This window comes from Dipodomys spectabilis, unplaced genomic scaffold (genome assembly GCF_019054845.1).
Source record: "Dipodomys spectabilis isolate Male_0828 unplaced genomic scaffold, ASM1905484v1 ptg000001l, whole genome shotgun sequence".
NCBI classification, from domain to species: Eukaryota; Metazoa; Chordata; class Mammalia; order Rodentia; family Heteromyidae; genus Dipodomys; species Dipodomys spectabilis.
In genome coordinates, this window is record NW_024870678.1 from 19,637,356 (window position 1) to 19,781,534 (window position 144,179).

The 144,179-nt window shown below is 38.1% G+C and overlaps 2 protein-coding genes, 1 non-coding gene and 1 pseudogene across 3 annotated transcripts; 1 reads left to right on the forward strand and 3 right to left on the reverse strand.

Annotated features, from left to right (window-relative positions):
* The first annotated feature begins 13,396 nt into the window (after positions 1–13,396).
* Positions 13,397–71,302, forward strand: Enpp1 (ectonucleotide pyrophosphatase/phosphodiesterase 1). Its single transcript, XM_042670118.1, has 25 exons — positions 13,397–13,591; positions 34,811–34,883; positions 37,170–37,286; positions 38,312–38,437; positions 39,439–39,499; positions 42,866–42,963; positions 44,966–45,045; positions 45,175–45,294; positions 46,995–47,104; positions 47,480–47,545; positions 47,847–47,919; positions 50,777–50,885; positions 52,100–52,231; positions 53,188–53,219; positions 54,669–54,796; positions 55,778–55,847; positions 56,576–56,663; positions 58,111–58,280; positions 59,249–59,300; positions 61,621–61,775; positions 63,369–63,498; positions 64,658–64,738; positions 65,525–65,657; positions 67,669–67,831; positions 70,571–71,302. Exons 1-25 carry the CDS (start codon positions 13,397–13,399, stop codon positions 70,739–70,741), a joined length of 2,733 nt encoding a protein of 910 aa, XP_042526052.1. The 3' UTR covers positions 70,742–71,302.
* A 5,989-nt stretch (positions 71,303–77,291) lies between these two features.
* LOC122122593 lies at positions 77,292–85,384 on the reverse strand (annotated as a pseudogene).
* A 19,281-nt stretch (positions 85,385–104,665) lies between these two features.
* Positions 104,666–104,773, reverse strand: LOC122103564. The gene has a single exon (XR_006146783.1). It is a non-coding gene; the product is annotated as a U4atac minor spliceosomal RNA (small nuclear RNA).
* An 8,294-nt stretch (positions 104,774–113,067) lies between these two features.
* On the reverse strand, positions 113,068–116,333 carry Ccn2 (cellular communication network factor 2). Its single transcript, XM_042686419.1, has 5 exons — positions 116,017–116,333; positions 115,638–115,860; positions 115,209–115,460; positions 114,832–115,043; positions 113,068–114,443 (listed from the first exon to the last, which is right to left on the reverse strand). The coding sequence occupies exons 1-5, from the start codon at positions 116,080–116,082 to the stop codon at positions 114,147–114,149; spliced, it is 1,050 nt and encodes a 349-aa protein (XP_042542353.1). The 5' UTR covers positions 116,083–116,333; the 3' UTR covers positions 113,068–114,146.
* Between the last annotated feature and the right edge of the window lie 27,846 nt (positions 116,334–144,179).

Sequence of the window (144,179 nt, forward strand, 5' to 3'; positions counted from 1 at the left end):
CAGATGTATTTGCTGAGAACTTAAGTTTGTTGATGTGGCTATGATTCCAGAAACAATTACCTCTATGTTTTCCTATAGTTAAGTGTCAGCTGTATAAAGTAAGAAATACATATGTATTAATAAAGTATAATGTAACAATAGAAGGGGTGACACTGATAAAAATTCATTGTACTCATAAATTAATAGGTTGAATTGAAACCTCTTTAACTACTTAAATATAATAAAACTTAAAAAAGAATAATGTGAAGTTTTATATAAGAGCAATATGCAATAATTTTCATAAATTTACCCTAGTAATTATATATTAAAATTAGATATTTGCCTTGAAACAGTAAAACATTTTTAGTACACATTTTATTTATTCAGGCTATTCCCAAACACAAAATATTTTAGCTAGAACAATCAATATTAATTACACATTTTCTAATTTCTTATTTTAATAATGTTAAGACTTCTGTTTATCTCTTGTAAAGGCATAATTGTATATAAATATGAGAAGTTTCTGGACATAGTAGTTTCCTATTATAATACAATCAATTTTAGTTTTAATCCTTAGTTTTTGTGTATGTTTTTGTTTTTGTTTTTGTCAGTTGTGGGGTTTGAACTCTGGGCCTGGGCGCTGTCCCTGTGCTCTTCAGCTCAAGGCGAACACTCTACCGCTGGGGCCACGGTGCCACTTCCAGTTTTCTAGTGATTTATTGAACATAAAAGTCTCACGGACTTTCCTGCCTGGGCTGGCTTTGAACCGTGATCATCAGATCTCAGCCTCCTGAGTAGCTAGGGTTACAGGTGTGGGCCACCGGCACCTGGCTTCCTTAGTTTTTTTATAATGACAATTCTGAATTGCTTGATTTTTAGATGGATGAAAAAGTGTGCAGTGAATAATTATTCATTATATTCTTACAAATATTCCATTCACTTTATATTTTTTAGATGAATTTACTTACAACTCATCAATAATGAAAATATATTGAAAGATTTTTCAACACATTGAAATAATTCTCAGAATATTTACAGAATATTTACACAAAGCACCACTCCTGTAAATCTTCTTTTGGAACCAGAATATCTTATCTGAGATATACATCTTATCTTTTCATTACGTTGTCAGACTTTCTGGAAATCCTATCTTTTATTGAGTAGCAGAAAGGCATTTTTCAAGATATAGACTGATCAAAAGTTCACTCTATTGCCTCATTCATTCAATACTTGGGAGCTGCTGCATGTCCATACCCTCTCTCTGTCTAGCTTCACATGTTGCCACTGAAGTTCTTGGAGGAAGTCATACTCTCTAAAACTTGTGAGTTCTTAGGCATCAGCCCTTAGTCTTTGCCTAATTCTTGATGATCCTCCAAGGTTTGTTCAAACCTCAGTTCCTTTCGAAAGTACTCCATAATCCCATTCTAGTAAAAAATTTTGTGTGTGTCTGTATCAGTCGTGGGCCCTGAATTCTGGGCCTGGGTGCTGTCCCTCAGCTCTTCAGCTCAAAGCTAGCACTCTACCACTTGAGCCAAAGCTCCACTTCCAGCTTTTTCTGCTTATGTGGTGCTGAGGAATTGAACCCATGCATTCAAGGCAAGCATTCTCCCACTGAGCCACCTTCCCAGCCCTTAGTCAAGATTTTTTGGTGTGGAAGGAAAAAACACAGGTAAGTTAGTTCATGGCAAAATGTAGGGGCATTGTTTTAAGAATTAAGAAATGGGCAAAAATCCATGACAGTAAGCGAAGGAGAGCTCAGCCCTGCAGGCACTGCCCTAGAGCACTGAAAGTCTTATCATTTGCTACCTCTCTCCAGTTCTGCTTCTCACAAGTGTCTATCTTATTTTCATTTCCTGTTTATACTAGATTTCACGGTTGACTCAGTTCAGTATAGTCTTCTTCAGCCCCTTTTATCTCCATTCAGCTTCCAGTTACTTCTACTCATAGCTCAAGCCAGAGAAAACTTCAGTCACAACTGAGTCATTGAACTGGCCTGATCTGTGAGACATCCCACTCTGCTTAAAACAGTCATGAATATAGGGACAAGATCATGTCTCTGGATATGTGTGCTGCCCTGCCAGTGGCTGTCAGTGCGAGAGTTTACTACAGTGAGCCACAGGGACTATAAGCGGGGATACTCTTCAAGACAATGGTCTTCACTTTGGGGCTGGCCTTCCTATGACTCTAATATATATATATATATATATATATATATATATAAAATATTATATACTATATATTATATATAATGCATATGTAAATATATCATATATTACATATTATATTATATGTAATATGTAAATAGATAATATATAGTATAGTATATATTTTCTATAGAATATATATTTTATACATGCTGCATCATATATATATACTTATATATATGTATATATGTGAATATATATGTGTATATATGTATATATGCATATATGGGTTTATCTATGCATATACACATATGGGCATGTGTCTGCCACACTAGGCTAGAAGTTTCTTATGAGGATAAAACGTTCCTGTTTTTCAATCTCCAGTGTTTCTAATACAGTCCTTGGTATGCCGTAGGTAATTAGTAAGTATGTATTAAAAAGTTTTCATGTAATATCAGTCATTAGGCAATAATGAATTTGGTAATTATAAACAACCAGTTAAATATATTAGTATGGACATTTCTTGTCTCTCTTCTGGAGTCCTACAGACTAAAGTTACTATTTTACTTTCACCACAAAAGAAATCATCAGTATTCTGATGGAAAGGCTTGGAAAAAATTGTATTAAGTGAAATAAGAAATATAGGTTGCATGATTTCCCTCACTTGTGGTAGCTAGAATGTGCATATAATTCTACAAGTAAACATACTGGATGGCTAAAAAAAAAATATACTGGGACATAAATTATACAGGTCTCTAGATATTCATATACAGTGAGTGAGACTGAAGGAGGATATTCTTAGGAGAAGAGCACAATAAAGCCTCAAGACCTAGGTGCATCTGATCATATAAAATAATCTTAATGGAAATGAACTCTAGGAAATGGAAACAAGCGGTTCTGTTCTTTGTTGCTGCTTTTGTTTTCTTTTTCTTTTGTCTTATTTGTTCATTTATCTGTCTTTGGGAAGGTAAGGGGGGCATAGAAATGGAGGGACAAAGGGTGAACAAATGCACTGTGGTACTCACTAGCCACTATGTTGAAAATCAATTATACAACTTGTGAGTGACTACAGGAAAAACTTGGAGAGATCTAGGGAAGGGGTGACATTGTCCAAAAAGAAATGTACTTTCTGCCTGACTTCTGTAACAGTAACCCCTCTGTACATCACCTTCACAATAACAATAAAAACGTATTTTAAAAAATCAGTAGTCTGGTGAAAAGACTATGTTGCATCAGGGAGATCTGATTCTCTAATGACTTAAACAGACTTCCAGCAAGTTCCTCTATTTTCCAATTTTCCACTCTAATAATATTGTGTTATTCTTGGTCTCCCTTTTCCAATTTTTTTTCTGTCTTTGTGGATTTTCATCTTCACAACCTTTTTTCCCCCTGTTGGTTAAGCATGCTTTTTTCTAGATAGGGAAAATAAATCCATATGTTAGAACTATCATCTCTAATCAGAAACTCTGATTTGTTCTATTTTTCTATTTAATTTTTGAGAATCAGGGTTATTGGGGTATATGTTATATGGAATAATTTTTTAAAATATTTAGATCTGCTGTTCAATGTTCTGGTATTTCTGAAATCTTTATCTTTGCTTCTAGACAGAGACACCCTCTCATCCTTCTTTCCTTTCCTCTATTCCTGGTACTCTTTAAAAGTCACAATCCATTTCTTTTTCTCTCAGCCTGTCACATTCATCACATCCTAACCTCATGATGTGTGAAGTTGTTACACTCTTAGCGGAGTCCCCAAAGTGATATTTGGAAGAGGCAATCATAGGTATATGTGAATTTGGCCTTTGGAAACTGTTTTTGGAAGTGGGAAGGGTTAAGTTGGAGAGATTATGCGGCATTGGGCTGGGTTCTAGTGCAATGAGTGGCATTGAATAAAATGAGGGAATTTTGGTCACAGAGACACAGAGAAGAAGACACACACAGGGGAAGGCTGTATGAGGACACAAAGGAAAGGCGTGTGAAGATGGAAGTTGTAATTATGCAGCTGCAAAGCAAGGAAGACCAGGAATTGCCTGAAACCACAGATGGGGAGCATGTTCCCACCCCAAAACTCTCTCTATGATCATCTAGAGTCAATCTCTTTCTTTCACCCTGGCCCCAGCAAATAATTTATATTATCTATTCCTTCCTTGTTTCTAGTAAGTATAGTATTTCTGTCATTTGTTAGTTCCCAACCAAGGTGGGAATTGATCATTTCTTTGTTTGTTCAGTTGTATGTCGGATTACAGATTTACAATGTTTCAAATAAACACCTTTTAATGTCATTGATTTTCTCCACTTTTTGGTTTTACATTTCATTGTTTTCTGTTGTCCTGCTTATTCTTTTCTTCCTTTCAGTCAGCTGAGTTTAATGCATTCACGTTTGAATAAATTTGAGGCTTCTTTTGTATATTTATATATATATATATATATATATATGTGTATATATATATATACATACATACTCTTTTAAATTTTCCTCTCAGTACTGGTTTAGCAATATATTGTAAATCTTGATAATTGTGTTTTTTAATGTTAAAAATATTTTGCATTCTTTTAGACTTGAGTTATTTAGAAATGTCATTTAATTTCTAACTATCTGGGATTTGGGTTCTTTTTTATATTTTAGTTTAAGTCTGTTGTAGACAGTAAATGTACTTTATATGATTCCAGTTTTCTTAAAGCCCCTATATTTGTTTTTTGTTGCTATGTAGATCTGGGGAAAACAAACCATGTATTTGGTTGCTGTTAGGTGGAATTTTCAATGTATGCCAGTTAAGTCAGTTTGATTGATGTTAGTGTTTAATTCTTTTACATCCTTGCTGGTTTTCTATTGGTTCTAACAACTACTAAATAGAAATGTTAAAAATTTCCAAGTACTTTTGTATATTTGCCTGTTTTTGCTTTCAGTTTTAAAAGGTTTGCTTCATGTGCTGTTATTAGGTACATTCACATTTGGAATTATTGTTTCTGATGAACTGCCTACTTTGTTATAATAAAATGTCCTTTAGCTTTGGTAATCTTTTTGATCAATAAGAAATATTATCATAGCTAAAATGTCTTTCAGCTGATAAATATTTGCATAGTATATTTTATTCATTTTGTTTTTTATCCTCCCTGTCTTTATATTTGGAGTGGTATCTTGTTCATATCAAGTAGCTAAGTCTTGGATTCTTGTTCAAGAAATCTTTTAAATTGGAGGGGTTTTGGCCAGGATCTGGTGGCTCATACCTATAATCTTAGCTATTCAGAAGACTCAGATTTGAAGAATGCTATTCAAAGCCAGCCTAGGCGGGAAAGTCCCATGAGACTCTTATCTCCAATTAACCACCAGAAAACTGGAAGTGGTGTTGTAGCTCAAAATGGCAGAGCACTAGTCTTGAGCAGAAAAGCTTAGGGATAATGCCCAGGCCTTAGGGTCAAGCCCCACAACCAACAACAAAAAAAAGGAGGTGTATTAATACACGTGTTTTAATTGTTCTTTAATCTATGATACAATTGTATATTTTCTATTTGCCCATATGTTTTATTGTTGTTGCTTCATTTCTCCTTTTTCACTGCATCATTTAAATTAATTTGAACAGTTATGACTTCATTTAGTCTTCATTAATAGTTATTAGCTCTTTGTTTTGTTTTGACTTAGTGGTTGACTTAGGTTTACACCATAGCTGTCCTCTAGTAATTTTACACTGCTTTTCCTAAAGAAGCATTTCTACTGTACTTTCTCATCCTGTATGCTATCCTCATGTCTTTCATTCCTATATGTGCTATAAATCCTTTAACTATCACTGGTAATACACAAATGCATCATATTATGAGATTAAAATGAGATACATGTCTTTACACATTCATGTATAATTTCTTTTATTTTTTGTATATGAAGATTTGAATTTTAGTCTGATGTCATTTTTTTCTGCTCAAAGAATCTCCTGTAATATTTTCTGTAGGGAACTTCTCTGCGCTTTGTGTGTCATCATTTATATGCCTTCATTTTGCCTCTTTCTTCCAAAGGCATTTCTCCAAGTAAAGAACTCAATTTTCACAAGTGTTGTCTCTTTCCATACTTGAAAGACATTGCTCCATTGTTTACTGGTTAGCATATATTCTGACAGGAATTCTGCTGTAACTCTTATCTTTTCTCCTTTCTGCAGTTTGCCTTAGTTTTCTTCTGCCTATTTTAAAGACTTTTTTTAAAAAACCCAAATATTCAGCAGTTGGATAATGGTGTGTCTTTGTTCTCTATACTTTGTCTTTCCTTTGATGTCAGCTTGGCATGTGTCTAAGTTCTGGGACCTGGGTTTATAGGTTTCTTTAAATTGGAAATTTTTGCTGTATTTTCTTCATTAAAAAAAGTTTACTCCATTTTTAGAATGGTAGAGTATGTGTGCTAGTTGTATGTCCCTCAGGCCCCTGATGTTCTGTAAATGTCTTTACTTACTTTTCCACATGTGTTTGTCTTGGATACTTTCTCCTATGCTGTCCTCATTCGCCCTGCTTTTACATCTGCTATTCCTTAATATTCTTAAACACACTCTATGTGTTTTTCTTATAAGCATTTTTATCTCCATAAACTGTATTTAGTGCACATGGTATTTCTCCCTGAATCATGCTAATGTTATTCTTCTAACATTAATATAGGGAATACTTGGAAGAGCTGTTTTTGTTGGTGGTGATAGTAGTCATGGGGCTTGAACTTGGAGCCTGGGTGCTGTCTCTGAGCTCTTTTTGCTCAAGGCTAATGCTCTATCACTGTAAGCCACAGTGCCACTTCTGGTTTTCTAGTAGTTAATTGGAGTTAAGAGTCCCACAGAGTTTCCTGTTGCTGTTAGCTTTGCCATGATCCTCAGAGCTCAGGCTCCTGAGTAGCTAGGATTACAGGAGTGAGTCACCAGCACCTGGCTGAGAGCTGTGATTCATCATCCTTGTCTTTCATGAGTTTGTTCCCTTCATAGTGAATTTTATATTACTAGTAAGGAAACTATTCTGAACATTTTATTAGCTCCATGCCTTTTCATTTCTACGAAGCAGCAATTAAAGAGTTTTTAAAGAGCTTAAAAATTAAATGTTATTATTATAAGATTAAGATATTAAGATAGCACAAAGTACAAGAGTAGTTGGCTTCATTGCTAAAATCTACCAAATATTTAAACCAATATTTAAAAAAAAAAACAACAAAGAGAAAAGAGTTCTTTAAGTCCATTCTATGAGGCCATTATTGCCCCGCTATCAAAACAAGCTAAGAGAGAGAAAAAGAAAGAAAAAAGAAAGAAAACTGCAGCTCAATATACTAATATAGATATAAAACTCCTCAGGAAAATACTAGCCAATCAGATATAATCACATATTTAAAATAGTGTTCACAAGCATCAGGTGTGATTCCCCTTCAGGATGTAAGGATGATCCAACATACACAAATCAACTAGTGTGATGCACTACATTAGCAGAATATAACAAGAAAGTAATTATATCAATAAGTGCAGAAAAGGCATGGGATAAAGTTAAATATTTTTCCTGATAAAATTCTGAATAAAGACATACCTCAACATGATGAAGACCATCTGTGACAACCATAGCTATCAAGTGCTGGGAAGGAAATGAAGAAAATGGAATCCTTGCACATTATAACAGCAAAGTAAATTAGAACAGCAATTACAAAAAACATTGTAAGAATTACTGCAAGAACTGTAATATAAAGATTACTGAAAAAACTAAAAATACAATCCAGTAATACTGCTGTTGAATATATATCTAGGCAAGATAAAATCAGTATGTTAAAGACATATCATTTAATGAAGCAAGAAATGGAAACAAATTAGGTGTCTATTAACTAATGAACAGATAAAGAAAATGTGATTCATATACATATATATATATATGGTTGAATACTATTCAGCCATTAAAAAAAGAATGAGAGCCGGGTGCCAGTGGCTCACACCTATAATCCTAGCTATTCAAGAGCTGAGATCTGAGGATCGCAGTTTAAAGCCAGCCCAGGCAGGAAAGTCTGTGAGACTGCTATGTAGAGTGCTTCCCTTGTGAGCTGAAGAGCTTAGGGACAGTGCCCAGGCTCAGAGTTCAAGCCCTACAACCCACCAAAAAAACAACCAACCACCACCACCAACAACAAAAAACGCCTCTCAGACAGCATAGATGGAACTGGAGATTATTGTGTTAAGTGAGCTAAGTCAGGAACAGAAGACAAGTACCACATAATCTCACTTATGTAAAATGTAAAAGTACTGATTTTATAGAATTTCACAACAGATTGGTGATTATCAAAGTCAGGGGAGAATGTGGAGAAAGAATGATAGGGAAAGGTTAGCAACTAGTACTAAGTTACACAGAGATGGGTTTAAGAAATTCTGGTGTGCTACTGTACAACAAGGTGAGTTTACATAAACAAGAATGAACTGTATATTTCCAAAGCTAGAAAGATTGTAAAAATGTCCTCACAAATGTTTAAGACTGTCGTTTTAAAACAGATGTAAGTATTGTGAGATGTATAGCTGTTCCAAAACAACATGTAGCAATTTCTTGTGTCAGGTGAAGCTGCTCATGAAGACTTCATGATAATTCAGAGTACAATGATAAATTAGGAGCCCAAGAGACTCTAGTGGACATTTGTTATATAGTATGAAACCTTCATAGTCCTAGAACAACACAGCAAGTATACACAAAGAAACCAGTCCTTTCCTAATCACCTCAAACCCTAACTGACTTTAATACACATTTGGCTGTAGTACCCAATCACTGAGTTACTCTAAAGAAAGGATGGAAGTAGGGTGATTTAGCCTTTGCAGAATATACATTGACATAGACAGGGAATCTAGAGATAGAGCTAAAAATGAAAACTCAGGGACAATTTCATTGTTTTGCAGACAAACTTATAACCAAGTATATAAGAAATTGCAATCATATTTTCAATAAGTTGCAGGTAAGAATCAATCACTTCTACAGGTGCATTTTTTGGCCCCCCCATGATATTTTTGACTCAGTTGCAAACTATTAAAAATCAGAAAAAATATCCATTTTTAGCACATATGTACAAATCTGTGATGGATTTCCAACTATGGAAATGGGAAGAGATAAGCAAATCTCTCAAAATACAAATACAAAATTTGACAATATTCTTCATAACATTCATTAAATACATTGTTTATATAGTATAGATACATATGTGTATTTAATGCATTGTATGTATGTTAAATTCTAGAGGAAAATTTATAGCTTTAGGTTCTCATATTAAATAAATTCTAAGGAATTTATTAGACTATTAGAACTAACCAATAAGTTTAGCAAGGTCCCAGAATATGAAGTAAATAAACCAAACTAATTATATTGCTGTACACTTTCAATGAACAAATTGAATATGAAATTAAGAAAGTAATTTAATTCATAATACCATAAAATATGTTTATGAGCACATTAGACAAAAGAAACAAGGACCACTTAATAGAGAATTAAATATACTATTAAGAAAAACAAAGGTTGATCTAAATAAATGGAAGTTTAGATCACTTTTGATATTGTTAAGATTATTTGGCAACTCAAGGTTTTGTTTGAAGTACAGATGTAAGAGAGAACTGATGGCAGAGAATATATACAACCCAAAAGTGAGGTATTGGATAACAGCCACCTTTAGCTAGGGAAATAATTTTCCGTGTTTCCAGTGTCTGCCACTCTTATTGCATCTTATACTTTTGTCACCTGATTGATCCCAGAGCATCTCTCCACCATCCTAGGGAAGCAGGTATGTAGTTTTGCCACCTTGATATATACATGTCCTCCTAGAGATGTTGTATAAACCAGTAATAATTTATTTAAAAATTAAAATGGTTTTGTTTTCTTTCCGGGGGCTGCAATTAGATGATTTCACTATACAAAGAATAAATTGAAAATTTTAGATACAGTTAGGGAAGTGCGGACCAATGTGTGAGTATGTAGAGACCACACTTTAAAAAGATTATTTTGATGGGTACTAGCATTTAGAAACAATATTTTAAAAATATTTTTTCAGTCTGAAGTTGGTGGCTCATGCCTATAATCCTAGCTACTCAGGAAGCTGAGATCCAAGCATCACAATTTGAAGCCAGCCTGTATCAGAAAGTCTCTGAAATTCTTATCTCCAATTAACCACCAAAAAGATGGAAGTGCAGCTGTGGCTCAAGTGGTGGAGGACGGACTAACCTTGAAAAACAAGTTAAAAAAAATTAAAAATAAACATGGAAATATTTTTTCTGGGTCTCATAAAGATTAAAGAGCTCTGTGGTTTTCTCTTTTTAGATTTGGCTAGATGACTTTGGTGTTATACTAGTGAGGTGGAGAAAGCTGAGGAAAAGTACAAGAGCAGCTGCTAAACTCATTACAGCCAAGTGTAGTTTTGAAAAGCTAAGGGTTTTTTTTCTCCAACTTGTGACGATACAGTTCAATACACATAAATTGTTCTTGTTTGGTACTTTGGCCTCATCAGCATCTACCATTTCAGATACCAAGGGAGAAATGTTCAAACATCCCAAGCTTTACTAAAAAAAATGCAAAGAATCTCACTAGACTCTTAAATGATCACCTTTTCTGTTCTAAATTAGAGTTTTTGGTCCTTAAAGCAGAGTATCCCTCTGCCCATTTAACTTAAGCAAGACTTGATCAAAGGCATTGCAAAGTCTATGGCTCGAACTTATGAGCAGTCTACTGGACCTGCTTCCATCCTTCTGATTTTAGAATTTTAATTGGGCATTTATAATTGCCCACAAAAGTCCCAACCGGTGGAGTAAGGCATGGTCATAGGCACAAGCCACATCCCTGTGGACTCTCTCCCAGGTCGGCCCGGCAGATGTGTTACATTTTGTTTGGCCTTTCAAGTGTTTAAGGAAATTGTTTTCCTGAATTTTAGGCAATGTTTTGCCATCTGGATAACCCACAAAATTCTCCAGATTCTTTTGAAAATCCTGTCCATGTGTAGTACACAATCCTGCTGAGTAAATGCTGCTACTCTTTTTGGGGAGTGGGGAGTTGTATTGAGGCTTGAACTCAGGACCTCGATCTCTTGTTTGGCTTTTTTGATCCAAGGCTGATGCTCTGTCATTTGAGGATACCTCCACTTCCAGCTTTTTGCTGGTCAATTGGAGATAAGAGTTTTACATGGATTTTTCTGCCTAGACTGGTTTTGAACCTGGATCCTCAGTTTTTAGCCTCCTGAGTAGCTAGGAATGAGCCAGGCCCCTTTTACTAGCAGAGCAACTTGTTCACTCTTTGCCATGTCTTTCAGGGGATATTGGAGATATTTGTGGCCTTGCAGATTTGACTAACTTTTCTAGCGGGTGAAGTCCTTTTTGTCTTTCCTTACCCTGGTACAAAGAAAACATTCTTATTTTGTTTCATGAGCTTCAAGGCCACTTTGTGAAGTCTATGTTGAGCTTTTACAAGTTTTGACACTCATTTGACCGATTTCATCAGAGTAAACTTTTGTCCAAACTTTTGTACTTGAATCTGATTTCTGGAAGCAGTCAAAGAAAAAGTTGGAGCCAAGTTTGTGGCAATAAATGTGTGTGGCTGTCAAATAGTGAAATCCTGTTGCTGGTGTGTAATTTGCATGCTGACGCAAAGTCAATAACAGTAAGAAAGTCCGAAAATGCTTTGTTGGCTTTTTCTTCCCTCTACTAATCTTTCATAATATCCTATGATATTTGCATGTGTGATTTAGGTTTTAAGTTTATGTTTTCCTGTTATTTCTATCTTCCACTTTAACTGACTGAGACCACCTGAGGGAAAGATACATTTTTATTCACCTTTGATATAAAGTGCATAGTTGGAAGTCAAAAGATGGAATGACTTATTATTGAGTAAATACATGTGTGAATGAATATTTTAAATGGGCAACCTCCTTTACACCTGCCAAACATCTGTGTAGTTAAAATGAATAGAAAGTCAGTTTTTGTTGGGGTTGTATTAATGTCCTTGTCGGTGAAGTAGTTCGTAGTTATTGTGTTTTCCCCATAGGAAAAACTCTGCCCACGCGTCTGTCTCCTAACTGATGAGTGAGGAAGTGTAGAAGTTGTAGAATCCACAAGGAAACAAACAAAAACAAAACAAAACAATAACAAACTGCGAGAAGCCTGGCGCAGGTGGCTGACACTTACAATCCTAACTAACCACAAAGCTGAAATCTGAGGATAGAAGTTCGAAGCCAGCCTGCCGCAAGAAAGTCTGCGCAACTCACAAGTCACCAATAAGGCAGGAGTGGAGCTGTGGCTCAAGTAGTAGAGCAATAGCCTGGAACAAAAAAACTCAGGGGTATTAGCGAGCTCCCGAATTCAAGCCCTAGTATTGGCACCAAAAAACCCCAAAACAAACAAACAACAACAACTACAACAAATCGAGAACTAGAACTGTTCATGCGATGTTTACAAATAAAGCCTAACAACAGAATTGTTGATACTGTTGACCAAGTAATAGTACCAACCTCAGGAGAGCGCAACAGCGATCCCGGGAAACAGTGATCCTCCCGGCGTTGATACACAGTCTACAATCACAACTAAACAAAAGAAGACAGCAGAACTGACAAAGCCCAGAAACCATACAAAAACGTGGAGAACGAGGCATCTTCGATAGGTGTGTGGGTGCAAGCCTGCGTGTTTTAAGGTTGAATTTCCTCTCAGAAGTAAGTGATGGGTGGCAGGGCTTGGTGAGGGTGCAGTTGGTTGGTTTCCACGTGGTTCGGGCGGCCTCCCCCCACGGGTTCAGTTGCATTTCCACCCAGCTCCACACAGGTCTGTGCCTAGGCTCTGGGCTCCCGCCCCGGAGAGGCCGCGGCCGCCGGGCCGCCGCATCCTTCTCCTCCCGCTCTATTTCGGGGCCCCATGATCTCATGCTCCGAGCAGACCACACTCTGCAATTGCAGGCCAGCCCGCGCCGCAGGCGCTGCAGGGCGATTCCCGCAGGGGTGGGCAGGTTGGTGGCCTGGGCACCGGCAGGGAAGGCAGGGGAGTGGAGGTGGGGGGTGGGGAACGAAGTTAAAGACACGCCCACGCAAAGGACCCAAAATAGCCCACACGCAAGAGTGCCCAAAATCAGACAGGAAGCCAAATAATCCGGGGCGTTGAGTCGCTTGGCCCTCGCTCGGAGCGCAGGACCGAGGGACTCGGGCCAAGGGTCTGACCGCGAGGGGCAGAGGCGTGGCTGGGGGCGTGGCCTTGCGCGGTGTAGGGGGCGTGGCCGGCGCGGAGTCTATTTAAAGGCGCTGCGCCGCGCAGGGACCCGAACGCCGGGGCCGGGGACACTATGGAACGTGATGGGTGCGTGCGGGGCCGGGAAGGCCCGGCGGGGAACGGCCGCGAGCCGAGCCACGGGGCACCTGGAGACCCGCAGGCAGCCGCGTCCTTGCTGGCTCCCCTGGATCTGGGTGAAGAGCCGCTGGAGAAGGTGGCGCGCGCCCGCACCGCCAAGGACCCCAACACCTATAAAGTGCTCTCCCTGGTAGGTCAGGGCGGAGGGCGGGCGGAGGGCGGGGCCGAGCGCGGGCGCGGGGCTCCCCGGCCCGCACGTGCTGCCCTGCAGCCGGGCCGGGCGCTGCGCGCCGCGGCTGCGGCTGCTCTGAGCTCTGGCACTGGTTTCTACCGATGCTGCGGAAGACCCACACCCGACCTACACCTCCGCCTGTGGAAGTCTCAGCTTTTCCCCTCGAAGCTGAGGATCTGGGGTGCAATGACCGCTGCAGGTGGTTGGTGCTGGGCAGGCCAAGCCTCTTTGCCTGGCTCCAGTCCTGGGTGCAGAACTGTGTGGAGACTCTTCTTGGATGAACTTACCTCCGTGGAGAGGTTTCACAGGGCTGTTGTCAGTAGCCGCAGGAACGCTAGAAGAAGGTTTCGTTCTTCTTTCTCTGTTTGGTTCCGTGTAGAAGGCATTTCCTTGCAGCAGAAATGCCACCAGTCTTCACCTTATGTGACTGGAATCCTTGACTCTTTGCCCGCTCTTTTAGCCCTGGGCTACTAGCTCCTGTTAACAGAAATACCTGTTATTCTTCGGGCATTTTGTTATGGCAGTAGCAGGATCCATAGGCAACTTTTTTTTTTTTTTTTCAAAGCCAGGGTGTCTTTTTAATTTGAATTTTCGGTGGACAGAACTGAATATACCAACGTTGAGTTTTCCATGGTTGTTATTAATTAATTAACTCCTGGGGCCTTGGAGAGTTCTCCCCAATCTCGGTTCTTGTCTGTTAACATGAGAACATAAAGCGCTCTTGCACATCACCCAAGATTATTGTGAGGATTGAATGAAGCACTATGTGGGGAAGTAGATGAAAAGATGATATGTTAGTGTAACGTTCAGAAAGCAGGGGCTTCTCATAGATTGTGAGAAATTACAGTTGAGCAGTACTTCCCTGAAGGCTTTCTTTTGAAAATGTTTCCATTTTCGCTATATTGTGAGTGTCATGGAGATATTATAGTACTTTGAGAAACCAAAATTCCTAGACTTGAGAGGCTATCATTGTCTCAGTACTTAAAAATAAATCTAAGGTGCAAAGAATACGTTCCCCAAGCCACAGGATGTTTGCATCCCAAAATATGTTTTTGTATCATATGTCACTCTTACCATATCTGACACTGCGGAGAGTTTAGAGTTTACTCAGTCTTTTGTTAGACTTTAGCCTTTATATCATTGCATATTCTCAGTAGTTTAGCATACTATAAGGCATTCAATAGTTATACTTTGAATTTGTATGAAACTACAATGTAAAAACTACAATGTAAAATATATATATATATAGAAAAATATGTGTTATATATAATATGTATATATCTATTCTCTAAGTCTTGATTAATTTTTGTTAGTAAATGTAATGGTTATGTCTTTTCTACTTACTTACTTGTAGATCCATGATAGGCATAATAGATCTCCTTTTCCATCCTTGACATTTGCTGTAGTTGGCCAAATGACATTATTATAAAGGCCATTTTTTAAATTATTATTCAATGCATTACAGATGACTCTTAAGTTGCAACTCTAGTCATTTAATGTGGAGGTCCTAGGACTTACTTCCTCAAGTAGGACTGATGAATATTTTCCCTACCAGGTGGGATCTTTTTCTGTAACATGTACTGCATTAGAAAGGATTCTTACCTAATTTTTTTTTATTGAATGTAAGTAATCATGAAAATTTGACAGTTGTTATCCAAGAACTCTGGGGACAAGTCTAGTTCTAGAGAAAAGCTTAAATTATGTGACTTTTTCTTCAAATTAAATATTTGCACACTTTTTTTTTGTTGTTGTTGGTCATGGGGCCTGAACTCTGGGACTGGGCGCTGTCTCTCAGCTCTTCAGCACAAGGCTAGTGCTCTACCACTTGAACCACAGTGCCACTTTCGGCTTTTGTCTGTTAATGTGGTGCTGAGGAATCAAACCCAAGGGCTTCATGCATGCAAGGCAAGCACTCTACCACTGAGCCACCTTCCCCGCCCATTTGCACACTTTTTGTAAAGATAAAGAAATAGGTTAGAATGATTTTCTCTTGGGGCTGGGATTAGGGGACACCATCCATTCCTCAATCACATAGTTTTAATCAGGAGGGTTAGCACAGGACTTGCCTTGTGAGGAGTTGATTAAACAATGGTAGTAATGTATCACGGATGGAAGTATTCATAGATAAACAAATAGGATGGATGGAGAAGGTCCTACCCTACTTTTGCTTTGCCCTGGGTGGTGTTTGATCCTGGGGAAAGACCAGGAAGTTTTCCAAAGATTTTAGCCCTGGGCTTTAGAAATGCTTGTGTGCAGGCACTGTGTACAGGCCCTGAGCCAGAGTGAGGAAACAGCAAAGGGTAAAACAAATACTGTTCTCTATAGGCTTCTGTGGGTAAGTTTGTTAGCTTTCCCTTGCTATAATGAAATATGTAGGCAATTCTATTATGAAAAAAAAAAGATTTATCCCATGCTTCTTTCTGGAAGTTTTATTCCAAGATCAGGATCTCATTGCTCTGGGCCTCTGGGGAAAATATCTGATGGCAATGACCAGGAATCTGTGACTGAGCTAACCACTTACTTCATGACAGAGAATGAGGCCATCCATGAACCTTCAGTGGAAAACACACCCTCCACAACCTAAGGACCTTCCATAAGGCTCCTCTTTTAAAAAAGTTGACCATTTTCCAATATTGATGCTCTGGATACTAAGACTTTAACATGTATTTTTGGCAAGGCATTCAGGAGCCAAACTATAACTAGATACCTTCCCTTGGCTTCAGAATTGAATTTTGAACTGAAGAATAGAGTTTTCCCTCAGGTTGGATATGGGGAGTTACTTGAAAGAGCCTATCTTGGGTTCCCGTTATAATTTTGACAAGTAATTTTCACTCCCACAGCAATGTTTTTTGTTTTCAGTTAGTTTTTCTAAAGCATAGTCTTTCTAAAGTTTCATTTATTTAATTTATTGTTAAAGTGATGTACAGAGGGGTTACAGCTATATAAGTAAGGTAATAAGTACATTTGTTATCATACTTGTTACTCCCTTCTCTCATTTTTCTCCTACTTTCCCTCCCCCAACCCCTCCAAGTTGTACAGATCATTTCCAACATATTGTCTTGTGAATATCACTGTTGCATTGGCTCCCCCCTTGTCCTTTGTCTCACCATTCTAATTCAGATAAATATATATACAATACTGGGGTACCAATGTCAAATACAGTGACAATGGGATAAGAATCATAGGGGGAAGAACATTCAAAAGAAACAAGAAATCACATAGTACATTAAAAAGAACAACAACAAAGAAAAACGTCTTGTGTCCATGTCTTGGAGTTCATTTCACTTAGCATCATCTTATATGGTCATATGTACATAACTATTGAGCCATTCTGCTCATCTGCTAAGAGTAACCTAGATGTATAGTAATTATTAAAGCATATTCTTTTTGTGTTTGTGACTTTCTGTTATACTTACGGTGATATATCTATATACAAAGGCTTTGTGTATGGGTAGTGGTTACTGAAGACTGCTATTATCTTTCCATTGAAAAAGAGCTCTTTTTAAGAGGCAGAAGTTAGTCTTGCTTATCTGAGATTGGTAGTGGGTGGAGGAGGTAAGTTCCCCTTCTTTTGTAATACAGTTATCACTGGAGTCTAGCATGAATAGTATTCAAGATAACTCTGCCCTTACTAAGACTTGGAAGTGATATTAGTCTTTGATTTATAAATTTAATATCTGCCTAGCCATAAAGTATAAAGTATTTCCAAGTGACCAGAGCATCTTGGAGACCAGAGAGATCTGAGATTTGTTCCTTCTGCTAGTTGTTTCATGTGTTCCAGTAAAATGCACCACAGAATCCTAAGAAACTATCCAGATTGTTGTGTTTACTGATGATAGTGCCTAATACTCTGTGTTAGCATTTGGTTAGTTAAATGAATGCACTGCATTTTTACTTAGATAGGAAAGAACAAAATGTGAAGACTGGATCTGGGACACAAATATACAAGATACTTGGTACAATTTCTGGGGTAAGATCAAAACTGAGGTAACATTTTTGGGGGGGCTAGAGAATTAGAAAAGGTAATGAATGGAAAGTAGTTTCAACTAAGGCCAGAAAGGGTCTGTGATTATTTGGATTTAGGATCAGAAGTCTAGTCACTGGACATTACCTCAGGTAAAAACAATGCCAGTGTGGCCACACCAGGATATGTAAGCAAAGCCATCATTCAGGCAAATTAAACCTCTCACTTACGCCAGAGTAGCTTTTCTTCTTTTTGACTTTCTATCACACCCTTAATTCAGTCTTTAGGACTAGGCCACTGCTTTCTCCAGCATTAATTTAATTACTTCTTCTCCCGAGTCCTGTTATTTCTCTCCCATCATTTAGCCCAGCTAAATATGGTCTCCTTCCGAGTGATGAATGGTCACCAGTTCACCACCTTTTTCTAGAAGAAAAGGTAGTTCAAGTTCCAGACAGTAATAAGTGCAACTCTGTCAACCTTATATATGTGAGCTCTCAAACAATAAAAAGCAAGGAGGAAACCTTTCTGCAATTGATCTGAGGACAGAATATAAATTACTGTTCTAAGCATACATCTCATGCAATAAGAACAGATATCCAGAATACAGACCCAAGAAAAGAAAGTGATGTGAGACTTTATTGATTTATTTATTTATTGTCGGTCATGGGGCTGTCCCTCAGCTCTTCAGCTCAAGGCAAGCACTCCACCACTTGAGCCAACCACCACTTTGGGCTTTTTCTGCTTATGTGGTGCTGAGGAATCCAACCCAGGGCCTCATGCATGCAAGGCAAGCACTCTACCACTGAGCCACCTTCCCAGCCTGATGTGAGACTTTTAAGAAGATTTTTTTCAAGCTTGACGATAATGTTTAGCTACAGAGTAACTGGAGCACTCCTAATTTCCTGTTTGAATTTTCTGAGGGCTTCATTGCAGCAACTAAGATAACATCTGTAAGTATTTGTTATTACTTTCTCCACTTTTTAGTTTTTGGAAGAATTGTTGAGAGAAATATAGATGGTAAAAATTTTATGGTTTTAACTATTGCTTGAGCATTCTGGAGCATTTTCCTATATTTTGAATTGACTCTTGACACATCAACAGCTCTTAATTAGGTAAATAAGACCACACTCAATTCTGCTTTATAAATAAGGAAATAGGCTCAGGGATTAGTCTGGTTTTTTAAGTACTAGTGGGCATAGAAACTGTCCTGGAAGCTGGGCGCCAGCGGCTCATACCTGTAATCCTAGCTACTCAGGAGGCTGAGATTTGAGGATTGTGGTTCAAAGCCTGTGCAGAGAAGTCTGTGAGACTCTAATCTCAGTAAACTACTCAGAAGAAGCCAGAAATGGCACTGTGGCTCAAATGGTAGAGTGCTAGCCTTGAGCACAAAGAGTCTCAGGGACAACACCCAGGCCCTGAGTTCAAGCCCAGGACTGGAAAGGAAGAAAGAAAGAAGGAAGGAGAGAAGGGAGGAAGAAAGGAAGGAAAGAAGAAACCATCTTGGAGGTTATTGAGAAGACATAGATTCCTGCGCTCCAGTCTTACAGATTATGATTTGGAATACTTGGAACGCGCTCAAGATATCTGCATTTTCTAACAAGTGCCTCAAGTTACTCACTTGTAAATGGCTCATTTCCTCTACTTCTAGAAACAATGTGGACTTTCTAGGTAAAAGCCATTATAGTAGACTATAATAACAGAAATAACTTTCAGCTGCAGATTTTATTGTGGACTAATGGCTTCATCATGGTGAGCAGCTGTCTAATTTTTATTCATCACACTTTGTTTCCATTTTTCCTTTCAAGGAATGTCTACTGTGGTGATGCTACAGGTTGCTTATGTAGTGAGATACAATGTTTCTTTTGATAATGTGATGACTAAATTTCCTTGGATGGAAACCAAAATGAGTGCACTTCTTTTTTTTAGGGGGAGGGGGAGGTTTGGTAGTGGGCCTGAACTCTGGGCCTGGGCGCTGTCCCTCAGCTCTTCACTTCAGGGCTAGTGCTCTACCACTTGAGCCACAGCGCCACTTCTGGCTTTTTTTTTTCCTGCTTATGTGGTACTGAGGAATCGAACCCAGAGCCTCATACATGCAAGGCAAGTGCTCTACCACTGAGCCATCTTCCCAGCCTAAATGAGTGCACTTCTTACTAATGTTTTCAGTCAATAATGTGTTTTTATGTGAGCTTCCAATGTTTGAAACTTTTGGGCAATGACTTGTTAATTTGCATTTCCTTGTTGATAATGTTTTAAAATGTATTAAAGTAAGAAAATATGGAGTTACTATAAATATTTTTAAAATATTTTTTTATTGATATTAAGTGATTACTTACATTTCACACTATGGTGGGATACTGGTACTTAGTTAAAGTCACAGACACATTTTAACCTTAACAAGGCAAATTTTCATTATCATGGTCTATAAAGTGTGAATTCTGTGAACTTTGACAATACAACTATTTCTTCCACATTGGGTGATATGTACATTTCTTTCTAGAAAGGTATTTTTGAGAGTGGATTTTCACAAGCATCTTATTTGGTCTTTTTTTCTTTTTTCTTTCTTTTTTTTTTTGTTGGTCGTGGGGCTTGAACTCTGGGCCTGGGTGATGTTCCTCGGCTCTTCAGCTCAAGGCTAGCACTCTACCACTTGAGCCACAATGCCACTTCCAGCTTTTTCTACTTATATGGTGCTGAGGAATCAAAGGATTACAGGTGTGAGCCACCTGTACCTGGCTGGTCTTTTTTTCTTTAGCTGGCAAACTTCCTGTTCAGATGAGATTTGGAGCCTTAAAAATCATAATATCTTGGTTTTCAATAGAAGATTCTTAAGAAAAGATTGCGGTTCCTAAAGCTAATTCCTTTCCCTTGGAAGAGTCAGTACTCATGTGGGGATCTTAATGAATTATCTGGGGCTTGTGGCATCTTATTGAGAGTGAGAAATGAAAAGAGATTGAAGTAGTTGTTATGATGTCATTGTGCAGTAAAATAAGCATAGCTCTTTAACCCCATACCCACCCCCCCATTCCTTCTGAATAGTCTCACATTACTTTAGGGTATATTGATGTGATATTTGGATAAATTTATTTGTAATCAAAAGAGAACACAACTAGAATAAGTTTCAGTCAGAATATTTAGGCCCAGTTCTTCAGGGGTGCTAAGTGTGGTCCCTGTGTTAACAACAGTAAGACATGATTTCCCCCTTCTCTATGGTGGTATTATATTCACAGTGATACTGTGGACAAGCAATGGTGGGCAAATCTTAGCAGAAGATAAGGCTGTGGAACCAGTTATACAAGTAGTCAGGGACTTGTAATAATAATTTTAAAGCTAGTTTCATTTAAAAGATTACCCTAGATAAAGCAGTAAAGATATCCTTTCGGAAGCAGATATTATCTGATCTCAAACTTAGTTTAGTCATTTTGTAGTTTTCAGTGCAACAAAATTGGAAGTGTGCATTTTAGCTTAGCTACCACAGACTGAAGTATTTTGTTTCCTGGAGGAAAAGTAATTGTACAATTAAGTGACAAGCTGAAATAACTCCCTCCCTACTCACCCCAATGAACTACACTTGTGATTTGAGAGACTCTCTGACAAACTGTTGCTATTCCAAGTTGAGAATTTGTCATATATTTTCTCATAATTAGTGATATTAGTTTGTTAGTATAAAGAAATCAAGTGAAGGCATCTATGGCCAATGGTAAAATGTCAGCTTTGGGGCAAAAATTAGAATTTTGAAGATTTGTATGTGTCACTGGGAGCTTAAAGTTTTCTGATCCTGAAATTTTTCTCAGTGAAGTTGATGAAGATGATAAGGAATGTGATTTTTTTCCCATAGTGTTCTATGATACATGCAGCATTTGAAAGGATGCCACAACTCACCAAGACAATATTTTTCAAAGATTTAGTGAGTAGATTTATAGATTGATGTGAGTGTAGGGTGGACCAAGATCACTTCAAGTTTTATGTCGTAGTTTTCTCTTAAGAATTTACTACTTGTGGAAATGAGCATAGTTTTAAAGAAGAATGTCCATAGTCATCTGAAAGTCTTAGTGAGATTGTTGGCAACATTTAAGAGTACAATTGGATCCAAATACTAAAGGTTTCATGAATATACCTACTTTAAGAAAAAGGTTTGCATTCCATTTTAAGAGCTAGGAAGAGCGAGAAAGGAGATTTAGATGTGTACAAGGGTTCAGCTAGTTATCACGTTTGTGTCTCCAAGTTTCTTTATAAAGTTCAAAACCTTCCTATACTTAATGTATCATTTGATCCTAACTATGGGTCTGCCATTATCCCTATGCTAAGGATTGAAAACATACCCAAAATGAAAACCATGGCCCAGAGAGATTTGGGGTACTATCCTAGGTCACAAAACTAGATATTTTGTTAATCACATCTCTTTAATTTATTGGTGAATACTTTGGCATCAGACATAATTGGTTTTAACTCCTGGTACTGCTCTTAGCTGATTGAATGTAGACAAGTAAAGTTTCTGATTCCAGCTTTACAACTATAAGATAGAGACAAAAAGCACATCTAAATTTTGTTAGGAGAACTGAATAAAATAAAGTCATGTATACACAATGTCCCCTGAGTGAATAGTCATTTTCTTGTTATTGATGTTTCCGTGTAATTCAGCTTTTACTTTTCTTTATTTAGAAGGCACTTTATTTCTTTGTTATCCAATCTGTGTTCTCCCAACCAGCACTTGACCATCATCCTCTTATGATTTAGAATAAATGAAGGGGCGGGGGGAGGAGAAAAAAGAAAAGGAATGAAGAATCTCAGGCCTTACTCCAAACCTTTTAAGCCAGAACTTGCTCAGTTAGCTCAGATTCCTTACAAATTTGTCTGCATAGCACCCTCTAGGCCCAAGAGGCAGTACAGAAGGCCTAAAAGCAACTAAATTTTTTATAGCTGGGAATTCTAATCAATGATGTTATACACGATGCTGTGACTGAAAACACAAAGCAAGACAAAACAAAACAAAACAACCCAAAAACCAACATGCAGTGTTTCCTCTATGATCTCTGCCAACCCTGGTGGTGAGGGGTTGAACTGCTGTGTGCTGGCTGCATGTGTCCCCTCTCTGGTCCTGAACCTCAGTGGCATGCTCCAAGTAGCCCCTCTGTTCCAGTGTGCGCAGAACACTGCAGAACTGATATTTTCCTTCCCATCACGGGGCAGTTTCCTTCAGGAAGTTACCTGTGTTGTTACATGTTACTTGTACTTTAATTGCCTTGCATTGCACTGGCTTGTCCTTTTAATTGCTATTTATTGTGTTCTGCTGGGCTAATTGTCTGGCTTAAGCTGTGATCTAATAACGATTAGATGTTTGTCCAATTCAGCCATCTGCCTATGAGAATGCTATGCAGATTTGTCCTCTTGTCACACCCATCAATACAAGGCTGCAGTTCCAAGTTTCACTGTAGTGTCTTTTGGGCAACTTGCAACATACTTCATACAAATCTCCAAACAAAGGAATCTTTTATCAGGGGTTTTCAGGTGATGTTAAATATGGTTCAATGTCCTTGGCACTGATTATATTCCATAATACAGTAGTGTCCAAATACACTGGGTTCCTAGGATATGCCACTCAGAAGTATCTAGATTTAGAATCACTGGGAGTCTAGACACAGGTGAATGAAGTGTGTGCAGGTGGGTAGGGTGTGGTTAGGGGCACTGTGAATTGTGATCCTGTTGGTCCTGTCTATTGTTGGATTGTCCAGGAAGTGGGAATAAAACAACTCTCAGCTTTCCAAGATTTATTTAAATACCTCACCCAATCAGCTTATGGAAACCTAATGTGATGAATGTGAACAAACACAGATCTGTGCATTTGTTATCTTTTGAAAAGAGAGGGAGAATGTTGGTTTTTGTGGAATGATTTGAAGGCCTTGAGCGACGGGGATCTGGGAGAGTGTAAATGTAGTCACAAGTCTTTGCTGTGTGACCTTTGGACAGTGACTTCACTGATTTTCAGGTTTCTTTATCATAGTAAGAAGGATTTGGGTAGGCTTGTTCTAGATGTAAATATTTTGTTTAGGGAGCTTATAGTATAAAAATACCTTATATATATATGCAGCAGGAAGTGCAAAAAATATAAAGAAGAAAATAACATTGCCTCTGTCTTATTTCTGCTATTAATATTTTGTTTCTTTTCCTGTGTGAATATATCACTTTTATAACAGAAATGAGATTATACTTTTGTTTCCTTTTTTCCTTAATATTCCATAAGATTGTACCATTATGAGAGATAGCCCTTCCTCCTCTCTCTCTCCCTTCCCTTCCTTTCCCTTCTTCCTTCCTTTCTTTGATTTTGAATTTAATTTTTAACTTCTGCTTTTTCTTTGAGTAAGGGTTTTCTTGCTATGTAGTCCAGACTAGCTTTGAACTTTTGGTCCTTTTGCTGGCTTACAAGAGTACACCACACCTAGTTCCCTAGATCACTTTTTAATATTGTTGACTTTCATGAGTAAGATTTTGAGACTTTTATTTTACTAACCTCAGTTCACTGGGTAATCTTTAAAATGATCTCACTATCTTTTAGCTATAATCAGTTCTCAAGGATTTTCTGTGTTATTCTCTGTTCAGCTCATCTCTAGTGCCCATGTCTCTTTTTTTTCTTAATTTTAATCATTGTCAAGATGATGTACATAGGGGTTACTGTTACTGAAATAAGGATTATGTCTCTTTCTTATGGTTTGATTATTAGTTTTCCTAATGACTGCCTTGCAGTAGTTTTCAGCTCAGAATTTTCTAGAGACTACCACATCATTTGCCGGAAAAACGATACTCTCGAGTCCTGCCTCCTCTCTAACATTATTTTTCATCATTTGGGTAAGAGTTGACCTTCTCACTGACAGGCTTACCATGAACAGTTCTGCTCATTTGTAGCAGCAGTCCTGAAGGTCTGTGATGTGCACATGTGGCCATTTCTGAGATATTTGTCAACTGCCTAGAGTAGTCCCTGGCATATAGTAAGTGCCATGTAAAGTTTGTCAAGTACATACATGCCTTTGTTGGTTTTACCATTGTCAGTACTGGGCTAAGCACTTTGTCTCTTTTGGCACAGTTCTGTGGAGAAAAGCAAACTTGGCAGATCATTGGATCTAGTTTGGCATTTGTACCTCCTGGGGACTCCATGTGTCATATAGTGCAAAGGGCAGGTTTGTGTGTGTGTGTGTGTGTGTGTGTGTGTGTGTGTGTGTGTGTGTGTGTGTGTGGTGGGAGGGGGTTCAACCTCTGCTCTTTTAATTCTTTGTCAGTTTAGAGGACCATAAAGGAACTCAAGATCCATGTCTTTCTCACATGTTCCAGCTCTGTTCAAATGGATCGGTTCAAAATTATTTTCTTCTCCAAACACATGGAGAGGAGAAGATTTTTCACCTCCCTTTTCCTCATTTTCTGGATGCAACTCAGTGTCCTCTTGAAGGAAACTTGTCATAATTGCATTTTGGCCTCTCTCTTCTGTCCCTGAGCCATTCAGTTGCCACTTAAACTTAGGTTCTAGAGCCATGCCTCTGGGGTAAACCCTGTCTGCCAACAACTTCTGGATGTCCTTGGACATTCTCTTAACTTTTTCTGCCTGTATAAAGCAACCATTGTGTCTTACAGATAGTAGATGCTAGAAGTCTTATTTCCATTATTGTAATGATATATGACTTATTCAGTAAACATTTAAAGGTCCTATTATGTTCCTGTGCCAGAGACCAGAGAGCAAACACTCCTGAAGAAGACTTTCTCTGTTTTCCCTGTCTACCCCCTGGAGACTAGATACATGTCAGAGTCCTAGATGAGCATCTCAAGAGGCACCTGTGGTAAATGCTACCTAGAAACTGTACACAGAACTATGGGAAAGAATTTAAGGGGAAGTAATAATATAATGGAATAACAGAATCTGAGAAGACCCTTAGGAAGTGACAAGCAAGCAGAAAAGGATTCTGAGGGGAGGTTGAGGCAGGGACATAGGCCCCCAGAAGAGACAGGTCATGTGTCCCAGCATGGAAGAAAGCAGTTGGGCCACATGCAGAGCTCAATGTAATGGGCACAAGTTTGGAAATGCTTGCCAGACAGTAGCATGCAGGGCCATGCAGGACAGGGTTCTTATTTAAAACAATTGGGAAAAAAAAGCCATTGAAGTCTTTCTGTTCACTTGTTTTGTTTTTAGCAGCAAGACAAGATCTGATTTAAATTTTAGAAAGACAGTAGATCATTTTAGCATCAGTAGTAGGAACAGAATAAAGAGAGCAAAATGGGAGCAGACTGATTTTCCTTTTATTATCTATAACTGTTTTCTCTTCCACTAGATGCTTCTGGCTGTTTACACTAAATTTTGATTAATTAGTATTGAATAAAATTAAAAATTCATCAAAGTGCTTGCTCAGCAGTTAGCTTATGTCCAACATGTGCACACACACTGGGCAACATAGATGATTAATGTCAATTTTGAACAGCAGGGAAAGATATCACACTTCATATGTGTGTGTGTGTGTGTGTGTGTGTGTGTTGTTTCTGGGGATGGAACCCAGGGCCTTACACATGCCAGATAAGCACACTACCCATAAACTACAGCCCTAGCTACAGATTTTTAAAAACACTTTTGTAGTTGTCCAGCTCATAATAATGAGAAAACCATAATATTTGTTTAAGAAACACAAAAAAAAACAGGTATTGAAACATTTTCGTTGTTGTTGTTGGTCTTGGGGCTTGAACCCTGGGCCTGGCTCCTGTCCCTGAGCTCTTCAGCTCTCTACCACTTGCCACAGCACCACTTCCAGAACATTCCTATAAATAGAATTTTAAATGAGTAATCTAAATGAATATGTGTAATTAAATTGACACATGCCCAATTGTACTTAAAAGGTGTTATGTTCCTAAAACTATGATCCCTCCCTAATTATAAACCAGACAGCATTACTGAGTTTTAAACTCTATCTTTGAGTTCTCACTGTAATTGTAATGAATAACCACAGGACCTTTACAGAAGCACATAGTTGTGGCTGATCTCCACATTGTGTCCTCAGGAAGAAAAAAAAGGAAAAAAAGGACAAGCACAAAGTACTTTACTTCCAACAGTTTATTTCAGGAAAATGAAACAAAACAAAACAAGACACTCAACAGGTAAATCACAAACTCAGCTTACTGGGTTCTTTTCACTTTTGTTTTGTTTTTTGATCTCTGATCTACTGGTTAAGACTTCTACCTCTGTAAGACACCTGTGGAGACAAGCAAAACACCACCTTCTGATGAGAGGGGTTAACACTTCTTGTTCTCTGCTTCAGGGTAGGAAGGACTGTCCCATAGCCACCTTCTCTTCCTTCTCTTGTTTCTCCTCCTTCTTCACCTTCTTGTCCTCAGCTCTGTTTGCTTGAGGATTTTTGTATAATTATTTTTTTTGAGGTTGCCACTGAGGTCTGAGTTCTCATTCTCTTTCAGAAGGCATTCAGCTGTGTGTGGTCAAAGGTCAGAGGTTTGTTGACAGTGAGCTCTGCAACTTTATCTTCACAAAGTTTGTTCCATCCATCACAACGGAATGCCAAATCCAAGCCTATCATTTCCTGAAAAAAAATTTTTGTATAGTTACTATAGGTATCTGACCCATAAAGCGGACACAAGGGAACTTCATAAAGGGACTGACTTTGTTAACCAAGAGGAGAAACAGTAGGGGATTCATACTCTTTCTCAAAATAATGTTTCATCAAACAACTTTCTGGTTCCCAGCTCAAAGGTCTGCTTTATGCAAGGCACCATGCTAGATGTGGAAAACAGGAGACTGAATAAATAAATTCACCATCTAGTCACAGACAGACAAATAAATAAAACTCATGGCCTAAGGTCAGGCCTGCTGGAAGTCCAGGAGAAGACAGACACACAGCAGTGCAGGGCAGCTCCCAGGAGAAGAGGGGACAGTTCCAGAAAGCCCTCATTGTTCCTTTGGACTTGCAATTTCGGTAGTGTTGTCAAAAGATCTTTCTAGAACATATACATTCAGCCGTGTCACTTCTATAGCTAAATGCTTCAACATCTCTCTCAAGGCTGTGTTCCTCTTTCAGCCTTTTTCATATTTTCTTGTGCCCCACAAGACACTATGCTTTCAACTCTATGGTCTTACCAAATTGCCATGTCTTTGTAGTTCAGCTTCCTTGAACTGTTATACTCTTCTGGAATTGTTATTTTGAAGATTAGGTGATTGGTAGAGAAGTTTTAGAAAACTGTGGGTGCCAGTGGCTCATGCCTGGAATCCTAGCTACTCAGCTGAGATCGAAGGATCTTGGTTTGAAGCCAGCTTGGACAAGAAAGTCCATGAGACTCTAGTCACCAGTTAATCACCAGAAGTGGAGCTATGGTTCAAGTGGTAGACCTCCAGCCTTGAAATTTGGGGAGGAGGGAGGGTGAGGGGAATAAGGAGGTTTTAACGATCAGCCTCCAGGCCCCAGGCCCCGAGTTCAAGCCCAAACACTGATTCTCCCCCCTCCTTTTTCTCCTCCCCTTCTTCTCCCTCTCCCTCTTTCTCTGTCTGTCTCCCTCTCTAGAAAACTGCCTGACATGTGGGACAGCTGTAGATATATGACGGCTATTATTGTTAGCCTTATTTTCAGTTTCCTAAGTCGATGTTATCTTCTATATTTGCATTGTGGTACATTTGATTTTCAGCTCTGAATTTGGGCCATTATTTTGTTTTCTCTGTTGTGTTTCCCCCTGAATCTATTTCTGTACAAAGTGCAGACACACACATTTGTTTATTGATTGAGGGAGATCCTTTTTGTCTTCAGATCTCTCTGTATGGAGCCTTTTCTAGCTCTTACCTCCCTTTTATTCTATACTCTATGGGTAAGGTTAACATGTTGACAGTTTTTGCATATTTTCACTGTTATTCTTGTTCATTTCCTTGTATAATTTTTATTTTCATTTTTTGCTGATCCTTGGGCTTGAACTCTGGACCTTGGCACTGTCCCTGAGTTTCTTTTGCTCAAGATTAACATTCTTGAGCCACAGGGCCACTTCTGCCTTTTTCTGAGTAGTTAATTGGAGATAAGAGTCTCATGGACTTTCCTGCTCCTCTGGCTGGCTTCAAACCATGATCCTCAGATTCAGCCTCCTGAGTTAGCTAGGATTATAGGCATGAGCTAATAGCGCCTGGCTCCTTGCATTATTTTATTGTCACTACTTCATCCTGTATTGCCCAGTAAGGATCAGAGTTGTTTTTATTGGATTTTTGGCTATTTGTACTGAGTCAGCTTGTAGTAGGTTGGCTTTCATATTTCAGTAGCTACTTGATAAGGGAAAAATAAACATTAAACTATTGCCAGAATTTTGAAAATTTCATTTCTTCAGCTTACTAGATGTCTGAGAAAGATCTACTGATTTAAACATAGCAGTTAGGAAACCCCAAATAATTCCTTTCACATAGAGGCAAAGCATTCTAGCAACTTGGTCTTTATGATACCCAGCTTTGCATTTTTTTAGGGTAAAAATATTTTTATTTTATTTTATTTTACATTTTAGTAGAGATTTAGTAAAACAAAATAGTAGGAAGAAACAGAAAAAGAAGCATTTATTGCACTGTAGGAAATGGGAATCACAGACCCTAAATGGTGGTTCAAACAACTCTTAATTCTTTACACGATGGTTTTTGGGTAGGAAAGATGGGTGAGGCTCACTCAAAAACAACCCAGAAAACTTGGGAATTTCTTTTGCCAGATAGGTCCAGGTCCTTTATTTCTATTTATCCATTTAAGAAGAAGTCCCAGATCCTTACTATTTCAAAAGGTAAGACAGATTTAGATAACTTGGTAGGTTTGGGGAACCCCCTAATCTGATAATTTAACATAGAAAAAGAAGTATGCTGTGAGAGCTTAGCTGCTTTTTTTGTTTTTTAAGTTCTCCCGGTTTTTAACTTCTGAGTCTGTCCCTTTTGATAGTTGTTGAATATAATATATTCCCTGCCTCTTCATCTATCTATATTGTTCATTTCCCTCCTGAACAATTTTGATCCTTCATCTTAGAAGGAGCAGAGAGAGGCAACAGTTGTCTGCTCTATCTGTATTACGTTGGCATTGTATTGTTGGCTCTGCCTGGAAATCGGGAGTTGAAAAACTATTTTCCTATTTAATTTAGGAGGCATCATGGGAAATTTAGTTGACAGACTGCCACAATTAGACCCAGAAGAGATCAGGATCAAAAGACATGTTTTTTTTTTTTTGTTAGTTGAGGGGCTTGAACTCTGGGCCTGGGCGCTGTCCCTCAGCTCTTCAGCTCAAGGCTAGTGCTCTACCACTTGAGCCACAGCGCCACTACCAGCTTTCTAATTGATTTATTGGAGATAAGAATCTCACAGACTTTCCTGCCTGGCTGGCTTTGAACCGAGATCCTCAGATCTCAGCCTCCTGTGTAGCTAGGATAACAGGCGTGAGCCACCAGCGCCTGGCAAGGTTTTTTTTAAACTAAAATTAAAAATCAAAGAAATATTAATGAAAACCATACTTTAAAGTTAACATAATGACTTTATAAATTTACCTGCTGTCCAAAGAAACAGCTTAGTAGATTGGTAGCTATTGGTAGCTGTTGTCTATTTTAGATGTAATGGTTGGGTCAGTTCACATGTCCCTTTTGAAGCTAACTTTTTATGTTAATACCGAGTACCTCCTGAGTAGGAAGGTTCATTTTTAAATTCTAACTCACAGAAATAAGGTTATTTACTCCTTCATGCATCTGAGTGTTTCTGTTTAGAAAATCTTAAGAGAATAAATTTTATATTTAAAATGTAAATCCAAATGAGACAGCCTCTAAGAGCTTTGAAAATAACTGATAGGCTGCAGGACTTTTCTCCACCTTTTAATATGAACTTTTAATGCTATGCCCTGCCTTTTAGTTACATGCAGAATAAAGGCTTACCTAAATCTAGAATTCTCAAGACAAGAGCAGATACCAGTCACTCTTCAAATTGGAAAGGATTTTTATTTTTTATTTTTATTTATCTCAGTTTGTTCCAAGTATTTACAATCATAAGATGCTTTTCTATAGTATCTAAGAAAATATCCAAATATCTAAATTGTTGTCAAGATGAAAAAATGGACAGTGGGCTTTGACATTGTTGAATTGAACTACTTTCAGAAGAAAATTCAAACTGAATAACACCTTGCAACTTTGAAAAATGTTCAGGTGAAATTTCCTCCTAAAATTATTTTGACTGAGTATGTTGTAGTGAGTACTAAGTATTCCAAATTCATCTTTGTGGATATGAATGGAAAAGATGTTGTTCTCTTGTCATATTTTTATTTCAGTTCATGATATGTGTCAATGCAACAATAAAGATGCAATTTAAAAATCATCATGTCCCCTGGCTACTTAGCAAGAACATAATGGTTTGTGCCTATATCCATCTCACAGTTTAAAACCATAGTTCCCACCCTCTTGCAGTTTTCCATATTATGACCATGTCTATTTGGTTCCATTGGTCAATTCCACCCACACTGACTTCCTTGTCCCATTTTTTTCCAACCTTCATTCCCAGGCCGTGCCACTTTTTATCCCATGTCCTCTCTCTTATTTCTAGAACTTCAGGTCTTTTAGGTCCCTCATTTCAGGTTAAGCTGGGCTCTCAGAGCTTGCTGGTCTGCTTACTTGTCACATCACTTGTATCAAAGTTTGTCAGGATTGTCCAGGGTACATCTTTTAGTGGGTTCATGCACAGACACCAAATTACGCGGTTGTGTTGCTGCTTTGCTTCCCAGTGGAAAGCCTCCTTGACATTTTATAACAATGGATCATTGAAAACAAAGGATCTTTGACTGATAAGGAGGAAAAGCAAATTGACAATGCTAACAGTGAAAGGAATTGGATGTAAATGGAGTTTTGGAGGAAATAGCTAACTGGTGGGAAAGTCAGCACTCCCATGGTTGGGCTCAAGAGAATTGGGCTCAAGAGAGCAGATGTGAAGCCAGAGGAATTTAATGTTGGCAAATTACAACCAAGAGTGATTATGACAAAAAAATGAAGTTGTCCTGGAGAAAGTGACACTGGAAAGAACTCCTAGAGATACTTTGTGATGATCCCAGTGCAGAGGTTAAAACACCAAAAACAGATAAAAACTTAGAGAAGATACGATGGTTCCCTAAGGCATGGAAAAGATGGTTCTCATGAAAATTGTCATGTTGTGGACGGGGAGAAAGTCAGTACTATTTGAGCAGATCCAGTTTTCAAAGAAAATTGTAATTCTCTACTGTTTTATTGTTTTAATCAGACTAATAGTTTTAATCAAACTAATAGGTTAGTTTTTCATTTCCTTTTATTTTTATACTTGACAGTAAAATATTTTTAGTAGTTTTGGTAGGTATTTTATAATTACTCTTTCATACCATTGTATAAGTTTATGCTATTATCAAAGAGAGTTCTATTAATATTCTTTTAACACTTTGTTCTGTTCACGTGTCCTTACTTGTTTAATCTCTTCCTTTGTTAGTTCCTTATTTTCAGGGTATATAGTTGTCCTTTTCCATGGGGGACATGTTCCAAGACCCTCAGTGGATGCCAGAAATTGTGGGTAGGACCAAACCCCTTATATACAATGTTTCCCTCTATATTTATGCTTATGTTTAATAAAAATAGCCAGAAAAAGGGATTTACAGCAGGTGATAGAGGTAAACTCAAAGAGTTAAAACGATATGCTGTACTAAGTATTATGTGAATGTGATCTTTCCCTTCACATCTTAATGTACCATGCTTGCCCTTCGTGTGATAATCTAAAATGTTATAATGTCTGAGTGCTGAGATGAAGGAAAGTAAGTAATGTGGGCATTGGAGCATCACACTGGGCTATGGCATTGATCTACTACCTAAGGGTTACTTGGATACAAGCACTGGGACAGTGTGTCTGGGGTTCTGGTAACTGACACTGCTCCTAAGTGTGTAAGGGGACACGTGGCTTATATATAGACACCCAAAGGAAAGATTCATGCCAGGCTGGGACAGAGCACAGCAGTCAGGATGGCATCACCCAGAATAGTTGTACAACTAAGAATTTGTAGTATACTTATTTGTAGAATTCCCAATTTAATATTTTCAGACTTTTGTTGACTGTGTGTAGCTAAAACTGGAGAGTGAACTCAGGATAGCAGGAGAATACTGTATAAATTCTCAGATATGTATATATATATTTTTTTGGGTCCAGTCATGGGGCCTGAACTCTGGGCCTGGGTGCTGTCCGTCAGCTCTTCAGCTCAAGGCTAGCGCTCTACCACTTGAGCCACAGTGCCACTTCTGGCTTTTTTCTTTTTGCTTATGTGGTGCTGAGGAATCAAACACAGGGCCTCTGGCATGCAAGGCATGCGTTCTACCACTGAGCCACCTTCCCAGCCCAAATACTCAGATATTTTTATCCTGAGAAGTCTTGATTGTTTTATATTATTCTTTAAACAACCATAGATCATTTTTACCAGTTCATGCAGCCTACCAAATATAGGATATCTGTGCCACTGTCTCTCTTCTCTCTACAACATCCTGAGGTATCCCTTAATTTTCCCTTTAATGCATAAGAGACTTTACACAAACTCAGTGCCTCATAAAAGCTCTGCAAGCTGACATTCCAAAGAACCTTCAAGGAAATATCATGCTACTATAAAAAAAAAAAACCAGACTGGGGCTGGGAAGTTGGCTCAGTGGTAGAGTGCTTGCCTTGCATGCCTGAGGCCCTGGGTTCGATTCCTCAGCACCACATAAGAAAAAAGCCGGAAGTGGCACTGTGGCTCAAGTGGTAGAGCGCTAGCGTTGAGCTGAAGAGCTGAGGAACAGCGCCCAGGCCCAGAGTTCAGGCCCCACAACTGGACAAAAAAAAAAAAAAAAACCAGACTGACAAACAAATAAAACAACAGCCAAACATTGAACCCGAGGGTTCTTTTATGGATAATTTTACTCTTTTGCCTTCTCTTAGAAGTTCTATCATTGTTATTAGAGGTCTTAAGGCCCTGTCCATGTATGTTAAAAGGTCAATGGCCAGAGAGTAGAAAGTGAGGAAACTGCAAAGGGTTAACACTAGAACATTTTTAAGGTTTAATTTTACAGATTAAAACCTGTTGCTTATACAGCTTCAGTGAACACTCTGAATCAGACAACTTGTTTGTGGCAATATTTGGGTCCAGGTAATCTTCTAGCACTCCTTAACATGTGTGGCCACAGAGCCCGTGACGATGAGGCCTCTCACGATTTCTGGTTGTCTTTAATGATTGAACAAACAGGAAATCATGTCTCCAAAAAGAATTTTCTTTCTCCTTCATTACAATTAATTGTGACTAATTCATTTATACTGTTGGAGGAGTTACTCATTACATTAACTACAACTGTTTGCTGACTTTCAAGTCAAAGTTTTATTAAGCTATCACATGCTCCCACAACAGAATATAAATCATAACTGTACCTTTTGGAATTTCCAGAAAGTGAACATATCCCTGTGGCCAGTAACCAGATCAGGAAGTTTAGAAACATTTTTTTAAGTGTATTTAGTTGTTTTATTGTATGGGAACGTGTGGTATTTGGCCTTTTTCCTTCCTGCTATTCTTTTAAAAATATTTTGTATTTGTTATTATAAAGGTGGTGTATGGAGGAGTTGCAGTTATGGAAGTCAAGAGTACATTTCTACTTGGACCATGTCACCCCTTGTTTATCCCACTTTTTCCCTCCCATCCTTACCCACAAATTGTATAGTTCATTTTCAATATTCTGCCTAATGAGTACACTGCTCCACTTGTTCATATTTGTCCGTCCATTTCTGTACTCCTTTACCTTTCCCAAAGACAGACAAAAAGAAAATAAAAACAAAGGGAAAAACTCCCTTTTCTATTTCCTGGAGTTTGTTTTGATAAATATTATTTTAAATGATCAGAAGCACATAGGCACATAGGTGCCTTTGTGCAGAAACATTTTTTTTTCATGCTTTTGTTTTTGGTGACAGGACTGGAGCTTGAACTTGGGTACTGTCCCTTAGCCTTTTCATTCAAGGCTAGCGCTCTACCACTTGAGCCGTAGTTCCACTTTGGCCTTTTTTAGTGGTTAATTGGAGATAAGAGTCTCATGAACTTTTCTTGCATTGGCTGCTTCAAACCAGTATCCTCAAGTCTCAGCCTGCTGAATAGCTAAGGTTTTAGAAACTTTTCAAGAAATGACACATTTAGAAAAAGGATTTCAAAACTACATAATTTCTTTTTCTCCCCTGACAGGTTTTGTCAGTGTGTGTGTTAACAACAATCCTTGGCTGTATATTTGGGTTGAAACCAAGCTGTGCCAAAGAAGGTAACTTAGGGGTGTGTGTGTGTGTGTGTGTGTGTGTGTGTGTTCATCCTCATTCATAATTTCACAATGTGATGTGATATACTAATTCTATGTGTATTCCACAGATACTGCAAATGTACTGTTTCTTTGAGCCTTATTCTTGAAGCTCTTGTATTATTGTAGTGATAGAAAATCTTATTTACTTACGAAACTTTATCTTAAAACATGAGAGAGGAACCGTGACGAGAGCCCAAGCCCTTGCAGACATGGCCAGCAGGTCTCCTGTGGTGTCCCTGGAGCCCCTTTTCTCTTATCCCCCCAGGGACTCCTGCACAGTCTTCCTCCCCCAGGAGCTGGTTGCTGAAGTAGTTCCAGAGGTTACTAGGTGACTAGTTAGCATTTCCTGGACAACTAGAAACTGAACAGTACCTGTGTTTAGGTTTCAGATTGCCAGCATGGGTAGTTTCAAAGTAATATTGAAGTTGTTAAACTTCTGATTATGTTTTTATTTGTTTCAAGAGTTGAAGTCTCTCTGACATTGATAAGCAATTACTATACATAATGAAACCAGATCACAGTAAATTGTAGTGGCCATTCTATTATTATGAGGTATTCTCCCCCACTCCCATATGAATGGTTTTCCTTGGATATTCAGTTTTAAAAATTGTACAGCTTTTTCCTCTTCAATTATCCTGTTATTGTAGTAGTACTCATTTAAAAAGATTTAGCGGTTTTTAAGCTATCATGTATCATTGAAATGAATGAAATATAGTAGCTTTGTTTATTTACTTAGGAGACTATTCAGAGCAAAACTATCTAATGTTAACAAAAATAAAGTTAGACTTCAGTATCCACCTACATAATCTTTCAACATATGTAGCAACTCACCTAGAGTTTAATTTGATGCAGCAAAATGCAGTATTGAAAGTTTTAAAATACGAACCCAATGTAATATGTAACATATTTTAAAATTACTAGATGCATGTTAATGAGCTCCAAATAATACTATTGTTATAACAATCTCTTATCTCCCAGACACAGGAAAGTAGTGTTCCTGACTGTAGAAATGATTACCATTACTTTGTCCATAAATTTGCCTTGATTTCTAAGAACCAAGTGGGAGTTAAATCCCATTGCAGCATCTTGATGAGTTTTTAAAGCCAAGAACTAAAATTATTCCTTTTTTTCTTTGGATTATCATTATTTTATATGTACTTTTTGTTTTCCCATTATCCTAATTTCCTAGCAATACAATTAAGGCCTAACTTTCCCAAGGGATCTAGGAAAGCTGCTGTAGTTTGTGTGTGTGTGTGTGTGTGTGTGTGTGTGTGTGTGTGTGTGTGTGTGTGTGTCTGTGTGTGTGTGTGTGTGTCTGTGTGTGTGTCTGTGTGTGTCTGTGTGTGTCTGTGTGTGTCTGTGTGTGTTGGTACTAGGGCTTAAACTCAGATACTGGATCCTGTTCCTTAGCTTTTTGCCCAGGGCTGGTTTGTATTCTAAAATGAGCCAGGGATACTAACTAAATAACCTAGTTACTAATATGTTTATGTGATTTAGAGGAAGGACAAGATTTTTTTTAAGAACAAAAAACCCCCAAAAACAACAACAACAAAAAAGAAAGCAATCCATTCCGGGCTATAGAGATGAGTAGAAAAGTCTCCTGCAGAGAGTCAGGCTGGCTTTGAAGGTGCAGTAAGTGTCATAGGTCATGTGGAAGGGACAGTTCTGGCTGCACCTGTACATACATGAAGACTTGGAGATAAGTTAGGTTTTCTTTCTGAAATAGACCTAAATGAATGCTTTTTAATTTTTTCTCTGCATTTTGATGTTAGAGAACTCCATAACCACTTATTAGCCAATTTTCATAGTATAATTAAAATATTCAGAACTAGACCTTATTCACTTGTGTGTGTGTGTGTGTGTGTGTGTGTGTGTGTGTGTGTGTGTGTGTGTGGTATTGTGGCTAAAGCGCAAGGCCTGGGCTTTGTCTCTGTTTTTTGTGCTCAAGCACTCTACCACTTGAGCACAACTCTAGTTCTTGTTTTTTGGTGGTTAACTGGAGATTAAAGTCTCACAGATTTTCCTGCCTTGGCTGGTTTAGAACCACAATCCTAAGATCTCAGCCTCCTGAGTACTTAGAATTACAGGCATAAACCATCCAGTGCTTGGCTGAAACTATAAACTTCTATATGAAAGTTTACCTACTGTTTCTGTCTCTTCTTGTGTATTTTCTAAAGCAGTGTGTATTTGTGGGTACTTGCTTATCATTGTGTAATGATTGCAAGCATCTAACTTATTTGAAATTTTCAGTAAAAAGTTGCAAAGGCCGCTGCTTTGAGAGAACCTTCGGGAACTGTCGGTGTGATGCTGCTTGTGTTGACCTTGGAAACTGCTGTCTAGATTTCCAGGAGACATGCATAGAACCAGGTAAGAATGTGCATGGAAATGCTGTCTAGATTTCCACAGACATGCGTAGAACCAGGTAAGAATGTGCATGGAAACCGAAGAAATTTCTGCAGTTTGACCATACTCATTTCAGTTTGTAAAGTTTAGCATATATTTTGACATCAATCTTTACATTTTTGCTCCACAGAGAACAAATTTTACCTAATATAACTTTATCAAACATTGGATCATCATGGATAACACAACTGCTTATTCTTAAAGTACCCTGAAAAACTTGTAGTCTTGAAGAGGTTCTAAAAGGCTTCTTGAAAAATGTGACCTTTTTCATATGGGTATTAAAGAGAGCGCTCAGATGTTAACTTACACTTTAAAATAAAGCCATCAGAATAGGAAGTTTTTCTCAGTTTGGTTAAGGACTGTGACATGAAATAATTTTGAAATGGGAGTTAGTCAAATTTAAATTAAAAAAATATTTTGTGTGTGCTCTTTACTGGGAGAACTGAGAACCTCACATTCTCTCTTGGCTTTTTCACTCAAGGCTGGTACTCTACTGTGAGCCATACCTCCAGATTCCTCAATTTTTTGGGGGGGGGGCACAGTTTCTGTATATTAAGTCCAAACTGGCCTCAAACTTCCTCTGTAGTCCAATCTTCCTGGCCTGCTAAGCGCTGGGATTATAGACATAGGCCACCATGCCTATTCTTATAGATTACATTTTAGAACCTTGAAAAATGGCTGTTAGAAGAAGCAAAGTTTTCATGAGTTATAGAATCACAATTATTATTATTATTATTGTTTTGTGTCTAAGTTTTAAAGTAAGGAAATCCTGTGGGTTATTTTGTGAAATAATAGTCATTGGCACTTGCATGTTTTCTGTTAGTTCCATATGACCACAGTGGTGCCAGATTCTGAGTGAACAATGACACAGTTTATTGTTTCTCATGGCTGCTATTTTCAGATGACAATAAGACAGAATAGTTTCTCTATCCACTGTGGAGATGTTGAATTTGAATTGTAAACCCTATTTTATTGCTATTTATTTCCAGGACATATATGGACCTGCAACAAATTCAGATGTGGTGAGAAAAGGTTGACCAGAAACCTCTGTTCCTGTTCAGATGACTGCCAGGAACATGGAGATTGCTGCATCAACTACAGCCCTGTGTGTCAAGGTGGTAGCTTTGTAGCTCACCCAGTGATTCCCTGGAAGCCTGCCATCTCCCAGGGGAAACTGGGGGGTTTGCATTGGGTGTTACCTTTTATATTAGAAGTTGTACTGATTGTCCATCATCCAAACTTAGTAATGATGATTGTCTTTACATGGCCCGTTTTATTGGGGCTACAACCACTTTTTTCCACTACCCTCCCTAAGTTATTGTGATAGTAGTTGCTTAATGTGATATTTATTGAAGGAAGGTTTTTCTAGATGTGGCTGACATTTATATCTTAGGTTTCCTTGTAGGAAATGTCAGTGATGTCTGCCATGTGTTGCATCAATGTAAAATTATTTTAGAAGTTTATTTCTTAAGCAGATACTATTATAACATTTATGAGTTTCATAATTCCCTGAAATTTCTTGATAGAATATGACTCTTACATGAGAGATCTATGACATCAGAATGGCAGAGATTTTGTAAATTGATTGGAAGGAGTATTGAAACTTCTAGTTAAAAAATTAAGATTTTTGAAAATGAAAAAGATATGTGAGTATTCACAGAGACATTAAAGTCTTCCCTCTGTATCCGATGAGGATTTGATTCTAGCTCCTCTGTGGATATCAAAATCCAGTTGATCTTTCCATTTAAGTGACCCATGATACTTACAGTGTAAATGCTTTGTGAATAATTGTGCTATACTGTTTAGGAGGTAATGAAAACAAAAAAAAAATCTGTGCATATTTAGGACATATGCAATATTTTTTTTTTTTGCTCTGCAGTTAGTTGAGTTGATAGCTTTAGAACATACAGATACAGAGAGCTGAGTATAGTATATTTTATTTTGAAAATAACTCCCTTGATTCATTTTATTTCTCCAATTCAACATGCATCATGTTGTCAACCCATTTTGTTTTGGCAATCTATCTCAATGTGTCTCATTACCTTTGCCGTTGCTATCATTATTACTATCATTATTAAATTAATTTACCTCATTTTATCTCTTGAAAATATTTTAGGTAAGAAAAGTTGGGTAGAAGAACCATGTGAGAGCATTAATAAGCCACAATGTCCAGAAGAGTAAGAATATATTATATATACTTATGTATATATGTATTTATATATATAGATATGCATTTCCTTTCTTATAATAAACATTTCTTTCTCTTTAGAAATTAGAAGGTGAAAAACAGTAGTCAATCATAACTTCATTAAAGATTGTTTATAGTCAGATCTTGTATTTGGCACTGGTGGATAAAGAGCATTATAGAGTGACCCATACTCTAAAAGCTACTAGAAAAGGGCATAGATACTTTGTATAATGCTATTCATGACTGCTTGGTTTCTGTTTTAGGAAGGAAGGTTGTGTATTTTGATTTGGAGTTTTGAGAGTTGAAATGATGCCAATTAGTTTACATTTTTATTTTTTTTTACATTTTTATTATTTTTTGTGTTTGTATTTATATTTTGTATCTTATATTTACATTTATGTAATTGGGGGTTAAGTAACATGCTGCTAGGAGGATGTTAGAGGACATTTAAAACCCTTGTTGTCTCTTTTGTTCTTATGATTGTGAGAACCAAGAAAAATAAGTAAAGGGGAACATTCAATGTAGTTAGCAGAAATAGGGCAAAACATTTAAGGCAGAACCTCTTTGTAGAGAGAAATTCCAGAATAACTATTAAAGGAAATTCTCAGAGATAGAGACTCAAAGTAAATTAGAGAGTTGAACAAATTAAGTGCAGTGAATGACAATGAAACTCAGAAAGAACTGGGAAAACCTGGAAGTTGGTTTGATTTTGGGTGTGATAAGTAAGAAGGTTAGAATGTGTTCTGGTAAATGTCAGCTAAACTTTATTGGGAATGAAACAAAGGGGGAATTTGGAATGAGGTTTTTGCTTTGATAACTTATTGCTTTGCTTATTGAGACTGTAATTGCTGTTTTACTAACTGCTATTTCTGCTTCTGTAAACCTGTTTGCTATCACGTATACCCCCACCTGCCCATCTGTGTGTGGCTTTAAAACCCAGCCATAATAGAGCTTGGATGCTATTCTTCACTGTCCTGATATAGTGGGGAGCCGTTGCTGTGGCTAATAAAGATTCCTAGACTGACTGAGTATTGGGGATCTCCTTTGCCGATTGTGGGTTTGAGTCCCACATCCTGGGGAAGTTGGGATATTCAGTGTTATTTTATATGGAACCTTACACATATAAGCCAATCAAAATGAATTTGTATGGATTTGAAAGTATTTGAGATAGATATATTTATTCTACTTGAGACCTAGTTCATATAATTTGAACAGAAATATTTTTTAACTAGTTAAAATAATGGTTTTGCCAAGTTTTTACAGATTTTAAACCCATTTTTTGTAATCCATTTTTTCCTAAAAGTAATTTATTTTTGTCATATGTGGTTTTTCTTCTGCATGAGGAACTGCTTTTTTTTTTTTTTTTTTTTTTTGCCAGTTGTGGGGCCTGGGCACTGTCCCTTAGCTCTTCAGCTCAAGGCTAGTGCTCTACCACTTGAGCCACAGTGCCACTTCCGGCTTTTTCTGCTTACGTGGTGCTGAGGAATCGAACCCAGGGCCTCATGCATGCAAGGCAAGCACTCTACCACTAAGCCAGCTTCCCCCGCCCTTTTTTGTTTAAAACTTAAGTAACAATGGCCAACCTAAATTCCATTAATCTATACTAATCTCATCAGAAGGGTCTTTTTAAGGAGATGTACTTTAATTGCTGAAATATACTAGAAATGGTGATCATTATTTTTCAATTGTGCTGTTGGAAACATTAGTGAAAAATATTACTCCTTTATAATCACAATTTAGAATACTATTCTAAACTTTACAATTTATAATAATATAGAAATAATTATACTAAATAGTTACCTGATGACTCCCTAAACTACTTATCTGTTTTCTGCCGACTGAATAGAAATAGTTTTACACATGGTGGTTTATATCTCTAATCTTAGCTACTCACAAGGCTGAGATGTTGAGGATACTGGTTCAAAGCCAGCCTGGGTAGAAAGGTTTGTAAGATTTCATTTTCAATTAACCAGCAAAAAGTTGGCTGGAGGTATTCTGAGTCAGCAAGCAGGATGAGCTGGAGGTCCTTAGTTTAAACTCCCTTATCAGCAAAAAAGAAAAATACAGGAATTGAAATAGTTTTATACAAAGTAAGGACCACTGACATGACATACAACCTGGTCTCTAGTCTCCTAAGGGCACTGTGTTACAGACACTAGTAGTGAGAATTGTGTAACAGAGTTCTCCTTTTTTGTAGGGTTGCTTTTATGTTTGGGTGTGAGGATAGGAGGGAGGAAGGAAGTTGGGTTGAAAAAGGTAAATAAGTACATGATCTCAAAGTTTATGTCACTGAGTGAAGTGTAGAAAGTTTTTACAATTATCTGGTGATGTCAAACTACTCTACCAAGTGTACTGGAAGCAGCAAAAACTCAGCAAAAACAGCACCTGCTGTTTGGATAGGCAGATACCCAGCAAGCAGTGGTAGGGCCTCTCTTTTGTTGAGTACATCATCAGGTGTGAGCTTTATTTGTCTCTTTGTATTTCTACACCATGTATATTATCTTTGAGTGTGTGTGTGTGTGTGTGTGTGTGTGTGTGTGTGTAACAGCTTTGCTTGATCATTTCTAGCAGTAAAGTGTTTCTTTGTTATTTAAATATTTGAATATAAAATATCTCCTAAGCTTCTGTGTTAGATATTTACATCTTTACAAAAGGAGGAGATAACAATGCTGGATAGGAAATATACTCAAGTAGCTGTAACCCCTCTGTACAGTATCTTTACAATAAAATATATATATACTAAATATAAATAAATAAAAGTAACCAAAAAAAACTAGCTATAAGGCTAAAGGTATAGCTAAAGGGGTGAATATTTACATAAACAGGGCCACAATTTTTGATTCCCCAATACTGCAAAAAGAACTCTACCAAAACATGGTCTGTAACTTACCCTGCATGAAGTATCATTTGTCATAGTAGAGAGACAATATCAGAAAGTGGTTGTTCAGGAAAATATACAATAGAAACAAAAATGTAATTTTGGATATCCTACTGATTTTCCAGCAGATTATGGGTATCCTGTCATATTTTTAATAGCATTTGGTGTAGCTTTTAAAATGGCAGGAACTGTGCATGAAGTTCTCTACATGTTGATTCAATAGCATGAAAGCTTCATAACTACTGTTTAATGATAGATACGTTTTTATGCAGTTATAAAACATGTGTATAATTATAAATGAATGTAAGAGAACTTTTGTGAGTGTTCTTGCTGCCTTGTCAGTTTATTTAAGATTAGTTAGTGTACAGAGCTCAGTGAAAAGCCTCCCTGGACCTGTGCCAAGAACAGAGAACATCTTTATTGCTGTGTCTTCTTGTGCCCTCTTTAAACATTTTTTTCCCCTTTCTCATTACCTAGGTTTGACTCACCTCCTGTGCTCTTATTTTCCTTGGATGGATTCAGGGCAGAATATTTACACACTTGGGGGGGACTTCTTCCTGTTATTAGCAAACTGAGTAAGTAACTTCAGAGTTGACTGCTTAAGGTTCACGATTTTGGTGAGATAGTCTTAGAGAGGCAGTGTTTTTTTGGAAAAGTACTGGCAAAACCTGTTTCACCAAACTTCTCCAATGCCTAGTGGTTGATCCGGATGATAAGGCTCTAGTCCTTCAGTATTTTGATTCACCAAAAGCTGCTTTTTAAATCTTTTAAGATGTAATTGTGTTAGGATTTTTCAATCCTTGAGCATTTGATACATGTTTTAATAGTTGTACAAAGGCATTGCCACTTGACAAAGCAGTTTATAAATGCAATACATCTTGAACAGTGTCGCCCCTTTCAACATTCTCACATCCCTCTCTCACGTCCCTCCCCTACTCACCCCTTCCCTCATTCTTTTTCCCTTCGGAGGATATGCCTTGGATTCTTTTCTTTCTTTTTTTTTTTTTTTTTGGGTCTGGTCATGGGACCTGAACTCTGGGCCTGGGCGCTGTCCCTCAGCTCTTCAGCTCAAGGCTAGCGCTCTACCACTTGAGCCACAGCACCACTTCCGGTTTTTTTCTTTTTGCTTATGTGGTGCTGAGGAATCGAACCCAAGGCTTCATGCGGGCAAGGCAAGCGCTCTACCACTGAGCCACCTTCCCAGCCCCATACCTTGGATTCTTAACTGCATCTTCTCCCTCTTCATTTGTTCACCCCTCACCCCTTGACTCTACCCCACCCTGTTCAAGTACCTACTTACTGGTGTTTTATTTTGCTGAGCTTTGATTTGGTCTTTCTAAGGAAGGATTCTTTTTGTAGAAACATTTATTTTATGAATTAAAAAAACCCCAGAATTTCAAAAGCTGTGATTTTTCTGAACTTAATATGATGATACTTATACAGACTAATAGTGCTAATGGTTGTATTATCAGTGTCATTGAATAAGTATCATTTCAGTTTCTTAATCTCAATCAACTTCTTAATTGAATGAAATAGGATGTCACTGATGAAATAGTATAGTTTCTTAAAACTGATGCCAATGTTTAAAATCACATAAATAGCCAACAATATGAGGGATGACATAGGATATTTCAAGTTACTGATGATGCAGGATGTTTTTAAAAACTGACACAGGTTTTAAATCACATGAACTAGCCAGTAATGTGGGTATCAGTTCAAAGGTCATTATTATTTAAACAGGAAAAAGGTCAGTTATGGATTTTATCTATAGAAAAGAACTAATTATCAGTGCTCAGTGTTTACATTGCTACTGTGTACTACTGGACTGAAATGGGAGTAGATGAATACAATTACCTTCATGTTCTTGTGGAGTTGTAAAATATTATTTTCTAGGATTGAATATATGCAGTGGTTTTAAATATTAAAATTACTCTCAGTAACTGCATTTAGATCTCGTTATGCTTGTCTTAATTTTAAAGTTTTAGATTTTAAATTTCTACCTGGATAAGTTTGGATTTTTAAATAATAAATACTCATTTGTCATGACAATAATCTTGCACAGAAAATGGTTTGTTCTCAACAGCAAGCCTGGGGGCTTTGAAGGGCTTGGCCAGTCCTTTGTTAACTGTGCTGAGGAGAGGTAGTCTCCATGGCAACAAAATGCATCCTCAGTTCAAAATTAAAGAGCTGAAGGTACCTGCATAGGAAGCTTTAAAGACAACAGTGTGTAGTTAGCCTCAACCCTAGCATTGGGTAAATGGGAGATGTAGTCTAGAACTCTGAGCCATTAGGAAAGCAATGGGACAGATACAAGCTGATCTCAGGAACAGCTTTAAACAACTCAGTACAGAAACACTGCACTTATTGGTTACAATTTTCTCAACTGTAATTCTTACATTTACTATTGTCTCTGGATTCATCGTGTTGCTTTATAATTCATCCTGAATTGTTAGAAAGTTCTAAATCACCCCTGGGTTAATTATTTTATGTGATTTTGCCTGTTGTATTATGAAAGCTAAATGTGGTGAATAAATTATCATATATGTTTAATAATGATGGGTTTTATTTTCTTTCTAGAAAACTGTGGAACATACACTAGAAACATGAGACCTGTATATCCAACAAAAACCTTTCCCAATCACTACAGCATTGTCACAGTAAGCTCTGTATTTCTACTCTACATATGTAATTAATCCATTCTTCAAGGGAATAAGTACATGTCCAATCAGAAAAGAAAAGCAACTTGTTTATGATATGTTGTACAGTCTCTATTCTGTCTTTTTTAGGGTCTTTATCCAGAATCCCATGGCATAATTGACAATAAAATGTATGATCCCAAAATGAATGCTTCCTTCTCACTTAAGAGTAAAGAGAAATTTAATCCTGAGTGGTACAAAGGACAGCCAGTAAGTTTTTTTACTTGTTTCTTTAAGTTACTAAATATTAAAATAATAACTTTATCAGCCAGTTCCTAGTGACTTATGCCTGTACTTCTAGCTATTCAGGAGGCTGAGATCTAAAGACTGTGTTTCATAGCCAGCCTAGACAGAAAAGTCCATGAGACTCTAATATCCAATGAACCGGCAAACAGCTGAAGTGGAGTTGTGACTCAAGTAGAATACCAGCCTTGAGCTAAAAAGATCAAGTGAGAGCATGAGGCCCTGAATTCACGCAAAAATTTCATTATTCTCATCTTTTTCAATCCTTATTGTGTTTGTAGCCACACTTTTGTATGTGGAGATAAAGACTGGCCATCCTAAATGATCCGAAATCATACAAATGCAGTTTGTATGATTATGTAAATTTGGTTCGTGTAATTTATTTCAGAGACAAATTATTTGGTTAGTTTATTTATTTATGTTCTTGCTTCATCTTACAGTAGTAGTTTGTGGCAATAATTTTTAAAAATTTACTTCATTTTATATATATATATGTATAAAGTATATTGTGCTCATTTGATACACTTATATAACATGTAGTGAGTAAATCAGAGGAATTAACATTTTCATCTTCTTAAATACTTAAAACATTTTGATTAACACTAAATAATGATAAGGAGATAGAAATGTGAACTACCCTTTTATAAGCATGTACTGAAATATCATAAACACACAGCTATTATCAGGGAATAGTTTGATCTACATAAAACTACTTTGTTTTTGAAAGAAGAAAGCCTTGACTTTCATTTGTATATATGTGATAATTTAGAAGTTTTTGAAAATTATAATTTGGAAGTATTCCCTTATTTACTTTTAAAAAGTTATAATAATTACATAGAGTGTATTTGGATCATCTCAATAATTCCTCTTAGAAAGAAGAGGGGCATAGTGTTTAATTTGTAGGTTATGAATTCAGATTTTACGTCTGTCATTTAAAGCTGTATTATTTTGGGCAAGTCATTATGTCTTTCACTTTTCTCATCTACAGTGTAGATAAGTACTTCACTACCCTGTAGGATTATTATGAAAACTATCTACATTAATAGTATAGAATGCTTATAGGAATACAATTCACACTTGTGACTAGGTATAATAGTTGCTTAATAAATGTTAGTTATAAGATGTTCACCAATTGAAGATAAGAATACTTGTGAATTTTTCTCTTTTGAGAGAAACCTATCAAATAGTGATTAGCTTCTAAATGCAAAAGTTTCATGAGTTGACAACTGACTTGCATCCATTTTTATTTCTTTTTCGTTTGCTGTTTGTGTTTGTGATATTATATGAGCATTGTGGTCTAACTGCTAGAGCTGAGTGACCTCAGCCATACTCTAACTCTCGTGAGGAATGAGTTGGTGTTGCTAAGCTATGAATGCTTGCATGTTTGTTTGTTTTTTTATCGGTCATGGGGCTTGAACTCTGGGGTTTGGGGCTTGGGCTCTGTCCCTCAGCTCTTCAGCTCAAGGTGAGTGTTCTACCACTTGAGCCACAGCACCACTTCTGGGTTTTTGGTGGTCTTCTGGAGATAAGAGTGTCATGGGCTTTCCTGCCCAGGCTGGCTTTGAACCATGATCCTCAGATCTCAGCCTCCTAAGTAGCTAGGATTAAAGGCATGCACCACTGGTATTCCGTAATACGTCTTAACTGCCCTTATTTCGCTTCTCCAGATTTGGCTCACAGCTAAGTATCAAGACCTCAAGTCTGGAACCTTTTTTTGGCCAGGATCAGATGTGAAAATTGATGGAATTCTTCCAGACATCTATAAAGTATATAACGGGTAGGTGCAGATCAACTTTATTTTGTCATATTTATATGGTATATTGTGCCCATTTGATACACCCATGTAACATGTGGTGAGTAAATCAGAGGAATTAACATTTTCATATTCTTAAATATTTAAAACATTTTTGATTAACACCAAATAATGATAAGGAGATAGAAATGTGAACTACAAGACAGCTCAATTCCCCTCATTCTCTTTTTTTTTTAAAAAAAATTGAGTCCTTAGCTTTAAAACACCCATTGACTGAGATGTAATAAGAACACTTTCTCAGACTTTATCAGTGTATTATTTTCAATAAGTATAACAATTATATTTAAAATCCTTACAATTGCCACTTATTTGTTTCATTTTGTTTGTTCTTAATTTTAGTTCAGTTCCATTTGAAGAAAGAATTTTAGCTGTTCTAAAGTGGTTACAACTTCCTAGAGATGAAAGGTTTGTAGTTAATTAATTTCTATTATCAATACTCTTTTGGGCTTATAAAAATTACATGCTTAATAATAAAAGTAGATTACAACAACACTTTGCTGTCTGTAATGTTTTATCCACACTCTTTTGTGAACTGTTACAGCTTCATTTTAAAGAATACCAAACCTGTAAGTTATTTCTCAGCAAGTTTAGAGCTGTTACCACAGTGATACAGAACTTATAATAACTATCAGTTATTGAATTATTTTTTCCATTTTGTTTTTCAATGTGTTCGTAAAATATTACATTTTGATACTGTTTGATTTAGACCACACTTTTACACTCTGTATTTAGAAGAACCAGATTCTTCAGGTCATTCTTATGGACCAGTCAGCAGTGAAGTAAGTACATTTTTTTTAATCAGTAATTACTTTATTAGACTTTACAAAAAATTTTTTCTTACCTTTTCCTGGTGTTAGATGAACTGATGAACGGACCTCTATATTTTTTTAATTTAAATTTCTTTATTCATTCTTTATCCTCCTTTGGCCTACACCCTTGAGTGTTCATAAGAGAGTCTTGTAAATAGCCAAGATTTCAACTTTCTTTGGGAATACAGATGAATGTGAGTCAAGTAGCAGAAGTAGCCTTGCCTAACTAACCTTTCTACTGAGGAAATACATCTCTGGCTGCCAGCGACCATGCTTGTGACACAGCTGGGACTTTGAAGGATAGGTGACTTTTAATCAAAACTATAGAAATATACAAATAAGGATTTAATTTTGTGTGTGCCAGTCTTGGAGCTTGAATTCAGAGCCTGGACACTTTTCCTGAGCTTTTTTTGCTCAAAGCTAGCACTCTAACACTTGAGCCACAGCTTCACTTCTGCTTTTTGGTGGTTAATTGGAGATAAAAGTCTCATAGGTTTGACTTTGAACCATGGTCCTCAGACTTCAGCCTCCTGAGTAGCTAGGATTACAGGCATTAATCACTGGAGCTTGGCTAGGATTATTGAATAGTTGCTCGGGAACAAAAGATAGGAAACTAGTTTATTTATCAGATCATAATGCAACATCTCATTTGGCCTGGCATCCTCTGGAACTTAGCCAGTTCCTGGCTAGTTTTATTGTCTGCATAGTGCTTTAAAACAAATTTACTGATTTCAAAATTTTTATATGGCCATATCATTTTTATATTGTGGTGCACAGGAAATAGTAGAACAGACAATGATTTAAGCTTCTTTCCTTTTATTCCTAAGTTGATCTACCTTCTCATATGTATTTTATCTATAACCTAAGAAAAGAAATATAAAGGCAGGCTCTGTGAATACCATTGGTGATGATAAAAAGGGATATAGGTTGTGTCAGAATCTCTGGTCTAGTAATATTTTTCCTCCAGTGATTCTTAGGTTTAAGAGACCACAAACACAAACTTCCTTAAAGGCTTCCCCCACCAGATTCGTATTAATTCTCCTGCCCAGTGGACCAGACTGGATAGCCTCAAGGATTCTTTATCACAGAGTTCAGACTGCAGACTGGCCTGGCATAGCCTTTGTGAGTCTTTTTTTTTTTTTTTTTTAGCAGCCCTATTTAGTCTACTTGACTTTAAATGCTTATTGAAGCAATAGTAGAGAAAGGAAGTGAGAAAAGAACATGCTCATTTTCCCCACATCTGCATAAACCAGTTTCCTTTTGTTTTTCTAACCTTGGATCTGGTCTGGATCCACCACTTTGATAGAGCAGGGTAAGAAAAAAGCATGTGCCTAATAACTTGGCTCTCTCAAAACTAGTATAAGAAAGGCATTTTGTTTATTTTAATAACCTGACCATGCAGCTAGTGTGATTTTTTATTTGTTTCCTATGACCGCTGACACCTACATTCACGTCTAGGTCCTTTGGCTCCAGGAGCAATTAACAAAAACAAATCCTTCAAAGGTCATTTTGCAATTGTTTATCAGGTTCTACAAGTGGGTTCTAAAATGGGTGCTGCCCTTTATTGATTCACTAGTGATTTTCTAAAGTGCCTGCTTTCCTGACATGTCTTCATTCAAACTTGAGACTATTAGTTTTCAAATTATGTTCCTTAACTTGCAAATTCTATTAAACTCTCATATTTCCTAACACCACAAATCCCACTTCAGCTTATCATCAGAGGATGGTTGAGAAGTTCCTTTGTTCTCTCAGATTCATGGAGATCCACTGATGAAAAGCATTTCAGGGTATCTCCCCAAAAGGAGAGTCTCAAAAGACTCAGGTTTTAACAAGTGTTTATATCAGTATAACAGAATAGAGTCAGGAGAAATGAGAAAGAGAGCAACATTTCCTGTACCACATATAGGAAATACAAATAGGAAAGACAAAATCTTTTCTGCTTTCTGAGCTGGGTGAATACATTTCTAAAACTTATACCTTGTGAGATTTTCCTTGTTAAAAGATTCCTTGAAATGCTTTTCCTATGTGGAGTTCAGGACCTGTGTTTTAGCATGGAAAATGGAAATCCAAAGAAACCTCTTATTTATACCAGTGACAGTTCTGTTCTTGAGTTTTCTAAGTTAAAAAATTAATTTCAGGGCTGGGAAGGTGACTCAGTGGTAGAGCGCTTGCCTTGCATGCCTGAGGCCCTGGGTTCGATTCCTCAGCACCACATAAGCAAAAAGAAAAAAGCCGGAAGCGGCGCTGTGGCTCAAGTGGTGGAGCACTAGCCTTGAGCTGAAGAGCTGAGGGACAGCGCCCAGGCCCAGAGTTCAGGCCCCACGACCAGACCCCCCCCCCCAAAAAAAAATTAATTTCATGGACTGTAAGAATCATTTCATGAATATCTTGACACTTTTGAAAATTAGGAAATATGCTTACAGTTGCTTCCTTAAATGATCAGAAAGTTCAAGATGAAATTGATTATAAAATATAAAGTGGTAACGAATAATGATTGGTTTAGGGCTAAACACTAGTATGGAGCTAGTATTATTTTGACTTAAATTTGGTCTAGTGTAACTGGAGAGAGAAAGCTAACCAGATGAACTATTGTTGCTTATCCAGTTTATGGTTGAGAAATAGGGAATTTGGACCCTTCCACTGAAAATGATTAGAAGTTGTTTACAGTTTTTCATGCTTTTGATCTTAACAGTTTTGGCTCAATGGAACTACTTTATCCTAATTGCATTTGCTGAACATTTACTTATTTTTTTTCTAATAGAGATAGCTTTGCATAGACTTAGCTGTTAGTATGGAATGTGTCATATGAGACCGATTTCCCTTCCAGGTCATCAAAGCCTTGCAGAGGGTTGACAGCATGGTGGGCATGTTGATGGATGGTCTAAAAGAGCTGAACTTGGACAAGTGCCTGAACCTCATCCTTCTTTCAGATCATGGTAATCTGAATTTATATCATTTTATTCTTCTGGTTAAATCATATTACCAAAGGTTTATTTGATTTGTTTCATGATTTGTTTCCTCTGCATAGATTATGCATTTTTAAAAGTGTTTCTTTTGGAAAGTATTTAGGACAAAAAGTCAGTATCCAAACAAACAAGACACAGTACTCACAGAAACCTGACAATCTGTATTCTGAAGGGTGAAAAGTCTATGTCAGGATTTGCCAGGTTATAATAATTTTTTCAGTATTAACTTTTGGTAAATCAATATTAGATTTAATTGGAGAAGATTGGTCTGTGCCTCTTTAATTTGCTTCAATATGATAAATATGAATTTAGGGGCTATGTATTAATTCTGATAGTAGTTTATAAGGTAGTCTTGTTGACTCAATTATAAATATTTTTAGTACTTAAAGAAGTGAAGTCCATATAAGAAAGTAGAAAGCAATCTCTGTTTGCTTTTGCTTTTTAATGCTGCTGTTTGCTTCAGAAATAATTATAGAAAGTCTGAAGATATTATTGGCTAAGAAAGCTCCAATTCTGTATTGAGACTGAGGCAGAGAATCTCCATTGATTTTGAGCAAACAATTGCTTAAAACTGTGTTAAGACATTCTCCTTTATTGACAAGGGTATTATCATACATATTATGTATTATCATACATAAGTAAGAAACACTAAGGTAATTTGGGATGAAGGGAGAAGAAAATATTTTGCAAAAGTGAATTGTTGGAGCTGAGCTCCAGTGACTCACACCTGTAATTCTAGCTACTCAAGAGGCTGATATCTGGAAATCATGGTTTGAAGTCAGCTCATGCAGGAAAGTTTGTGTGACTCAGTTAACCACCAGAAAGCAGGAAGTAGAATTATTGTTCTAGTGGTGCCTGTCTTGAGTGAAAAAGCTAACAGGCAGTACTCAGACCCTGAGTTTCAAGCTCCAGCACTGGTGCTTGTGCACACACAGACACACAAACGTGCTCTCTCTCTCATTCTCTCTCTCTCTCGCACACACACACACACACACACACACACACAATTGTGAATTGGTGGGTATAGTTGAAATTATGTGTCTTACTTATCAGTTGTTCAGTTGAATCTGAGTGCTAAGCTCATATGTAGTTAAATAAGTCCTGGGAATGAAAGATATTCTGCTTCATGTGTTAAGTTCTTTATTGAAGTTGCAGTATGCACTGTGGGTTTTTTTTTCCCCTAGGCATGGAACAAGGCAGTTGTAAGAAGTATGTATACCTGAATAAGTATTTAGGAGATGTTAAAAATATTAAAGTTGTCTATGGACCTGCTGCTCGATTGAGACCTTCTGATGTCCCAGATAAATACTATTCATGTAAGTTTGGATGTAGTTATATTAAGAATATGATTCTCTAAATCATTTTATGTCTACACTAAAGGAGATCAAAGTATCATGATTAAATCTCCAGTATGAATCTTTTCTACATTAATTTTTTTATTTTTTTCAAGACAGGTATTTTCTCTGTAGCTCAGATAGGCCATGAACTATGTCTTGACCTCACTTGATAGCCAAGGATGGTGTCTTAGCTAGACAGACTCTCAAGTTTCCCAAACTAAATTTATATATCAATTTTATTCATTTATGTATATATACACAATATATATGTGTCCAGATAAATTACCATCATCCAAATAATTTCCCCAAATTTAATAAAAGGAAATTTAGAAAGTAAAGAGTGATGTATAGCACAAAGCACACTAGATAAATCTCGTGAGCTTACTATTTAAATTGTTTGTTCTCTCTCCCTGTACCACTCATATTTGGAAATTCCAAACTTTGCACTGTCTATTAACTATCTATGGTAAAAAATAAGTGTCCATAATAAGTTTCCCTACTTCACAATGCATTTTTCCTCTCTAGAGACAACCGCTATTAAGTTGGGAACGTACTGTATATATTTAAAACACATCTGTTTTTATTTTGTACATTGAAATCATGCGAGATCTATCTGAATATATGCATAGCTATTAGATGGATAAATGGCTGTTTGGATGAACAGAGATGGATGTGTGGATGAATGGATGGTTAAATGAGTAGAATTTGAATGGGAAGGCATATGAATGAACTAGATGTTCTGTAACTTGCATTTTCATTTAAGAATATGAGTATTTCTCAGGTGTGTTTCAGGGCAGCTCTTAAGGATCTGTTCTATTCATTTCACTGGCTAATATGCAATGACTCAGTAAATGAACTCTTTGTAATTTGATTAGGTATTCATATTTTATAGGCTTGAGTCTTAACATTGTACATTTTTGTATTGTCCCTTCTAGTTAATTATGAAAACATTGCCAGAAATCTTTCTGTGAGTATTTTATTTTTCATCATTTAGTTATTTTTAGATTCATGTTTCATATATATATATATATATATATATATATATATATATATATATTTAGAGTGAAGGTTCAATATCCATGCTTGGGATTATACAATTAGAATTTTTGAGAGTTTGGGTAAACATGTAAAAGTACTAATTTTCAAAGTCCCAGAAACAATTAAACAAACAAATATAGAAAGAGAACCTAGAAAGAGATACCACCATAAACACAGTTAGCATTTTCTTCCTTTCCCACTCCTGCAGTCCTACTTGCTAAGCTGAGCTACACACCCAGTGTCCTCTCTTTGCTTTGTTTTATTAATGCTTCCATTTATTTTTATTTTTTGCTGGTCATGGAGCTTGAACTCAGAGCCTGGTTGCTATCCTTAGATTTTTTTTTTTTTTTGTCGGTCGTGGGGCTTGAACTCTGAGCCTGGGTGCTGTCCCTCAGCTCTTCAGCTCAAGGCAAGTGCTCTACCTCTTGAGCCACAGTGCCACTTCTGGTTTTCTGGTGGTTTATTGGAGACAAGAGTCTCCCTCCCAGGCTGGCTTTGAACCATGATCCTCAGATCTCAGCCTCCTAAGTACCTAGGATTATAGGCATGTGCCATCAGTGCCCTACTTAGACTTTTTTGTGCAAGGTTAGCATCCTACCACCTGAGCCACAGCTCTACTTCTGGCCTTTGGGTGATTAATTGGAGATAAGAGTCTTGTGGTCTTTCCTGCTCAGTCTGTCTTTGAATTGTGATCCTCAGATCACAGCCTCCTGAGTAACTAGAATTATAGGTGTGAGCCACTGACACCCAGCTAATGCTTACATTTTACACAAGACCTTGTCCTAATTCTGAGTTACATATGAACAGTTTGAACTTGATCTTTAAGACTGTAAGTTTTATTTTATTTATTTATTTATTTTTTGGGTCTGGTCGTGGGGCCTGAACTCTGGGCCTGGGCGCTGTCCCTCAGCTCTTCAGCTCAAGGCTAGCGCTCTACCACTTGAGCCACAGTGCCACTTCTGGTGTTGTTTCTTTTTGCTTATGTGGTGCTGGGGAATCGAACCCAGGGCCTCATATATGCAAGGCAAGCACTCTACCACTGAGCCACCTTCCCAGCCCAAGACTGTAAGTTTTAAAGAAAACTTTACAGTTGCATTTAATAAGGTGTTTGAAATAGAATCATCAATTGTATCTCTAATATAACCTAGTGATTCAATATTAATGTCATCCAGGAAAAAATTCAACTAGCTTGTGATATTCACTTATATATTATATAAGTAACAAGAACTTATTTTTTCCATCTGTGGCTTGTTGGACAGGTTGGTAAAAATGTAAGGGGAAAAACCATAAGAGTTAGAAAGAGTTTTCAAGAGAACATTGCACTTCCACTAATGTGGGGATAACAGTTTTGTTTGTTGTTTACCCATTGCAATTTCAGTGCCGGGAACCAAACCAGCACTTCAAGCCTTATCTGAAACACTTCTTACCCAAGCGTTTACATTTTGCTAAAAGTGACAGGATCGAACCATTGACATTCTATATGGACCCACAGTGGCAACTTGCGTTGTAAGTTTGGACAACTCCCAGGCAAAGTTAACCAAGTCTGTTATGACTCAAGATAATCATTGGGCCCGATCAAACAATGTGAAAACTGTCCCTATCTCATTGTTTTCACTCTTACCCAGGACTTCTCATGGTTGGCCTGTAATTATTTTGAGTGGATGATTCCTTTTTGTGGGATGTTTGACAGGATCCATGAATTGTGCCCTGATACCCTTTCTAGATCTTTTACTATTTGACTGTGTACCTTTTCTACAATTCACAATTATGTGTAATAATATTTTGCAGTCTAATAATTAGTGAAAGCATTTAATACTAATATGGCAGCTATATTATACAGTTTTCCATTCTTTTTATATGAATCCATCAATCTACTTCAGTTTGTTGGTACATTCAGCAAATTATCAAATTATTTGGCTGATTAATATTATTGATATTTAAAATTTTGATCATTAGCATTTTGATATTTGTCAGGAAGCCAGTTATGATAAATATCCCTATTAAGCAAAACCTAAGTAGTGGACAGGATTTAGGCAACAGAATTATACTTTTTCCACTCTTCTTAGTGAGTTGTGCTCTTCATGTTTAGAAGACAATCAAAGGAAGGCTATTCTTATTCTCATTGGGAAAGTAGTAATGAATCTATCCCAAGACTTTGCTTTAGACGATCTCATTGCGTTTTTACAAATGACCTACATAAGAAATTGAACCCAATGAAGGTAACTAAATTGTGTAAAGTCACAGCTAGTTAACAGCACAGTCAGAATTCAAAGCCACACATTTTGTGGCTAATTGTTGGTCACTTCATGGATAACTCTCAGCAATATGTTATCAAGGAGAAAAATTTGGTGTTCCAAAGCCAAATGTTTTTAATTTACTTTATGTTAGTTTAACAAAGTAATTACTAGTTCTTTATTAATGAAAACAATGGAATTATTATCAAGTATGTTCTACAACAGACTTTACATTATTGTATATCAAAATTAGGAATCCATCAGAAAGGAAATATTGTGGATATGGATTTCATGGATCTGACAATGTCTTCTCAAATATGCAAGTGAGTAAACCTTTTATAGTTAAAAAATAATATTAATCTTAAGAAAAACTGGTATATAAAGTTTAATACTTTAAAGTATAGACTGTGATTATATGTCTTGAACATAAATTAATGAAATATTTTGATAGAGTTATGTTTCTTTAGATATTAAAGGTTTTATTAATATTTTCTATTTATGTTTCCATGGACATTTGCCTTCTAGCATATCTCCTTACAAAGTTTTTAATAATTATTTTGCATCTATTTGTGCACCATGGACATTTGCCTTCTAGCATATCTCCTTACAAAGTTTTTAATAATTATTTTGCATCTATTTGTGATTTAATAGATAAAAATGTATCATACTTATATCTGAAAGGTAACACCTTATGTTTATCTAGCAGTTTAAAATTTTCCAAATGTATTTATTATTATTATCTAATTTTCTTACAATAGGCTTGAACTAAGTGGGATATATCCCATTTCATAGCTGAAAGATTTCATTGTCTGTTCTGTTCTTATCATTAAATCAAAGGTTATAGTAAAACTAATAGAAATATAAATATTCTAGATGTCCTTATTTGTACAACAAAGCTTAAAACAATATCCCATAAAGGCCACTGGAATGAAATTTCTGATTTATTTCAACATAACCAGTTTATTTATGTACAATGTAGATAATGTAAAGTTTTTGACCAAATATATACATGCGTGAACTGAACTGATAGGCTGTTAATTTTCCATTCCAGGCCCTCTTCATTGGCTATGGACCAGGATTCAAGCATGGCATTGAAGTTGACACCTTTGAAAATATTGAAGTTTATAACTTAATGTGTGGTAAGTATGAACAGAAAACAGAAGATTATCAAAAGTAGATGACATGATGGGCATTTTTATTGAGATGATGGTGAGGAAAACAGACCCTTGCATTTTCACTTTCTTCCTGTTCTAGAGACAAAAAAAAATGCCACAATCTTTCTATACCACCATATATACCACCAGCTTACTATACCTGGTTTCCCACTAGGTCACCTATACAGGTAAAGTCTAGCACTCACCATAAGGTCATCTATATACTGTGAATGCTCCTGGCTAAATATGACTCTTAAGTAAGAGTTGTGAATGCCCCTGGCTAGATATGACTCTTAAGTAAGAGTCTTGGTATGGGGGGCAGTGAAAATTGAATAGACTATGTGGAATGCAAGGTAGCAGTGCTTGTGAGTGGATGGCACTGTCAACCTAGTAGACAAAGGAGGATTCATTAAGCATATTCTTTTCTTTTTTCCAATGTAGATTAATAAAGCCAAGCTTAGAACCAAGAGCCTTCTGATCCCACAGTCATAGTGTTTAGTCTGTATCTGTTAAGTCTGTATCTTCTGAGTTAGTACCTTTTTTTTTTTTTTGTCGGTCATGGGACCTGAACTCTGGGCCTGGGTGCTGTTCCTCAGCTCTTCAGCTCAAGGCTAAGGCTCTACCATGAGCCACAGTGCCACTTCTGGCTTTTTCTGCTTATGTGGTGCTGAGGAATCAAATTCAGGGCCTCATGAATGCAAGGCAAGCAATCTACCACTGAGCCACCTTCCCAGGCCCTGAGTTATTACTTTTATTATGGAGTTTAAAATATTCTTTTCTTTTTCTGATAATGATAGTAGGCATTTCCAAAATCTTAGTATGTCTAGCCTCTTTTAGTTGGAGCCTGTAAACTTTAAATGACCTAATATAGCTCAAGCAACTAGACAGTGCCTGTCATATAGTTATTCTGAAATAAAGTCTTTATTATGTACTTATGTAATAATGTGTACTTATATAACTGTTTGTTATTGATATTATTATTAAAAGCATTCATCTTAGTCTCAAACAGAACTGGTTTTAGAATCCTAGTCCTAGTATATTAGTAGCCTTGAGGCCTTGTGCCTAATCAAACACTTTCATGATTCATCTACCAAATATTGATGGTAACTTTTACAAAGTGTTTTGAAGATAAAAATAAGAAAAAATATATGAGCACAATCACTGGCATGTGTCTGATGCAATAGATGGTATGTGCGGTTAGCATAAATCTTAAATTGAGAAATTTTCAGAGAAATACAGCCTGTAGATCAGTATTTCTATTAAGAGAGCATATCCATAAATAGTCTAAAAGCGAAGAGGGTTTGAAAATTTTATTTTAGTTGCAGGCTAAAGGACTCATGTATATTGTTACAAAAAGTAAAAACCATAATATAATCTCCTATTTATTGGTTTTGAAACTTTCTAAGTAACTATCATTCTTGAAATCATACAGATTTACTGAATTTGACCCCAGCTCCTAATAATGGAACTCATGGAAGTCTTAACCACCTTTTAAAAAATCCTGTGTATACCCCAACACATCCCAAAGAAGCACACCCCCTAATGCAGTGCCCCATCTCAGGAACCTCCCGAGATAACCTTGGCTGCTCCTGTGACCCTGTGGTGAGTATCGTTGGAGAGCTTATCATAGTGTGTGCAGCATGTATGAGAGAACTCCACGTGTAATTAAAGCACATCAGCTGTAGGGAGACTACTTATGGAACATGTATATATTCATGTTTAGGTCTTTGGACACAGGCAAGCCTTCTATTACTTATTTTTCTTTCTCTCGCTTTTTCCAGTTTTAGCTGTTTTGATTCCATGCTGCTATGCTGACTTGAGGCAGGAGAGGAGAGAATTCTAGAAGAACTTTGAGTGCCTGCAATCCTGGAGATGGCTATTATCATAGCAGCCAGGTTTCTAGCACAGAATAAAACTATCACAGTGTTCCTTCTCTAAAATGTAACCCCATTTATTGTAAATTTAGGGCAGGAAATATTTTTGGAATAAATGGGTATATGGCTCTGTTCTTCTTTTACTCCTGTCATCACAGGAGTTCAATAGCCTTTTTATATAACTGGTCATGTTGCAGCTATCTTAATAGAAGGTAAAAATCCCTGGCAAAGTGTGAAAAAGATTGAGAACATCCATAAAGATAGAAATTGGAAATTTTCAGTTTCCTGTTTTTCTGTTTTGTTTTAGGCTTGATTTAAGCTGATAGTAAGACTGATGAGCATACTAATTATAAACCAGGGTTTATATTACAATTACTACTGATATGCTTCTACTGACAATTTGTCTTTTGCAAGTATGATTCCTCCTTTGTTTTCCTCTTTATTAAAGAAGAAAAACCTGGAAGTGGCGCTGTAGCTCAAGTGGTAGAGCGCTCGCCTTGAGCTGAAGAGCTGAGGGACAGCGCCCAGGCCCAGAGTTCAAGCCCCACGACCGACAAAAAAAAAACCTGTTATGTATGAAAGAATTGTACCTTTTCCTCTTTGTTCTATCTGGGATTAATTACCCTGTTGATATTGCATGTTACAAAATTAAACCATAACACTTAACATTACAAATAATTTCATAAATCTTTTTAGATTCTGCCGATTGTGGATTTTCAGACACGGTTTAATCTGACCACGGCAGAAGGTAAGGCATATTACTCTCACCCGTGGGTGGTGGGAGCAAGACTTTTTGTTAGTAATATGAGCTACAGACAACTGGGGGACTTATTTAGGAATAATCAGTAAAATAAAAAAAAATATAATGGGCAGCCATCTGGAAAAACAGAGCTTTCTTTGCCTGATGTTCTGGAAAGTCAGAAGTCAGGATAAAAGGTTATTGTATAGTGGGTAAGTTTAGTGGAAGCTGAGACACTATGAACAGTATGGAAGTCTTTGAAAATGTTAAGATAGGTACAGGTACATAGTAAAGCCTTAGATTTTCACTTGAAATGATTTTTAAATTTCTGTCTCACCTACCTGATTCATAAGAGGTTATAAATGATGTAGCTATGGGACACTTCTTTCTTTCTTTTTTTTTTTTGGAGGGGACACTTCTTCATAACATTTTTTTTTTTTTTTGGTGCTGGTACTGGGGCTTGAATTTGGAGCCTCACACACTCACTTACCTTTTTGCATGCAAGACTGGAGATCTAACACTGGAACCATGCCTTTACTTCCTGGTTTTTGTTGGCTAATTGGAGTCCCTCAGGCTTTTCTGCCTTGGCTGGCTTTGAACCAGAATGCTCAGATCTTAGCCCTCCTGAGTAACTAGGATTACAGATGTGAGCTACCAGTGTCTGGACTGTTTCTAACTTTTGAATCAAAATTAAGACTGTCTCGTAAATTGAAAGTTTTCAATTGGACTTGTATGTTCTTAGTCATTCTGATACAGTCTCAAATCTTGGAGTTACTTGACATTTTTAATTTTTCCATGTGTAATTTTTCCAAGGCATAAATTCTACATTAATCCTGACTTGAAGTTTCCTATTTAAAACCCATACTGTAAATCTGTGAATCTCTTAAGTGTTGGGATTAGAGAGAGTTTTTGTTTGTTTTTGTGGTATTGATAGTTGAATTCATGTCTTCGTATTTGCTAGGCAGAAATACTGCTTGAGCCACAGTTCCAGGCCATTTTGTTTTGGCAGTCTCTTGAGATAGACTCTGACTTTCTACCTGGGCTGAATTGAACCAAAATCATCCTGTGTCTACTTCCTGCTGTAGCTGGGATGTCAGGTGCATGCAACCGCACTCTGCCGCTTTTTCCACTGAGATGGGGGTCTCACAAACTGTTTGCCTGGAGTGGGTTTGGTCCATGATTCTCCTAAACTCAGACTTTCAGGTCTCTAAGCTCACAGAACTGAGCTGTGCCCTGCTTAGAGAAATCTTTTTATTCCCAAAGTATTGAGGTAGAGGAAGACAGTTTCAGAATTGGGTTTGAATTTGGATTTGAATTTGATTGAGGAAGTACATGTCCATAGAAAGTTATTTTTTAAAATTTCCTATAGGGTGCTATTTCCTCATTGGTAAAACAAGTATATAATCTTAGTAGAGAGATAGAAGACTAGTAAACAGTGTTTCTGTTGTTACTGCTTCATTCAGTTTAGTCTCACAATTTTTATTCTGAATCTCTGCTTCTTGATTTCACATTTTATGTTTTCTACAGTGTGTCTTGAAGTATAAGTAATGAAAGTAATATAGTGCTGGAGGTGTGGCTCAAAGGGTAGACCATCAGCTGAGTGGATCTGAGATCAACCCCAGTACCACAAAAAAAGAATACTTTTCAACTAGGTGCCAGTGGCTCATGCCTGTAATCCTAGCTACTCAGGAGGCTGAGATCTGAGGATCACAGTTTAAAGCCAGCCCGGGGAGGAAAGTCAGTGAGACTCTTATCTCCAATAAACCACTAGAAACCCGGAAGTGGCTTGTGGCTCAAGTGGTAGAGTGCTCGCCTTGAGCTGAAGAACTGAGGGATAGCACCCAAGCCCAGAGTTCAAGCCCCACAACTGACAAAAAAAAAGAATGCTTTTCAAAATAATATTAAAGAATTTTTTGGTAACCTAAATCCCAAGATGCTAGAATTTCTAGCAATTCTATGTAGTTGTCTTCTTGCATTACCCTGATTGCTCATTGATCTTTCAGTATGAAGTTAGAGATTCAGCAAGCCATTCTGTTTTGTTAATTATTTATGGTTCTGCTGCTTATAATTGTGTTTTTTAAATTTATATCTTTTTATTCATGGACCACTGTCTGAAAGACTTGTATATATGCATACGACAGAAATGTCCGTATAATAAAATGTGTAGTTACTAAGAGAAACAGAAAAATACCTAATTCTGTGTGTAATTGTGTTATACAGTTAGAATAATGTTTAGTATAGCTAAGTGCAGGAGATGGTTAGTAGAGTGTTTATATAATGCACACTAACTGCATTTAATGGTAGTTCCACTTTCCCTGTCTAACCCAAGAGAAGACTATTGCCCGTGGCACGCTTCCCTACGGGAGACCTAAGGCTGTGCAAGGGAGGCCCAGCATCTGTCTTCTTTATCAGAGCCAGTTTGTGAGTGGATACAGCCACGACCTCCTCATGCCCCTTTGGACCTCCTATACTGTGCACAGAAATGCAAGTATTCATCACCTCCTTTGCTATGTTTGGCAATTTTATACTCTCATCAAGCAAAAGATTGAAAGCATAGTCTTTTGCTGTTATTCTTGTGTCTACTGTCAGTTTCCAAAGTAGAGTAAATCCGAAAAGGGAGTCAGAAAAATTAGGCTATAGTACCTGATGTGTCATTACCTGTGGAAGCTCCTTCTAGAAAGCTCTAATAGTTGAGGATTCTGATTTATAATTTTATAAAAAGTCAAATTTCATAGGGAGTCACAATTATTGATTTATAAATATGTATTAGCTATATAAACACAAATAGTTCTGTCAGCTTCTCAAGTCTAAGGGGTTCCTCACTATGTGGAAGCTGAGATACCTCCATCCACACACTGCATATGCCATCTACAGTAGGTCCCTAGCTCAGGCTACAGTTCATTTATCACTATTCCCTGTTCCTCCAACACCAGGGGAGCTGGGCCCTGACAGGTGTAAGAACAAATATCCCTAAATATTCTTCCTCAATCCAGCCCTGGCCCTGTGGTGGAAAGAGGATAATGAATGAAGAAAGAGGAGGAGATCTGAAAAAATGCTGAACTTTGAAACGAGACAGATCAGACTTAGACCCTAACAGTAATGGACAAGCTGTGGGATGCCCTCAAAGATACTTGAGAGAGCTGCATCGAGCGTAGCAGTTAGATTTAACGAATAAAATGGTTACTGTTACTATTTAGCTTGCTAAATAAAAGAATAGGGAACTGTGTGTATATATGCAATCTCTGTGTTGATGTAGTTTCTGGAATATGTACAATTTGGTTTTTTAAAACAATATTTGGATACCGTGTTAAATCTCCTCTATTTTTTTTTTTTACTTGATTTTGTAGTGTGTTGTGTTCTCCATGACTTTGTAGGCACCTCAGCCTAGGAATTCCTTGTTAAGTGATACCTTACTGTGGTGGTCATTGATTCTGTCTCAGTTATGAGTTTTCTTATGTAATGGCAATGCTTGAATGCATAGCCATCACTATCCCTAAGGGTTTTACATCACTTTTCAGTAGCTGTGTTTCCTTCTCCCAGTGATTTTTGGCTATATTGGAATTGGAAGGTAGACTACACTGTCTAAAACCCAGTGTTTACTACATGCAATACTTAAACAGGGTAGATAAAATATCAAAAATGCTGGGACACTGGTGGCTCACACTTATAATCCTAGGTACTCAAGAGGCTGAGCTATGAGGATTAAAATTCAAAGCCAGCCTAAGCAGGACTGTCCATGGGACTTTTTACAATTAACCACCAGAAGAGCCAGAAGTAGATCTCTATGGCTCACAAGGTAGAGTGTCAGCCGTGAGGAAGAAAGAAGCTTAGGGACAGTGCCCAGGCCCTGAGTTAGTACAGTGTAACAAGAAGAAGATACTTGCACAGAAGTGATATAAGCAATGTCCTTGACATTGTAAAGAATCGATGAATATCCCAGGAGAAAAGTGATGGAAAAAATAGTGAAAGTTGTGCCCAGCTAATGAGAAACCCATTATATATAATGTAGTTTACCTTTATTCACAAAGTAATTTCCTACATACAAGGCCTGATAGCTATTGTCTTTTTGCTCTTTAGGACAGTTTCTCTACAGACAACTTTTCCAACTGCCTCTTCCAGGACCTTCGAATTCCTCTTAGTCCCATCCATAAATGTTCTTTCTATAAAAATAATGCTAAAGTGAGTTATGGCTTCCTTGCTCCACCACGTAAGTACCTGCCTCCCTAACCTTCCCTTCCCTCTGCTTCTTTTGCTTCCTTTTTGCCTTTTTTCTTGTTTATAGAGCTTTCATATAAGCCTGTGGGTGTAGCTCAGTGGCGGAGAGTTTGTCTGGCATATGTGTGTGATAGTTATAAATAAATAAAGCTGTAATAGATAACTACCACCTGCACCAATAAATAACTTAATAAATTAAGCAAGCAATGGAAAAGGGAATATCACATGTTATTGTAATACTGAGCATTAGTAATGTAATTATTAGAGAAAACATTAAAATGCTTAAAACTTGACTTTTATAAGCCCTTTTATTTGGGGGGGGGGTGGTAAATGATCTCTACTGTCGGTGGAATACTCTTCACCTTTCTGATCTCTTCACCTTTGCTATGAAACCATCTGAGAAGGCTCAGTGACAGTGGAAGGATGCATTGGAGTTCTTAAGAAAGAGATCATACTTCGTTGCTTAAATGGAAGGGTGACTTGTTAAAGAATTTGATAAAAGTGGGCCATTCAGCATGCTTACTTTCTGGCTGTTGCAGAATCTCTAAATAAAGTACTCTTGAAGCAAAGTGCTTTATTTTTTTGAAGTGGCATTTTTGTATGTTAATGAGAAGATATTTTAGCATCAGATTTAAAAGGCAAAAATCCCAAGGCTCCAGGTACTCAAATAACCCCAGCCTGCAGTCTGGTGTCTGCAGTCAGAGCTGGCATGGACCGTGCAAGGGGACCAGGTCCACGCCTCCAGTCCCTACAAAGAAGCCTTGTGCAGCACAGACTCCTGTGGTGTTTTTCTGAATAGTAGGTGGTGTTCTGAAGCCAGAACTTTAGAACTTTTTTTCCTTTGACTAGGAAATTGTTTAAAGAAAGAAAATTGTAAACACAGCGTACTTTAGTTGAAATAGAACAAATGTAAAGGCTGAATATGTTCCATGTGAGCTTTTCTTATAAAGTTTTTGTTCCTTTGATAGATTTGTTATGAAAAGGGAAACAATTAAATATATTATTTTTCTAACATTTTCCCCTTCATTTATAACCTGAGACAGTTTCCTAAGTTAAAATGATACTCAGCTAACTTTTTAAACCCTTCCCCCGGTATGCTTTCCAATGTTACTTGTCAAGACTGAAAAGTTGTCTTTTTTTTTCTTTTGTAGAATTAAGTAAGGATTCAAGTGAAATATATTCTGAGGCTTTGCTTACAACTAATATAGTGCCAATGTATCAGAGTTTTCAAGGTAAGATACTTTAATTTATAATTTTAGTAAATGTCAGTGTGTTCAGATTCATGTTCTAAATTAATGACTGCCAAATACATTCTTAAAGGTTTTTATTTTTTTAACGTTAACATTGCTAGAATATAAAAAGAAGTCTGTGATTTTTCTAATGCATGTTCTGCTTTATATGGTTATCAACACTCAATTGGTTGATACATTTTTGATGGCTTCTTCTTCAAGTTCCCTAGCTGATGCAGTCAGCTTTCAGTATTCTTCTTTATGTCACTATTTAGACATTCTTTGTAAATTATTTTGTTTTTAAAAAAATGAACAAATTTTGCATCATCGTTATTGTAGCATTTGCCTCTTGTAGGAAAATATATACATTCACACTTCAACTGATATGTAGAATATCAAAATATAGAATATATAATATTTTGCTCTGATTTACATCTCTGTAACTTGTGAATATTTTCCAAGGAAGTTTCCCATATTCATGGTCAGTCTGAATAATTTACCTATCTTGTGTTTGTGATGCTGTAATGTTCCGTGATGATGTATGATCATTAACACGATATGATGCATGTAATTCAGGGATGCTGAATTCAGAGTAATTTTGAATTCAGCCATTAATCCATTCAAAAGCCAAAGCCAAACAATGGATTTTGGACCTCACAGTAAGACTGAACTCAAACGTGACTAATCTAATTTTTACAAGTACTCATTTTGAATCATGTTGTTAATTGATTTCACACAGCTGCGGGATATTACCCTTTTGACACTACAGTGTGCATCTTCTCTCCTTAGTTATTTGGGGCTACTTTCATGACACCCTGCTGCAGCGGTATGCTGATGACAGGAATGGTATCAATGTTGTCAGTGGTCCTGTATTTGACTCTGATTTTGATGGACGCTGTGATTCCTCAGAGACTCTGAAGCAGTAAGGAAATATTTCATCACTCTGTAAAATAGCTATCAAAAGACATGATCATTTAGTGGAGTCAGCAGAAACTTCTCTATGTAGTACAGTTCACATCAATGTCCAGGACATTTCTGACTACGCTGGAAGCCTCTAGTTAACATCTGATTGATTTTGATGGTCTTATTCAGTGTTGTGTCTTCAATAAAAGTTATTGTCTTGGTGAAAGTAATAATATTTCTCCCCCATTCCATTCACTTAAGCAATTCTATTTTTATATTTTACTGATTTTCTTTTTTTTGTTGTGAAGGTATTGTGGCTTGAGCTCAGGGTCTTGCATTTGCTCAGCTTGCTTGCTCAACTGGTACTCTACTACTTGAGCTATGCTCATAGTCCCAGTTGGGCAATCCTTGAGCTCCATGTAAATGTTGCCCTCAAAGTTTAAGCTCCCTGTGGCTGATTGTGAAGCGACTACCTCAGTGACTACATTGCAGGTCAGCAAATGAGAGCTGTATGATATGTGTGTATGACACAAGCCCTCAATCAAGGTTTATAAAGAGATAGCTCCTCAAGTCCAGTGGCCCTGAGTTTAAGGCCACAGTATTTAGCTGCCTCTCACTAGAGGTGGCTGGAAGAGCCATGGTGAGGACACCAGTGGTGCTGGTTTTATAGATGAGAGGGGAGAATGTTTACAAACTGATTGGTCCTTTTGCAGTGATGTGTATTAGACTCAGGGCTTTAGACATGTTGAGCAAGTGCTTTATCATTGAGTTACATATTCAGCCCTGGGTGATCCATAATAAAACAATGATTACCAGAGTCTTAGAAGCAATTGTGCTATTAAGACTGCAATTCAGAGCTGAGCACTGGTAGCTCATGCCTGTCATCCTAGCTACTCAGGAGGCTGAGATCTGAAAATCACCGTTCAAAGCCAGCCAGGGCAGGAAAGTTTGTAAGTCTCTTAGCAATTAAAACCGGAATTACAGCTGTGGCTTAAATTGGTAGGGTGCAAGTATTGAGCAAAAAGATCTCAGGGACACCCAGGCCCCGAGTTCAAGCCCTAGATTGACAAAAAAAAAAAAAAAGACTGCAGGACCGAAACTATGCTACAATCTGGCTTCTCTCAGAAAACGTCAACTCTCTTAATTTGATGCAGAGGGTCACTTTTTCCCTCCATATATCAGGGAGCACATCAGTCTGTAAAGTTGTAATTCTTTACTATGTACCTTGAGGCATGAAGGTTCCTTGGACCTGGACAAGGTTTCTTGGCTCTAGTCATAGGTGATGCAAAAAAGAGTGGCCATATTTAAAAGCAATCGCTCTATCATCTTAAATTGAGAAAGACATTAAACAAACACAGCTTTAAAATGAATAGAAATATGAGGAGTAAAAGTTAACTGAGACATCTTTGATAATAGACTACAATGAAAAGAATTCCAATAATATTTGAAATAGGAAAGAAAATTGTTTAAAAACAGAGAAACGTAGGAGATTTGCAACCTTTTATTTTTGGTACCAGTACTGGGGCTTGAACTCAGAGCCTCGCATTTGCTTAGCTTTATCTGCTCTATCACTTTGAGCCATACCTTCACTTTTGGCATTTTGCTGGTTAATTAGAGATAGGAGTATCTCAGATTTGTCTGCCAGAGCTGGCTTTGAATTGTAATCTTCAGCTCTCAACACCTGAAGTAGCTAGGATTACAGACCTGAGCTCTCTGTGCCTGGGGCTTCCTTTAGAAAGGAGCTGAAATAAAAGAAAATCTCTCCTGTTCTCTATCTTTTTTTGTAATTGTGTAGGAAATACCTATCAATAATGATTTTGAATCTTGGGTATAAGTGCTCAAAAATAGTTTTCCTCTTTAGTATATTAGTTTCACACACACACTCTCACACACACACACACACACACACACACACTCACACAAATGCTTAGTAAAGAAGATTGTTCTATCTCTTAATAAGGAAGGTAGTTATTTCTTTTTGAAATATAATTGCTAATTTTTTTAAAGTGGATTCTGATTTATTTTTACAGGGTCAGCAGAGTCATTCGAAATCAAGAAATTCTGATTCCCACTCACTTCTTCATTGTGCTCACCAGCTGTAAAGATGCAGCCCAGACACCCTTGCAGTGTGAAAGCCTGGATCCCTTAGCCTTCATCCTGCCTCACAGACCCGATAACAGTGAGAGCTGTGCTGTGAGTAGCTTTTGTCAGTCTTCCTAGCACACTGCATATACAGAACACGGACACAAGTGTGATACTGGCGTCAAATGTTTTTGTGGGAAAATACAACTATTTATTTATATGGACTTTGAAGTTTTGTGATAGACTATCATCTTAGACTATCTCCCCCACCCCAATCAGTTAAAGGCACTAAAAATCATATCAGTATCACACTTCATAGGGCTCATCTAAGTTCTAGTTTTATTTAAAGTATAAATTTTCTGTGACCTCAGAACTGTATTTATAATTCCAAAAATGTCAGCATTACTCTTAGGCAACATTGTTAGGCAACATTTCAAAAATTCCATAAGTGAGTTGATTGTGAAAATCTTCGTGTTGTTGTATGATAACTTATTTGCTCAGAAGTTTAGAAATTTTAATTCTAGCTTTGAACATCAAGACTTCATTAAATTTTAGCAATTTGTAGATATATGTTAATTTTTAAATTAGGTTGAACCAAAGGAAAAAAATTATCTCATACTTGCTAGGGTTGTTTGTTTATTGGATTTTGTTCTGACATTTGGGACTGAGAATTGAACCCAAGGCATTGTTATACTAAGCATTTGCTCTACCACTGTAGATACACAAAATAAGTCTAGATTTGAGTTTTTTAAAAAATTGACTTTCACATCAGTTTCTCCAGGTGAATTCTTCGAGATCTGTGGTCAAAAGGATCTTGATGCCAATTTGAGCTCAACGAGAAAGTATTACATTTGCTCATTCATTGCTTCCTTTATCCAGCTCTTCATCCGAATATTAGAGCTTTGTTGCCATGTGTCCTAGGAAGTGGGGATATAACAGAGATCAAAGTATATGCTCTTCTGTGTGCACAGCTGAGAACTATGATAACCCATTCATTATCCCTAAACATAGTTTTCCTACAGATCTATCATCAAAATGAAATGATAGGCCTCCCCCTTAAATCTTACTATGATAAACTTTCAGGATAACTTGACCATTTCCCATGACACAAAAAGCTCATTAAGCTATTTCATTCTTATTCTCAAGAATAAAGTACAGAAATGATACCTCCCTTGTAAAATTACTTTAAGATAATAAGAATAATGATAAAAGAATTGAGTACAGAATAACAATTTTATTTGGAATTTAACTATTTGGATGCCAATTGGGCACCTAACTCTGATAGATGGTCAGTACTAAGGCCACTGTTGGACACCTATCAAGTTTTCTCTTCTCTATTGAATCTTTTTCTTTGAGAGAATTTGCCATGAAGTATATCAGCAGTGTGTTCTGCTGCAAATTACTAAATCCTTATTGCAGTGACAACAAGCAAGAAAGGGATTCCTCACCTCCAGGGAGTTCAGCAGTGACCAGATGGTTTGGGATGGTGGTTTGGATCAGCAGCACCTTTAGGAATTCTGACCATTGTTCTCTAGGCTTTACCAATCTTAGCATTAGAGCTCTTGTCCACATGGGTCAAAGATGGCTTCTGTTTCTCTAGATTTCATGCCTCAGTTCTGTGTCCTCTTCCAAAAAGAGAAGGCATTTAGATAACTCAAAGATCATGCTTACCTCTTCTCCACCAGAATTGTAAGTTCCCTGAGTTAGGCATTGAGTTCCTTTTCTTAGTCTACCATTCCAACGCCACTATCATAGGTGAAAAAATTTTAATCAGACTCTACAAAAGATTTGTACTTTTTAAGTTACTATATATTGGACCTGAATCAGAAAGAGTTATTTTAAGGTTTATTATGCACATTTTTTGTGCTATTTCATCTCTGATGTGGTATCTGAGAATGGATTGGATATTAGACTGAAGGAACAAATACTTGGCTTGCAGTTTTTTCAATCTATTCCTGTGATTGGTGGGACACATGACAGATATCTACTGGGAAAAGTAACAAAGGACTCTCATAAGGTCAGGATGTTCCCTTTAGAGCCAGAGAAAAGACTGACAGAGAGGAGGCTGATTATTGGGTAGTGGTCATTAAAGCTAATGATGAAACTAATGTTTGGTCTGTTTTGTGTGTGTGAAGGATCTGTATTTATCATTTTCTTTTAATCAGGGTACATGGCCTTTGTGACAAATACTTTTAAAGTAAAGTCACAACCTACCAACCAGTGGCCATGAGCTGATGCGGTGACTGTTTTACATTGATGCGTGGCTGTATGACTTCCATTTCAATTACATGATTGGTGTCTATCTCTGCTTTCATGTGTTCTAACTTCTGCTGTTCATTCTCTCCTGGTCATGTATCATTGCATGGCATTGTATGCCATCTCTAAGTCCCACTTATCATGCAATTAGCTGCATTTGCGTAAGAACACACGTTGGTGTTGTACATATCAAAAACCACCCTAGGAGATTGATACTGGTGAGGAAATCAAGATTGAGATGTTAAGTACTTCAGTTTCACTGACCTGATAGAATGGTCAGGAAACCAGAACTTGAACCTAGGTTTCTTCACAATAATACCTGTATTCTTTCTACTCTACCATGATGTTTCCGTTTTCCATTGTTTTTTAAACCCCATACCAATTGATACAATTAACTGATCAAACATTAATAGTGCAATATTCATGGGTATATAAGAGGATTAAGTACTCAACTGGTGATTATGCCTAAAAGATCTCGTGATACCTGCCATTTCAGAACAAAAATGTCATAGTTGATGAAGCTGGGGAGATAGCAAGGTTATTGGGAAGTAAGGATGCTTGGTAACTTTTCTTCTTCCTCTTCCATCTTCCTAGTCTGGGAAGCATGACTCTTCATGGATTGAAGACTTGTTCATGTTACACAGAGCACGGATCTCAGATGTGGAACATATCACTGGACTCAGCTTCTATCAAGAAAGAAAAGAGCCAGTTTCAGACCTTTTGAAATTAAAAACATTCTTGCCAACCTTTAACCAAGAAGACTAACTTTTTTTTCTAATACTTCCTAAAACTGTACCCTAAATCTTTTGTGAGAACCTGATATTTTATACAGCCCTCTGCCAGCCACACAATTGCAATGCTTCAAAACTGTCGAGCAGAGTTAAAACTGAGAACCTCTGTGATACAGACATCTCAGGGAAACTTGTGGACTCCACGTAACCACAGAAGAGTGTTCCTATCGTGTCTCACACAGATTTCATGTGGAAGAATCCTGTGCATGGTGCCAGTGCCAGGAGTAAAAGCAGATCATCCCCGAAGGTGCTCTTCTTCTTTCATAAGGGAGAAGTAGATGCAGCCATTGTCTGAAGACTGGATTTAGAATCATGTGATTGTTAGTAGCCTTTATAGCATTAATGGAACTGGAAGAGTCCATGTGACATTACTATCTCTACAAGAACTTAAAGGTGTTTCTAGATTCCTTTTCATTTGGAGTGTCTTTTATATTTCATTTTAATCAAAAAAAATTTACGGTAGGCAAAATAGTTCTCAAATTGTATTTATACCTTTTCTGTGTACTCGTTCAAAAGCCAAATCATTCATCTTATTTTTTTCTTTGAATTGAGATTGGATATCCTCAGCCTGGTTCTGACAAGTTAAATGTTATAGGTAATCTATGAGTCGAGTCACATCTTTCTGTTATACAATTTGATCCAAAATTCCTATCATGTTCATGGCTAAGTAGCAGAGGTTGACAATAGCTCTAAATGTGGTTCTTTTAGACTGTTAAAATTGGGTCCTATCTGGGTAAAATGGCAGAGAGTTTGGCAGCACAGGCAAGGTGCTATTTTGCATCCATGGATGATAGGAATGCTTTCCTCTGCATAGAAGAATTACCCCACAAGCAGCAGAGCTGTTTTCTGCCCAGGGGCTCCTTTTGGAATTCCATTGATGGGAGGAGAATGGGTCACCAATCACTGAACATTTTCCTTTATGCAGGTGATCAGTCGTACAATTTCAGTTCCCACTGCAACGACTATAATCTTTCAACCTGTAAATCTTGAAGGCTACCCTAACTTTCAGGCCCTCTGAGTATCATTTAGGTATTTTAGTTTATTAGTTTATCAAAGATTTTTATATGTCTTTTTTATAATAAGCATTCTTCAACTACTTAGGGGCCACAAAGAAGATTAGATAATGTAATTTGCACCTGAAACTTATTTAATAACTTAGAAAGTTTCATTGATTTTTCTTTTTTAGTTCCACAGTTTATAAAGGCTGTGTATGTGTTTGTGTGTGTGTTTGTGTCTGTACAGGTTCAGTGATTTCAATTGTCACTGAGTTTGCCCTCTGTCTGCTCTTGAGCCCATGAGTAGATTTTTATATCTCACTAATTATATGTTTTTTTTTGTCTTAAAAGCTTCCTTTTGTTTTTTCTTTATATCTTACATTTGTTCAGAAATATTTTCTCTTTGCTAAATCTTTAATATTTGTTTCAAATATGTTTGTAATTGCTTATTGAAGCATTTTTATGACAGCTGCTGTAAAATCCTTATCAGATGATTCCAATATCTGTGTCATGCAATGTTTGTATCTATTGACTGTGTCCTTTTAAACATTTAAAAGGTTTTTCCTGATGAGTATTTTTTCACTGAAGTCTGGGCAGTTTAGTGATTGTGTTATAAGACTATGGATTTTATTTAAACTTTTCCACTTTAGTTCATTTTCCCTGACAACATCCTAGAAAGAAAATTTCCTCCCTAGGTGTGGCTAGGAGTTCAGGTCCACAGTTGGGCACTGAGGGTTAGGGGAGGTGAGTAGGGTGGGGATTCTGCTCCTACTGGTTTTCTACTAATGCCTTCTTTTCTGCTTCCTGTGGTCTCCCGGATGTGTGGAACTGGGATGACTGGAAGGATTTATGAAATTCCCAGTTCCTTCATCAGCCTTTCTTGTACTACCCTGCCTGGGAATCTTGGCAGCTCTTTCAGGCAAGGGTGGAAGTCTAGGATGTCACCGCGATGTTGGTGTGCTAGAGGACACAGTTCTTTTCTTGGCAGTTCATTGACACAAAATTGTTTCTGTTTTGTGTATCTCCTTTTTTTTGTCCTTTGGGTGAAGAGAGAGCAGGCCTCTCTTGATTTTTGTTGTTTTCCTGTACTTGTTTGTGTTTCTAGGTTCCGCCTTTTTCAGCTCTAAGATGGATAAAGAAAACTTGGAGAACACAGCTCAGTATATCCTGAGGTTCATTAGGTCCTGGCGTTCCTGCCTGTCTGTCTCCTTCCACCATCAGCCATCGCGTATGCTATCTACAATATCCAGCCTCTCCCTACTTCACAGAAGGAGATCCACTTCACCTTTGTAGAAGTGTCTTACTGGTGTTTATATATTCTTAAAAATATACACAGAACAGATACCTGATCGACAGCATCTTAGCAGAGTTTAATTAAATGCGTGTCTGTTCCTTGTACCAGACACCAAGATTACAAAGTGGAGCAAGTTATAATCTTTACAGCCTTGTAGAAGGAGTGGAGGTAGTCGAAGTACAAATGGCCCCTAAACAGCAGGAATTGTGATAATGAAGCCAGGATTGCGGTGTTGTGGAGCACAGGAGACACTGGCAATATCAGCAGTGGCTTCCAGCCTGTGGGCTAAACCTTGCAGAATGAATGGGAGCTCTCCAGATGGGCAAGGCAAAGAGAGGAAATTCTCAGAGCCTTTTGATGACATGTGTTTTTCCATTTTCCCATTTATCACTACTGCTAATATTTTCTGTAAGATTCACAGTTACCAACTTACAACGCACAGCTACTTCATTTTCTTACTGTTGTTACAGCACTCTTCTTAAAGGAAACATCAGACTGATGTTTGTTATGTGAGCTCTTCAAGGAAATGCATGTCGTGTCAACTATATAGCTTTTTCTGTTCCTTATATGCAGTATTCTTTTTTTTCTTTAATGAGACCTCTGCTTTTACTATTTTATCTGTTTAAAAAATATGACGTTCCCATTCTCTCAATTTGAATGGTACATTAACGTGACAGTACAGTCAGCCCTCTGTATTCATTGAAAATTGGTTCCAGGACCCTCTACATATTTTGATATCAAATTCAGCAGATGCTCAAGTTTCCTGAATGAAGTGGTGTAGTATGGTCATAGAAACTTATACAGCCTTCTCTATAGTTGAAATCACCTCTGGATGACCTACAATATCTTATGCCACATATACACTATGTAAATGGGTACCATACCATAATGCTTAAGGAATAACAACAAGGAAAAAACAAGTGTTCATGTTCAGTATGAAATCACCTTTATTTCCCAATATTTCTGATCTGCAAATATTAGATTCTATGGATCCTAGACTCACAGATATAGAGGACTGACTGTATCGGGAAATGTCTTTATCTTACTTTTTCCAATAAAGATATGAACCCATTATTACACTGAATTTTATTGCCATGCTTCAAATCAGTGCCTCACCCCTCCTGATGCCCCTCGTGCAGAATTGGGGTTTGCAGGACTTTGTGCTTGTTAGGCTGGTGCTCTCTGGCTGAACTATATCTCCAGCATTGTTTTTCACTGGCTATTGCTGAGATAGGGTCTCACTTCCTATCCTGGGGATGTCTGCACTGCCATGTGCATACTTAAGGCTACCTCTAGCTGCTGGGATCATAGGTGTGTTCCATTAAGTCCAACTTCCCTCCGATGAGAGAGGGTCTTGTGGAGTTTTGTGCCCAATGTGAGCTGGAACCATGATCTTCCTGTTCTCTCTCAGCCTCCCAGGTAGCTTAGGGTGACAGGTATGCTACTATGCCCAGCGGTGGGTTGAGAAGGAATCTTGTGAACTTTTCTGCCTGGGCTGGCCATTTTCAGCTTCCCACGTAGCTAGGATTACAGGTGTGAGTTACTGGTACCCAGCTTAGGTCTACACTTTTTAAGTATTAAGTAACTTTCAAAGAAGGACCCGGAAGAACTTAAACTACTTTTAAGAATCAGAGGAAAGAGGAAGAAGGCAAAGGCTCTAGTTCAGCAGACTAACTATGACTATTGTAGAGTTCAAGGACCTGTGCATGGGAATAAAACAGTAGGAAGCAGAGATGACCTTCCTCTTGGAGAAGTCTACCCTATTTACTTTCTTCTGTCATTAGCTACAAAGACTGCCCTGCCCAGCACTGTGGGTATGTGCTTGCCTATAAAAGGAACTGGCTTTTGAACTTTGAAACTAAAGGTACACCTCACACTTCTTGGTGAAGCTTATCACAGGAATTGGGTGGGGAAGTGTTTTCAGGAGCAACTCAGTATAGTTTTATACTGGCTACACAGCCAGGGTATTTTCCTTGGTTTTTGGCTGGTCTTTATTATAAGAGAGGAAATAAATTCTACCTAATATAGATGTCTCTGAGCTAAGTAATGTGGGCTTATGAATAAAACTTAGATCTTGGCTGCTTTTCCTTGTGGCTGTTGTAAGGAGTGGAGCCAGAGAATAGAAGGTGGGGTTCTCCCAGGATATGACCCTGAGTCCAAGGGATGTTGACATTTAGCTGCAGTTGGATTATTGGATGGAGAAAAATGTCTCAAAGTTCATATCAGGTTCAGAGAGTAAACATGTCTGACCTACATGCTATATCCTTGATTTGGGTTATTTTAATTACATTTTTTCAGGTAAAACCAAACAATAAGTATATGTACCTATTCTTCCAGTGTTTAGAGCAGTCTGATAGCAGAGGGAAAGATCCAATTTGTAAATTTGCAGATTCCTTCAGTATGATTTTATTCATTCAAATGTTCCATTATAAATGAATAACAATTGAAAAAGTGTAGATATTTTCTGGAAATCATATTCAGAATGAAAACTATACATGTATAAAATAGGCCTTAGAATGCTAGAGAGGAAAGGCTTAGTCCCTAAATGACAAACTACCGTAAACCATGCCTCTGATGTTTTAAACTTAATTTTATGCTCATGTATAAATTATTCAGGGGAATATTTTTTATAATTTTAATAAGATTTAGAATTCATTTCTAAGGCCATCATATAGTAGAAATCCAGAACTCAGAATCTGCTTTGGTACTTATATAGTTTAGTGAATTTTCAAGAATTAATGCTTTTGGAACATTTCTCAATAAGTTTGTGAAATATTGTTTGGATACTTTTAACTAAAAAAAAAGTTTATGGAGCTGGGTGTGGTGGTGCATCCCTGGAATCATGGGAGGCTGAAGCAGGAGGCCTAAGTTCAAGATTAGCCTGAGTTACATAGTAAAAACCTCTCCAAAAAATAAGACAAAGCATATGTTTATGTTGCATTGTCCTGTGTGGTTTGTAAAAGATAGAAAGCAGATTTCCGATTTGAAAGTGTTACTGAAAACACGAAAAGCTCTTAAATGAGACTACCTTATTTCAGCCCATTGCATAGATTCCATTGTTCAGCTTTTCAGTTTATGAACTCTTCATAGAACACCTACAATTTTGGACTCTATCATACCCTTTTCTGTCCCTGAGTATAATTTTAGCATTTTGAAGAGCTATCATTTATATTAAAGTACAAATAGAAAGAATGTGGGAGAACTGAGGAGCTCTTACTTGTGTGCTTGTTTTGTGGAAGTGGGTTCCAAAGCTGTGCTCACTTCATGTCAGAGGCTTAGCTGGTAGGGCTGACCTGAGAACAGGGAAACTGGACAAGTGGCTGCCTGCACTTACCAACATTTTTCCTTCAGTTCTAAGTCTAGCCTAAGGCCATGTCTTTATGATACCAATCCCCCCCACTCTCCCTCTCCCACACTCTCTGGTTGGTAGAGAGGCTTAAACTCAGGGTCTGACACTATCCTGGAGATCTTTTGCTCAAGGCCTAGTGCTCTACCATGTTGAACCACAGCACCACTTCTGTTTTTTTGGTGATTAATTGGAGATAAGAGTCTCACAGACTTTCTTGCCTGGACTGGCTTTGAACTGCAGTCCTCCGATCTCAGCCTCCTGAGTAGCTAGGATTACAGGCTTGAGCCACCAGCACCTGGCCTAGTCCTCTATCTCCAAAGCATCCATCCTGCAATTAGATATCCCCTCCACCCCCCACACTAACACATCTTATCTCAGCAAAACTCCGGACAGTCACTAAGCCCAAATACATAGCTTGCTAGAGTCTTTGCAATCAACAGAAAAATAAAATACTTTCAGGATTACATGGTTCTAGGAGGCTTGTTAGCTTCCTCTTGGGATTTCCAATAGCTGGCAAGATTTCAGTCTAAAAAGAATACCACTAACACATAAGAAAAGGAAGGGAATCACAGAAACAGTGGGACAAAGTGTGAACCAATTGGAAATGAACTCTACGACTTCGGGGGCAGGGAGAGTTGGGGAAAAGTGGGAGAAAATGAGGGAGAGGTAACACTGTTCCAAAAGAAATGTACATAAGAGTACTCTTATGTACATTTTTTTTTTTTTTGGGTCCGGTCGTGGGGCCTGAACTCTGGGCCTGGGCGCTGTCCCTCAGCTCTTCAGCTCAAGGCTAGCGCTCTACCACTTGAGCCACAGCGCCACTTCCAGCTTTTTTTCTTTTTGCTTATGTGGTGCTGGGGAATCGAACCCAGGGCCTCATGCATGCAAGGCAAGCACTCTACCACTGAGCCACCATTGTAACTAACTTCTCTGCACATCACCTTTACAATAAAATGTAAATTTAAGCTAGGTGCTGGTGGTTCACACCTATAATCCTAGCTACTCAGGAGGCTGAGATCTGAGGATTACAGTTCAAAGCCAGCCAGGACAGGAAAGTCCTTGAGACTCTTATCTACAGTAAACCACGAGAAAACTGGAAGTGGTGCTGTGGCTTAAGTGATAGGTCACTAGTTTTGAGCTGAGAGCTGAGGGACAGATCCCAGGCCCAGAGTTCAAGCCGCACAACTAACAAAAATAAATAAATAAATAAATTTTAAAATAAGAAGGAAATTGGGAAGTCCCAGGAATCTGTACTAATAAAACATTTCCAGGCCCGGGACCTACTACTACGTTGGGGAAGATGTCTTCTTTGTGGCTCTTTCCCACAACAAACTGATGGAATATGTGCATCAAGCATGCCCACTTTCATAGGGACTACAACATTTTCCCAGTGACTTTAACTCTCATTTGTTTTTAGAATGATAGATAACTTTTCTATAGTTATTGTCATATCTTCAATATCAGCTGTTGTCAAGAATAGAAAGAAAAAAAAAACAACCTTTATATCTACTACTTTTAGCATGGGACCTGACTCATAGTTGCTAATTAAGAAATGTCCAGTTGGGCACTGAGGGCTCATGTCTATTGCCCTACCTATGTAGGAGGCTGAAATCTGAGGATTTCCATCCAAAGACAGCCCAGGCAGGAAAGTCTATGAGACACTTATCTTCAATTAATCACCAAAAACAAAAAACACACAAACCAACAAAAACCCAGAAGTGGAGGTGTGGCTCATGTGGTAAAATGCCAACCTTGAGCAAAAAAAGCTAATGGACAGCACCCAGGCCTTGATTTCAAGCCCTACCTAGTAATGGCACAAGAAAATGTCCAGATGAATGAAAACCAAACAGCCCTATCAAAGTGTTGGTTTACTATGTGAAGCAATTGCAAGAACAGAAATACAGATAGAGATAAATTACACCAGAATTAATTGGGTTTTGTTTTACCTCCCTAATATTTAATATTCCAGCTCATATCTTTGATGAGATATTTTTTAAGTTCATTTATAAAATTTCTCCCATACAAGGTTGATTTTTAGAAGACTCAGAAGCCTTCTCAAGCCATTTACAATTGTTCTAGTGACTCCATCCTTAGAAACCCTGATGCTCGTGAGCTGAAGAGAAAGGAATTTGCTGTGCAGGTCTTTGGCATCTCAGAAAGGGGCTCTGAAAAGCACATGCTGGAAAGTTGGAGATGCTCAATGTCTTTGTCCTTCCATCTACCAGCTTATCTCCCTGTGGAGATAAGCTCATCAGTATGGAAGGAAAGAAATAAACATAGCAACCACTCTGGGGCCTCTGGAATGAACAGATGTCAGGCAACTGCTCTATGTCTTATTGGAGAGCAACACATTTTACCCCTACTTCCTGTCTTTACAATTACTCTACCACTGGCTAAAATTATGGTAAAAGGCATTAAAATCATCTTAGTCCTCAGGTGTGGTATGGAGGGTTGGCTGTGAAAGTAAAATATGACATTTTAAAGGTTTTGAATATTTTTATTATCTTTAAATTGTACAAAGGAGTTGCCATTCACCAAAGCAATGTCACCCCTTCCAACATTCTCATCCCTCCCTCCCAACCTACCTTATCCTTTACTTACCTTCATTTTAGGTTATATGTTGAATCTTTGCCATTTAACAAAGCATTTTATGTGTACAATGCATCTTGATTTATGTCATCATTTCAACATCTTCATCCACCTTTGACCCTAGGATTTCTAAGTTCTGTGGTTTACACAATGAATTCTTGCCTGCATTATTCCTTCCCCCCTGACTACCTCATTCTTCTAGTCCTCTCCCCTTGGCTTCTTCCTCTTCTCTTGCAAGTACTCATGTCCCAGTACTTATTTTGTTGGGCTTTGACTTAGTGTTTTTTTTAAGAATTAGGCTACTTGCACTTTCCATAGAGTCCCGTTACATTTCAGTTAATTCATTTGTAACCCCTTGCTTACCACCTAGTGTGTACTTGTAATTGCAGGTCAGTCTCAGGGATTTTTCTGCCCTGTCTGGCTTCAAACCAGCTGAGATCCTCAGATCTCAGGCTTCTCAGTAGCTAGGATTATAGGCATGAACCACCAGCGCTCAGCCATTTGTTGTTTCTTATCTCCCTTTCCTCCTTAAGTGTTCCTGATTTTTACCTGATAGTCTCCTTTCTAGTCCCTCACCCAGGAAGTAGGAGTATTTCCTTTTACCCAACTCCATACTTCCTATACTTTTTGTTTCCCTAATTATTATTTTTAATTTACTTTATTGTTATTATAGAGACAATATACAGAGGATTACCATTACATGAGTCAGGTGATGAGTACATTTCCTTTTGTACTGTGTCTTCTGTTCCCTAGCTTTCTCTCAGGGCCTCTGTTCCATCTCCACCCACGAGTTTCATAGTTTACTTTCATCAGTGTTCAGTGAACTCCACTGCTGCACTTTTTACTCTTTGTCCCTTGAGTTCTGTATCCTCCCACACCCTTCCGAAGATGTACTCTAATGATGTTTCCCTAATTATTAATCGTATTTTCCCACACATGTGACTTCTACCTCTGTACTTCTACCTCTCTCCTCCTAAATATAAATGTGTTCTTCATTTTTTTTCTTCTGGTTCTTTTACAGGCTTCGTTCTGTACCACACAGGACAAGATGATGCTTGGTTTCCCTTCCCAGCCTCTGCCATCCTTCCAAAAATCAGTTGGTTTATTACCTCCTTCCAATACCTCTCCACTCCCATAACTTCCACTTAAAAATTAGTGGTTATCTCCTCATTGATGGATTTTAGGTTCATTTTTGGCTATCTAACAATATTTTGTAAAAGAAAAAATATAGCAAGTATTCATACATTTATCGGTGCCAATATCTTTCAGTTACTCTGAGAACCAGAGTGTTGTTCTCTTTTTTCTTTGGTATTTCAATCACTGTGATTATTTTAAAAATCCCTACATGCTCTAATCCCATTTTTTTCAATAACGTTTATTCTGTTCTTTGTTATTTGTAATTTATCAGATTTCTCTGGCTATTTCTTGAGCCATGTTATTCCTTTTCTTAAATAAATCTCCATCCTTTGTTTTATTGTATCTTCTTTGAGCTTTAACTTATTGAATTTATATATCCATGAACTGTTCTACTTTGTGGAGCATTTCTTGGATTTTTCTTCTAGTTCTTTAGCTCATTTTTTTCCCTTGAGGCAGAGTAGGTAAATGAGCCTGTCCTCCATCTTTGTATCTTTTCTCTTGTCTTTTATTTCCTTCTTCATTTCTTTTAATCTTATGGGCAATTTGAAAAGAATATTTGCTAAGTTTAATATCATTTCTATTATCACATCTATGATGATATACTTTGGTACCTGGAGTGGACAGGTTGGTCACTTTCCATTTGTATCTGAGTTGGCTTCTTTAAGCTACAGTGTCAGGATAGGACTATTTATGTCCTATCTCCATCTCCTTCATTGTATTTAGATTCTTTCTTTCTTCTGAGATTGAGTATTTCACAGAAAGATTCTCTTTATCAGAAGTGTAAATAATTCATTAGAGATTCTTAGATTTTTGTCTGGTATTCACAACTTATTGTATACCCAGGAGGTAGAATTTCTTGTTTTGCTAGCTTTTTGTTTCCCACCATGTTTATTTCATTTCATTATTGTGGTAGATTGTTGATCCTTCCATCCTTCTTGTTCCTTTACAATGTGACCTTGATGATTCTCCATCATTAGGTGGCATATCTCCATCCCTTGATATTTTTTTCGTCTCTAGATTTTTAATGCAGTGATCTAATTATATAAGATCCAAGTTGATTAATGTAATTATTAAAGTGAAACCATAATGAATACAGATGATACATATGAGAGTATGCTTTTTCCAAAGTAAAGAAATGCACTTATCTAACACTTTGATGGAAATCTCAGAAAAATAAAGCTGATGAAAAGATATTGTATGTAAATAATTTAAAAATATTGCCAGGAGAAAGAAGGTAAAAATCACTATTTGAATATAGAAAATGACATAAAGGATTATCAAAACACAAAGTATTACAGGAGAAGAGATATGCTGAAATAAATGAATTATCAAGATCTTAAAGGAATGAAGAGCATTTCTAATGTATAACAGATCCTGGGGGAAATGAACACAGCTGTTTCCTGAAGTGATGATGACAAAAGAGACAGTGGCTTTAAGAAAATGGAAAGACCCCAGTGACTTTACTTACCACCTCCTTCAGATCATAGGGAAAATGATCCTCTTGGGAGAGCTTAAGCACCATTCACAGCCACATCTTAATGTCAGGTTAATGTAATGCTTAACATTTAGATAGAAAACTATTTCAATGGTGAAAATGATGTAGGTATCAGAGGCATATTCTGCTGAGTCTCCAGGTAGTTGACGCTTTCCAGAACAGCAGCCACTACTCGGGGGTCCTCATGAGACTGGGGTCTCCCTGGGGCGCGACTATCCATGTTCTCATTTCACCAAAGAACATGAACTCTGTTGAGCACTCCATATTCAGTGTGGAAAATACCAATGAGTTTAGCATAGCCTGGATTGACATGAGCATTAATTGTCCTTTTAAATGCATCCTCCTCCCCCCACAGACCTGGACCTCCTGGTTTCATCTGAAAAGTAGCCAGTTCATAGACATCTTCTTTTGGAGGTTTTCCTAGTTTGCACCAAGGGACCAGATAAGTAATCTCACTCTCTTGTTTATCAATGAGAGGTACATTTGGAAGGAGGAATTGTTCTTGCCATTCTTTATCCTGAGCCATGGCTTTCCTAACTGCAGTTCGATGAGCAAAGTTATCATAGTTCCAGGTATGAAATACTATATTCATTCTGCCTCCAAACTCTACACTCCAATATCCAACCAATTCAGAGTGAGCTGTCCGAAGGTAAGCATTTTTCTTCAGATTTTCCAGGAACTCATTCATCTTTGAGGATTTAAGATAGTAGGGCCGAAGTTCATAGAATGTTCCATCATTTTGTCTGGGGCCAGTAGCAAAGAATGCACATGCTTGCCGTGGAGGGCAAGCATGGCCAGGCCGGAGCCCCCAGTCTCCGGGGACTGACTCGCCTTCTGGCTTCCCAGAATGCCATCCCTTGATTTTTAACCTTATGTCTTTCTGCCAAAATAGAATGTGGCAGAAGGGCATTTTATACAACTCATGAAGTTGTACTTCAGAGTGCTTGTAGCTTCTGTGTTCAGCTCCATATGTTCTTTTACTACCTTAAAGGGGAGCCCAGGTTAAAAATGAGAGACTCTAGGAAAAAGGCTCAAGCTCAACAGCCCATAGTCAGGAGAAAAGGCATCTATGACTCTTAGTTCCAACAGAATTGCTGGGTAATTCTATGGCTGCATGGGTGGTCCCAGTGAGGAACATTCAGAGAATCACCCAGCTGAGCACAGCCATGAAATCATAAAATTTAATGTCATTCTTTTGAGTTACTTCAGCTTAGTGCATGTTTTAATGCAATAACATAGGATCAGACCAAATTGGTATATGAAAGCAGATGGTATTATAAACATAGCAAATCATGTAGCTTTGGGATTAGGCAATGAGCAGAGACTTGAAAATGGCAGACTGTTGAAGGCGGTGTCATGCATTAGGTGTATGACATGACATTGATCCAGCATCAATATCCAGGACTAATTTGGAAGGTTGATACTGTATTTAACCTAGAAGATCTGAGTAAGGAGTTTTTTCAAACATTAGTTGGAAGGGTGGGGTTAAGTGTGGTGGTGGTGCACATATCCCAGCTCTTTGTGAGGTGAAGATAGGAAGATCACAGTCTAAAACTGGCCTGAGTCTATCTCAAGAGCTCAAGAGCCTATCTGAAAAACTAAGACAAAAAGGTACAGATACTGGCATGCTTGCCTGGCAAACAAGCAAACAACAACAACAACAACAAAACCCAACAAAGTCCTGAGTTACATCCCCAGTGCCCACCTTCAAACAAAATTAGAAATGCCAGTTGTTTCCGTTAATTGTGTAATGAAGTATTGACAAACGAACTCAAGAGAGAACTGTGTTTGCAACCAGAACTGAACATGAACAGACATTTTAGGATTTACACGTCCAAGGAGACAGGTTACCACCTAGGATTTAAGGATGTATGTGACTTTTGAGGCTTTGAGTGAAAGTCCAAAGTTTAGAAGAATGTATATCAAATTTCATTAAAAGAGTTATAAAAAAAAGCTTCTAACCTTCAAAATTCTATGAGAAAGGAGTAATCTGGGCATGCTTTCCAATTGTAAATCTGAGTCCTGTTTTAGCGTGAAAAAGAAAAGAAAAGAAAAAAAACCCAACTGAGTAGTTTTCAGAGGGCATGACCAAGAACTGAGGATGAAAATGGATTAGAAAGTCAACTCCAAGAAACCACATTAATCAAGGGACTGTTCCTGACTTGAATGAGGAGGACCTGGCAATGAGTGCCCCATCAGATTTCTACAGATTTCAGAATCACTCTAAGCCTGCAGCTGCCTTGAGGTGTCCCTGCCTTCCCTCTGTATGAACTAGTGATCTGGCCCCATCTCACCCTGGCAGGCTGGGTGTGGGAAGAAGAGATGTTTAGCTATTCTTGGGTCTTTATATCTGATGACCCCCTCCCCCCAAAAAACCTTTTGTCTTCATCCATAAATGCAGTACAGGTCATGAGATCTCAGGCCTTGAATCTGGAGCTGTACTTGGATAAGACTTTGGGGGTTTGGTGAAGGGAATGGATTGGTTTTACTTTTAAAATACTGTGGCTATTTATTTATTTATTATTGTAAAGATGATGTACAGAAGGGTTACAGTTACATAAGTAATGAGTACATTCATTTTTGAATGTATCCACTCCCTCATTTTCTCTTACTTTTTCCCCTGACTCTCCCCTCCCCCAAGCTGTAAAGTTCATTTCCAGCATAGTGTCTAGTCCAGTGAGTATCACTATTGCATTGGTTCACCCTTTGTCCTGCTGTTTCTATGACTCCTCCTCCCTTCTGCAGATCAGATAATGAACTTATATGAAAGACAAAAGGTACAGAAATCAACAACAGTGACAACAAAGCATAAACCAAAGGAAAAAAAAAGAAATAAAAAAGAGATAACTACAAACATTCTAAAAACCTCTTGTTTCAATTTCTTGGAGTTCAATTTGATAAGCTTCATTTTTATATGTACCTAGTAAGTAAGCTATTGTTACAAAAACTAAACTTACAAAATAGGCATTAAAATATTTATGATAATCATTTGTCTGAATTAAAGCATGTGCTCATTTGCAAACATGCCTAATGACTTCACTTGCAGTAAAAAATTTTAAAATTTCAAATTTGGTAAAGGGTAAGAAAGGAAGTCAAAACGGAACATATGAAAATGATATTCAATGATATTCTGTGGATGGGCTATTATTTTCATTTATCTTACGAACTTGCAGGAATACACACTGGAGAAATGTACGTTGAGATTTTTTTTAGGAAGTTATCTTCTGTTTAGAAAGTTTTATGAAGCATACAAGAAGAAATTAAACCTCCATGTATGTAAATGTAATACATGTACATTCATATAAAATGCCAAACAATGCAAATTGTGAGAAAATTTGTGAAAAAATAAAATAAAATATTGCGGCTAGAGGGCAAAAATTTCTCTATGACCTTTCATACTGTTTCTTTTCCCACTAAGAGGCTCAGTTTGTTTCTCCACCCTTTGAATCTGGACTCACCTTTTTCTTTTGTCTTTTTGTTTTGATATGGAGTTCTACTTTAACAAATGTTAATGGTGAGCAGACATGTCACAGTATGGTGTCTTTGTCTTTTTTATTTTACTGCTGATGGTATGGTAGAACTCAGGGCTTAATACTGACTAGGTAGTCTTGAGACAACTCTCCCACTTGAGCCATGTTTATCATATTTTGCTTTTAGTTATTTTTCAGATAGGTTCTCACACTTTTACCTGGTTGGCCTTCAACCACCATCTTGCTACCTTTGTCTCCAGTGTATCTGCGATTAAAAGTATGAGCCATTATGCATCTCTAGCTTATTTTTGAGATAAGGGTCTTACTAGCTCTTTTTTCTTTTCTTTTTTTTACACCTATGCTGGACTCAAAATATAATCCTCCTCTCTCTACCTCTTAAGTAGCTGGTATTATAGGTGTGGACCACTATTCCTTACCTCCTTTTAACTGTTGACAAATTGTATTCAGAGCATTTAACACTTGCTCTGTCTTTTTAAGCCTTTATGGGCACAATGTTGTATTGTTAGCTACAGGCATGATATAGCAGAGCAGTCCTTTAGGACTTAATCATGTTGCACAATGAACATGGAAGAATGGACTCTCCAGACTACATATTTAGTCTTCAGACTATATAGATAATCTCCACGCTATATGAAGGTAAGGGCCTTGCTGACCGTTGGCATCAATGCCCATACAAGGAAATGGCCATCTTAGACCTTCTTGTCCCAGTTGAACTTCGAGATGCTGCTGCTCCATGAATGAGTCCAGGACGATTTTTGGGAGCGCACACACACTCAACAGGGTTGTGGAAACAGATTTGCACAGCAAGCCAATAATGATGATGTTATTTGCTAGGTAGCACTAGCTAAATAAAAGAACTAGTTTTTTATCCCTAAGGAGTCAGAAAAAGGAAAAGGTAAATATCATCAATGGATAACAAAAAAAAAAAAAAAAAATCAGGGTTCTGAGAAGAGACAGGAACAACCAAGTCTAGATCTGCTCCTCATTCAAATTCTCAGGTTTCAGAAGTTTTAATGATGTTTCTTCAATTCGAAGAAGTACAGACTCTTCTGCTGTGCTTGTAATACAATGTCATTTAACTCATTTTGGCCTCTCTCCATAGGATTGTGAGGATGAACCTAATTATGGTCTGATCTGGAAAACTTGGCCTTCTACCTTCATTCTTTAACACTAATGCCTTTAAAGCTTGCAAATTCCCTTGGCAGGTAGGATCTTGCCCATCCCTTCCGGATTCTGACTGGATGCCAGATCAACACTAGATAATTCTGAGGCTAATGGTCTATTCCTTGAGAGACCATTTAAACCGATAATAGAGGTTTTTAGTAAGTAATAGATCTGATTTGTTTCTTTGAACCCACTGGTTTGCCTCTCAATGAGCCAGGGCTGAGTTAAAAATTGAGACACAAGTGCATTCGTTCTGTATTTAAAAGGACATGTCTATACACACTCATGTTCACAGAAGCACTATTCACAGCATACATGAGGAGGAAACAGCTTAAGCGTAAATTGATGTATGAATGAGTAAATGAAATGAGGTGGATGCAGACAATGGAATATTATTCAGCTTCCAAAAAACAAGAGGAAAGACTGCCATGGGTTTCAACCAGGGTGGGCCTTGAAGATACCAGACTAGGTGAAATTAAGCTTGTCACTACAACACAATACTGCATTCTTCTACTTCTATGAAAAGATGGAAGTTTTGGAGACTTACACAAAAATGGGTATATTGTCCTTAGTACTACCAAAGCTTTATTTACAATTAGTTAGGATGGTAATTTTATATTATTTTTAAAACCTCAATTAAAAATAAATAACTGAGAGTTGGAGGAAGAGGGGAAGAGCATATTGATTGATAGGATACATAAAGTCCTGGTTCTGAATCAGAAATTTACAAGCTTATTATGAATGTAAAATTAAAAACTTCGAGAACAGTAAAGCAATTGTCACTTTAAAACCATTTCACATAGGGTCTTGCTTTTTTAACTCTAAATGAGGAGTCATCTCCCCCTCTGGCCTGTCTTGGAAGAGGTCAGTTTGAGGAACTGAACAGGACTTGTCATGGATTGAAAATGGGGATAGGGGAAGTTCTGACAAATTATTTTACCCCAACTGGGCCTGAGCCATGGTCCTTCTGCTCTGAGGTGTCTTAGTAGCTAGGAATATAGGCATGAGAACTCAGTTTATATTTTTTTTAATTTTTAAAAATTATCTTTAAGTAGTTGTACAAAGGAGGTGCCATATTACAAAGCAGTTTATGAATATAATGGATACGTCTTGACCAGTGTCAACCCTTTTGACATGCTTGCGCCCTTAGACCCACCCCTTCTCTTACTTTGTATAAATTGTTATATTTAATATAAATTCTTGACTGCTTTCTCCCCTACTTTCCCCTCCCCTCCACCCTCCCTCCTCTTGGATGTACCCATTTTCTGGTTTTAATTTAGTTGGGTTTTGACCCAATCTTTCCACAAAATTATACTATTTGAGCTATCCATAGTCTATTATACTTCAGTTAATTCAACTGTAACACTTGCATAGCACTCAGTGTGTCTACTTATAGATTTATAGTTACATTCAGTCTATCACCAAGGAAGGAAACCATGCAGCCTTTGTTTCTCTCTGGATCTGGCTTACTTCACGTAATATATTTTTTTCCCAAGTTTCTCCATTTCCTTACAATTGGTACAACATCATTCTTTCTGAAGAATGAGTAACATTCTGTTGTATGCATACATCACATTTTCTTGATCCATTTGTCCATTGAGGGGTATCTGGACTGATTCCATATCATGGCTACAATAAATAATGCTGCAATAACTATGCTGTGCCAATGGTTTTACTGTAACTTTTTTGTGTTCTGTTGGATAAATGCACAGGAAAGGGATGGCTTACTCTTCTAACCTCTTTCAATTTATTTTTTATTTTTTATCTGCTGTGTGGCTTGAACTCTGGGTCTGGGCGCTGCCCCTCAGCTCTTCAGCTCAAGGCTAGCACTCTACCATTGGAGCTACAGCGCCACTTCCAGTTTTCTGGTGGTTTATTGGAGATAAGAATCTCATGGACTTTCCTGCCTGGACTGGCTCTGAACCATGATCCTCAGATCTCAGCCTCCTGAGTAGCTAGGATTACAGACGTGAGCCACCGGCACTGAGCCAGAACAGTTTTCCTTGATGAGATATAACTTGATTTTCTCCTTTTATGGATTATACTGTTTGAGTTATCCTAAGAACCTCATTTTTGGCAAGCTTTAGGTCTTAAAGATTTTCACCTATAATTCTTCTGAAAGTTTTATAGTCTCTTTTAAATTATGTTGTAAAACATCGGGTTAACTCTTTTGTGTCTTATGGTTTTTTTTATCTTTAATTATTTTAAGTAGGTGTACAAAGAGGGATCAATTCATCAAGTCAGTTTTTGAGTACAATGCATCTTGATCAATCTCACCCCATTCCACATTCTTCCCATTACTCCCCACCCCATCCATCCTCTCCACCTTCACATTCTACCTTCACATACACACATTGAATATTATGACTGCATCTGCCCACACTTTATCTCTCTATTTATACTCGATCTTACTTTCGTCCCCACCCATCCACCACACACACTCTAGTTAAACACATGTTCCAGCTTCCTGGTATTTATTGTGTTAAACTGTAAGTTAGTTTGTCCAAAGAAGTCATACAATTGGAATCTTCCTCTAAATATAACATACTTTAACTAATACATTTGTGGGACCCTGAATATGTATATATATATATATATATATATATATATATATATACACATATATATTTGCAATTTAGATCTAACTTCCATATATCAGAGAAAACATGTGTCCCTTTTCTCTCTGAACCTGACTTATTTTACTTAATATAACTTTTTCCAGGTAGGATAACTTTTGTCAATGAATTTCCAGTAGCTCCACTGATTTGAATTTGTCAAAAGTCAAGTTCAGTGCATTTCTGTGGGTTTACTTCTGGGTTTTCTGTTATTTTCCAATGTATCTGCCTTCTACTCTGCCTATATGTTTCTTCTCATATTTGCTTTAGCTATTATACTTTCCTTGCCTTTCATTGTAAACTTCAAAATAATCATGGCTTTGTGAATAAAATATCTTGCTTGGATTTTTATAGGAGCAAGGCAAGCTGTCTATTCTCTTTCAACAAGCTATCTCTTTCAACAGGGTACTACAACAAAGCAGGAAAAGGAAATAAAAGTTATATAGAAAAGGAAAAATAAGGTTGTCTCTATTTGCAGATGGCATGACTTTGTATAGAAATGTCTTCAAGCAAAAGCCCTGGAAGTAACTGGAGAGTTCAGTCTGTGTTCTGGGGAAAAGGCACTCAACTTAAGCAACTCCTATTAACTATTTCCCTGTAGGCTGGAGATCTGGGATTTTTATTCTGGACATCCTGAAGGGTGGAAAGTATCAGAAAGTGCCATAAGATGGCACTCAGAGATGTGCAACCATTGCTACCATTTTAGAATGCTAGTTGTTATTTCCCTCAAACCTCCTACCACACTCCAGCCCTCAACCACTGCTGATCTACTTTCTAGGTCTATAGTTTTTTTCTCCACCTCTGTTCTAGGCATTTTGTATAGATAGAATAAAAAAAATTAAAAAGTTAGGTAAGGCTTTAGAATATTAGACCACACGGTGGCAAGAGATCTATCAATTTAGGGAGAACTGACATCTCTACGTTGCTGAGTCTTTCAATCTATTATTACATATGTTAGTTAGGTCTTTGATTCCTTTCATCAGTGTGTTATGATTTTCAGCATATTTTTGATAACTTTATACTTAGGGGCATCCCTTTTTAAAGCACTTGTAAAAGGTTATGCTTTTAATTTTGGCTTCTCATTGTGCATTTCTATAATATTGAAATATACCCGATTTGTGTATATTATTCTTATATTCTGCAACTTCTCTGAACTTGTTTGTTCTTGGTTTCTTTTTGAAGGTCATTTAGGATTTCTGAACATAGACAATTTTACCATCTACAAATGAAGCAGTCTTGTTTTTCATTTTATAATTTTTCTAACTTTTATTACCTCTCCCCACTTTCTTTTTGGCAGTTGTGGGGCCTGAGCTCTGGGCCTGGGCGCTGTTCTTCAGCTCTTCAGTTCAAGGCTAGCACTTTGCTACTTGAGCCACAGCGCCCCATCTGGTCTTTTCTGCATATATGGTGCTGAGCAATCTAACCCAGGACCTTATGCATGCAAGGCAAGCACTCTATCACTGAGCCACCTTCCCAGCCCTACCTTTCCCTGTTTTTATTACACTGTCTAGAACATACGGTAGCATGTTGAAAGCACTAGTGAGTGGCATCCTGCCTTGTTCCTCAGCCTACCACAGACATAGTGTATTGTATAGTTGATGATGTTAGTGTTTCTTGTTAGCCAAAGCAAATGTAACATTTTAGTTCACTCATCACCATGAGGTATAAGTACTTTCATTTTTTCTTTCTTAATAATGAACTCTCACATTTTATACAAGAATAGTGGTTCTTTTTTAAAAGTACACTTAAGAAAAATAACACAAATCAAAACTTATACTTGTGAATGTCACCTGTGATTATATGAAAATCAGTGACATAAGACTCATCAGCCTTAAAATAGCTTATGTGTATATGTGTGTGCTAGTCCTGGGGTCTGAACTCAGGGCCTGGGCGCTGTCTCTGAGCTTCTTTTTCTCAAGAGTAGTGCTCTACCACTTGATCCACAGCCCCATATCTGTCTCTTTTTTTTTTTTTTTTAATAGTTTAATAGGGCTACTTTTCCACCCTGGTTGGCTTTGAACTGCAATCCTCAGATCTCAGCCTCCTGAGTAGCTAGAATTACAGGTGTGAGCCACCATGCCTAACTTAAAAAACCTTTCATACCTTCGTTGGGGTGTTTTTTTCCCCTTGAGATTATGGAATTATCTTCCCTGTCAATTAAAGCATCATTCTTGAAAGCTTCACTTGGCTTACTGTGAGGGGTATTTGAAAGCTGCATTGATTATGAACTTGACACACAATTCCCCTGGGACCAAGACCTGGGCAAGGCCCATTTCAGCTTCCATCACGTGCTCCCCACACGGGGAAGAGCATCAGGCCGGAAGTGCTTCTGTCCTATCTCTACTCCAACCAGTGGAACTGTCGCTACACTCATAGAAGTTCTCAGAATAATTGGCAATGGCTGTAGCTGTCATCGCAGATATTTTTCTAAACTGTCTAGAATGTTCTTTCTCGACTGGCTTCTATCAATACAGTGACACCAGAGAAAAAGGTGTTAATTACTGATGCTGAGGGTTCATGGTATCCTTGAGTGATGCCTATCTTTTCCCAGCAGGTGGCAGCAAGTGACTATAAGAAATACTTCACATGCGCGCATGCATGTGAAGTACCTTGGGCTTTATCTAGGGCAACTGGAGAAAGGTAGCTTTAGGAGCATCCTGGGAATTCTGTGAAGCTGAGGTTAGGTTTTAATTTGGATTTCAAATGAACTGCTCTTTTATTTGGTGCCCTTCAGCTGGGGAAGTGGTATGTGCTGTTTGGGCATAAACACGTTGATGGCAGAGAGGTTTTAGCTAATTAGGAGCACTCTGGCTGCAGTTTAACTTCTCATAGAGTTTTCATTTGGGACACTGAAAACAGACGCTGCTTTGAACCAGCTGCTCACTGGAGTAACAGATCCTTACTGGTCTCCTTCACTTTGATATCAGTCAACCACCTCAAATTCAACACATTCAACCCAAGCACAGTGGGAGGGCTCCACTCTCTCTTGGTGCCTAAAAGCCAACTATAAGTTATCAGAGATGTTGCCAACAGGTAGACTTAAAATGCCTAGCTTGAAACTTGCTATGAAGGTAGCATTTACAATAAATACATTCTAACACCACAAACCAAGGCCTTCCCCCTCTTCCAACTGAGAAACATTTACCAGCATGCCACTGATCCAAACATACTTGCTGTCTCTCTTATGATACTTTTTCCCCCCTGCCTGGCACTGGTGGCATAGGCCTATCATCCTAGTTAATGAGGAAGCTGAAATCTGAGATTGATGGTTCAAAGCCGGCCCAGGCAGAAAAGTCAGTGAGATTCTTATCTCCAGTTAACCAGCCAAAAATGAAAATATGGAGGTATAGCTCAAGCGGTAGAGTGCTAGTCTTGAGCATAATATCCAAGTAAGAGTGTGAAGCCCTGAGTTTGAACCCCAGTATTGACACTCCTTCCCAAAGGAAAGAAGAATCCTCTTTTCCTAGTGTATATAACCCATCAATGCTCAAACTTGTCATCATCTCACTCCACAAAGCCCAGCTGAAACTCACAATTCAGGGACACTGACTTCAGTCACTTTACCACTGCGTCCTTTCTCTGTCTTGCTTCTGCCCTCCCAAAGCCCTTCTTTCATGTCATAGGCTTAGTCTTACTTCATTTCTCGAGTGACTAGTGTCTAGTGACATATACTTGCTATGTGTTCCTAGAGAGCTATATACTTGCTATATCGCTCCTAGAGGGGGCTTTAACTTCTTATCCGAGACATCGTGGTGACTTTAGTGGTTGTGGTAGAACTTGGAAAGAATTAGATGCTCACTAAACAGTTGTGGCTTTGCTTATTGATGCAGAATGTTTCCAATTCTCTTCAGTTCCACTCTCTGACCCCAACCGACCTATTCATGCTGTGTTTTACTTTTCATCTTTATTCACCATGTTATATTTCTCCCACTTTTCATCCCAACTGTAACCTTCGGGTGCTCAGAAGCCTCCTCACTCACACTGTCTCCATTGGGTGTGTATTCTTTCGCACCCACAGAGTGGCTTCTCATTTCCTTCACCTTCTTTCTCCTTGTCTTTTCAACTCTTCCCCTCTGAGTAATCTGATCTCTTCACAGTACGGGCCTTTAAATGTGTCCACTCACTTTTCGAATTCCATTAAGGGGGGGGGGGTGTTACTGAACTAACCCATTGTGGTTGATTTGCCCGCAAAGAGGAATGGTGGAGTTCAGGAAGGATATTCCGAGAATCTTGCCAAAGTCACTTCCTTGTCCAGACCAAACAGGAGCATGAATGATGGATAGAGATTTCGGATGTGGGACAGGCCTGAGGGGAGCAGGGCCAGTCTGGCCCAGGCTGACTTCTATTTCAAGAGGCTGTCTGTTTGGCAATCTCCCTGGAGGTGAGAGAGTTGTTTGTGCTTTGGTCCCTATCAAAGGTGCCGGTAACACCCTACCGTCGGGGTTGTTAGCTTTCCTCATAAATCTGTGTTTGGAGAGATATCTCTTGGGAGGGAATTTTGGTTTGACACTGGAAGAAAGCAAGCTTGGGACTTAATTGGGGAGTAAGAGATATATCAAAGGGGAGAAGGTAACAGTCTTGAGCTGGAAAAATAGCTTGTGGAAGTGGCTTTTTTAAGGGACATCTGAGGCCGTTGGTTGGAACCCTGACATTCGCTGACTTCCTATGCCCCTCAGCCACTGTCCTTCAAGTGCTGATTCCCCCCTTAGAAACTTCTAGCCAGGTGGTGTCAGAGATCCCAGAAAGACATTTAGCAAAGAGCAATACAAGTTTTGTTGTGAGAAAACTGACTTATCAATCACCCAGAATATATTGAGTAAACTTGTTGGTACATTTTATGTACCAAGAACAATGACAGATGCTGGGGTAGGAAGAAATAGAAAGACAAACAGTTGATATCTTAGGGTAGAGAGAGTTCTTAGGCTTACTCCAGTGGTTTTTAGTTATGTGAAAAGAGAGGTGAAATAAAGAGTTATAGCCAGAAGCATGCTTCTAGGAGGAAAAGAATATTGGGTACTCACAGACAGGCTTTCCCACTGAGGCCTTGAACCTGAACATGGCTTCAAGATACTCCAGCATGCTTGGGGAGGCCATACTGAGTCATTTTTCCATTTCTGTAGATTCCCATTTCTAATGGGTGCTTGGGTCTTTCTTTCTGTTCACTTTTCTGAGGTTTAGTAGTCCTGTTTCTGTGTTCTGTGTTTCTGTGTTCGCATGGAGGCTTAATTTAATCCATGTTTTCTAATGTTGTACAGCCATTCTTAAGAATATATTCTCCAAAGAAGCTTCCAGGTTGCTTTATTCAGCCATTCTGGAGATATTTACAATTCACAACTAACTTTTATATTCTACCTTTGAGTTCTCAGAATTCACTAGGCATGCTATTTCAAATCTCAAAAGTGTTTTAGAAGTCCTGTTGTTATAAAAGAGGATTTTCCTTACCAAACTATTTTCCTTTTACTTCAAGTGGCATTTTTTTTTTATAGTTTATCCTTTCAGTGAAGGTTTGGTCAAATCAGCATTCGGGGTGCATCAGAAGTCTGGACATGGGGTAATGATCATAACCACTGCATGGTTAACAGTTTCATAGTCTGTGTTCATGTGTTACCAGAGTCCTAGATTCCTGGTTACTAGGTCTTGAAAGCCTCTTCCCTCCTAGAGCAATCCTATGTGGTATTCATTGTCATATATATATAGATATATATATCTCCCTATAAAATCTCTTTTTTTTTCTCTTGAGAGCTCAACATTGCATTTTAAAGAACATTTCTATATTTTACCAAGAATTTCCATATTTATACTATCTGTAAAATATATGCACACACATTTGTGGGGTATATAGTATATCTAAAGCCTCCAGAAGTAAGTGTATACTTAACTCTTGTTATTTTACTCTTTTATCCAACTTCTCTGGTAGAATGAAGAGTTAGGGTTTTTTAACCAATGAAGATTAAAATGTGAAGATGGCAGTGGTCCACTTTCAGAGCTGTCTTCTGGTAGACCAGAAGATGTTGGTACAATCTAAAGGAAAGAGCAAATGGCTGCATTGTATTGGTCTCACATTAAGATGTCTTTAAAATGAAGTCATTATAGGCCAGTGAAATGAGAAAAAAAATTCCAAAACTATATAATCCCTCTGGTGTTGTATTTTATTTCTATTTTTGTCCCATCCCTGTTCTTTTACCTGAGTATTTTCTATTATAAGCAGCTGAGTATTTTCTATTATAAGCAGACTAGGTATTTCAGTAATAGAAGGTGAAAAGAACAGCAATGACAAAAGAGTATTTATGGAGTCCTTCTATCAGCTATTAAACATATGCCGACCATAATAAATGCTTAAATTTGGTCCTCACATTGATTTTTATTACAGTGTTCTTTTACAGATAGGCAAATGGAAATTCAAAGAGGCTAAATTATATTCTAAGGTCATACAATTCCTTAATATAATAGATGCAAAATTTCAATACAAGTCTTTAATAGACTAGATTTTCAGGATTTTCTTACACTATCTCTCCGAGAAGGACTGAGAGTATCAGTGAAGTTAGAGAAAATTGTTATGGATAGTTTCTACTGTGTAAAGACTACTGGAGTCATTATTCCTCTGAGATGTGGAAATTTGTAAAATAATTTAACCTCCCTTCCAACTTATGTAGCTATATATTCAGTATAATTATTCCTTAAGTGTAAGAAGTCCTGGTTTGCTACTGAACCGCAGAAGTTGACATTTAAGAGTGAAAGATCATTTTGAGACTTTCTTACTCCCTGTTCTCTTTTAAGACTTCAAGGGCAGGGAGTTCTGTCAATCTGTTTGGGCTCGTTGCTGAGAGAGCCAGTCTGTGGCAACTGCCAGCTATCCAGTCATCTCCTAAAAACAGGACTTACTGTTTGATCATAAGTCTGTACGAGACGCTAGCCCACAGATACTATTGAAAGATGATTGATTATTTGTTATGGCTACTGCAACTAGGGCAAGCATAACACAAAACGCTGATCTTGTCAACACTATCTTCATCTGAGTCCCTGCTCCTGGATACATAGTCTCCTAGACAGGCCAGAGCACCTCCACTTGCCAGCTTTCTGTCCTCAGTATTTTAGAGCAAAGTCTATTAAGGGATACAGGTTCAACACATATAACTGGCTCAGCAATCATTTCATTCCTGGAAATAAGATCCTCTTTTTTTAATGGTTATGAAATAGTAGATGAATATTTACAGATTTGGCAAGATGTTGTTGACATACTAAGAAATAAAAATATGATGATTAAGTAGCCCATACGGTATTTAACCATTAAAAATATTAACTAGTTTATTGCAGCATTATTTACCATAGCTAAGATATGGAACCAACCCAGATGCCCCTCAGTAGATGAATGGATCAAGAAAATGTGGTATATATGCACAATGGAATTCTATGCCTCCATCAGAAAGAATGACACTGCCCCATTTGTTAGGATATGGAAAAACTTGGAAAAAATTATATTAAGTTAAGTAAGCCAGGCCCAAAGAAACATAGGTCCCATGGTTTCCCTTATTTGCAACATCTAGTATATGTATGAGTCAAGCAGAAAAGGTCAGATAATGTGATGTTAGGAAAATGAACACTCAGATATGTATTGTAATGCTTTTTTATTTCATGCATTTGTTTCTAACACATTTATAAGATTATCTCTTTGTTGCTTTTTATGTCCCTCCCCGACAGTATAACCCCTGCTTTCACTATATTTGATGTCAGTATAACTTGTGGAGGAGATGGGGAAAAACAAGTCATTTAAGGATACAGGTGGACCTGTTGCAACAATGAGAAGTACAAGGTCATGTCGAAATCGAGCTTTACAACGTTGGTGCGGGAGGGGGGGGGGCGGGGAGGGCGCGCGATTGGGTGGGGGGGTATGGGGGAGGTAGGGAAGGGATGTGAAGGGTAAACAAAGGAGGAGGCTGCAATGCTTAATAAGAAATGTACGCATTATCCTGCCCATGTAATTGTAACCCCTCTGTACAGTATGTTCACAAAAAATTAAATTAAATTAAAAAAATATTAATTAGCAAATAATCTAGATGAATGCAGATACCAACATGTAATATAATATTTTTGAGTTATTTTTTATGAACATTGAGTTTAATTTTCATTTCTTTTTTAATATATATTTTTATTGTAAAGGTATTGTACAGAGGGTTTACAGTTACACGAGTAAGGTAATGGGTACATTTCCTCTTGAGCATTGTTACCCCCTCTAATAGAATCTTACTATCTGAGGAAAATAGATGAACCACATATGGTGCTTAAAATGATCTAGGAATCCCATAAAAAATGACGAGAAACAAGTAAAATAAGTCTTAGTAATATATGAGTATATTCTATATACACAAACTCCCACAGCTATATGGTTATGCAATTACTTGCCTGTTTATCAAATTTATATTAAACTATAAAGTCTATTCATTATAATGTATTTTTAACAATATGTTGATGCCATCTAATAGCATATATTAGTGATGTATTTTCTTTAACCCAAGATAATATTACTTCAACATATACTAAAAATAAAAATATTTACACATTTTTTATACTTAGTCTTTGAAATTTTGATGTATTTTACACACAATCTCAACTTGGACATTACATTTTTATGAGAATCAGTGAATATTGCATGGATTTCATAAAACTTAGCAGCAGGAAAAATGGATTCAAGTGCCTAAGTTCTCCTAAGTCTCTACCAAACTTTTTCAATAACTGAATTAGCACTTTTTAAAAAGTTAAATGAATTAAAATTAAAGGAAAAAATAAGTAATTTATTTACACAAGTTGCATCTCAGGCTCTCAACAGCAACTTGTCACTCCTGGCTATAGTTCTGGGTGGTACAGTGGAGAAGTATTTCCTTGCCATCTCAAACTGCATGGCCCTGACAGACCTCAGGGTCTGGCCTCTCCTACTTCTGCATGCCTGACCTGCCCGACACCATTCCTCTCTTACCAGGTCCCCGTGCCAGGCTCCCTGTGTACAAAGACCATCACTTGCTCTGTGGAGGCCTTCTCTGGCTTCCGGACAATACGGTCAGGCCAGATGGCCTTCTCTCTTAATACCTGGCCTGGAATACTTCACTCAGCACTACGTATTCTCCTCCATTAGCCTCTGCCATGTTGGACTTTACATGATTATATCAATTTCCTTCCAGATCTGCCCGGGATTAGGGTGGATGGCCTTGTGTCCTATGCCAGAAATTCTCTTCAGAAGAGCACTTTATTGTGAATGGACAGCCCCTTAATATCTCTGTGGGTAGTGACTGCTTGGGAAAGTGTCTTGCCCTTATGTGATAAAGAAGGGCTGAGACTGGACTTGGGGGTCAGACTCAAAAGCTTAGTCTTCATCATTAGAACATCTTTATTAAAAGTAAAAAAAAACAACATTCTGTTTAAAAAATGAAATATTATTGGGTGCTGGTGGCTCACACCTGTAACCCTAGCTACTGAGGAGGCTGAGATCTGAGGATTGTGGTTCAAAGCTAGCCTGGGCAAGAAAGGACTAGACTCTTTTTTGGGGTACATTTTTATTGTAAAAATGCTGTACAGAGGGGTTACAGTTACATGCGCAAGGTAATGAACATTTCCTATTGAGCACAAGACTCTTATCGGCAATTAACCACCAGAAAACTAGAAGTAGCTCTGTGGCTTAAAGTGGTAAAGCACTAGCAATTGAGCATAAAAAGCTCTGGGACAGCACTAAGTCCCTGAGTTCATCAAGTCCCAGGATGGGCAAACAAATCAATAAATAAGAAAAAAAAGAAAGAAAGAAAAAAGAAATCCTAAGTAGATCTTGGAAGTGTTCTCTCTGGGATTAGGGGAGGAGATACTTGAGTTTACTGTTAGAGAGAAACCATAGAAAAAGTTTTATTAATGGTAGAATCTTTGTTTTGAGATCAAATGAAAGTCTAGTAGCATTCTGTAGACTGGAAACATGAATTAAATGGGACTTGTGAAAAATGGAAGACTGGGGGATGCTCCATCTTCGCCAGAGAATGCCTTTAATCATTGACGTCACACAACTTCCCAAGAATAGCAAGCCTGGTTATCCAATAGCAAACAGGGTTACAAGTGCATATAGGAGTGAGAGAATGACATGGAAATTACTTTGCATCCTGGGAAATGAAGTGCAACTTGACTTAAAGAATTTGCTACAATCAGACAAATCAGTTGGTTTAGACAAGGTGGATTAAGCAGGAGAAAAACACAGCAGGATGGATGCAGGCCTTTCTCGGGGGAGACTCAGAGTCCTTTTCACTGGCAGCTCAGTGCAGGACAGACAGACACCTAAGGTTCAGGACAGACACCCACCTAAGGGAGGAACCCTTGGAACACCAAGACAAAAGAGATCATCGCAGTCAAGTCACCAGGAATGGAGCTACTGAGAACACTTGGATGACACAAGACTGTGAGCAGAGCGTCTGCGCATGAGTTCTACACTGAGGAGCAGCCAGTTGGAGCCATAAAATTAAAGGCAAATTTCTGGCCCAGGTCACCAAGTCTGGGTTACATGAAAAGCTACATCTGCTATACTTTTGACCCTATACTCATGCCCCATGGTATCACTCAACCATTCTCTACCACCCTTTCTAGTCCTCAAATGCAAATTCCTTGCTTTTGTCTGAAAGTCTCAGGCATTCTTTGCCATTTGGCCAATGCCAAGTTTTAATTTCAACTTCTTCTTCTTCTTTTTTTTTCTGTTGGTTGTGGGGCTTGAACTCTGGGCCTGGGCGCTGTCCCTGCACTCTTCAGCTCAAGGTGAGCGCTCTACTGCGTGAGCCACAGTGCCACTTCCGGTTTTCTAGTGGTTTATTGGAGATAAGAGTTTCACGGACTTTCCTTCCCGGGCTGGCTTTGAACCACGATCCTCAGATCTCAGCCTCCTGAGTAGCTAGGATTACAGGTGTGAGCCACCGGTGCCCGGCTTCAACTTCTTAAACCTTTGTTTTTGGGCTTCATGCTTGAGGACACATTTTCCTCAGCAAGCATAATTTTGGGATAAGGCATCTCAGGGCTGTGTTAGTCTGGAAGTTCATGCACTGATCTTGGAGCCTGTGGGCTCTTCAGAGGCATAGGAGAATGTCTGAGTCAGAAAAAATAACCTGGCATACCTCCAAATTAACATGAGAAAACTAGACATTTGGAAGTGATAACAGTTAACCTGGAATTAAGGACTTAACCTGGGAGTTAAATGGTACTGAAAATTTAAGAATCTCATGCCTTCTCTATTTTGATTGGTTCTTGGAGGAAAGCTTAAGATGACCGGTGACTTCAATACAGATTTTGTGATTCAATCCCTTCCCCTTTGGATGATCATGTAGTCCATCCACTGTGCTTTGATTTTTTTTTTCAGAGCCCCACTTCTATAAAACACTTCCTGCCTTGTGCTGGCTTGGCTGTGTGACTTGCTGTAGCCAGTGGAGGTGCCATGATGTCACATGATGTCACATCCAGGAAGCAGTTGGAAGAGCAAGCGTGTGATCTAGTTCTGGCTCACCTCCTTGCAGCCCCTCCCCCTGCCCCAGCCTCAAGAATTGATAGTGGGTTTCACTAGAGTCTACATTTCTAGTTTGGTTGAATGAGAAAGTACAGAGTGCAAAGTCACAGTAACAGTATGGGAATTAAATAGTTTTTTTTTAATCACAAGTCCTGAGATTTGGGGCACTGTTTGTTACCACTGCAAAGCTGATTGACATAGGTGTTCACAAGAAAAACTCATGCAGCTGAGAAGGTTGCTCTCCTAGTTAGGTCATTGATCTAGTTTGCTCCTTTCTTTTTTATTTTTATTTTTGGTGTAACTTCATTATCATGGCTCATGTCTAAAATCCTTGCTACTCAGGAGGCTGAGATCCAGAAGATGGTAGTTTGAAGCCAGCCTGGCAGAAAAACATCTTAGACTCCATCTCCCAAAATAACCAGAAAAAAAAATGTAGGGCTCAAGGGGAGGCTCAAATGGTAGAACACCAGCTAAGCAAGCAAGCATGGGTCCTTGAATTCATACCCCATAACACACACACACACACACACACACACACACACACACACAGATAGAAATAAAAAAAGAAAAAGGAATAGAAAGAAAGAAAACCAGTATGTTGATTCTCTCTCTGAAATAGTGGTTTTGCAGACCTTATTGTAACCAGAATTTTAATGGAATTAGAGAGTTAACATAAAATTAATCCTGTGCCACACATGATACATGGCCAGGAGGCCCCACATCAGAATTCTGGAAGTGAGGTATTGGAGATATTTGAATGGCCAATAAATTTACTTATTTCTCCTTTATGACACCTTGTGGAATTTACTGACGTAGGCATTTTACATTTTTCAATTACAACTGTGACATTTTCTTATTGCCAGTTTTGCTAGAGTTTGGAATTTTTTGCAAGGTACTTTCTGCCCTTCATAAGAAATCAGTGTTAAATAAATCAACTTGTTTCCCAATGGCTTAATTTAGCACAATATTTCTTTCTGCACAGAGTGAATCTGTTCTTTCTTTCTTTTCTTAGCTCTAGACAAATGCAGTACCTTCATCTGGAAGAACATTTCAAGACATTTCTGCATTTACCTATTACGTGTGTATGTGCCTCTGTTTATCTTTCCATATATACATCATTCATGCATCCAACAAATGCTTTCCAGCTTCCCGCTTAAAGTATAGGAAAACCTACATCTTGTTCTCTTGGATTTACTATTCCTAGAAATCTCATGAAAAGACTTGTGTAGGTGGAAGGAATAATGAGTCCAAAATCTAGGAGGCAGGTGGAAGTGTAGAGCCCTCCAGCAATATCCGAAGACAGGGTGGAGAGTGAGGAGCTGAGGTTGGGAGCATGGAGATGGTCTAGACCACCAGGATTTTCTTCGTGAGCCATCTGAAGGAGTTTAGATGTTGTTCTAAACATAATTAGAAGTGATGGAGGGATATACGTTTTAGAAAGATCATTCGCACTGTTGAATAGGCAAAGTCCAATAGAGGAGCTAGGAGAAGGAGAGAGACTACTGCCAAAGTCCTGCAGAGAGACCTGGGGTCTCTCAGGAGTGTAGTTGAGTTGGTAGAGGGAGGGAGGAGAAGTAGTCACATTCAATGTGTATTTGGGACATAGAGCTAGTTGACAGATTGCCTGTGGAATGTGAGCAGAGTAAAATATCAAAGATGTCACCTAAGCTTTTGGCTTCAGTGACTGCAAACACTGTAGTGGGTTGTAACCAGAACATGGGAAAGACTGGAGAAGGCAGATTATCAAGGGAATGGGCAAGGAGACTATATATATTTGGAAGCATTGTATCTTGAGGCAAGTTGTCTGTGGTTTGTCACTTTTCTTTCTGCTATGGGCACCAGGACACTGTATGCTCCATTTAAATTTGAGGTCTGATGAACTTTGAAAGAAAAAGAATTCGTATAAGGAAGGGGTAACACCGATCAAGATATATTACTGACATAAGCTGACATGTTTGGTTAAAATCCCTTTGTACAACTACTAAAGGATTTAAAAATAGTTTTTAAAAGATGACTACTCCTAAACAGATATGTTGAATTGAAACCTCTTTTGTACAACTACTTAAAGGTGAGTTTAAAAAAGAGACAAAATTAAAGACCTCCTAGTTGGCAGTCTTCTGTTATGGTTTTCATTATAAAGAGGGAGAATTCTAAAGACCCAGGGGACTTCTACACCACACTATGCAGCCAGCGAACATTTGTAGTTCTAATTTTTATTGCCTGCACTCAATTTCTCCCTGGTGTAAGACTTGGGAAACGAGGTCCTTTTGATTTTGTAAATGGAATTTCATTGGCATCCATCTGTACCTAGTTGTTGTTATGTTGTCCTTGACTCCTTCCAAACTTCATTGTCAGGGTTGAGTTGGTAGATTATAAGGGTTACAAAGGCTAATATGTACTATGAAGTCTTTCCTAGGAAAAGGTTGCCAATCTCTGCTCTTGTGGAACCAATAGGCTACAACTTTTAACCTGCGTGCAATCAGTAAAGCTGATTCACACTCAGGATTTTGAGATTCACCTGAACTAACCCAATCTCCATTCTCTCCCATTGGCATAACTGGTTCAGTGGTGTGTACTAATCTCAGTTTGCTTAATCCATCAAAGTTTAACAATCCTGTTTGGATTCTGAGATGACAGTATGGCTCTTTGTGCTGGCTCTGGGTTCAGAAGTATGTAGGCCTGGGAGCATTGGCAGAGAGCTAGGTCAGACAGCCAAAGTTAACTTCTAAACTGAAGTTTATACAAAGCAGAAGGAGACTTCTGCAGAGAGATAGAGAGGATGGGATCTTGGTGATGTATTTTGAACTTCTCTATCCTGCATCAAGGCAAGGTTCTCAGGACTTTCTTGTTAAATTCTCTTCTTCCTTAAGCCAGATTAGATGGACCTTTTTGTTTTGTTTTTGATTTTTGTAGGTCATGGGGGCTGAAATCTGGGCCCAGGCAGTGTTCCTCAGCTCCTCAGCTCAAGGCTAGCACCCTACCGTATGAGCCACAGCTCCACTTCCAGCTTTTTTTCTGCTTATGTGGTGCTGAGGTATTGAACCCAGGGCCTCATGCATGCAAGGCAAGCACTTTACCACTGAGCCAACGTCCCAGACCCCATAGATGGACTTTTTATCTTTGTAAACTGAAGTGGATAGAAGGCTGGACCACAGTGTATGCTTTATTTGATACTGAGATAAAATTAAGAAACCAATACCTCTTGACATGTCTTTCCTACAAATCATAGCTCAAATCGTTCCTTTTAAGGTCTCAGATGAATGTGTATTTTAATTCATTTGCCTTTCTATAAGAATTACTCCCCCATAAACCCCTCGAGATGTTTAACACGTCCTACCTTATTTGTGTGGTTAGTTGAGGGAAAGTATTTTTGTTCTATAGATTGTAGGATCTGTAAGAGCAGAGATTACATCTTACTTGGCTTTGCAACATGACATAGTATCCTACCATAGTAAGTTGGGTGTGAGGCTTCCAATTAGAGATGAGTCAACATGGGGCAGAGTAAGGGGAATGAAAGGGAAGACCACCCTTCTCCATACCCTACTTCCTCACTTCCCTGAACTGAGAGAAGAGAAAATATTTAAATTGATGCAAGACTAAATTGATTTAGTTTGGACTGGATTCCAACAATATCTGAATGTGAAAATACTGTAACAGCCAAAAACAACCCCAGTGCCATGGGATCTGACCCAAATGTTTCAAGAAATGATACTGGCAGATCTATTAAAAACATGCTTAATGTCTAGGAGTGTAACCAGGAGTTTTAGGCCAGAGGCCTAACTCCATGGGTTCCAACGTGTCAGGTTCAACCACTCAGCCCACTGTGCCAATGAGACAAGTAGTGAAAGGCAGAGAGGAAATTTATTACCTAGCCTGGCACACCATGAGAAGAGCCAGGTAATCACTTGAGTCCATCTTCTGGCTACCGATGTGAGCACTAGATTTAAATAGAGGAAGAATTGAGACAGAAAAGAGGTATGCAGCTAGAATGGCTTAAAGCAAACACACATACAAAATGGAGACTTGAATGCTAACTGTTTTTCCTGCTTTGAATAAATGGTGGGCCTAAGAAAGAAGGCAGTACTTTCTAACAAGAGCAGTTCTGAAGTCCCCACTATAAGAGTTGGGCATAGGTTGGAAACAGAACTGTATTCTAACTGTATTCTGTCAAATTCAACTTATCCCATAAGCTGTTTATCTATTCCATTCCTGTTTGTTTTTCTATTTTCTCTTACACTTGTGGCTTTGGAATTTACATACAAAATATCATCTCTTTCTTTTTCTTTTTTTGTTTAGGTGTTAGCAGTACTGCCCTCGCTAAACGCTCATCGGACAGTAGCGCAGCCCCAAGAAAAGGATGGTTTATCATCTCTTTCAAAGATATTTATATCTTTAAATTATCTTCTAATAACATTAGGCCTGGTCAGCTATTTTTTAAAGCACACTATACACATATGTATAAGATAGTGTAATTAAATAAGCTATTTAATCTAACATATACTTGTTGGAAATCTGACACATCTAAGAAGAGTTTCTGGGCTGTCAGGAACATTCATAAGTAAAATTCATAAAGATTTAGAACAAAACTCTCAAGCAGAATAACTTTCTGTGATAATAAAATGCTCATTCCGGGAAGCCAGTGTCTTCTTGTGTTGTAACTGAGCATTTGAGATGTTGTGGCCTTTGAAATTTTGTCGTAGGAGAACTAAATTTTATATTTTATTTTATTTTTTAAATTTATATTTAACAAGTCTATTTAAAGAGAAAGGAGATAGACAAAGAAAGAGAGGGTGGGTGGGAAAATGCAGTCATAATATTCAAAGTATAAATAAATATGAAAATGTAGCTAGGAAAATAGAGGGGATGGGAGTGTTGAGAGCAATGCGGGAGAATTATGTAAGGAGTGACACTGATCAGCACGCATTGTACTTATACACTGACAGATTGAATTGAAACCCCATTGAATGATAAAGATAATAATAAAAAGAAATAGAATTGATATTCTAAGAAAGAAGGAGAACATGGAACTATACAGAATACTCGATGAAAGCCAAAAAGGCAAAAATAGTATGGAAGACAAAACCAGAAACAAGGAACAAGGACAACAAATAGCAACCAGCAAGTAGTGTAGATGTTAGTGCAGCTATATCAAGGATTGCTTTAAATGCCAGTGGTTTCAAAGCACCGATTAAAAGACAAGATTGTCAGAGTAGATTAAAACCCCAAACTTAACTGTCTGTGGTCCCCAAGAAAGCCTCTTAAAATGAGTGAGATTCTGCCCTCCAAGAGTTTAGATTCAGGCAAACTAGTTTTTCCTGAGGACAATTTTGTTAAGAAAAATGGAAGGCTATGATGTGTTTAATTCTAAATGGTTACTTTCCCCCTCAAGTTGCCTGAAGCCAGAGGGAATTTTTGTCTAATGTCCATTGTGAGGACATGGTAGAGCTCTTGGAGGTAAAAATTTCCAAGACTCTCTCTGTCTCTCTGTTTCTGTCTCTGTCTCTCCCCCTTCCCGACCCCCAGTATTGTATTCAGTCTTGCAGGAATACTGAACCTGAACCGTTTTTATGTAATTGGCTTTTAACCAAGTTTAAAATATTTGAATATGAGTGGAAAGGGAGGAGAAAAGTAAATAATAATGGAGATTTTCCACTTGGGTAGCAAGTACATTAATATCACTATTAATAGAAGTGTAGGATTACATGGAGTTTTGAAGGAAATTATGATGCTTTCTTAGGACCAACAGACTTTCTCTATTTTTTTCCCTCCATAATCAAAGATGAGTCACCTAAGCAGGTTTAAACAGAATGACAACTAAAAGAAAAACACTCTCCACCCAAAAAACTCTTCAAGTACCTGATCCACAGACCTACTTCCCTCCTAGACACACCCAAGGCTGCTTCTAGTCAACATCTCCCAGTAGAGCCTTTTGGCTGTGGTTTCTGGCAATGGCAGCTTTCAGCAGTAGACTTCCAACAGAGGCAAGCATGCGTTGTCCTAGCAACAGGTGGTCCAGGGTTCACTCCCATTGGCTTGGGTCCTTACCAACAACTACACCACTGGGTAGAACCTTCTGCTGGCTGGTGATACTGCTCCAAATAATTACCAGCAGCTTCTGATCTCTATGGCCCTGGGATCCCATCAGCTTCTAAAAGGTTAAATGTTACCAGACTGCAATCCCAAATGTCTTCTCAGAAAAACGTTTGGGTTCCTTCAATGTTGACAGATCTCTGCTCAAGCAGCCCTCTAAGACAACTCTTCACAGTTACAATGCCACACTCTTCTGTCAGTCTTTCAAATCTCCATTAGTCACTCTATAACTCCAGTAGAAACTTGTTTTGATAGAGAGTTTGGACTTCTAGCTTGAGAGACTATGTTTTCTCAAGCTGGGGCCTTCTGTGTACCTGGTTACCCAGAGCAGTTTTTATGTATGGAAAGTTGCTGAACAGCCATGTTTGAATCAGAGAGACTGTTAGGGAAGATGGGATGCTGATGAAGACTCATAACAAAAACTTTCAAAGTCAAGAATTATATGAGTGACTACAAATGTATATGTGCAACTAGGAATATGTATTCCTAGTTGCCTTTCTGACTTGGTTTTGCTGTTGTCTGAGGCCCCAAACAGGAACTGATTCTTCCAGAACTCCCATCCTCCTCAGAAGTTATCTCTTAGAGGTCCCTCTGAAAGCTAGTGACTCCCTCCCCCAAATACCCCATCAACTGAACTGCAGTGCTGACCAGTGCTACCACAAGCCGCCCTCTCTCACCACATCCTGATATTGTGACATCTATGCCAACAGAGTGCTGGGAAATGCCCCAGACCTCCTTCAGATAACTTTGTAAAATTGTCTGGTAACTCTGAGTTTAAAATTATGAATGATATGAAATACTTCCTTCACTGGGATTTATTAACCCAAATAACGACAGCATATAAAAATGCAAACAAGTATAATGGAAAAATAAAGGCCATCTTAATATAGAAAATACTTTCTGAAATACCATGGTGAAACCCCTTGACACAATTAATATACATTAAAAAATGAAAAAAATTAGAGAAAAATGACAGGAAAGTAGAACAGGTTCTGGAAGGGCAAACCAGAGAGGGTGAATGAGAATAAGGTTGAAGTAGTTTATTTGGGCATATGAAAATAGAATAAAGAAATCTGTTAACATTGTTTTAGAAAGCAGAAGATAGATCTTTTTACAATATATGGAAGTCAGTTGCATAAATAGTCTGTAGCATTCTATTTTTTAAATTTTATTTTCTTGTAAAGATGCTGTACAGAGAGTATAGCTACATCAGTAAGGTAATGAGTACATTTCTTGTTGGGCATTACCATTCTTATAGACAATATTCTGTACCATTCTGATAGACATCTTGGTTGTTTCCAACTTTTGCCTGGATAACACCTGCTTTGAAAATTTTATACATGTCTTTTGCTTATTTCTCTTTGATTATTTCTATGCACTAAGAAGTAAAAGTTTGTGGTATTATTGTTGTATACACATTTAGTTTTAGTAAATATGCCATAGAGATTCAAGGTTATTGTATTTATGTAAACCATACATATAATTGTACTGATAAAAACAGATAAACTTTGTTAACTTAATGAAAGTCTTTATGTATTTGTCCAATTAATTGGTGATACTCTATATTTCTTCCTAACTCTTTTTAAAGTATTTTTAAAAAACATCTTAGGTAGAAGATAGTCTACATGTCTATTACTTTGGATGCTGTATTTAGATTTGGAATCTTAGTATTTTAAGACTGTATTTTACTTTGTTTATTTTTAGTCTTAGCAACAGTCTATATATAATCAGTATGATTCACGAAGTAAAGAATAGTTATAGACTTGTGGAGAAATACCTTCTATAAGTCTATTTCTGGCATGTAGAAATGGAATAAGAGAATACATTGAATAAACAATAAGCACATGAATTCTGTAGAAATTGTGTGTTATATATACTCCTTGGAACATGGGACAATTAAGACATACAGTTACATAGCAGTTGGAATAGCGAAGCCATTGATTTGTTTACTTACCTTATATTTATTTATTTATTTATTTATATTTTAGGAACCGTTTAGCAAAACTTCAAATCATAGAAAACTTCAATAATTTTGGTATACTCTGCTGTTTTTTTAAAATGAGGAAAGGAGCTATTCATTTAAAAAAAAAAACCCTCTTTCTGATTACAAACTAAAAAGTATGCTCATTTCCTAAAATTTGGAAAAGCACAGAAAATTACTAAAAAAAAAAAAAAAGCTGATTTTAAACTGGCCATCAAGAAATTAAAAAAAACTGATTAAAAGGTTGATTTTGTTTTCAAAACCATCTCTAGGTTTTGTCTGGACTTTGTACAGGCCAACTCCATCTCTTACAACAAGCGTGAGATGTAGTGTACCACAAAACTGACACAGACGTCACCATAGACTAATTTGCATTTTGTGTCTACAACTCACAGGTGCTGAAGTTAGTACTTTATTTTTTTTTATTTATTTTTGTCAGTCCTGGGGCTTGAACTCAGGGCCTGGTCACCATCTGTGAGCTTCTTTTGCTCAAGGCTAGTGTTCTACTAGAGCCACACCACCACTTCTGGCTTCTGTTTATGTGATACTGAGGAATCGAACCCAGGGCTTCGTGCATATTAGGCAAGCACTCTACCACTAAGCCACATTTCCAGTCCTTTATTTAATTTCTTTAAGGAGGTATATTGGCCATAGCTTTGGAGGTTAGCGTTCAGACTGGGGAGATCCATCTTGTCAGCCTCTGATGAGTGCCTCCTGGCTTCCTCACCACATGGGAGTGGCCTCATGGGACAAAGAGCCGCAAGGGGAAGAGATCAGTCCTAGGGACAAAAAGGATCCTAGGCTATGCTTGTTGTTTCTGTGACAACTCACTCGTTGGAAGTAACAAGTTTGCATGACCCCTACATTGGTGTCTTCTAAGAGCAATGTCTCCAGTGACCTTACCATTTTCTATTAGACCTCACATTTTAACAAGTTGCAAGAAGTAAAATTACTAAGAAGTAACTCTAGTGGTCGTCTGGTAGCTTCCAGAGCACAAAACTTGGGCAACACACTGAAATTATGTCTAAAGCATAGCCATGATAATGACATGAGGTAGGTTTTTTCATAAGCATCATTATTGTCTATAGAATATAAGCATAGCTGATAGGCTTACCAAACTACTATTCTTCTTATGGATGTTCACTTGGTGTTCATCTTTAGTAGAGCTGAGCATGTATGTGTGCATGTATGTATATATATATTATTTATATTATATATTACATATGTAATTTTTTTCTATGTGGTACAGGTTTGTTTTTTTTTTTTTTTTGGTCAATCATTGGGCCTGAACTCTGGGTCTGGGCGCTGTCCCTCAGTTCTTCAGCTCAAGGCTAGTGCTCTACCACTTGAGCCACATTGCCACTTCTGGCTTTTTCTGCTTATGTGATGCTGAGGAATCGAACCCAGGGCCTCATGCATGCAAGGCAAGCACTCTACCACTGAGCCACCTTCCCAGACCTGTGGTACAGGTTTTAACCCCCATTTTTATGGAATTTGGCTTTAATAACTTAATTTTCTTTTTCTTTTTCTTCTTTTTTTTTTTTGGTTGTTGGGCCTGAACTCTGGGCCTGGGCGTTGTCCCTCAGTTCTTCAGCTCAAGGTTGGCATGCTACCACTTGAGCCACAATGCCACTTTCGGCTTTTTCTGCTTATGTAGTGCTAAGGAATTGAACCCAGGGCCTCATGCACGCAAATCAAGCACTCTACCACTGAGCCACCTTGCCAGCCCCTTAATTTTCATTTTTCTTTTTTTCAAATTCTTTATTGTGATGAAATGGTTACATAATTCCCCAAATTTCACAGTATTGTGGGATAGTGATGCTTAGTTAAAGTCACAAACACATTCTAACTTTCCTGGAGCAAATTGTCTATCATGGTCTATAACATTTATGAGTTCTATGAGCTTTGCAATGCAGTTATTTCTTCCACATTGGGTGGTATGTACATTTCTTTTGTTTTGCATAGCATCAGCTGTTCCCTCTTTCCCACTCATTCCTTCCCTCCCATTGCTGCCATTGAGTTGCTTAGTTCATTTTGATCAATGTCCAGTGCATCTGATGGGTCTCGCTGTTGTATGTTTTTCCCTGATTCCCTCTAGTTCTGTGTCGTCCTCCTGGTTTCCCTCCCGTGTGCACATATATACCATATATGTGATCAGCAGCATGGGGTTATTTGGTAGTGATTCGACCAGATGAGTGGGAGTCCTTTGTTTCTTAAATCTTGTTAATTTTGTCATATCACCTTACATTTTGGATTTAACATCCACTTATCAGGGAGACCATGTGCCGTTTTTCTCTTTGCTCTTGGCTTACCTCACTCAACATGATTTCTTCTAGCTCCATCCATCTCCCTGCAAATGCCATTATTTTGTCCTTTCTAATGGCTGCATAATATTCCATTGTGTATAGATACCACAATTTTTGGATCCATTCATCTGTGGTGGGACATCTGGGTTGTTTCTATATCCTAGCTATTGTGAACAGTAGCCCCTTAATTTTCTTACTTTATATGAAATGAGTTTTTCTGATCCTTTGTTCAGGAAAAGGTATGAGGAGCTTTTCTAAATTGACAGAGATCCCTCTTATGTCATTTTCATGTGATATTAATACAATGGTTGACTAGTTGTTGTTATTATACTAGGTTTTGAACTTAAAGGCTTGAACTTGGTTGGCTTGCTTGAGTAGCTAGTGGTCTCCCACGTGAGCTGGTCTCCAGACCAGTTTTTTGCTGGTTATTTTGGGGATGGAGTCTCATGGACTTTTCTGCCTGAGCTGGTTTCAAACAATGATCCACTGGCTCTCTACCTCTTGAGTAGGTACGATTACAGTCATGAGCCACTAGCACCCAGCTACTTGTGTTTTTGAACTTTTGTTCCCCCATGTTGATTAGTCTCTTTCATCCCTGACATGTCTAGTTTTGTTTCTGCTTCTGCCTTCTGGATTCGAAAAAAGCCCTAGATTGTGAGCACTGGTGGACTGACCCCAACAACGACCCCATTTCAGCACAATCCTCAAACAGACTGTCTGTGTTTCTAATGGACATGGCTGGCTCCTTTTGAGCGCTCCTAAAAAACATCGGAACCCTTCGCTTTGTCTCTTTGCTTTTTCCCACACACATGCTGACAGAGTGCAGGCTTGTTAGAGGCGGATGATTTGTCTTCATTCCTATCTTGAGGGTCAAGAGGTGTCTTGTCTCTAATTTTGGTACAAATATTGCTCACGGGATTTTGATTATGCAATCGAGTTACTCTGTTTTGATGTGGGAATTCAGGAAATCCAAACTCTATCCTTGCACTGTGGCTTCTCTTTTTCCAGAATTTGCTCATTCCTTTCAGAAGTTAGGATTATTTACTATGGTCTTTCCATCTTTGCGTCTAGGAACTGATTGACAGAAAGGAAGTGTAAACTAAAACTGCACTGCATATATGTATGCGTGTGCAAGCATATATGAGTGTTTAATTTGTAGAGGTATGGTGCTACTGCTGAGAGTGTTGCTGTATATGTATGTGTGTATATCTTAAAAGCCCAATGCTGTGACCAGAAACACTGTTTGCATATTACACATGGGAAGGTCTTCCTTTTGGTCTGTGTATGGCCACTGTTTGTAGAACTAGTCTTTATTTTCAGTCCTATGTTTTATCCTGGAATGACTACAACAATACTAATTACCCCAGGACAGATTAGATTGTCTGCAGCTATTTTCCTCCCCCTACAATTCACAGCTAGTCTCTGGCAAACAAACGGGCTTTTAGTTGCCCTTAGAGTGTTTCCTTCATTTACCAGTTATTTGGGTTCATTTTTCAACAGAAGTCTAGGTAGTTCTAGTATTGCTTCTTCATCAGGACTCTTGAACAATTTCATGTTATTGATTATAACAATTTCACGCTATCAATTATATGGGCAAAATATATTGATTTTGAGATCGGATAAAGCCAAAGACTTGGAAATATAGAGGAATTGCTTTAAAGTGAAGACAAATTTTTATTAGTGTTAATGAATGGATAATTGGCTTCTCTTTTTTTTTTGTTATCATTTGTTATTATTACCATGGCAACTGCAAATACAATTGGGTAAAATAAGACCTTAAATGACTCCATTTTAATATATGTCATTGTGTACTTTTCATTTTTAATATTAGATATTGAAATTCAGATATAGACCCACAGTATGGCATAGAGATTAAGAAATTAAACCATTTTCCATATGCAAGGTAGGTAGGTTTTTGATATGAAGGATCAGAGATTAACAAGGGCCAGAGAGGTAGTACATGTAGAAAGGGCCCAGTATAATGACCACAGGAACTAGTAAAGGCTGAAGTATTCTATTAAATTTGACAGGTTCATCAACTACTTTGAAAGATAATAAAAATGCCTTTGTATTCAATAGAGTGCATATATCTGCAAGCCTATGATATTTGATGCAGAATAAAGTATGTGTATGTAAAATGGATTGAAAAAGCAATTGAGTAGTATAGATGATCAAAGGTATTTAGAATCTTATCGGTAAATTATCTTAAGAAACCCTAACTTCCCCTTTGTACTCAAGAGAACTCAGAAATGTTTGTAAGAAAAAAACAACCAAAACCCTTTATAGAAAAAATATATACTTTATTTTCAACTAGAAAGGTGCAAACATGTAACTTTTGGTCACACTCTCAACCAACAAAACTGTCAAAAACCAGTCATAGTCAAGGTAGAAATAAATGCTTCCAGGTAGAAATCTGACCAGATATACAGGTCCAGCCATTTTTCAGTAAAGGCCATTTGTTCACTAAAAGTGAAGCTACCACATTTCCTAGCTAGAAATCTTTTCAAAGGCTATCACTGCCTTGCGGTCCTCAACCATCTGCTTTGATGGACTGTCAACTCTTAAGTGATTACAATTTCCATTTGAGTATCCACTTTAGGCTTTGAATTATCAGACAAATTTCACATCCTATTTATGGTGTTCAGAATTTCAGGCTAACATTTGAAATATCCAAGCATTAAGAACAAAAAGGCACAAACAATTTTAAATTAACTTAGATAACTGTACAAATATATATATATCCACAATATTCACAATATCAATAAAAAATCTGGCTTGTTACAGGCAAATTAATTTACCACAAGCTGTCCAGTCTAATAGACAGGATTCTGATTCCTGACCACAGTCATTCAAATCAGAATGTCAGAGCTGCATCTACTGTGCTGACTTACAGAACAAGTTGACCCAGCCTCATGAGAGCAACAACATCCTGGTTGTTGCTAAAGCTGCATGCAAGTGTATATGCAGGCTATAACATTCCTCCTCTATCCCACTCCAAATCCCATGCACACTTCTCCTTTGAGATAGCATCTGCGATGCTACTAGACAGCTACTGATATCTCCACTGCTCCCGTAGCCATTCTCAGTATACATTCTGGCCCTGTGTGCTACTGTAGTCCCACACTGTCAAGTCTTAACTATCTTCAAACCAGTGTCTGGGGTTGATGTACTATTTGTATGACATGGCGCAATATTTTGAATTTGGTGGGATATTTTTTTCCCCCAGCAGTTAGAAAAAAAAATTAAAAATAGATTTAAATTAACTGGTGCTACTGAAATCATTTGTTTTTACAGAAACATGAGATGTGAATCAGTTCAAGTGATGGTCTAAAGAGTTCATGTCTCTCACTGTCTGGCTTTAGGCCATGTCTCCATACATCTTCCTGTAGTACAGTGACTCAAAGATATCATTGTCTCCGGGGCAGTTGTAATGGCAGGCACAGGTTTTGATGAACATCATGTTCTTCTTCATGGTCTCACCATCTGGACACTTGAACTCCACAGGTAGGGTGGTGGTTCTGTGAGGCGTGCAGCACCGGCCATCCGTGCAAACTCCGCAGAACTTAGCCCGGTATGCCTTCACGCTGGTGCAGCCTGAGAGCTCAAACTTGACAGGCTTGGAGATTTTAGGGGTCCGGATGCACTTCTTGCCCTTCTAAGGAAGAGAAAAGGACAAAAGAAACATTAATTACTACCAAGGGAGTGGCTTTCCTCAGTCCTGCTCTCTTCTAGGCTTTAGTTGTCTGACTTCTGTTTATATTTTGAGGAGAGAAACTCTTGAGTTTAGTCTGCCAGTTTTCCCAAAATAGCCATGGCCTCCGCTGGAATGTCTTGAATTAACTAACACTGTGGAGGATTTTTGTCGTGGAAAATGGACAATTCTGATTACACAATGTCTCATTTCAGCACAACAGCACCATACTTAAGATTATTTTTGGAGATAACAAGGCTATAATAACAAAGATGGGAAAAGAGACCTAACTTTGGTTCCACTCCCTGTCCTTCCAAGACAAGGAGTTCGGAGGAAGGGAATCTACACGTACCTTAATATTCTCCTCCAGGTCCACTTCGCAAGGCCTGACCATACAGAGGCGGCTCTGCTTCTCCAGTCTGCAGAAGGCGTTGTCATTGGTCACGCGGGTGGAGATGCCCATGCCACAGGTCTTGGAGCAGGCACTCCATTCTGTGGTCTGGACCAGGCAGTTGGCTCGCATCATAGTTGGGTCTGGGCCGAATGTGTCTTCCAGTCGGTAGGCTGTGTGAGAACCGAGCATACAAACAGTAGGTTAAATAAAATAATAATAATAATAAAAAGAGCCGGGATAAGACCATTTCCCTCTTCCCTTGACAGGGTTGGGACCCAGCCCTGGGAGTGGGAGCAAATGACAACATTGACTTCTAGAGGAAAGCCTCCACTTACCAGCCAGGGCTGGGCCAACCACGGTGTGATCTTTGGGCTCCTCACAGACCCACTCCTCGCAGCATTTTCCAGGCAGCTTGACCCTTCTGGGGAAGGGGCAGTCAGGGCTGGGCAGGCGGACGTCCATGCTGCACAGGGGCACGCAGCCCACCGCCCCATCCAGGCAGGTGCATTGGTATTTGCAGCTGCTCTGGAAAGACTCTCCACTCCGGTACACGGTCCCGCCGAAGACGCAGGGGGCACCATCTTTGGCTGTAGGAGAGGAAGACCAAGGGGAGGGCGGAGAGGTCAGACCCAGAGTCCCCAGGCTCCAAGCACAGCCAAGAGCGTGAGGGAGGAAGCGGAGGGCGCACCGCAAGTGGCAGTGCCGAGGATGGGGTGTGTGTGGCGGGGGGATGGTGCAGGGGTAGCGGGGAGGGGTGGGCTCACCGGTGCACACGCCGATCTTGCGATTGACTGGGGAGCCGAAGTCACAGAAGAGACCCTTGTGCGGGTCGCAGGGGTCGCGCTCGGTGCACAGCTCGCCCAGTTGCTTGGCGCAGACGCGGCAGCAGCCGCAGCCGTCCAGCACGAGACTCACGCCGGCGGGGCAGCTCGGGGCCGGGCCCGCCGGGCACTGGCACTGCCCGCTGCAGTCCTGGCTAGCGGCCGGCTGCAGAGACAGACAGAGGGAGGCGGGGAGGGACGGTCAGCGGGCGCGCTCTCTCTCTCGCAGGTCGGTGGCCAGGCGCACGCCCTCTCCACCTCGCCCTGCGATCTCCACCCCCCGACGGCTGCCAGAGGTGGCCTGGAAAGTGGGGGGGCTCACCTGGCTGCAGAGGGCTAGGAGGAGCGCGAAGGCGAAGCGCACGGGGCCCGTGCCGGTGGCTGTCATGGTGGGGATGGGCGGCGGGAAGGCAAGGGCGGTCGGTGGGGTCCGAGGCTGGAGGCCGAGGGGCTCTGCCGGTGGAGAGGTGGGTGCAGGACCGGCGGGGCGGGCTGCTGCGGGCTGTCTCCGGGCTTGCCTGGTCTTGGCTGTCTGTCGGCCGGGGTGGCTGCCGTCGGGCTGGAAGCGATGGGATGGATGCTGGGTGGCGGTGGTCGGAGCGGAGCTGCTCGGGCTGCCTCTTCTCAGCGGGGAAGAGTTGTGGGAGCTGGGCGGGCGGCGCAGCTCTTATACGCTCCCGGCGGCCGGGGCTCGCCAATGAGCTGAATGGAGTCCCACACAAACAGGAACATTCCTCGCATTCCTCCCCGCCTTCCTGCCCCATCAACTCACACCGGATTGAGCCTGACCCCTTGACACTCAGCATTCCTCCGTCTGCAAAAGCTGGCACACTGCAGCTCACCCGAAAAGAAGAAGAAAAAAAGGCTCAGTATTTCCAGCCCCAAATAGGATTTTTTTTCCCCGGTCCCCTTGCCTCCCCTCCTGATTTGTATCATTTTAAAAACACAGGAGTACTTATTCCTTTTGACACCTTTTCTGGGTTTAATAGTTTTGCCCCGTTCTATCCACCGACATGAATTTTATTTTTAAAGGTACGTGGCTAATAAAGAAAACAGCAGTATTTCTTTCTTTCTTCTATTTATTTATTATTTAGTGGGGATATATATATTTTTTACTAAGTTCTTGGGGGGGGGCTACACAAGAGAGCATAAGGTTGCTTTAACACACACACACACACACACACACACACACACACACACACACACACACACCACTACTTGAAACCCCCATGATGCCTACCTGTGAAACCCTTGAATCCTATATCAGAAATGAAGGCATTTGATCCTCTGTCACTTGTGATAAGGGTGAGATGGCTCACAGCCAAACAAGAAGAACAGAGCCAGAGGCAGGTTCCAGGGGGAAGATTCCTACCACTCTTGCTGTTTTCTCTAAATACATATAGGAGTTTTCTTGTGGGTGGTGCAGTGAGAAAAAGGGAGTAGCTATCATTACTTCCAGAAAAATGGGTCTATTGTTAGAGTGCAGCAAATGGCCCTATGTTGGGTAAGTAGAGGCTCTCTGAGTGTTAGGAATAGAACAGAGGTGGGAAGAAAGAATCTGCCTGGAAGGGGTCCAGCCAGAAGCTTGGTGTTCATTTGGAGTATTTTAAAGACAGCTGGGCTGAGGAGAATTGAATGATTTTGCTTATTGTGAAACGTATCATCTTCAAATGTGGATTGGACATTGAAGTTTAAAAAATTAATTACATGGTGAGTGTATCTTGCTGTGCCTGATTTTAATAAGATGTCAGTGGAGAATCTATTCGTAGTGATTCCCCACACATCTGGGAGTCCTCTTTGTCTGTAAGGTGCAGGTCAAGGAGACCAAGTTAAGAGAAGAAAAGCCTTCATTCCCCTGCTGTGTGCAGAGGTCAGATACTACCTGTTAACCTAAGCACATTGCCATCCTTTTTGTTTTGTTTTGCTTTGCTGGTACTGGGGTTGAGCTCAGGGCCTCCTACTCTGATTTGGCTTTTCACTCAAGGTTGGATCTTGATTCACATCTGCACTTCTGGCTATTTTGCTGCTTAGAAAAGTCTCATGGACCTTGCTGTCCAGAGTTGGCTTCAAAATCTGATCCTCATATCTCAACCTCCTGATTAGCTAGGATTAGAATTGTGAACCACTAGAACCCAGCCATGTCTTCAGTCCAGCAATATCTCCAATATTACTACTTAGTCACTAAGGACCAAGCTAATTAACTATACATTCACTTAGAGTCTATTTGTTAATAGCTCCAATTACCATTTTACATAAAAAGAGTAATCTCAGCAAAGACAATAATTTCAGAGCCAGGCCAATTTTGTCTACCCTAATGCTACCTCCTTTGACATGGTGGTTCCAATGAGTAGATTTCTCAGTTGTTGATGATTCTAAATCTAGGTTGTAAAGTAAGCATATGTTTCTTTTGCAAAGGCAGGAATTAGAAATGATGTATTACAGATTCATGATTTGAAAATATTCTACTTAAATGGTCAGTCATCTTGTAAAGTTTCAGTTCATCCTATTGAAAAATAGCCAAATTAACAAAGAAAAGAAGACCATTGAGTTTCAGCATGGACCACATCATCTGTGCACAATTACCTTGTTCAAGCCACCACATGCTGTACGCTACAGTTGCATGTCAACAGTGCAAAGGGCTTGCAAAGGGCCTCTGAAGCTCAGGAAGACTTTTTCATCATTCTTATTTAATGTTCTTTCCAAGCATTCCTCAAAGAGAAGAGAGACCTGAGAGTTCTTATTTAAAGAAGCAACATTCCAAGTTACATGAATAGCCACATGTGTATTAAAAGCAACTTGGCCCCCAACCATTTCTTCCCCTGTGGATGATTTTAAAAGTTTAAAATATGTGGGAAGCCACAGTGAAATCTTTCAAGATCGAAACCTTCAATTATATCTACCACTAAGGGTTGGAAAGGTGGGGTGGACGGGGAAGGAGGAGATGTGAAGTGTGAGCTTCACCTAAGGGGGGTGGGATGTGGGCCTGAGGTGAGTGCTCTGCCTTGCAGTGTGAGGTAGATGGCGGAATAGTTGGAGATTTCTTGAAACCGCAGGACAGCCTAAGAGCCACCACGGATGGCTTCATGCATGAAGGGAGGAGACTCATTCATTCATGGAGGGCTATGTTGCTAGACTGGGTTTTTTAGTTGGGTGACTTGGATTGTATTCTTGGAACTGCCATTCATAAATCTCAGGGAAGTCGCATGTAGGAGTCACATTGCCACACATTTTTATTTATAAAATGAAGATAATAAGAAATTTAAACTGTGATAGTCAGTGAAATTGGTACTTTGTTTATTTGAATCTTGCTTAAGGTATAACAAAGAATGTGTTACCAGTCTATCAAAACATCATAAAAGTCAAGACATTATAAAAATAATTAGTTTTCCTATAAAATTCACACCCTGAAGTTGGAATAAATCCATAGGTAGCTCCAAAAGCTAGTTTTAGCATTAGCTAGAAGGAAATAGCATATTAAAATGTATAAGAGCACATAAGGTCTTAGAATAGAAAAAAATATGTTTTACCTTATAAAGTTAGATTGGGATTCTTTGATGAAAACTCTTGAAAGGGTTAAAATATAAGATTGCTATTAAGAGAGTCACACTCATACATACATGGGGGAGAGAGAGAAAGAGAGAGAGGGAGAGAGAGAGAGAGAGACCCAAGACATTCACAGACTGGAAAGTATGTTTTTATGGTGATTCAGACCATCGAATGCCAGGAAATTCAGAGGGAAAGGCTGACACTCCATCCTCAACTCACGCCATGGCATCTGAATTCTTGTACTATTATAAATGAGTCAGCAAATGTTTGTGTGCTCCTGGGCGGGAAAGTGGAAATAGTGGCTTCTTACAATTTTGTCCAAATCTGACCTATCCCAATCCTTTTGACTGACAGCAAGTCAGAATTAGGAGAGAAAAAGGGTCTTTGATTCTGTGTGCAAAATGATGAGGATGGACTCATTTTGACTTACAAGTAAGTGCTTAGCTACCAAACCCATTTTAGAGAGCACATCTCCCCCCCACTGCTTCCCCTACTAAAATGAGGAATTCACTAAGCTTGTCACTGAGTTGTTTACTGAGCTATATAAGGTATGTATGTGTCTACTTGAGCCCAGTCAGCATGTCTTTTGGTTAACTTTTGTAAGATGTTCAGCTGGGAAGGTATGACATTCTTTCCCTTATGTTTTCTTGTTGTTTTTTTCCTCCTTCTAAAAAAAAAAAAAAAAAGGTTACTTGATCAGGTATCAGACAGACAGAAAAGCTGGCAGGATGACAGGGAAGTGGCGAGACTCAGTGTTTGTGTACTTAAAGCAGGAATCTTGCACATTTTCAACTTTTACTTGTAGACATTTTCTTATAAGAGCAAGCAGGAGTCAGTGCCAGCCCTCAAAGCGGAAATCAAAGCTCCCAGGGAAACATACCGAAGGAATGTGACTAAGAGCCAAGACCTATAAGCAATGCATACACTGAGCTGTCAGGCTTATAAGAAGTCTAGCCATATAAGGACAGCTGGACAGAGACCCATTTGTCCTTCAAGTGGGTTGGGAGTGGGCTTTTGATGTTTTTAGTAGTCCTAAAGTTCAACCGTGTAAATGAATTCTATAAAAAAAAATGGTATGCCAGAGGCTTTTTGAAAAATACTAATAAATATTATTCTAAAAATCGTCAGGGACCTTAGCTTGGTTTTACATGAACTTCTATTTGCTTTAAATGCAGGTTAAGGAGAGGACGGCTCCCTGGGATTTCAAAGGTGGGAAGGAAGCACGGATGTTTGCCATTGAAATTACTTTCATTACCCTACTGCCTTTTCCTGCTTAGAACTAGTTCTTTAACTTTCTTAGGATATCTTGTGATGCAAAAGCATTTTTTTTTTCTGAAAGCAGTCAGAGTTGTTTGTGTGGTTAATGTTTTCATGTTTACCTGCTTATTTCCTTGAGGAACGAGAAAAGGAAATTTTTTTTAATAAGATACTTCCTATAGTTTGCTATTTGTCTCACATACATTTGTTAGTTTAAGTACATTTCGTCTATCCTTGATTTAGGGGCTTGCACTGTCCAGTCTGTTCGTGTGAATGTGTGGTTCAGAGAGCACAGGTGGATCTCTGACATCTTCCCTTACAGGTGGGAAAGTCAAATTCTCATAATAGAGCGACTTAGGAGTGTTTCAGACTCCATGTCCAATCAAAGTGAATGTGCAGCATCTCCTAGGAAGTGAAAGGTGATGTGTAATTTGAAGAGAAGGGTAATTCTTCAGCGAAATGGGTGACTTGCACGACTCAGCAGATTTAGGAGGAGAGAATTGATACTATTTTATACCCCCAAAATAGGAATCAATGAGAGGACAATGATATTGAAAGTGCTCAGTTATTGTACAGCTCAAGGAGACAATGCTAGCTGGGTACTGGTGACTCATACCTGTAATTCTTGCTACTACTCAGGAGGCTGAGATCTGGTTCAAAGCCAGCCTGGCCAGAAAAGTTCATAAGACTTTTACCTACAATTAACCAGCAAAAAGCAAGAAGTGCCAGGTGCTGGTGGCGTACGCCTGTAATCCTAGCTACTCAGGGGGCTGAGATCTGAGGATCATGGTTCAAAGCCAGTCCATCAGGAAAGTCCATGAGACTCTTTTCTCCAATTAACCACCAGAAAACCAGAAGTGGCACTGTGGATCAAAGTGGTAGAGAGCTTGCCTTGAGCTGAAGAGCTCAGGGAGAGTGCCCAGGCCCAGAGTTCATGACCCATGAACGACAAAAAAAAAAAAGCCAGAAATAAATGTGCGGCTCAAATGGTAGAGTGTCAACTTTGAGTAACAAAGCAAAGCCAGAGCATGACATTCTGAGTTCAAGCCCCAGTGACCACACACATGCACACACGCACGTGCGCACACACACACACACACACACACACACACACACACACACACACACACAGATGTTTACAAAGCCACTGTCTTATAAGACGTTAGTCTTTAAATAACATACTTCTCTATTCTTTAAAGGAGATTCCTTTCCAATAAAATTAAGTCAGGCTCAGACAGCGTTTAAAGGCCTCTCTTCACTCGATAACATCTTCCAGCTCTTCAGGGGATTTGAGTGTTGAAACTAGGTGAGAACTTACAGAAAATCAAATCCCACTATTTTAAGATTACATCTTCCCAATGACAGAGACCTTGAACAAGTGGGAGACTCTTCTTTATCTTCTGACTCTGCATCATGGGAATATAGCTGTGAACACATGGGTTTTAGATTTGGGGGGTAGTATTAAGGTTTGGACTCAGGACCTTACACTTGTTATGTCAGTGTCCTTACTATTGAACAATTCCTCCAGCTCTGATTTTTGCTCATTACTTTTTGAGATAAGGTCTTGCTTCCTGTCTAGACATATGACTGGAAGCCATGCAGAGTGCAATCTCTGTTTGGTTTCCTAGTAACTAGGATACCAGGTACCTGTCACTCTATTCAGCAATTCCTTGAGAAGGAGTCTTGGAAAACTTTTTTTCCTGCCCAGTCAGGCCAACAGTCTTAGTCTCTCATGTAATTAGGATTACACACCTGAACCATTGGTGTCTGGCTCTGTGTTTCTAATTTTAATCATGGTTTTCTGGATATATAAAAAGAAATTTTATACTCAGCTTACTTTTGTGACCTGATAGCAATGACTTCCTTCATTTCTTTTATATAATTTTAAGTCATTAAGGGGACAAAGATTAGAGGGACTAGCCTTTCTTTCTTTGGTGACCAACATAGACACTATGCTAGTAAGAATATAGTATATAAGTAATAAGCAAGTGAAACTGAGCTATCACCTGTGTCCATAGTTTCTGTGTAGTGTGTCTCTGACAGGATACCTCTTTTCTTCTCTGAAGTAATGTGAACCATGATACATGATGATACAGATTAAAAACAGTCTGATGGTTAATGCTAGCTACTGATACAAACAAGTTATCAAAAGCAAACTGACAGCTAATAGACTCTAGAATGCTGAAATCTAAATAGATCCAATGGTTCAAAGAACTGCTGAGCCCTTACTTATGCTTGGATTTTACATCACCGTGCCTATGAGAGTTGTATATTAAAATCTGGCTACATGGGTAAGGCTTTTGAGCAGAAATCTCCTATGTCAGAGCTTTCCCCACACATGAAGTGAAACTCACATTCTATTCATAGTCTTGATGTCATCAGGTTTAAAAAGTAAGAATGAACTAATGCATTGTTTAGTTTGTCATTAGACTACACAATGCTGATTTTATCCGATCAATTTAACAGGAATGTTCCTTAGAGCTCTGTCTGCGTGTATGGAATAGATAGCCAGTTTTGCCTTTGTCAGTAATTGTGAATGTGCTAGTTTTAAATTTACAAAGCCCTAGATATACATTATCTTAGTTGAGTTTCATAGCAAGTCTAAGAGCTATTCTTATCTTGTAGGTGAAGAAGCTGAGTCTAATATCAGACAGGCTTGTTTAAAGGTGGAGCGGGGATGTTTGAATTTAATTCCATTCTTCCAAAAAGGACACTTTTGTCTTTGCTTCCAGACTTCCTGTTTTTCTTCACATCTATACCCAGTGATTTCTCAATACAGTCATCTCAGGTTTTCTTAAGCTCTTAAAGTACAAGCCCTAGAAGGTACAAAAAACACCTCTGGGTTAATTGGCAATCAATGTTATACTGTGATATGAAGTAGTGAGACCAAAGGAGGATATTCTTGGAAGAGGATCACAAACGCTCAATGACTATGTGCATACAATCACATAAAATAATGTTTAGCAAAATGAACTCCAAGAAATGGAAACAAGAAGTTTTTTGTTATTTTGCTCCCCTCTCCTCTCTCTCCTCTGTCATTATTTTTGATTTCTGTAACTTTTGTCTTAAATGTAAATTTATCTGTTTTGGGGAGGGCACAGAAATGGTGACACAGAGGATGAACTAATTCAGTAGTGATACTCACTAGATAGTGTGTTGAAAATGAACTATCCAACTTGTAGAGAGGAGAGGGATTGGGAAGGAAAAACTGGGAGAAAACAAGGGAAGAGGTGACACTGTTCAAAAAGCAATGTACTCATTACCTGACTTGTGTAACTATAACACCTCAGTATATCACCTTCAAAATAAAAAAAATTTAAAGAGAAAGATTGTGTTTATTGGCCTGTATGAGGAGGAATACTTGCAAGAAGATTTTTGTTTTTGTAATAAAAATCCTGTGATTTTTCTGAGTGAATGGAGTCGTTGTTTCCCATGCAATAGTGATCTGTATCAGCTACAAAAGGAAAAATGAGTCAGGAGCATGGCTCTGCTTTGTGAGGCTTCATGTAGGGTGTAGCCTGCTGTGATGTGAGATTTAGCCTACAGTGTCTGATGCTGTGCGGTCTTGTTTAGGCCGAGACTGGGACCAACCATAGACATCATAAAAGTCTTCTGAAATCATGACATCATTCACTGATAAGCTACCCTTATGAATAAATACCATGAGAGACTCCAGGGTAGGCTGTCATCTTTGAAGCAGTATCTACTATAAACAAAGATTCTCATGACTAATAATAAACGTATCTCTGCATGTTATTGACATAATGTTTATTTTATGAATTTTGTCTTCAACTGAAAATGCTTCCTTAAACAGAGTATGCTTAGTAGCTCTGTGCCGGTCTCCTTTAGGCATGAAAAGGTTTGGTTTGAATCATGATTCGTTTTATGTTGTTAGTGGAATGTGATCTATGTCGTAATTACGTGTGGCGGGGCTTGAGACTGTTGTCTAGGAATGGCAAGCTCATAACCAGGGAATTTCCTTGTTGACTCATGCATGTGTGAGAAAGTTAACAACTGTAGCCTAGAGTTTCATGTAACCATGAACTTTCTAATGTCTGCAGCTAGTTTACAATTAAACTATGTTTCCCCTATAGCTGATGATTGCTTCTTTAGTCTAAATGATTCCCCCCCTATCATTTCTTATGCCTGCATGTTGATTCTTCCTGATCAGGTTGTGCCCTTCTCCTGTTTCTATAAGTAGTCATTTCCAGAGTTTCCTACTATTAGCTTTCAGCCCAGTAGGTAAGCAAGCACATGTCTGGTCCAGCTTCAGATAGACTTTGAAACAATCTTATTTTGAAGCATGGCTGGGTACTGCCATAGCCAAATGATCCCCTGCTGCTGTTGGCCACTTTCCAGACAAGCAGATTCTTTTCCTGGCCAGCTCCTGAAGGAGCTGTCATAATGGCAGTGGGTGAGGAGGAGGGTGGTGACAGCTCAGTGGTAGAACTTCTGCCTCTCCTATGTTCTCATTTTACTGTCCGAAGCCTGGCCTTCATTGAAAGCTGACTCAAGAATTCCCAATTCCTATGTATCTCCTGCACCATATCCAATTTTCCAAGAAAGAAAAATGACCTTATAGTGAGCAGAAATGGTCGTCTGGAATCCATTTTCTCTACCATGGGTGTCAAGGACAAGGAGGAGGTTTTAGACTATGTGAAGGCAGGACATGGCCAATACCAGTACATTGCTGCAGATGTTACTTACAGCCTTTGGAAAGGAATGGGGGGTCCCTCTGCTTGAGGTTCCTCAGTTTTCCTAACAATTGTTTCACACTTCCATATTCAATCAAACGAGGCTTAGAAAAACAAAAAAGAGTGTGTAAAGACATTGATAGATTATTAGTAATTAAGAAAACGCCAATGCTTACATTTTGTTTTTAATAATATGGACAAGAAAGCTTTTCAAAATATACATGATATAAAATATACATGACATGTAGTATTTTGCCCGTAATAGAGTATTAACTCAAGACCTGTCACTTGTCTGGCTTGCTTGTTCAGTGGAATTCTGCCACTGAGCCACTCTCCAGCCCTGCTTTTGGCTGGTTATTTTGGGGACAATGTATCTTGGACATTTTTTCACAGGCTGGTTTCAAACCTCAATCCTCCTGGTCTCAGATGCCTGAGTAGCTTCGATTATAAACAAGAGCCATTTGGGCCTGGCTCAAACTTGATATTTGGTTAGACACTATTTCTAAACAATTCTAGGTTGACATTCTAGTCTGAAATTTTATGACTTACAATCAATTCATTCTGCAGTATAAAGAACTCATAAGATTAGCCACCAATTTAGATTTAATGAGGTCAAAATTTTTATTTGTGATTTCAAATGCTTATGAGTAAAAATAATGAGCTGGAGTTAATCAGAATTCAGAATTGAAGAGATTTTTCTGTTTCTCTATTTCAGGGGAGATAATTTCCCCCTTGGTTTCACACCTTATTAGTCAATATTTGACATTAAGTAAACCAAATTAATCTCTCTAAGCCTTTCAACTTGGATATAATAGTTGTACCTAATTCACAAGATATTATAAAATTGTTTTTACAATTAAAAAAGAATCAAATACCAAAAATCTCATAAGGCTCCAGACTAATGCTTGTCACAGGATAAACACTCAATCAATGCTTATTAAAGTAAGATAAAGTTTAGTTGTTCTTTAAATATTTTCAAATATTCAGTCTCCGCATTAGCAGAAATTTATCCTGGTAGCTTTCAGAGTCATGTGTTTATTATGCAGACTACACTGAAAGAAAAAAAAAATGTTGAAAATGTTGTGATGGCTCATGTCAGCAGCCCCTTCCTAGAAAGTCACATACTGTTTGTGAGTGGTTTATGAGTTAAGGTTCTGTCTTTAGAATACCCTTATTTTAATTTTTTTCTTTTTTGTTTCTCCCATCAGATTGCACAGAGGGGAGCATATGTGCATACATTTTTGGAAGAAGCTATTTGATACCACTTCTTATTTAAGAAATTTGGTACCACTTCTTATTTTTTTAAAAAAATATCTAAAGCATTGAAATAAATGCTATTAAAGCTTCTTAGGAAGTAGAACTATTTATGCTAACACAATGAAGTCATGTACAATCTTAGATTGAATAATTTTGTGATGTAAAAATTGTCTAGAGAATGACTGTGGGACATGGATGAGAGAGACAGAAAGTCAGAAAGAGAGGCAGAATGATAGACAGAGACAGGGAGACACAAAAACAGAAGTGTTGACACTGTAGGAAAAGGAAGAAAATGTAAGTTTCTAGATTTTTGTCATTAAAGTTATGAAAGAAAGAAGGGAAAAAAAGAAAATATCAGCTTTATAAAATGAGGACAAACATATTTGCATATAACAATGCTATAATTGTCACCCGGCAGTACGGGTGGTACTGTACCCATTCTGTACATATGGAGGTATTTAATCTTCAATAACTAATTTAAATTCATCAAAATTAAAATTTCATTTGCACCGGGTGTATTACTGGTGCTTAGGAACTACAAGTATCTAGTGATCACTATAATAAAGTGCCTGGAGACCTGTCCAATCCCGGAGAATGTTCACTGAACAATATCAATTAGATCACCATTTGTGCCTGGGGATCCAATCTCCCCTTGTCTCCTATAGAATTTTTGTCTTACTTGCCTCTTTCTCTTTTCTTTTTTAACTTTGTTTTTCTTTATTAGCTTCTTTTCTTGGCCTATACACCTGTACACATCTGTCTCACAGATTAATGGAAACCTTCAGACTAAACAATCTTCCATTTGACCTACTGCTTTCTCACAGTGAAACTCCTAACACACACACACACACACACACACACACATACACACACACACACACCATCTGTGTCTCCAAATATCTTAGAATAAGTTACCACCCATCCTATTGAAAATGAAGCTCTTGACCCTAGCACAGCAAATTGCCACCAAATAACCTCATCATTGTCATGATCAGTGGCTGCTTTTTAGCTTTCATATAATCTTATCTCTCTGTGGTACAGAGTTGAATTCCTTTCTCATTCCCCCTCCTTGACCATTTCCTTTGGACTTTTGCAGATTCATTTCCCTGTGCCTATCATTTTGATAAAGGGAGCTGCGGTCTTTTTTATTTTTTTTTCTTCCAGGACTGGAGTTTAAACTCAGGGCCTTTTTCCTGCTCAGCTTGTTTGCATTTTAGCAAGACCACGTTTTCTTTATCTGTTCATTGTAAGTTGGGCACCGAGGCTGATTCTAAGGCTTGGATGTTGTGGCTAGAGCTGCTGTAGACATGAGTGTGCAGGGATCTCTATTGGAGTGGATGAGCACTCCTTTGCCCATAGCTTTTTTATCCCTGGTTCTATTCTCCTACAGTCACAGTGTCGATGCTTTTCTTTTCTTGATCCCTGGATCATGAGCAGAAATTCTGTTCTGAGTTCACTCATACTGTTAACATAATGTTAATCTGAATGTCCTGCATAGATGTTAAAGTAAGCATATTCAAAACTAAACTCATTAACCCAGAGTCTATTGTCTCTCTGTGTATTTCTCCCCTTTGAGATTAGAAAAACTAGTTTTTCAAACACTCCATACTGAAAGTAATGAATTAGTTTAGTTTGTTTGTTTCTTGCACACCCTATATTTAATGAGTTATATAGCTCTCTGGACTCCACTTTTCATGATAGCTTCTCAACTTGTAATTTCCTCAAAAGCTTTACTCAGGAATACTCCATCAGCCTTGCTGAATGTCTTTTGTCCTACATTTCTGCCTTTACCAATTAATCTTCTGTACTGTTACCCAGATTGTGAACTCACCTGCCCTAACCTTCAAATGTCTTCCATTATCTCTAAGATAAAGCACATTAGCTCCTGTCTTCCCTCATTCATCATTGCTCAAACTACTTCTTGCTTTGGACCTCCGACTTTGGACCTCATGCCCTTAAAATTTGCTCACATTATCCTTTGAGCATTTGCTTGTGTTGTTGGATGTCTTTTCATCAAAACTCTTTATTGTGTTTTCCATTTGGTCAAGTACACGCACATGCATGCACACACAGTGAAACAAAAATCTATGGGACCAACCTCTATTGTTACTATGCATGTACTCTTGGAATTTAAAATCAATTGTATTCCATTAAAAATCTTTTCCTCATCTCCCACTTTAGTTTTTAGTATCTAACTGAACCTACATATTGAAAAAAATATATGCAGCATACTGGGTAATCAAGTTCTGCAAAAATATATGCAGAACTCCAGGTAAGTGGGAGAGCAATGGATACCTGATGAGCAAAGGAGGCAGGTATGTATGAAGGTGTGAGATTTTGTGATCTTGTGGATATTGGGGAGCACCTGTACACTGGGGAGCTAATGTGTGTATCCTAAGGGTGAAGGTAAGCATAGTGAAATGCAGAAGATAGAGACAGAAAATACGGGTTCTTTTTGCTAAATCCAACCTTGCCTAAAGATAGCTCTATCTCTCCATTTTCAATTTCATGGACCATAATGCCCTGCTACCTTTAAACAAATCTAGCTTCTGGATATGGCATCACAAATTAGCTTACTTCTTATAAACAGACTTTACCACTGTGAGAGATATACCGGGTACCATTAGTATTTTCTGATGTGATCGCTTGTAGTGTTTTCTAGTTCTGTCATAGTATTAGGATGTAGCTGTGCTTCCCAGACCTTTAACAAATGTGTTCGGATGTATAGAACATGATTACAGGTTACTGGCATCTTACATAAAAGACTTTCCACAAGTTTGAAAGTTCTGGAATCACTTCGGTTTACAGATATCAAAGATCATACACAGGGAGCATACTGGAAATTGCTACCCTTTTAAGTTTCTAGTTAATTTAAGGATTTCTTGGAAGTTGACTTCTGAGTATTTGTGAATAACCTCTCACAGTGCATTAAGGGCAAACAAATCTACCACTGAATGATTTCCTCATGTAAAGTGTGTGCGCTAGCTTGAACTTTAAAATATTCTATAAACCTTTTGTTTTTAGCAAAAATTACTTAATTACTAGGTCTTAAGAATTATAATACTTATATTATAGAATAGAACTAAATTATAGAATATTTCATATTATATACTATTTCTATTCATCTATAGGCATTTTATATTTATTGAATAGATAAATATAAGTTCTAATGTTTATGTATTAATATCTGTAAGTTTATATTTTTTCAAAATACTAGAGAATTTAGTGTTTACTTAAGCCATTATTCACTAAAGCAAATAATTCTCTAGAAAACAGTTGTTAAAAGTTGCTTAACTTTAGGCATAAGAATATTTTAGATGAGAACTTGCCAGATTAATAAATCTACTCAAATGCTCCAAACTAAAAATTATTCATTGACTTATTCATTCTTGTTTGCTTCTCAGTAAAATAAGCAATGCACACATATTTTGGGCACTTGATGTATTTCTCACATTGTGTTCAGTGTGTTGGAATAAAAAAGACACCGGTTCTTTCTTGCATGAAGATTATGTTCTATTTGTAGAAGCAAAACCAATATGGATTGAAAGTAAACCAATGATACTCAGTTGTAGGTCTGAAAACTCTGAAGAACTGGTGTAATAGAGCATGCTATAACCTGAAACAAACTTCTTTTCTCTTTCCCTTCCTCCTTTCCTTTCTCCCTCCCTCCCCCCTCTCTTTCTCTATTTCCTTCCTTCTTCCCTCTTTCCCTCCCTCTGTCTCTCCTTTCTTCTCTTTCTTACCTTCTTTCTTTGCCTTTCCTCTCTCTTTCTTTCCCCTCTTCTTCCCCCTCTTTTCTGTCCTCTTCTCCCTCCCTCCCTTTTTCCATGTTTTCCTTCTTTCCCCTTTCTTCTGACAGGCCTTCCCTGTACAGCCCATGTTGGCCTTTAACTCATTATCTTGGCTCCTAGAAGTACTGGTATTTATCATTCATGGCCAGCTTATTATATTTGTTCATGGTAACATCATCTTGCTTTATTTACTGTGGTGAATATACCTTGAAAAAAATAAACAAAAAAGAGGAAATCATATTCTATCTTATGGTTGTTCTGTTAAGCAATTTTCAGCATCTCAGTTGATCTCAATCAAGGAATCAATTGGCAGCTGTGTATCATAATATGCAGTGTTGGGAACATCTGGTTTGCAGACCTGGGCTCTGGAGCCTGTCTTCTTGGTGAAGCTGGTTCTGCTACTAACCATTGTGAGATATGTGTCTCTATTGTCTCTCTCTGACATGGGAAATGTAGAAGAATCTACATTTTTGTGGTTATTGTAAGAGTTCAATATTGTGTAGTTCATGTAAAGAATTTAGAATATGGCTGATGTGTATAGTAAATGCTCCTGAAATGTTAGATATGGTAGTTCGCTTTAATAGTTAGTAATAGTAAGGAAGATATAAGATTACTGATACTAAAAAAAAATCATGAATAAAATGGAACTCAGTTTCTAGAGATGGGCATTCCTAGTGATGTCTCTTATAGTATAGTATTTTAATGGTAGGGACCATTAAAAAAAGAAACAGGATTTTTTTTCAATTAGCAAACATCTCTTATAACAGGTTAATCAAAAATGCATTGCCAAACTGGATTATTTTTCCTTGAAACTTAGGATTTATGTTAGAAATATTTGTTAAGTTGAAGAAGTCTTTTCAGATGTGGCATTAATTCTTGGAAAATAAACTTTGTGGTGAATTCTTGAAGACATGGATTAAATATTCCTTAAGTATTTGAGTTAAACATGTTGATGATTGGAGGAATTTGGATCTGAGAAAAATCAGCCCCACACCATTAAAAGCCGTTTCAATGTTGGCAATGATAAAGAAGAATTGATGGCCCTTCCTCCCTCTCATCTAGAATCAGATCTACAGAGCTGGAAAACAATTGCATAACCATGGCACCTTTTGCTGTCTGTGCAGGAGCTAAGAGGAACTGCTGTGGTTGTCTCTGGGAAGAGTGGGACTTTCCACCTCTGCCTCAGTGGTGCTCCATGCAGGAAGGCTGCACATCTTTCCTTGGCTGAGGAATATGGTTCCATAGGCAATGGATGTCTATAAAAGAAACAACTAGGCAGGCAGCAGTTATTAGACAAATACACTCTGCTATACAGCATCTTTTGATTATATTCTGTATCCTTCTTAGCAAAGAGTCTATAATGCACTTTTGTGCCAAGACTGGGCTTTGAACTCAGATTCTCAGTGTTCCTATGTTCTTGCTTGGCTTCTCTCTGTCTGTCTGTCTCTGTCTCCCGCTCCTTCTCCCTCTCCTTCTCCCTCCCTCCTTCTTATCTGTCTCTGTCTCTATCTGTCTCTTTGTGTCTGTCTGTCTGTCTATCTCTCTCTCTCTCTCAACTGGTGCTCTACCTCCAAGCATCTGTAACGTAGAACTCTTACCTAGCCATTTTTCCCCTGTTCTCTACTTCTTTGATCAAGGGGCTTTGCTAAGTACTTGAATTGTTGTCATGGTAGGGGGAACTCGTACACAACTTCTGGCTTTAGTATAGACCAGCAAGCTTCAGTAGCAAGGATCTGCACCAGGAAGCCTGAACAGACAGCCCTTAACAGACTTGTAACTCAAAATAGGAAGAATCAAGGTTATCCATCAGTATTTGTGTTCTGATTGTTACAGGGGAATTTATCCCCCTTGTAAAGGAATATATCTAGCCTCTCAAGATTTTATTCACAATATCCAATAATCAATACAAATTGCAAGCCATTCTGTAAAACAAGAAGAAATGATTGAAACCCAAGATTAAAACCATGCTAAACTCATATGTGATTTTGATATGGCAGGTTTTCGTTTGTTTGTTTGTTTTACTTTGGGATTTGAAAATAACTGTCATGAACAAGACCAAGTTAATAGAGAAAAGGTTTGTTGGACAGTAAAGAGAAGTGAAACAATGACAGGGAGAATCCAAAGCTGAAAAATATGCCATTTCATGTTAAGAATTTGGTGGTCTTGGACAGCTAAGTGAATTAATCAGAACCTGGAGATTAAGGACCCAGAAAACAGGATCAGAGAAATGCAGAACAGAAAGGAAAAGGATGGAAAAAATAGAATGTAACAGAAAACATACATGGTACACAAACTGACCTCTGGACTCACTATTCTCCTTAAGAGATGTCATACTTAGCCAGGTGAGTTACTTCATGCTGGATAGACCATTTGATGCTATTAGAAACACACACAGACAATTCTAGTTCCAAGGCTGTTTCAAAGCCTTTGAGTTTTCAAGGGGATTTTTTTTTCACTTTAATGGAAAACTTTGTTTCCTCCAATAGTATCTTTGCCAAACTTTGACAACCTTAGAAAAGAGAACTAACAGTAAGATTCTGTGCAGTGAAAACAATCTGGATCAAGTTTTCTTCCTAAAGGAAATAGTACAGTGTCAGAAGAATATATTCACATATCCATGTTTTAGTTCTTTTTTGTTCTTATTCTGGTTTTCATTTCAAAACTGGATTGGTGGTAGATATCTTCTCACTTCACATTCTCTTGTGCTCTTGGCTTTCCATTTTTGATTTGTGAGTGGTTGTGCTTCTTGTTCTTCTCGTATATTAAAATTATACAAGATTTTCCACAGTTGCAAAATTAAGTAGGATATAGGATTTTTGATGCAAATCTTTGAAATTTGTGCCATAAGAACGATATCACCAGCTGCCATGCATCTTTTACGGGTTTTAATTTACTGTCCTTGAAACATTACCTGTAGCCACCTTGACATTGTGCTCTGACAGAATTCTCACTGGTTTGCTGAGAAAAAGATAAAAAATATGTAAGCATACTTATGAAGACTACAATGAACATTTATATCTTCCCTACTCACTGATTTTCAACTAACACTTAAACAAATGCAAATGTTACTCTCATAAAATCTATATTATTTCATATATCTAGAAATGGCTTACAACTTAGAAATTACTTATTATTATTATTAGTGTATGTGTGTGTGTGTGTGTGTGTGTGTGTGTGAGTGTGTTGTGCCAGTCTTGGAGTTTCAATTCATGGCCTGAGCACTGTCCCTGGGCTTCTGTGCTCAAGGCTTGTGCTCTACCCCTTGAGTTACAGCTACACTTCTGGGTTTTTTGGTGGTTAAGTAGAGATAAGAATTTCACACACTTTCCTGCCTAGTCTAGCTTTGAACCAAGATCCTCACATCTCAGCCTTCTGAGTAGCTAGGATTACAGACATAAGCCAACAGTGCCCAGCTAGAAACAATATTCCATTCCTTCCTTCTCCCTCTCCTTTTATACAACAACCTTTTCCTCAAGTCTATGATGATAAGGAAGTTTCTTCTAGACATCTAATAACAAAGGAACCCAATAAAAAATAACTGGTCATCCACAGCTCAGCTCAGTGTGCTATGAAGCATTGAATTCTGAAGGTGAAAAAAGACTAGGTTTCCCTGTAGATGTATAGAACCACAGAAACCCCTGAAGGAACAAGCCAATGCAAGAAGTACGAAGTGTAATATTAAAGTATGCTAAAGATCTTTTCTTGGAAATAAAAAATACCTTCACAGATGTTGAATCATTTCACGTTCTCAAAATATGTAAGGAAAGTATTCGTACCTCAATTTCACAAGAAGAAGACTCACTCAAGAGGAAAGAGAAGTAGCTCACCTACGGAGACAACTAGTAAGCACTGAGGGCAGGACTCATGCCTTCATTGCTATTTAGCATTAACATGTTATGTTGATTTAAGAGGTTGGTCGGAAGGGTTGGTATGACAGGCAGCATGAGAACTGAAGGGCACTCATAAATCTACAAGATATGTGAGTGCAAGACAGAGACTTCTACCTTTACAATGTTTATATCCTCAAAGCTTTTTGGCAAAAACCAAAAGTTTTGAAACTTGCTCAGAAGTTTATTCTAATGTTGACAAGAAGAAAGAGAAACAGAAAGAGGCTTAGAAAAATATTCTTGAGGATATGCAATGGTAGTGTGCTCAGGTTAGATAATAGTGTAGAGAAAAACTTTATAGTTCCAGAGATAATTAAATGTCTACTAATGTGATCCAAGAATTTTTTTTAAAGTTGTGTCTTGGGGTCAGGGCCATGCTGATTGTCAGTTCTCCATGGCTTTCTCACATTGCTATGTGTCTTGTGAGCAGAAGGCTCAACTTTATTTCTCTCTGTCATTTCAAGAATGCTGTACAGTGAACAGTTTTGGAAAATGGAGATAGCGTTTACTGCCAGGGATGTTTACTTCCCGCCATAAAGGATCCATATTCCCTAAGCTAGGCTGCCTCTCCCATAATGCTTATTGTGTATACAGTTGTCACCTGATCCTATTTATGTTGCCCTATGGGGATGGATGTTCCAGGAAGCAGTGTCAGAAAATGCTGATTATGAGGCTACTTCATTTACTGGAGTAATAAAGTCACTCCTTGCTTACTGAATTGTGTCATGTCTTCTTCCAGCATCTGTGGCTTGCAATTGACCTTCACAGCTCTTGATAGATCACAAGACACCTTCTGCTCCATCTCTAGCCTAATGCCATATGTGTGTGTGTGTGTATGCGCATGTGCTGTGTGTATGTATATGTATATATTACTACATTTAGAGTTTATGCAGATGCAGTTTTCTTAGTGTTTTGCTTTTCTAGTGGTATGATTCTAACATCTCACAATGAACCACTGTCTGTGGAAACCAGCCAAGTACTTGGTAAAAGGCAGTAAGCAACCCGAAGACACTACAGTCAATTTGGGGACTTTCAGATAATTCACGGCTGAGCCTTTGCTGGTGACTTCAGTCCCTTTAAAACCAGCTTTAAACAACCAGGAGTAAAAGCCTTCAGTGTGAGGGGCTGTGTTTTCTTTCCATCTAACTATTTGGCCTATTTGGAAACTTGTCCTTTGTATCTCTTGCTAGGCTGATTTTTGATCCCTAGCAAGAAAAGGAAGTGTAGGACTATTTTTTCTGAATAGATCTCCAATTCATGTTCTTATGGTAGTTCTTGATAAGGTTGCCATGTTCTTTCTGTCTCAATCAACGATTTTTTAAAAAATAATTTATGCTCATTTAAAATTAAGAATTTTTCTTTAGCTTTGTAGGTTAAGAAAGATCCAGTCCTGGGTAAGAAAGTTCTCCAAGTTTAACCCCTGTTAAAGGTTAATGAAATTTTTGACATTTTCACGGTCCAGTGACTTTGATGCTCATTCTATACTTGACCTCTTGAGACTTTTCACTTGAGCTTAACATCTTCAGAATCTGAACTAGAGTTCACTTCCATCTGCTAATGCTTCATTTGTTTGTCCCTTCAAGCCCACAGAGAGTCTTCCATCTGAATTGGGGATCTCGGCAATGCTGACACTTTGTAGAAGCTCAATATACATTTATAGGATGATTGAATTTAGGATATTGGCTTTCTCAATGAAAAATGCATGGGAAGAAGAGAAATACCACTATAAAGAATACAGTAGTATTAGTCTCGGTACTAACATTTGCTTAGGTCTTGCTTTATGTCTGAACCAAGTCAAATGTCTTACAAACAGTGCTTCATTTAATCCACACAGTTTTGTATTTTAGAGACAAAGGAACAGGCATAGAGAAGTTATGTAATTTTCCCAAAGTCACCATGTCAGAACTGAGATTCTACTACTTTCTAAGAGTCAGTGGTATCTGCTGAATATATTAGAAGGCTAAATAATTTTTTTTTACTTTGGGGTGAGGCTGGATTTAATTGGCCATAAAAAGTTCTAATGAATTCCAAATGATAGGGATGATGGGTCAAGTAATACCTTTGTATACTTAGAAGATCAGAGGGAAGCTTGACCAACTTGAGACATTTGTGTTCTAGCCCAAGTCCTCATTTATAACTATTCCTCTCCTATTGATTGGGAAATTCATTAATTTATCCCTTCATTTATTCTAAAAATATTTATTAACACCTGACTTGGTGCATAGCACAGAGGAGAGAAGTAATTCCCTTTAACAGAAGGTCAACTTCCCTGGTGGCTTGCCTGGGACTGCAGTGTACCTCAGAGGTTTAGAGAAAAAGGTGCAATGCCACCTGTACAAGCCTTTCCTTAATTGTGAGCTGTTGACGGCAGGGGTCAGGGCTAGTTTTGTGTTGATCTGCACCTGACCAGGGAGGTGCTTCTTAACGACAGTCAAATGATGAAGGCAATGACCCTCCTGTGTGTTCTTTTATCATTCCTCTGGAAGTTTGCTTATTAAATTGTTGACTGGAATAATTGGGTACTGTATTCTGGCTTATTACAAGTGTTTCTGTATTAGATTAAATGTGACTAATTTCAGCTTCTGCCTTTACTTTTCCTGTAACAAGAAAATAACCTCCTTATTTACCCGATATCACATTTCTTAGTATTATATTTTGGCTCATACAAGTGTTTTCCTTTTTTGCCTCTCAAGATACAGACAATAATGTCACAGAAAAAAACAGCTACTTACATATGACTAAACAATTAGGTTGAGCTTAACAAAATTGATACATTTGAGAGTTTTTAAACTTTATGTCAAAATAAAAATCCTTTGGGCTCTGCTTAATGGATTTTTTAAAAACAAAACAACTGAAGTGCTTGTAAAAATAAATATCTCCATAATTTCCATGGTACCCTCCAAGATGGGGAATAACTTCTCACCATAATGAATGATATTTGTGGGGTTTTTTTTGTTGTTGTTGTTTCTTTATCAAAGTTCTTTCTAGCTGGATGGGATGTCTTATGAAATATTGCTTTCCTAGCTCCCACGATTATGTGAGTAAGTGCAGGATAATTTATTTCATTCCTTTATTTGAGGCCTTGTGAGTATTATTAGAATGAAAGGAAACCATATAAATTATGGGTTCTTGGTTCACTACTTTAACAAATATTTACTGAGAGCCAATAAAAACAATATTTACTGCATGACTGAAAAACAAAAGGACACAGTCCTTCCCTCCTTGGAATTTATCATTTATGCTTCATATTGTTTATATCAAGAGCTCTGCTCATGTAAAATTATAGCTGTGCTAGGTGCTTTGAAAGCAGTGCATAATAGAGCAAATATTAAGGAGGGGAATCAGGGAGTTTCTTTCTGAGGAAGTGATGGTTGAGCCAAGGTTAAGTGCAGCTGTTAACCTGATGAAAGGGACCAGTGGAGGGATATGAAGCAACACAGTTCAGTTCAGTTCAATGGTGTTTATAGAACGCCTACCATCTGCCAGACACCAGGCTTAGGTGCTGGGAAATAAATGGAAACGACATGGTCTTTGCCCCTAATAAATAGCTCACTATAAGGGCTTCATTGTCATGTAATTTATAAATGAGTAGAGATACTCTATGTATTTATTTTGCTCCTAAGTAGTTTGAAATTTGTTCTCTCAGGATTACCTCCATAGCTCAGTTCTTCTTCAAGAAATCAAGCACAGTCTTTTTTGTCAAGCAGTCAAAGTTTAACAACTAGACATAGTTCATGAGATTAAAGTCCAGCTAGGCTGTGGCCAGCCTTCCCATGCATTGAATGTTGTCCCACAGCATGGCTCCTGCCCTTTTCATACTTAACCAAACAGCTTGGCTTCAAGAAGGAAGCCAGGCTAACACCAAACAAGAGATGCATTAGTACTTTGTCTTAAAAATTAACTAAAATGAATAAATTTTGAATCCTATTATTAAAACAAATTATAAACATAGTATGCGTGTGCTTGATGAGTCTGTTTTCATGGTAGGAATCATTCAGACTCAAATATAAGTAGCCTCTTATAAATTTTGGATCATGTAAACCAAAGGGAGAAGAAAGACCTGGGGCAGAATGGCTACCAAAACACCAAAAAAGAAGTAAGAACAAAATGCCAAAATATTCCTTGCCCCACTATATAGAGTAGGTTGTCACACCACCCATCAAAAGCACATTCTAGGCCTCACAGCCCTGGTTACCTTTCTGTTTCTGATTTTTGAAATTGCTCCCTTAGATTAGAATTTACTGATTTCTAGGCTGCTACGTGGCCTGTGCAAGTTCTTGATGGAGCACTTATCCTGGGCTAGTTCTGAATGACAAGCATCCCTTCTGCTCTGTTTGTTTTGTGGGTCACTCCAACACCAAGTCCTGGCCCCCCTCCCCTAGGCTGAAGGCAGGATGCTTGGCCTACTCTGCTTGCAGGCACTGATGGATTTTCACAAGGAGATGGGTAAGTAGCCAATGCTACCAAGAGCTATATCACAGGCCTTGCTCTCTAGATGTGTCATTTTTTTTTGTTTTGCTTTTCCTTCCTAGATCTTGCACACTTCCTGTAGAGATTAGTGTTAGTATATAGTTGACCCTCTATATTCGTGGATTTGCATCTGTAAATGAAATTAACAACAGCTCAAAAAAAAACCCCAAACTAAATATGTACAGACTATTTTGTCTTTATACTGTATGATAGCCTTACATAGCACTTTTCATTATATTATATAGTATAAGTAATCCAGAGATGATTTAAAGTATGCAAATGGTTATAAACTTAGAAAGAAGACGCTATTTTATATAAGGGACTTGAACATCCCCAGAGTTTAGTATCCTTGGGGAGATCCTACGAACTTCCTCTCCTTCACCAAAGTACTCAGGGATGACTACAATATACTGTTGGGTTTGCTAGACTGCTGATCCAAGCACGTGTTTGCCTCTGCTCTCATGTTTGTTTGTTCTGAGGAGAAAGAATATACTTCACCTTAAAATGTATGTATTAGGGTCAAGTAACATTTGCACATTATAGAAGAGGATAATCTCCTCTTTCAAATGTCACATAGAAAGGGGCAATAGTTCCCTCTTTGAGTTCCTTAAATGAATATGCACAATTGATTATGTACAGATCTCATAACTGTATTTACTAAATGGTTGAATGCTAGTGGTTTGAGCTCATCAGTTAAGAATTTCTAAAGCCTCTTAAAATCATTAAGTTAAAGACAACACTAATAGATGATCTTTTAAAAAATGCAGATTGATCAAAATCTATGAAAAGTTTTGCAATCTATAAAGAAACTTGTATGCTTTCTCTTTTGAAAGTTCTATTTTTGTTGTGTCTTTAACAACTCCACACTCTTCCTGTGAAGTTATCAACCCTGCAAAAGGTAGCTGGGATTTTTCCTAAAATTTCTAAATGAATGTGTTGAGAAGCTTTATCAGACTGTCTAGCAAGTTGTTAGTGTAAGAAAAAAAGAAAAAAACAGAATTTACCATTTTATGCAGTAAATAATTGTTTCTATTTTACCTTTTTTTTCTGGAAATATTATTGACAATATACTCCAGTAATGATCAAGCCCAAAATGTTCTTGTATTATTTTGGAACAACTAGCCTGTGACTCATAGCATAGTGGGCATCCAAGTTATGGTTAAATGTGGTCAAGTTAGGAAATTCTGTTCCTATTAACTCTCCCTTTCTTAGCCCAGAACACCTCTCTATGCATATTTTTTTTCTTTTGATTTGTCACACTATGGTCTCTGGTTGATGTTTTCAGACCAAAAGTAGAAGCAATGGCATGCCATAAGTATTGTTCCTATTGCTTTTCCAGCTTAGCTAAAAACAGGAAGGACAGGGCATCTCAGGGAAAAGCCTATTTTGTTATATTTCCAACCCAAGAGGTTTGGATCAACTTTGGTTGAGTGTTTGAACTTTGACTTCTTACTTACAGTAAATCTTCGACTTCAGAATTTTAGCAAAATTCCTGCTTACAAGAAGATTCAGACCATATTTAGATTATGCTGACACATGAATCCTTTACTTTTAAACCATTGTTTACTTCACAGTAGGCTATCTTCATAGCTAAACATGTTACACAAGAAAGTGGTGTGAATCGTAAGATATACAATGAGCTGTCATTTTCATAGTTGCAAAAGCTGTTTATTGTATGGTTCATCGATGAGTCTATGCATTGTAAGGCCTCACTCATCAAATGAATGGTTGAGGAAAAATTCGCTAATTAAAATAAATCTATAAACAAAAATTCTGGATTAGGTAGAAGTGGTTTGATGATGACTTTTGATAGGGTATGACAAACTCTACCAGAAAATAAATTTGAATTGCTGTGAATTCTAATAAATCATTGATCTTTTTTTTTTTTAGTAATTTTATGAGGCAGATGGAGTTGTAAGTTAGAAGTTTATATGGAGTGTATTGCTTCCTTTTTAGATATATTGAGGCAAGGATCTAATTGATTGATGAGCAAGAGAACTCATGCAAATCACCTACATTGAGGTGATTCAGGAATGTAGGGTAGGTCTGAGAAATTCATTGTTATTATTATTTATGTGTTTCATATTCATAGTGAATTAGATTTTCCACACTGCTTTATTTGCATGCCCTCTCTTTTCTTTATCCCTTCCCTTTCCCTGACCTCTTCCTCTCTCCCTCTTTCTCTGCCTTTTGCTGCAGAGTCTCACTACACAGCCTAATCATGCCTGGAACTCAGCATCCTGCCTCAGACATTCAATTGTTGAGATTAAAGGTATTCACCGTGTAACACCCCGTTTTCATTTGTTCACTTCTGATTTAGCCATTTAGCATGACCCTCCCCACCATGTATCATGGATCTCAACCATAGTATAGGACAATATGAATTTATTCAAGATTGTGCTGTTGAATGGAGTTTGCTTACCTTTGTAAGGTATAATCTGCTACCTTTAGTTTCTCTTCTTTGATTTTGTATTAAAGGAAGGTAATCTCAAGAAGGAAGATGAGGGAAAAACAGCAACATCAAAGGGTATAAAGTACAAATAAGGAATGTGTGTTCAGAGGAACCAGAGCCCCTTAGCTTTAACCTTTACTGAAAAAGGAATTTAATTCAGTATTTGTTACAGTTCCGAGGGGCTGAATAATTCTTTTTATCCTGTGTCTTCTTGCTTCTATTTAGCTGGAATGTACTGGACAGGATTAGAAATGGCTGTTCTTTTTGTTTTTTATAGTTTAGACTAAAAAGCAACGTGCCAGAGTTCTTAAAAGTAATCTCTCTTTATGAGATTCCAAGGCTTTGTACCCAGAAAATGAAGACAACATTTTTTAAAGAATTATCAAGCTGTATATAATATACTAAATTTAAAAGAAATTGCTTATGGTCAGTTGGTGATACAACCTTTGGTTTCAGGTCACTCCCCCCCCCTCCCCTCTGCGGAACTTTCCCATAAAGCAAGCAAAACAAAGCACAAGACAGCTAATACCTGTTAAAATGCTGCATGAGCCAGGCATTTTTCTATTGTGTCTGAATCACATGATATATATTTCCTCCTAATTCTTGGAAGAATATCACTCACACATCGAGATCTTACATTTCAGCCCAATAATACTGGATGAGTTAGAAAATCCTACAGTGAATTTATAAAGAAAATGTTGACAGAGTTTGGAATCTCATAGTGTTGGTGGGTACCATGATTATAATAATGATTTCCTTTAAAACTCTTCCATTAAGTGTTCCAAACAGAGGAATTTAGCTTTTCCTTTGGTCGTAAGATCAAAAACATGAACAATTTTACATTTCTAAGGTTGGAAAGCATCCGTGTTTCCACAATTTCAGTAGGAAAGCAATCTTCTCTTTCTCGGTTTTATTGAAAACCACCATCTTTCTTGGATCCAATATATGCTATTACAAGCACTTTCATTATGTCTCATATCTCCTTTTAGGAAATAGGAGGCTCTCAGTTGCTAACCTTTTCCTCCTTTTTCCTCCCTGTTGGCTTGTTTCAAAGACTATCTACAGTAAATAGGAGACGTGGTTTTTTTAAACTTGAAGAGAGGATGGTACACTGTTTAAAACAGATTATTCAGCTTCAAATCCTCACTTTGCCGTGGAGTAACTAGGTGATCTAGGCAAGTTATATAATCTCATGACATTATTCTTAACACCTGCAAAATATGTATTCTGCTAGCATCTCTTTTGGCAGACTTGTAAGAGTCAAGTAAGGTAACAAATGCAAAGTTATTGGATCAGGGTATGGTAAGTTACCAATAACTGGTGTCATTATTCGATTTTGTTTAAAAATGATAATTTGGGAGCATTTTCTAGTAATAATTATTATCTTAGGCAATTTTACTTTGTAAAAAGCATGTTTTGACACTTGTATATTAAAAAAAAAACAACAGAAGTAGTTACCCAGGCACTGGCGACTAAGCCTATAATCTTAGCTACTTAGGAGGCTGAGATTTCTGGATTGCAGTTCTAAGCCAGCCAGGCAGACAAATCTGAGACACTCTGACCTCCAGTTAACCAGTAAAAACCTGGAAGTGGAGGCTATTAATACAAATAGATAATGTCCCATATTAAAAACAAAGTTTCCTATTTCTTAAAGGAAGTTTTGTTCAGAAACAAGCTTTGTTCTTCTCACTGTGTCTACCAAAGTAGAACTTAAAGAGCATCCTTTGCTATAAATACCAACATTTTGAAATTTTTCTATGTTTCTTTTGAAAAAGAAACTAATACTTTTCATTTTTCTTTTCTTTTCTTTCCTTTTTTTTTTTTTTGAACTGGGCATTGACTCCTGGGGTAAGTGCTCTACCACTGAACTACCTCAAAGTAGGAAACAATATTCTTCTTTGGAAAAGAACAATGGGCTCTTGAGTTTGATATTAGTTATTTTTTCTTACACTAGGAAAAAGTTACTTTGTTATCAAGGTTAAACCTTGACCATTCATCAATTGTTTAGAATTTTTATTTATTTGTTTGGAGGTCATTTCTACTATGATCTGAGGTAACAAAAGGAAATAAATAAAAGAAAGTAGAGAAAAAATACAATTAAGAATACATGGCTAAATTATATATCTGAGAATTCAAGAGAAAGGAAAAAGTACACATATATGAACAGTGTAAATTCACTTAGATGCTCTATCTCAAATTCTGCATATAATTTACTGATTTTAATTTAAATAAAATCAATCTGAACTATTGATTCCTGAGAAGAATGATTGTAATTCTGAATTTTCTAAGTGAAATAATAAAGCAATCATTTTTGAAACCCTGTCACCAGAAGCTTGGGGCAGGTAAGTTGACAAGAGAAGAAATCAGGTAAGATGAGAACATGGTAAAGGTCATAGGAACGTTTATTAGAAATAAAATATGAAAAAGAAAATATGAGGAAGAGTGTGTGGCATAGACATACCACATGAAGGCAACACTTCCTCTTCAGCCATTTTGTTTATCTTTAGGGTCACAGAAATTGGCTTTGGCTTAAGTGGAAGAATTGGAGTCCTTGCAGGTAGCTTTCTTTCTCTTTCTTTTCTTCCTCCCTCTCTTTCTCTTTTTCTTTCTTTCTCTCTTTCTCTATCTCCTTCCTTTCCTTCCCTTCCTTTCCTTCCTTCCCTCCCTCCCTCCTTCCCTCCCTCCCTCCCTCCCTCCCTCCCTTCCTTCCTTCCTTCCTTCCTTCCTTCCTTCTTTCCTTCCTTTTTTGCCAGTCCTGGCCTTGAACTTAGTACCTGGGCACTGTCCCTGAGCTTTTGTATTCAAGAGCCACAGCTCCACTCTAGATTTTCTTTTCCCCTTTATTTTAATTAATTAATTAATTAATTAATTTTTTGCTGGTTGATTGGAGATAAAGGTCTCACCGATTTTTCTTCCTGGCTGGCTTCAAGCCACAATCTTCAGCTCTCTGCCTCCTGAGTAGCTAGGATTACAGACAGCCACTGGGGCCAGCAAAAGATGGCTTTCTGACTGTTTTCTATAAGGTGCCAAAGGTTTAGTCCCTCATCTTTATTTCTTCATTCTTTTGCCCCTATTTAACAGGTTTCTTATTTCCTTGTTCTTTTGTAGCCATCTGCCTCCATTTCCTTGTC

What these genes read in the sequence shown, in the direction of transcription:
- Enpp1 (XM_042670118.1), top strand. Translation starts at nt 13,397, where the DNA reads ATGGAACGTGATGGGTGCGTGCGGGGCCGGGAAGGCCCGGCGGGGAAC. An exon ending in ACCAAGCTGTGCCAAAGAAG is followed by an intron (nt 34,884 to 37,169) that starts GTAACTTAGGGG and finishes TGAAATTTTCAG; the next exon opens with TAAAAAGTTGCAAAGGCCGC. An exon ending in AAGCCACAATGTCCAGAAGA is followed by an intron (nt 39,500 to 42,865) that starts GTAAGAATATAT and finishes CTCATTACCTAG; the next exon opens with GTTTGACTCACCTCCTGTGC.
- Ccn2 (XM_042686419.1), bottom strand. Translation starts at nt 116,082, where the DNA reads ATGACAGCCACCGGCACGGGCCCCGTGCGCTTCGCCTTCGCGCTCCTC. An exon ending in TCCTAGCCCTCTGCAGCCAG is followed by an intron (nt 115,861 to 116,016) that starts GTGAGCCCCCCC and finishes CTGTCTCTGCAG; the next exon opens with CCGGCCGCTAGCCAGGACTG. An exon ending in CAAGATCGGCGTGTGCACCG is followed by an intron (nt 115,461 to 115,637) that starts GTGAGCCCACCC and finishes CCTCTCCTACAG; the next exon opens with CCAAAGATGGTGCCCCCTGC.